This window comes from Corythoichthys intestinalis, chromosome 2 (assembly GCF_030265065.1).
Source record: "Corythoichthys intestinalis isolate RoL2023-P3 chromosome 2, ASM3026506v1, whole genome shotgun sequence".
Lineage (NCBI taxonomy): Eukaryota > Metazoa > Chordata > Actinopteri > Syngnathiformes > Syngnathidae > Corythoichthys > Corythoichthys intestinalis.
The window spans coordinates 21,822,979-21,950,602 of NC_080396.1; the positions used below are offsets into that span (position 1 = coordinate 21,822,979).

At 38.3% G+C, this 127,624-nt stretch overlaps 3 protein-coding genes across 3 annotated transcripts; 1 reads left to right on the plus strand and 2 right to left on the minus strand.

The window, feature by feature from the left end:
- Positions 1-12,335: 12,335 nt before the first annotated feature.
- Positions 12,336-16,872, minus strand: tmem81 (transmembrane protein 81). Its single transcript, XM_057829856.1, has 5 exons — positions 15,840-16,872; positions 13,481-13,596; positions 13,213-13,400; positions 12,772-12,917; positions 12,336-12,428 (listed from the first exon to the last, which is right to left on the minus strand). The coding sequence occupies exons 1-4, from the start codon at positions 16,208-16,210 to the stop codon at positions 12,789-12,791; spliced, it is 804 nt and encodes a 267-aa protein (XP_057685839.1). The 5' UTR covers positions 16,211-16,872; the 3' UTR covers positions 12,336-12,428; positions 12,772-12,788.
- A 5,483-nt stretch (positions 16,873-22,355) lies between these two features.
- On the plus strand, positions 22,356-71,699 carry LOC130932154 (cryptochrome-1-like). Its single transcript, XM_057861598.1, has 15 exons — positions 22,356-22,533; positions 33,410-33,573; positions 43,859-43,967; positions 44,058-44,200; positions 44,482-44,666; positions 49,292-49,380; positions 51,763-51,903; positions 55,577-55,888; positions 57,014-57,165; positions 58,271-58,473; positions 59,752-59,877; positions 59,956-60,072; positions 64,734-64,814; positions 64,891-65,012; positions 70,003-71,699. Exons 2-15 carry the CDS (start codon positions 33,416-33,418, stop codon positions 70,009-70,011), a joined length of 1,947 nt encoding a protein of 648 aa, XP_057717581.1. The 5' UTR covers positions 22,356-22,533; positions 33,410-33,415; the 3' UTR covers positions 70,012-71,699.
- A 21,418-nt stretch (positions 71,700-93,117) lies between these two features.
- On the minus strand, positions 93,118-120,338 carry sdf4 (stromal cell derived factor 4). The gene is made up of 7 exons (XM_057829885.1): positions 119,964-120,338; positions 113,848-114,164; positions 107,264-107,400; positions 106,458-106,571; positions 104,650-104,808; positions 101,874-102,049; positions 93,118-93,872 (listed from the first exon to the last, which is right to left on the minus strand). The coding sequence occupies exons 2-7, from the start codon at positions 114,156-114,158 to the stop codon at positions 93,696-93,698; spliced, it is 1,074 nt and encodes a 357-aa protein (XP_057685868.1). The 5' UTR covers positions 114,159-114,164; positions 119,964-120,338; the 3' UTR covers positions 93,118-93,695.
- Between the last annotated feature and the right edge of the window lie 7,286 nt (positions 120,339-127,624).

A 127,624-nucleotide genomic window follows, 5' to 3' on the forward strand; every position in this document is an offset into this window, starting at 1 on the left:
CCTCGCCGGTAAAGCGGCTACATGGGCCATGGCGGTAAGCAACACAAGGCCCGCGATCCGTAATTCTTTTGAAACTTTTGAGACTGAGTTTGTAAGAGTTTTTGATCATCCAGTTAGAGGCAAGGAGGCAGCCAGCCGCCTGTTGGATTTTTTTCAGGGCGATCTAACTGTTGCAGACTACTCTATTCAGTTTCGCATTTTGGCCGCTGAGTGCGGTTTTGGGGAAGCGGCGCTGTGTGGGATTTTTCGGCGTGGGCTGTCTTCTGCGGTGAAGGACGAGTTGGCGGTTCGGGATGATTCATCGAATCTGGAAGACCTGATTTCTTTGTCCGTGCTTTTGGACAATCGCCTGAAAGCGCGTGAGAGGGAACGTGCCATGGAGCCTCGGAGACGTCGTTGGTCATCGCCGCGGAGCGGTCCGACTGCGGTCCGTGGGGACAGCTTCGTCAAACCGCCGTTCGTTTCTACGCCGACGCGGAGTCCGGTCCCGATAGGAGGGGAGCCTACACAACTCGGTGGCGGGCGCCTTTCTGCTGCGGAGCGACGGAGGCGGTTGGAGGCAGGCTTGTGTCTTTATTGTGGCTCGCCGGGGCACCATATCGCCGCCTGTGACGCTGTCCCTTCGCGTCTATCTGGATCTTCGGTCCCAGGGGTTCCCCTTGCCCGAGGGGGGCCGAGGTTCGTACATGACAGTAATCAGTCAAGTGAATTGCCCCGCGACGTGATAAAGGAACCCAGCGAACCCCAAGGTGTTATGAGACTGCAACTGCCGGGTGAATTGTCACATGGTGGGGTTAATATTAAGTTTTCTGCTCTAATCGATTCGGGGGCTGATGATTGTTTTGTTGACCAGAGTGTTGTGGACGCTCTTAAATGTACATTAATAAGACTCGCTAGGCCCAAACGGGTTTTAGATCTCGATGGGCGACCCCTGGCGGACGTGAGGTTTATTACGCCTCCGCTCAAAACAAAACTGTCCGGAAATCATTTTGAGGTCCGTAGCTTTTTGGTAATGCCGTGTAAATCTGCTCCAGTAGTGCTGGGGCTCCCCTGGTTGAAAGTACATAACCCCAATATTGACTGGGCTAAAACGCAAATAGTAACTTGGAGTACTTTTTGTTATGCACACTGTTTACGGTCGGCGTGTCTGCTTCCCAGTCAAGCACACACTGCTACAGAGCCAGTTAATTTGGACAATGTTCCTTCTGATTATCATGATCTCAAGCGCGTTTTTAGTGAAGAGCATGCTAAAACCTTACCGCCGCACCGCCCTTACGATTGTGCCATTAACTTGCTGCCCAATGCCACGCTGCCCAACTCAAGGTTATACCAGGTCTCTAAACCAGAGCAGGAGGCAATGAGGGAATACATCTCCTCTTCCTTGGCTGCTGGCCTTATTCGCCCTTCATCTTCTCCGTTGGGGGCGGGGTTTTTCTTTGTTGGCAAAAAAGATGGGGGTCTTAGGCCGTGCATTGACTACCAGGGTCTCAATGACATTACTATTAAAAACAAATACCCGCTACCGTTGTTAGATTCAGCTTTCGCCCCATTGAAATCAGCCACCATTTTCACAAAATTAGATTTGCGCAGTGCTTACCACTTGGTCCGGATTCGTGAGGGAGATGAGTGGAAAACCGCTTTTAAAACCCCGCTCGGGCATTTTGAGTACCTTGTTATGCCTTTCGGCCTCACAAATGCACCTGCCGTGTTCCAGAGTCTCATAAACGATGTACTGCGTGACATGTTGAACATATTCTGTTTCGTATATCTGGATGATATTTTAATATTCTCAAGAAGCCTGCAAGAACATCGGCAACATGTTCGCCTTGTTCTCCAAAGACTTCTGGAAAACCGATTGTTTGTCAAGGCAGAGAAGTGCGAATTTCACCGAGTTTCAATACAGTTTCTGGGGTTCATTGTGGAAAAGGGACAGCTCAGGCCCGATCCCGCTAAAATCCAGGCAGTGGCCGAGTGGCCAACTCCGACATCGCGTAAGCAATTACAAAGATTTCTCGGGTTCGCCAACTTTTATAGACGTTTCATCCGTAATTATAGCATGAGGGCCGAGCCTCTTACTAGGCTGACCTCTGACAAACGGCCATTTATGTGGTCATCGGTGGCAGAGGCCGCATTTGTAGGCCTAAAACGAGCGTTTACGAGTTCACCTGTCCTGGTCCATGCTGATGCTAATCTTCCTTTTGTGGTCGAGGTTGACGCATCGAGTTCCGGAGTGGGGGCCATCCTGTCCCAGAGGTCTTCGGTCGACCAGAAACTGCACCCCTGCGCTTTCTACTCCCGCCGCCTCAGCCCGGCGGAAGCGAACTATGATGTCGGCAACAGGGAGCTGCTCGCCATTGTGCAGGCTTTGCAAGAATGGAGGCACTGGTTGGAGGGGACAGAAGAGCCGTTCCAGATACTCACGGACCACAAAAACTTGGAGTACCTTCGAGCAGCCAGGCGCCTCAACTCTCGTCAGGCCCGTTGGTCATTGTTCCTGACCCGCTTTAACTACATTATTACTTACCGTCCAGGGTCAAGGAATGGGAAGCCCGATGCACTCTCGAGGATCCATGAGCCAGTGGAGGAAGGGCCTTCCGACGAGCCGGTCGTTCCTGACAACCTGATTGTAGGGGCACTACGGTGGGAGATCGAACGTCTGGTGGAGGAGGCCCTGCGGGGTGTAACTGTGCCTGGAGGCTGCCCCACGGGCAAGTTATTCGTTCCAGATGCTCAACGTGCAGGAGTGCTGAAGTGGGGTCACGTTTCCAAGTTCGCCTGCCACCCGGGTGTGTCCCGCACGTTCTTCCTCATTTCACAGAGGTTTTGGTGGCCGGGTATGCGCAAGGACGTCATGGACTATGTTGCTGCTTGTACCATCTGCGCTCGAGGCAAGGCGGTTCACCGCCCTCCAGCTGGATTGCTGCATCCACTGCCTGTCCCATCTCGCCCTTGGTCCCATGTGGCACTGGACTTCGTCACTGGACTCCCGCGATCAAAGGGTCATTCTGTCATCTTGACCGTCGTGGACCGGTTCTCAAAGATGGCGCATTTCATCGCACTCCCCAAGTTGCCCTCTGCTTTGGAGACTGCTGACCTGTTGGTGGCGCACGTATTCCGGAGTCATGGCATTCCGAGTGACCTTGTCTCCGATAGGGGGCCACAATTCGTGTCGAAAGTTTGGGGAGCGTTCTGCAAGGCCTTGGGGGCCACGTCGAGCCGGTCTTCCGGTTATCACCCACAGTCGAATGGACAGACTGAACGGGTCAACCAGGAGCTGGAGGCCGCCCTTCGCTGTGTTTGTCAGCTGCATCCGGCCTCCTGGTCATCACATCTCCCGTGGGTGGAGTATGCCCACAACACCCTCATTTGCTCAGCCACTGGGAGGTCGCCATTCATGACCGCGTACGGGTTCCAACCCCCGTTGTTTCCGTCGCAAGAAGCGGAGGTAGTTGTGCCGTCTGTCCAGGTCCACCTGCGGAGGGCCCATAGAGTCTGGAGGAACGCAAGGGATGCACTCGTCCGCACGGCAGCCCGCAACCGCCAGATTGCTGACCGCCACAGAAGGCCTGCTCCGGTCTATCGTCCGGGCCAGATGGTCTGGCTGTCGTCACGAGATTTGCACCTCGCTGGGACTTCTAAGAAGCTGAGCCCGAGATACGTCGGTCCGTTCGCTGTGGATGCTGTGGTGAATCCGGTCTCTGTCAGGCTGAAGCTTCCGAGCTCCATGAAGGTCCACCCGGTTTTCCACGTCTCCCTGCTCAAGCCGGTCTCCACCAGTCCCTTGAACCCCCCGCCAGTGCCTCCTCCTGCTCCTCGTGTGGTCGACGGTGGGCCAGTGTATACGGTGCGTTCCATTCTCGATTCTAGGAGGCGGGGTAGGGGGGTGCAGTACCTGGTCGACTGGGAAGGTTATGGCCCGGAGGAACGCCAATGGGTCCCCCGCTCCTGGATCCTCGATCCGTCGCTGCTGCGGGATTTCCACTCCCTTCATCCCACGAAACCAGGTGGTCCGCCAGGGGGCGTCCGTTGAGGGGGGGGTTCTGTCATATTTGTGTGTGTCTCAGTTTTTTTTCTTTCCTTTATGCAGCACCTGATTGAGCCAGATTGGCGGGGTAATGCGACACACCTGTGCTTGATTAGGAAAGCTCAGTATTTAAGGAAGCTGGTCACCATCTGCAAGTGTCGGACTATTGCTTGCTATTTGCCTTGCTTACCGCCTGTGTGTTCATCGTCATCCTTCGAGTTTCCCGACGTTCTACGGTCGTATTCTGGTTTGGTCATCTTTACTTTAGTGCTCTTTTGGGCTTTGTAGTCAGATTCTTGTACTGTGTTATATTCATGCATTCTAGCGTGCTCTCTTAGTTGTACTTTGTTAAACTCGCATTTTTCGCGTGCTCCCTTTGTTGTATTTTATTATATCCGCGTTTATTCGCGTGCTCCCTTTGTTGTATTTTATTATATCCGCGTTTATTGGCGTGCTCTCTCAGTTCTACTCGCATTTTGGCGTGCTCCCTTTTGTTGTACTTATTAAATACAAACATTAGCTCTACCTGATCTCCTTGTCTGTTTTTGGGATCCACATCAACGGCTTGCCGTTCATAACAGTACTGCCCACCAGAAAACATGGCAGCCACCAAGTATCGTTTCACATTGTCGGCAAAAACTATTTTTATCACTAGAATACATGTTGATAAAATACAAACACCATATATTGACAAGAGCACTGATAATTTTGAGGTAAAAGTAAAAACCAACAAAACATTGTCTCAGTAATATGAAATAAAGTCACAAATAAAGCAAATTATACACAACGTGTCAATTTTAGGGCTGTCAAAATTATCGCGTTAACGGGCGGGAATTAATTTTTTTAATTAATCACATTAAAATATTTGACTCATTTAACGCACATGCCCCGCTCAAACAGATTAAAATGACAGCATAGTGTAATGTCCATTTGTTACTTGTGTTTTTTGGTGTTTTGTCGCCATCAGCTGGCGCATGGGTGCGACTGATTTTACGGGTTTCAGCAAATTGAGCACTGTGTAATTATTGAAATCAACAATGGCGAGCTACTAGTTATTTTTTTATTGAAAATTTTACAAATTTTATTAAAACGAAAACATTAAGAAGGGTTTTAATATAAAATTTCTATAACTTGTACTTACATTTATCTTTTAAGAACTACACATCTTTCTATCCATGGATCGCTTTAACAGAATGTTAATGCCATCTTGTTGATTTATTGTTATAATAAATACAATACTTATGTACCGTATGTTGAATGTATATATCCGTCTTGTGTCTTATCTTTCCATTCCAACAATAATTTACAGAAATATATGGCATATTTTATAGATGGTTTGAATTGCGATTAATTACGATTAATTAATTAAGAAGGGTTTTAATATAAAATTTCTATAACTTGTACTTAAATTTATCTTTTAAGAACTACAAGTCTTTCTGTCCATGGATCGCTTTATCAGAACGTTAATGTTAATGCCATCTTGTTGATTTATTGTTATAATAAATAGAGTACTTTTGTACCGTATGTTGAATGTATATATCCGTCTTGTGTCATATCTTTCCATTCCAACAATAATTTACAGAAAAATATGGCATATTTTAGAGATGGTTTGAATTGCGATTAATTACGATTAATTTTTAGGCTGTAATTAACTCGATTAAAAATTTTAATCGTTTCACAGCCCTAGTCAATTTGAATAAAAACTGTTACTACAGATTGCAAGCAATGAAATAATGTAACCACTTTTTACCACAAATGCAAACAACGCGAAACATATATATAGCCAACATACTACACAACACTCACGAATATAAAAGAAAGGAGGGAATTACAGAGGGTGTGTCGAAACACCAGAAACACAGGCAGGCAATAGGTGGACATGACAGCACTGCCATATGCATATTGGCCCAAAACTGATAAAGAAAAAAACGATGTCGATATTATCCGATGTAATTTTTAAAATGCTTTTGATCAGCCGATATTATTGGCTCCCCGATAATATCGGACAACTCTAATCAAAACGCTGTTACTTGTCAATTTGCGTTGGCTACATTTAACCTTAGATGCATTTGCTGTAAACTCGAGCCCTAAATTCAGATGTTTGTCATTTGTGTTTCAGGCTGAAATCAGGATCACGGGGAAAGTGTGTCTGCTACAGTATTTAAGGCCAAAAGTCAGAAATACCTATACTTTCATTGCTTGGCACGGCCAGACTGTTCTCCCTGTATTTTTCAAACACTGTGAGAATAGTCTGGGACCCAGCCCATTAACGGCCTCTCAAGCACAGACAAAATCAAACATCCAATCAGATTCATTTATTTGCGTGACGTGTTCTTAACGAGCAATGTCACTCTTCCGCATCGGAAATCGTCTCCACAACAACACAGATGGCGAACAGGAGAGTCGATAATATGTTCCAATCCACGGTAAAATCAGTTTTAAATTTCCAAAAACACATTGACACGAGTCATTGACAACAGTCTGTCTCGCACTAGCCGTGTTGAATAAACTCCGCTCTCCTCGTATGTTTACTTCCGCGCACAAGTCCCTCATCCTCATGGGGTGGCATGGCTCAGTGGTAGAGTAATTGTACCCTAACCCAGAGGTTGTGGGTTCAATTCTCCGCCCTGATGAACACGTCTAAGTGTCTTTGAGCAAGACACTGAACCCCATGTTGCTCCTGGTGCTGTGCCACCAGTAGGTGGGTGGTGAGATAGTGTAAAGCGCTTTGAGCGCATAGAAAGGTGGAAAAGCGCTACATAAGTGTAACACCATTTACCACCATTTACCATCCTGCCCTCGTTGCTTTACTAAGGTCATGTTTGACCGTCGCTGATTGGTCCACTCCGCTGTCTGTTTGCTGTGGTTTGCTCCGCCCTGGAAATTGTATCCGCTGAATGGTGGCCAGACTCAATAGCTGGAACAGCGGTGAGTCTGGTGTACCAGGCTAATACTTTCAGGCTAATTCTGTTCTGCTTCTCATTGCATGAATAACAAGACCTGTGGCTCTCCTAATCAAAATGGATTGAATTTTTCTCAGCATCCATGGCAATGAATTCAATTGTGTCTTTTAATTATTTGGCCCTGCAGTCCTCTACTTGTGTATTTGTAACTACCCATTGCTGTTTATAATATATATATATATATATATATATATATATATATATATATATATATATATATATATATATATACAGTACTGTGCAAAAGTTTTAGGCAGGACACCTGCCTAAAACTTTTGCACAGTACTGTATATTTTTATTATATTATGTATATACAGGATATACTGTATGTATATATTTTCCCCAAGTGGAAGCTTCCATGATCCTAATAAATTTAATAATTAAAAGAATTTAAATATATATATGTATATATGTATATATATATATATATATATATATATATATATATATATATATATATATATATATATATATATATATATACAGTGTTGTTAATAACGGCGTTACAATATAACGGCGTTACTAACGGCGTTATTTTTTTTCAGTAGTGGGTAATCTAATTAATTACTTTTCTCATCTTGGCAACGTCGTTACCATTACTGAGGACGGAAAGGCATGCGTTACTATGCGTTACTATATTGGTCGAAAAGTCAGAGGGAGACGGACTCACCGAGACGACCGAGCAGAGCAGGAGTAGGGAGGAGGCAACAAAGTTGTGACGCCGAGCAAACGCGATGCTAGGTAGCTCCAATAATACATGTTGTAGCCGATAGCCTACAAACTACGCCTGCATGTTATGGTAGATATGGTAGACATGTAGATATCACATGTACTGTACATAGATATAACTAGATGCAAAATGACAGACATGGCACTAAATGAGTTAGTAGACAGCCGCCATCTTAAAGCAGTAGACTTTTTAGGACGGCTCTGTTGTAGAGCACCTTCCTAGCGAACCTAAGTAACTTTTTATCTAAAATACTTCTAAATCGGCAAAATCTTGACTTGAATCTATCTTTAAATGATGAAACAGTTTTAAAACTTTCATATATCGAAAGTAGAGAGAAGGGAACTAATACAATAATGGGAGCAATTTTAACAACTTTTAACAGTTGATTCAGGGTAAAGGGTAAATTAGGGTAAAGAATTGGGCTCGGGCCAATTGTACCAAAAACCTTCACAAAAAACTTCACATAGTGTGGCCAATGTTTTTTTTTTTTAATTTTTTTTGGGGGAGGAAAAAAAAAAAGTAATTATCACCGATTACTTTGCCAAGTAACTAATTACTCTTACATTCAGGTAATTGAGTTACTAACGCAATTACTCTTTGGGAGAAGTAATTTGTAACTATAATTAATTACTTTTTTTCAGTAAGATTAACAACACTGCATATATATATATATATATATATATATATATATATACATATATATATATATATATATATATATACATATATATATATATATATATATATATATATATATATATATATATATATATATATATATATATATATATATATATATATATATATATAATTTTTTTCATTTATTTTTTTTAATATCCTCTTACTGTATTGAGACCGTCATCAATGGCCGTCGATGTTGAGGTCACATCACAGTGATATGGCCTGTATGAATTCCCATGTGTGATACCACGCAAAAGCCATCACATTACACGAGACAGGGAAAACATGGCTGTCTTGATAAACTCACAAATGGAAATGACAGGCTTGTTCCGCGTTCCAGCAGGAAATGAATGAATTAGAGTAGAAATGTCATGGTAATTGCACTGATCTTGTATCCCTGGAGCCTTGATATGCTTGTTAACTCTGCTCCTCACAAAAAATACTAATCACGTTTACATAAATAGTCTACTGTTGTATTGAGAGTTTGGCACTTCGCATTTTTCAAATATTAAGTCGTCATGACATACAATACAGTACTTAATGTGTGCATGATGTTGGAGGAACTGGTATCCTAATAGAGCAATGTCTGACTTCATGAGCAATCCCGGATTTGGCTCGTTTCTAGTTTGAACATACTGAATAACCAATATTTGGAGTGTGTTGCGGGTACCTGATTAAACTTGACCAAGTACTGTCCTCTAGTGGCTGCTTGGTGAACAAAATATTCATTTAGCTGCATTTCGAAGACTGTCAATCAGGCAATATATTAATACGCTGATGAAGACAAATGTTGGTGGATTTTTGAAAGTATTCATATGAATACTTCATACAATACATCATTCTTTAGATATTTGACCAGATTTTTACTGTTCTTGATTGGCATCCCAGATCTTTCTATAAACAAAATGACTTGAAATTGTTGGAAGTAGGGCAAATCTGATAACACATCTGCACAAGGTAGGTAAAGAAAAAGTGTGAAAGGTAGTTATAAGCGATAACGGACGATTATTACTCGATACTGCATCGATTTACTTTTTGGGCATTTTTTTAACATCAATAAAACACATTGCAATTATGTAATTACCTTACAATAACTATTTACAATTTTCATGTACTTTGTCTGTATATTTGAGATAATAAATTATGTAACTTGAATTATATGTAAAACAGTAATCTACCAAAGGCACGCAATACTTACTTGAACTCAAGGGCGTAGGTTTGGTCTCAATATTGGTAGGGACAATATAACAGCATAACCTCCATGTACACTTTTTGCTTGAGACGGGACATTAATAAGACCAAGCAGATTGGGTGAATGGCAGTCACGGCTACACTTATCACCAATGTGAACCAAATTAAATGATAGGTTAAATTATTAATGCAAAGAAATCAATACAAATTTATTTAACTTCCGCACTGCAAATTTATAACGTCTTAATCTGATAATTTTTCTTAAATCCAGTTGAATAATTTTCTCCATCTTGTTCTGAGTGTTAAAGGCTGGTTAACAGATTAATGCGACAGATTCTTCCACTTACTTTAATATTACTTAAACTTACTTAATATTAATATTTATATTTGTTCTTATTAAGGCCATACAACTACAAGTTGTTCATTTTTCACCTAAATCAAGAACAAATGCTTTCAAATAATGTTTTGAACAGTATTTTTGAATTAAGAACATTTTTGACAAACAAGTTTTTTTCCCAAAATATTAAATATACAGACGTTTTGCTTAAAATAAGTCTTAAGCCTATTTTCAGCTAGGTATTTTTCTTATTTCAAGAAATCTGAGTAAATTTTACTTGAAGCACCAGCAGATAATTTCACTTATTGCTAGTAGATTTACACTGAGAACAAGGGAAGTTAAGCTTTTTTTCTCAGTTTAAGGAAGGTGAAGTTTTGCAGTGCATATGTATTGGTTTGTTTAGGTGGTGCACCATTCGATTCAAACCTTTGTTTTCAAAAACTACTAACGAAACATTTTGAAAACTTCCAGAGTAAGTGTCTGGATTTTATAAGCAAATTTAAATTAAACCACAAAATTGACTCAAGTAAGAGTAGCGTTACTTCAAAATGATATTACTCAAGTAAGAATAAAAGTAGTCATGCACAAAATGTACTCAAGTACAAGTAAAAAAGGATACAGTGAAAAGAATACTCAAGTAAGAATAACATTTTGAGTAACTGCTTATTTTTGTTTGATTTTTTTTTTAAACAATGTTATATGAACCGTTGTTATAATGATACTGGACAATAACACATTACATAACCACATTAAGCCAAAGAAATACAAAAAAATAATAATACATTGAATTCCAATGAGAAAAAAAAAACAAATGAGGCATTATTCGTTCAAAGAGCATTGACGTTGCCTGGCACGGCCAGACTGTTCTCCCTGTAGTTTTCAAACACTGAGAGAAAAGTCTGGGACCCAGCCCATTAACGGCCTCTCGAGCAGGTACAATATCAATCGACAAATCAGATTTGTTTATTTGCGTGACGTGTTCTTAACGAGCAACGTCACTCTTGCGCGTCGGAAGTCGTCTCCACAACAACACAGATGGTGAACAGGAGAGCCGAGAATATGTTCCAATCCACGGTATAATCAGTTTTAAATTACCAAAAACACATCGACACGAGTCATTGACAACAGTCTGTCTCGCGCTAGCCATGTTGAATAAACTCCGCTCTCCTCGTATGTTTCCTTTCGCGCGCAAGTCCCTCGCCCTGCCCTCGTCGTTTTACTAACGTCACGTCTGCCCGTCGCTGATTGGTCCGCTCTGATGTTTGTTTGCTGTGGCTTGCTCCGCCCTGGAAATTGTATCCGCTGAATGGTGGCCAGACTCAATAGCTGGAACAGCGGTGAGTCCAGGGGCGGACTGGTAATCTGTGGGTTCTGGAGGATCACAGAACCGCCGATGCTCTGGACGGCCGGCGGCCGCCATTCATTATCCATCACTGTTTTCATCCCCCCCAGCCTCTGATTATCTACAGTTCGCATCCAATCGGACAGGTGGCAGCAATGCACCTGGCTGTGAATCGCCAGTCTGATAGAAGAACGAAGAAAGCACAAAGTAGCCTTCATTGGTTCTTTGTGGAAGCAAACTAGCGACGAGTGTCAATGCACAATATGGATGGTGGTGGCAAAAAAAGAAAAGAGAAGGGTGGCACGGAGAAGGTTAGGGAGAAAAAAATTAAAGCATTAAAATGTCATAAGTTGACAAATATTTTCGCAAGCAGCAGTCTGGCTGCAACGGCCACGTCGGGTAACAGCAGCCCAGGCCCCGGCGATGGTGAGAGGGGGAGCGGGAGCCGCTCTGACGTGCAGCCGGTGCAGGGAGAGAGAAAAGAAGAGGGAGGGTGTAATGATGAGCTGGTTCCCCAGACAGGCGCAGGGCAAGTAAAAAGGGATGAAGAGGGTCACTTGCTCGGTATACTGGCAATTGTTATCCACCAGGTAGCTACATTTTAAATGATATAAATGACAAAGGGTTAGTGTCAGCTAGTCCGTTTGCAATCGTGTCAAGTTACAGTATGCTAGTCCTACTATCACTCTCCTAAGGAAAAATATTTTAGCTGTAAAACAACGTATGCACACGAAGCAGCAATATTAATTCAGAAGAAATATGACAAAATATATGCAAATAAGGTTGCGTAAAAGTTGGTGGGGACAATTTAAGCATCCTGAAAAGTTGGTAGTGATATGTCCCTACCGTCCCTATGCAAACCTACGCCCTTGCTTGAACTTCAGGTGAGCCACCTTAACATTGAAAACAACAAATCGGAAAAAATATCAAAAGCGAGAAATCAAACATTGAAAAGATTCAAGCCAATCATTTAAAGCCTCACGTGTTAGTCATTCCCATAATTGATGTTTATAAATGTCATACTAAACTGTACATTATAAGAATGAAGACAGGAATTTAGTATTGCACCGATTTTCTGGCTCCTGATACCAATTCAACTGTCCAGCTGTGTGGTATCGGCAGACGCAGATACAGTACCAACGCCTAGTGTTGCCAACTTCCTGCAAAAAAAAAAAAAAAGGAACTTCTCATTGGTAGAGCCGACCAACTCTCTTTTTTGTTGTTGTATTGAGACTTGATTTCACAATGTGCATTTTTGAGTGACTGAGTAAGTAAATGAATAAATAAATCAATAAACACTAAATTATTAAAACGTTTTTATATATTGCTCAGAATCGGCACATTATTTCTTAGTACTAGCCAATACCGATGCCCGCATTTTAATGCAGTATCGGGCCCCTGTCCGATACTATTATCGCTATCAATAATGGTAGTATAATTCATAAACACGAGCTGCTAGTTGATTTGTATGCTTGTTTTTTATTTTATTTTTGACCTTCTTACCACTTAACTGGTAGCTGTCACAGCTCTGACATGTTTTCAGGGCAGTTTGCATCCTCAGGTATCTTATATGAGCCGCTGTTGTTCCACATCCTGAACACCAGGAAGAACACAACTGCCATGTCGACAAGGCTCAGAATGGTCAGGATCTGTCTTCAAAGCACATAAGCAACATTGAAAGAATCTGATTAAGCACTATGAGAGCCTCAATAGAAATATAATATCAATATGAAAATGAATTGTCTATTCTCATAAGTCTTTGCCTTAAAAATGTTTTTCTGCACTTCTGATTTTACTGCTGTTGGCATTTGTCACCTGCTTTGCAGCACGTTTAGATCTTCCCCACCTTTTAAAAAGCTTTTTTGAATTATCGGTTATATAAAAAATATATATCTCTGACACTCTCCAAGATCTTAAATCATTAGTGGTTAAAGTGGACCTTACGATGTAAAGCCAGATGATCTGAGTCTCATAGGGGTTTAACAAATTCGTCCAGGTCCAAGGTGACTCCCACACACTTTTAGCATGTTCATAGTCCAGATTCAGGACCCCTTTTGGCAGCACTCGCACCCCCCAGTACTCCGTTTTCACTTTCCTGAAATTAGCATCCAGTACATCACAGCGGTAGGTTCCTGGTGGATACAAAAGCAAAAATTAAGATATGTGCTGATGTAATCACAAGAGGTTTTGGGGGTAGTGACACCGTGCTCACCTGCATGCTTCTCCTCGATTGGATACAGAATGACCAGGTCTAGATGCGGAGCCTGCCAGGGTTTGAAGAGCGAATCGTCAGTACTGATCACACCTGGTGCTCGCCGCCATGACACCCTAAGGTGAGAACAATATAAAATGCAAAGTGACATGCTTGATAATCTTCTAAAAGATTCTAATGTGGCTCTTTTAACACTCCCACACTTGACTACATTAGGAATAAAAACTTGCATTCTGCTTAACATATGAGACCTGTGACTAGACGCTTGCAGACCGTTATTAAAGCTACAAACTATAGTTCTTGCGTTACCCTGAGAACAACGTGTGATCTTATATTTATGTCGAGTGTATTGGATGGTGAAATGAGTATTTCCCCCAGAAAACTTGTAAAGCCTGGTGGTAGAGAAGCTCACTAGCACCCCACCATATTTTAGGGTAAAAAAAATCAATAGCACAATTTTCGGAATATAAGGCGCTACTTTTTTCCCTCATCTTGAATCCTCCGGTTTATAGTCCAGTGCGGCTTATTTGTTCATTTATTGGGTTAATAGGTAACACTTTATTTGACAGCGACATCATAAGACTGTTATAATTATAATATAAATATATCATGACACTATCACAAGCAATACTGAATGCTTATGACAGATGTCATTAAGTGTCATCCAGCAAATTCTGCTGGATGACAACTAACAATCAACGATGACTATCAACTAACTCCTTTTATGTCCAGCTCGGATCTTTTACATCCATTCAAAAGTGAGATCATATGCTGGATGACACTAAATGACATCCGTGATAATCATTCATTACTGCTCATGATAGTGTCTTATGGCACCTCTGCCCAAAAACAACGTGTTACCAAATACCATAACTAGCAATTAATGAAACAACTTAACTGAACAACAACTTAACTGAAGAAATAATTAGCACAGAACATGAATTTTGATTGTTAATTACATCTGTAGCGCCGCAATGCATGCTAGGAGGCATGTTTGATTAAAACAGTGTTGACTGCAAGTGGCAGCAGAGGTTGACTGTCTCCCCCAAGGGAGCAGTGATGGCCAAATGAAGCTTCTTGAAGCAATGAAGCTTTGCAGCCAATTGGTTCAAAGCTTCATGGTGGTACATTTGGTCTTATGACTGTCTTATGATGCCGCTGTCAAATGATGTGTTACCAGTTAATATCTTTTGGCCTAAATATCCAATAATACAGTGAGGACAACTGCGGCTTATAGTCCAATGCAGCTTATCTATGAACAAATGCCATTTTTGTGTCAAATTTGACGGGTGGCGGCTTCTACTATGGTCAGGTGAGCCTTATAGTTAGAAAATTACAATAAATAGAAATGTTAAGTTACAGGAATTTTGAAATTATGACCTGTTATTTTAAGCCGTTTATTAACAATATTTAGTTCATTGGCAGCTATTGACAGTGACATCCAGTCTATTTTGACTGGCAGTGCTGCCACGCAGGTCCCCAGTCAAATTGGATTGGATATCTATTACCGTCAATGGCAGTGAAACATTATCACTCAATGCTAGCCATCCCGTTTAAACATATTTTATGTCTAGTTCTGTCAGTCGCAGTCAATGAGTTAATTGTAGAGCTTTAAATATTAAGGTGTCTTGAAATACAGTTTCACTAACAAACAAAATTACACTGCAATTCAGTGCAAATGCAGAGAGCTGTGACATGTCTGTTCACATATTGAAACAAAATTACAAGGTTTTTCAATGCAAATTGAGAGATCTATGACAGGTTTGTTCACATATCGACCATTAGACGTCCTCATTGCGCATTGAAACATATCAACAGACGTGGTTAAAATGCATACTTTTTATTTTATTTTATTTTTTATTTTTTTACACTTTTTTGGAGCATTGCATTAGGCTGGCGGGGGTTAGAGGGCAAGAAAAGCCTGTCAGTCTGCCAGGCTTCTAAAGCACTGAGAGAAACCCTGCGATAGGGACTTGATAAATAACCTGAATTTGTATATTTAAGTATGGCTATAGGCATTATTAAGAGCTCAGACTCCCATTATTGTCCCCAGCTACGCACTTTTCATCTCACTTTGTTACTTTCAGTGGGGCACTTTTCATCGCTGCTACTTGCAATCACATACATTTTTTTATACTCTTCGTGTGAGTATGTGATGTAAAATAGGAGCATTTAATGTGAAAATGTTGGTTAGTTGTACCTCATGCCATGGCCTGTCCATATAATGTACAGTATTGGCATTGAGTGTAGTGTCTTGTTGTAAATAATTTAATTTTTGGAACAATTAGGCAAAATATTACCTTTTCTTGTAGAACCTCAGATGATCTGTCATAACAAATAAACCGGAATCACTGCTCACCTCCAGGCGAATTTCTTCACTAATTTCGGGGTCTTCGACAGACAGTCAATCTCAAGCCTCTCTCCTGTTGTCTTGGTGAAAGTCTTGATTCCACACTGCCACGACTCTTGACAACTGACTTTCTCATCTCGACAATCTTCTACTTCCAAATTTGACTCTGCAACAGCGTTTCCTGTGGATTTCGTTTTACTTTCCTCCAGGGCCTTCTGGCTGTCTTTCACCTTGCAAACTGTTTGCATTTTGACGCCCAGGCCACAAGTGACACTGCATTGTGTGCTCTTAGTGACCACCTCCACCTGCACCTGCACCGTGTTAGCAGAGCTAAGTTGGTGGTGGATGAGGAAAAAAAGGGCCACCAGCATTTGATCCATTACTTTGAGGAATTTCCTGTAACTGAAAGCACACAAGCTTTTGCTGAAAAAAAAAAATGTTACAACCAGAAGTTGCAAAAGTATTCAAACTCTACACTACAGTAAAAGTACAGATGCCTGTGCAGAGCAATACTGGTTCAATACTGTAATTAAGAAGTGTAAATTAAAATGTACAAAAGTGAAAAGTGGGAAACAATTGTAACTGTAACCTTTTTGATTGCCTGGCACCACAGAAAAACAATACTTTTTTGCTGAAATAGTAGCAATTCTTTTTTATAGTTGTCATGAGTCTATGGGGGGCACTTGACAAATTCAAGTTAACTCATGACTACATAGGAATGAATTACAACATGTCGTGCAGATTTCAGGCCGTTTCGATTTCAGTCTATAAAGACACTCAGATTCCCATTCCCCGTGTGAAAGCAACTGGACAGGACTGACTGATTTAATTTTTTTTTTTTTTTTTTTTTTCAGATACTATGCTAAAAAGCTAGGGAGTTTTAGTCAATGTGATGAGGAACTGCGTTGAGGGTTGTACAGTTTCCTCCAGAGGGCCGTACTACCTGCTACTAGGGTTGCCACAATTAATCGATAAATAATCAATGACCATTTTAATAGTCACTGGATCGCTTAAAGATATTGACCAAAATATTGTTCTAATACTCTTTCTGACCATCTTAATAGCTATATTTGCAATATTAAAAAATAAAACAAAGAGGTTAAACAATATTTGTAATTTATTTTTTTCCATTTTTAATTTTAAATGTTTTTTTTTTACTTTTTATTTATTTATTTTTCATTATTTATTTCATTATTTATCTCAATTTCTTTTTAGAAAAGCAAGAAGGTAAGTATATTAAAGTTTTAAAAATCATTATTTATATGTAAAACAAAATATTAAATATTCTGATTTCTATCATCCTTGATCTTTCATTGAGGACTACAGAAATTTTGTTTAAATTCATTTTAGTGAAAAACATGAAGTCGATGCACTTTTTTTTTTTTTTTTGTGGGCCACAAAAAAAATTGTTGGCGGGCAAGACATAGCCACTTGACCTTGAGTTTGGCATTTTTCACTGAAGACAAAAGTCCCTGGATCAATCGTGGGATATCCTTTAATAACTCTCATATGTACATCGACTTTTCCTGGTTTTGTATTTGTCCTGCCCGTGAGCTCATGACATTACATTCTCTTTAGTATTTTCTTAGTCATGTTCTCATTTTTGGGATTGATAAATAAATGAATAAATAATAAATAAGTAAGTTAATTAATTAATTAAAACAGTACTGACACTATTTTTGACTATGTAAGAAGTAGAAAGTATCCACATGGTCAGATTTGAAGTGTTCAGTATTTCAGGTAAAAGTCGTGAAGTACAAACCTGACAAATCTGCTTGATTAAATACATATTTACTTTCCATTATTGCTTATAACACCTATTAGCAATAACACAAAGGAAAGGCAAAGGACGTAATGATGTAGGTAGTGATGTAGGCTTAGTGATGTAACCCTACAAAAGTGGTCATGATGCGTCAGAGAAATGTATTTGAGTTAGGATTAATTAAATGTGACAACGTATGTTAATGGTTTGACTTTGAATTATTTAAATGTGATTTCCTATACACTCTGACTTTTAGTTAATATCGCAACTTGGCCATGTTGACCGCCACGTTAATTTATTTTATTTAATTTTATTTGCAGTACTGTAGGTTACTGTTACATTGACTTGCAGTTTCCCGCTGTTCCAGCAGATGTCAGAAAAAAATACTTGTTTTCATGCAAAATTTTAAAAATGATTTTTACATAGTTTGACTGATATTGAAAACATTAATCTGGACTATAATTCGTTTGGTTGTTGCAGCGTCATGACTAAACATTAAAGCTATTAGATTATATACTGGTATCCATTATATATTAATATCAAAATATTATCTAAATATATATTGTATATTACATAATTGTTTGGACTCAAGATGATGATGATGATGATGAAAAAGTAGATATGAAGATTAAATAATTCATTTACAATACACAAGAACTCGGTAACGGAGATGTGAATTTCAGAAATTCAGAAGACAAAATTTGTGAAAACATAATAAGGCATTTTAATCTTATGACTAATATAATGGTGATTGATTCCATCATTATTGTACGTTTTAGACAGTGAAAAAGAAACTAAGGCAGTGACACGCTGGCTGATAAATTCTGTATTTCTTGTATTCTTAAGAGAAACAACATACTCTCTCTGAAGATTGATGACAGCATTCACGAAAAAAAAAAAAAAGTGATTCTAGTTTATCTTAGGAATAAAATAAAGAAGTCCATCACAGTTATATATTCATAGTCACCTTTATGGCCAATACATTGAGGCCAGTGCTAAGAGATGACCTTTATAGTTATGAACAATATGGAATATAACTATTTATGAGATCATTCATGGATGGATGGATGGATGGAAATCAAAAATATTTCCACATGCAGAGCTTGTTAGAAATGTGTCTTTCTAGGTGGCAAAGCAGGATAGATGGTCAGGGTGCCAAATCAAGTCTAAAGAAAAACATGCGACGTGGAAGGAGGGCATGTGTCTGTTTATGCTGCGACTAAAAAAGGGATGTGTTAGAACGTGGCATGAAGCATGTTTGTTGCACCCGCCAACTCACCTCCGCCTACAGTCTATGTCAGGCAAACAATCTCCAACGTGCTCGCAAATGTGTAAACCAGATGGAGGCACGTGGAGCCGCAGGTGGCTTTCAAGAAAACCCTGACTTGAAACTGTTGTTAACATGAGGTTTGTAAGAGATTACATCCAAATTATTCTAATGTTAAATTTAAAATAAACTTTTGTTCATTTTTTACAAAGACGTTAACCCCTCTTAGTACGTGTAGAAAATAAATGTAAGCATTTATTTGAGTCTATAAAATGTGGTTTTGGTTGACTGTGTTTTCCTGTACTTGTTTAGAAGAAACCGATCATTTGCTTACAGTATATTTCAAATTTGCTTCCTACGCTGATACCAGATAAACACCTTCCTTCATAGTCACTCAAACAAACAAGTGAGGTGTCAGTTTAAGATTCAAATAGACATAACCATATCACACCACTCTTCAAGTGATCAGTAACATAACAGGAGGCTAGATCACATGCTTGTATCCACAATATTTGTTTGGTGTTGTTTGGTTTTCCACAGCCCAGAATGCCGTGAAAAACAAACCTGATTGTGCGTCAAAGCAGCAGAAGGCCTTGAGATGAGACGTCAGTGTCCAAGGAACCAAGGGAAGGTGACGTAAGCCATGATACCATCGCAGAAAGACTGACACTTGCAATTTTGACTCAGCTAAGAGAATGGCAATCTTCAAAAAGAGCACACACAATTTGTTATACTGTAAGTATGGCAGCCACGGTAAGAAGCAAGACCTGTCTAATGAAATAAAATCACGCAAACCACTGTAGTCACTATTTGGTCTGGGTAACTGGTTTGCCTCTAACATGTAATTTATTTCATTTAAAAAATAATAACTGTCAAAGTCTTGTATAGTGCATCTTTCAAAGTGAGATGCTCGACCTACTTTTACATACGGTACTGTAGATGACATCAAGCTGTACGCTAGGAATGAATTAGGGGCATCCCAGATCAAAGCGTGAGTCTCACTGCTTTTTTTTATTTTTAGATTTTTACCACATATGCCTGTTGTTGCTAATTTGCACCCAACATAAAACTGTATGTATATATAGCGGAAAACACTCAGGTGACTTGAAGTTCTGCTTTGAGACCCACAATTTGGCCAAATTTCAAAATTGTACTATATACATGTGTGATACATCATTGGAAAGTTTAAAATCTCAATTTTCTGGGGCAAGAAAAATTCTGAAGAAGAGGGCATTTATAAAAAATAAATAAATACATTTTTAAACAGCAGAACCCTAACTGGAGGTGAGAGCACGCGAGAGCATAATTAAAGGCGTCATGACTTTAATGAGATATTATCGCACACTTACCTCTTTTCGATCCAAAAACTCCATGTAGCATGTATCACCGAGTGTCAAGACACAGCTGTGAATGGCCACAGCCGGATTTTTGGGGGATTTAATGGGTGAAACATGGTAATATAACAAGGGTCGCAATGCAGAAATCGCAGATATCAAGGATTGGTCGAGATTTTCATTTTCATATAGTTACCCTTTTAAATGTTTTTTTTTTTCTTCTTTGTTTGGATCGATTATTTATCATCTAAAATATTGGGGAAAATGCGACAGTAACGAAAAAGATACAATTAAGTGATTGCTTTGAGGTAGATATCCGTGACTTATTTACAGACCCTAATTTTTTCATTGTGACGTCATTTGTTTAAAAGTTTAAAATATGCGAGGGAATATTTTTTTTTAAGTCTTTTTTTTTTAACTAAATATTAGACATCAATTAAAAAATACAATCTAAAAATGACAGATATTTCGAACAATAAATACGATTACTTACCTTCTTTTTATGGCTAGGTTGAAACAAAAGCGATTGCGCGACGTCTGTGAACGGGGATTTCCAGGGTAAAACGGACAAATTAAAAATAGTTCGGGGGCTTAATGCGCCATGAATCTGCTTTGGCAGCATATACACATATTGTTCTGTCAAACACAATAATTCTTTTGGCTTAAAATACAGCAGTTTATTTTAAAGAGGGGTGCAAGAGCAGAAACTGCTTTTTCAGCCTTGTCTGTTTTCTGCCATATATTTATATACATATACCGATATATATATATATATATATATATATATATATACACATTAGGGCGGTCAAACGATTAAAATTTTTTAACCGAGTTAATCACAGCTTAAAAATTAATTAATCGCAATTCAAACCATCTCTAAAATATGCCATATTTTTCTGTAAATTATTGTTGGAATGGAAAGATAAGACACAAGACGGATATATTTTGACATTTTTAACATATTTAAATATTTTAACGTGATCAATTCAAAAAATTAATTACCGCCTGTTAACGTGCTAAATTTGACAGCACTAATATATATATATATATATATATATATATATATATATATATATATACATATATATATATATACATACATACATATACATACATACATAGATTTTTTTAAATTAGCGTTATTATTATTTAGATTATTTTATTGTATTAATATTGATTAATTATTTTTATTATTTATTATTTGTTACGTGTCTTAATGAACTTTCTCAATGCTTGAGAGATAAAATTTTCTTTGTATTTGTTTTACAATGTAAATAATAATAAATGTTAATAATCTTAAGGCATAACATCAGATGAACGTGGCTCAGTGGTAGTGTAGTTGTTCCCCAACCCAGAGGTTGTGGGTTCGATTGTCCCCCCTGATGAACTCCTCTAAGTATCCTTGAGCAAGATACTGAACCCCACGTTGCTCCTGGTGCTGCGTCACCAGTAGGTAGATGAGGAGACAATGTTTTGAGGGCCTTAAAAAGTGGAAAGGCGCTATACAAGTGTAACATCATTTACCATCAGTTTGGATGAATGCAATGACTGCGACATGATAAAAAGGTGAGCGCTCCGTTATTTACCCTACAAAAAGCAACAGATGACCGATTGTCATGTAGACTTCCGGATTTCCATGCCACCCAAACGTGACTAAGTTGGTGACGAAAGCGGGCACATCGACCAATGGGAAGGAAGAAATGGAAGCATTGCCGCGTTCACGTTGAGGATGTGCTTGTGCTGTGTTCAAGGCTCTCGAAAATTAGGCAATCACAGAGACTGATGGGCATTTACAGCAAATAAATTGAGTTCATATGATTATAATTTGACAAATTCAAATATATATATATTATAATAAATGTATTATTTATGTATTTCATATGTAGATATGCATAAATATGCATAATGCGTTTCGATACAACTTACTCCTTGTGTTCTTTTACAATTTCGCATTTTAAATTGTAATACTGAACCACGAAAGAACATGTCGTTTATAATAGGTGATGGTAAAAATTTTTAAAACGATATTATTCCAAAATGTGTGCTGTCTTATCGGACAATTGCCTACAGCGCACCAAAATGTCAGAGATCCAAGGAGGTCACGAGAGATTTGAACGCCGCGCAAAAGGAGGCTAGATGGAGTCGGCACATGCGCAGGGAAGCTAACTGTTATGAAACCTTGCGATCCGCAAGTAGTTTTGGACACTCGAGGTAGAGGACAAGCTTCTGTCGTGTGCTTGCACGCACTGAACTGGCAGACGACATTTTAACGTATAGGAGGGAAGAATGCTCGTATCTTTGGGTTTGACTTAATTATCAACTCCGGGGCGCCAACGTAAGGTAAGACGTATGTTTTGGGGGGCGATAGTACTTTGTTCAAGAGGATATAGCACCTTCTACTTTATAAACAGCGCCACTGGTTGCATAAGCAGTGTTTCCCTGACCCGGTTTCTGTTAGGGTTTTCTGGCAACCTCTATTTATTGTCAAATTATTCTTTTTATTTGTAAGTAGTCTCTATTTTGTTTAATAAAGGACCTTTTGGGATTCACGGCTGTTCAGGCTCAGTTTACGATTGAAATTGTGAATGAAGTTTGTGCCAGGTTGCAAGGCACAGCTGACGCATGACCTAGTTTTCATCTATGGGAAGTTACTGCGGATTTAGATCTGAACAGTTCTGGAGGCTGTGTGTACTCTACATGAACACTGTATAGAGACAGTACATTAGAAAATTGATGTTCCATTGGATGCACATTAGAAAATTGATGTTTCATTAGATGGAGGGATAGGTTTCACTTAATATATTATATTCTGTATGTTACTGCTGAACCAAAATTGAAATATTTTATGATGCTGAGTGGTGCACACTTAATTTTTCTGAGCAACTATCTATTATGTGAATGACATTTATACTAAACATTAGAGCTGGGAATCTTTGGGCACCTAACGATTCGATTACGATTCAGAGGCTCCGATTCGATTATAAAACGATTATTGACGCACCCCCCTCCTTTTTTTATTTTTTTTTATTTTTAATGTTTTGTACATTAGTTCCAAAATTGTTCAAAAATCCTCTCAGGCTAAACCAAACTACTATTTCAGTATCGAGTTAACATATAACAGTAAACAAATATACAAAAATAACAGTAAATAAAATACTCCAGTCCCCATTCTGTATCAGCAGCTTTAAACTACTTTCAATGTATTTATTGTTGTGAATCAACCGTTACAGTTGTTAAAATTGCTCCCGTTATTCCATAATTTCCCTTCTGTCTACTTTTGACATGTCAATGTTTTAAAACTGTTTCATCATTTCAAGACAGATTCAAGACAAGATTTTACCGATTTAGGAGTATTTTAGATAAAAAGTTAATTAGATTCGCTACAACAGAGCCTTCTAGAGAAGTCTACTGCTTTAAGATGGCGGCTGATTACTAACGCCGGCAAGTCCGTCATTTCGCATCTCTGTTCAATAATACATGTTCTAACACCGCTGTCGTTTGTCATTTTGCATCTAGTTCTACATATATCTGATATCTACTGTAGCCGTTTGTTTGTAGCAACTAGCAACCGGGCGTTGTTTGTAGTGGCTGTCGGCCGCAGTCAGGTATTATTGTTTTTTTTATCTAGCGGCATGAGTTGAATATGATATTTACTCTCGGTCCGTTCCTCGTTGCGTCCCAAAGACCGCGCTGACTGTGTTTTACTTCCGCTTTACCTGGTGTAATTCAGTAATCGGAATTTAAAAGTTTGTGAATCGTTCTCGAATCTTCCACGGCCAAATCGCGAATAATCTAACAATCGGAAATTTGGCACGCCTCTACTAAACATTGTCTTTCTCTTAAATAAAATAAAGAATATACATATAAAACGAATAAAATAAAATAAAAAACAGATACACTCTGGTTAGGCCCTGCAATGACACACTAACGTTGTAGTCCTTTTTGTTTTATCTTCATGTTATTTAACTCATTGCCATTGACAAGGATAGATTTCCAATTCATGTGAACTAGGAGAACTGGTTTTGAATATTCATACAGTGCCAATGATGGCACTAGACGCCCAATCCAAATTGACTGGGAGGGCTAGGAGCCATCATTTGCCCTCACAGTTAAAATGGATTGGACGTTTAGCACAATCACTGGTAGCCAATGACTGCCCTATGAAGGGTTAAAATGTTGACCAGTGTCTTGTAAAATATTGTGTTGAACCCGTGAACACGTGTGAAACGGGCTATCTTGTTCATTTTGAGCAAACAGGTTGTTGGCGTCAGCAGCTAGCCTCTTTCTGTCCAAACAAGCTGTCGATTTCACACGGTTTATGTTATTGGATTGCTGACACTATTCATGACTAAAATTCCCCCATGAAAACCAAATATGTATCACTCATCAGGAGGCATGAGATGACATGTAATGTAATAAATTACAACATTGATAATAGCTCATCAGCCATCATTTCCTTTTCCTAATGGATAATACTTTGTGGCTTAATATTATTGCTTAATAAAGTCATTCATTTAATTGTACAAGTGGTAGGTGATGCATCTGGGGCCTGGGGCTTCATATGAGACCTGTCACATAGTATACAAAAGTGCAATATGATTGTGTGTGGCTATACAAACAGACTATGAATTCTGTGTATTTGAGGATGAATGACATCTCAATAATATTAAAGCAAGACACAGTGAAACCTTTGTCTTCCAATACAGTTATTTCACCTACAAAAAAGTAAACATCAATATTACAATAAAGCAATTCATAATCAATATTTATCTAATAACATTTAAAAAATAGAAACAAAAATGAAATACATCATACACACTAGACAAGAGATCCTTTATAATTACCTTGGTCTTTCTGAAAGAAAGAACAAGGTATTGTTATTGTGCAACTTTATTGTACTTATTACCTTGGTCTTTCTGAAAGAAAGAACAAGGTATTGTTATTGTGCAACTTTATTACCTTGGTCTTTCTGAAAGAAAGAACAAGGTATTGTTATTGTGCAACTTTATTGTACTTATTATTTATTCATCTTATTCTCCGCGTTTTTTTGAGCCAACGCACAGCCCAAACCGTAGCACCGATCGGCACAGTTCAAGTATCGGCACGACCGGAATTTTCGCGTGACGATGGGAATTTTTCAAACCGCCACGAAAAATTTTCCGTTCGCCCGTAAACGGCAATTTTCCGAAAAATAAAAAAAGTTTCAAAATGTATCTAGTCCTACAATTTTTGACCAAATCACATAATTTGGGCATCAAAAATTCCGGGACGGTGAGGGGCATAAAAGTTGTATACAGAATTTGGCAAAAATTTACGGTTCCCCGGAAATTTGCCAAAAACTTTCCTATTCATTTTGAATGGAAAAAAAACGCGCGCTTCACAGCCCGAACCGTTAGACCGATCGGCACCGTTCAAGTATCGGCACGACCGGAATTTTCGCGTGACACAGGAAACTTTACAAATGGCCCCGAAAATTTTTCCGTTCGTCCGTAAACGGCAATTTTCCGTGAAAAAAAAAAAAGTTTCAAAATGTATCTAGTCCTACAATTTTTGACCAAATCACATAATTTGGGCATCAAAAATTCCGGGACGGTGAGGGGCATAAAAGTTGTATACAGAATTTGGAAAAAAATTACGCTTCCTTGGAAATTTGCCAAAAACTATCCCATTCATTTCGAATGGGAAAAGTCCCATTCACTTCCAATGGGATTTCCAATGGAATTTACATTGCATTGATGCCATTGAAAGCCATGCATGTCGAATCTACTGATGCCAATGTACTTGGATTCAATTGACTATATGGATGTCGATGCCATTGTCTGCCATGGACGTCCAAAATTTTTCCCATTCATTTTCAATGGGGAAAAAACAAAATTACCCCAAATCAACAGAAAATGACCAGATATCAATAGGACGTGTCCCCCAAACTTCCCCAATTCCATTGACGCTTATGAAGGGTGCCGCCATTGACTTACATGGACGTCAAAAATTTTTCCCATTCATTTTCAATGGGGAAAAAACTAAATTTCTCCAAATCAACAGAAAATGACCAGATATCAATAGGACGTATATCCCAAACGTCCCCAATTCCATTGACGCTTATGGGGGGTGCTGCCATTGACGTCCATGGACGTCCAAAATTTTACCCATTCATTTTCAATGGGAAATTTTTTTTTTTCCCAAAATCAACAGAAAATTACTAGATATCAATAGGACCTGTCCCCCAAATGTCCCCGATTGCATTGCTGCTTATGGAGGGTGATGCCATTGACGTCCAGGGACGTCCAAACTTCCCATTCATTTCCAATGGCATTTCTTCATGTTTGTTCATTCTTTTGATGCCAATGTACTTGGATTCCATTGACGCTTATGTAAGTTTATACCATTGACGTCCATGGACGTCCAAAATTTTTCCCATTCATTTTCAATGGGATTTTTTTTTTTTTCCCCAAATCAACAGAAAATGACTAGATATCATTAGGACGTGTCCCCCAAATGTCCCCGATTGCATTGCCGCTTATGGAGGGTGATGCCATTGACGTTCATGGACGTCCAAACTTCCCATTCATTTCCAATGGCATTTCTTCATGTTTGTTCATTTTATTGATGCCAATGTACTTGGATTCCATTGACGCTTATGTAAGTTGATACCATTGACGTCCATGGACGTCCAAAATTTTTCCCATTCATTTTCAATGGGAATTTTTTTTTTTTCCCAAATCAACAGAAAATGACTAGATATCAATAGGACGTGTCCCCCAAACTTCCCCGATTCCATTAACAATTATGGAGGGTGCTGCCATTGACGGACATGGACGTCCAATTCTCCCAATCTTTTCTAATGGCTTTAACTATGTTTAGTGCCAATGACTGGCATTATGATCCATTCTATTGATAGACCTGAGTGGGGCTAAGATCTGTATCTCCACAGAGGAAAGACCAAGGTGTGTAATTTCTCCCGAAATTGCAGTTTCTAGTTGTACTTATTATTTATTCATCTTATTCTCCGCGTTTTTTTGAGCCAACGCACAGCCCAAACCGTAGCACCGATCGGCACAGTTCAAGTATCGGCACGACCGGAATTTTCGCGTGACGATGGGAATTTTTCAAACCGCCACGAAAAATTTTCCGTTCGCCCGTAAACGGCAATTTTCCGAAAAATAAAAAAAGTTTCAAAATGTATCTAGTCCTACAATTTTTGACCAAATCACATAATTTGGGCATCAAAAATTCCGGGACGGTGAGGGGCATAAAAGTTGTATACAGAATTTGGCAAAAATTTACGGTTTCCCGGAAATTTGCCAAAAACTTTCCTATTCATTTTGAATGGAAAAAAAACGCGCGCTTCACAGCCCGAACCGTTAGACCGATCGGCACCGTTCAAGTATCGGCACGACCGGAATTTTCGCGTGACACAGGAAACTTTACAAATGGCCCCGAAAAATTTTCCGTTCGTCCGTAAACGGCAATTTTCCGTGAAAAAAAAAAAAGTTTCAAAATGTATCTAGTCCTACAATTTTTGACCAAATCACATAATTTGGGCATCAAAAATTCCGGGACGGTGAGGGGCATAAAAGTTGTATACAGAATTTGGAAAAAAATTACGCTTCCTCGGAAATTTGCCAAAAACTATCCCATTCATTTCGAATGGGAAAAGTTCCCATTCACTTCCAATGGGATTTCCAATGGAATTTACATTGCATTGATGCCATTGACGGCCATGCATGTCGAATCTACTGATGCCAATGTACTTGGATTCAATTGATTATATGGATGTCGATGCCATTGACTGCCATGGACGTCCAAAATTTTTCCCATTCATTTTCAATGGGGAAAAAACAAAATTACCCCAAATCAACAGAAAATGGCCAGATATCAATAGGACGTGTCCCCCAAACTTCCCCAATTCCATTGACGCTTATGAAGGGTGCCGCCATTGACTTACATGGACGTCCAAAATTTTTCCCATTCATTTTCAATGGGGAAAAAAATAAATTTCTCCAAATCAACAGAAAATGACCAGATATCAATAGGACGTATACCCCAAACGTCCCCAACTCCATTGACGCTTATGGGGGGTGCTGCCATTGACGTCCATGGACGTCCAAAATTTTACCCATTCATTTTCAATGGGAATTTTTTTTTTTTCCCCAAATCAACAGAAAATGACTAGATATCAATAGGACGTGTCCCCCAAATATCCCCGATTGCATTGCTGCTTATGGAGGGTGATGCCATTGACGTCCAGGGACGTCCAAACTTCCCATTTATTCCAATGGCATTTCTTCATGTTTGTTCATTCTATTGATGCCAATGTACTTGGATTCCATTGACGCTTATGTAAGTTGATACCATTGACGTCCATGGACGTCCAAAATTTTACCCATTCATTTTCAATGGGAATTTTTTTTTTTTTCCCAAAATCAACAGAAAATGACTAGATATCAATAGGACGTGTCCCACAAATATCCCCGATTGCATTGCTGCTTATGGAGGGTGATGCCATTGACGTCCAGGGACGTCCAAACTTCCCATTTATTCCAATGGCATTTCTTCATGTTTGTTCATTCTATTGATGCCAATGTACTTGCATTCCATTGACGCTTATGTAAGTTGATACCATTGACGTCCATGGACGTCCAAAATTTTTCCCATTCATTTTCAATGGGAATTTTTTTTTTTTCCCCAAATCAACAGAAAATGACTAGATATCAATAGGACGTTTCCCCCAAATGTGCCCGATTGCATTGCCGCTTATGGAGGGTGATGCCATTGACGTCCACGGACGTCCAAACTTCCCATTAATTTCCAATGGCATTTCTTCATGTTTGTTCATTTTATTGATGCCAATGTACTTGGATTCCATTGACGCTTATGTAAGTTGATACCATTGACGTCCATGGACGTCCAAAATTTTTCCCATTCATTTTCAATGGGAAATTTTTTTTTTTTCCCAAATCAACAGAAAATGACTAGATATCAATAGGACCTGTCCCCCAAATGTCCCCGATTGCATTGCTGCTTATGGAGGGTGATGCCATTGACGTCCAGGGACGTCCAAACTTCCCATTCATTTCCAATGGCATTTCTTCATGTTTGTTCATTCTTTTGATGCCAATGTACTTGGATTCCATTGACGGTTATGTAAGTTGATACCATTGACGTCCATGGACGTCCAAAATTTTTCCCATTCATTTTCAATGGGAAATTTTTTTTTTTCCCCAAATCAACAGAAAATGACTAGATATCATTAGGACGTGTCCCCCAAATGTCCCCGATTGCATTGCCGCTTATGGGGGGTGATGCCATTGACGTCCATGGACGTCCAAACTTCCCATTCATTTCCAAAGGCATTTCTTCATGTTTGTTCATTCTATTGATGCCAATGTACTTGGATTCCATTGACGCTTATGTAAGTTGATACCATTGACGTCCATGGACGTCCAAAATTTTTCCCATTCATTTTCAATGGTAATTTTTTTTTTTCCCCAAATCAACAGAAAATGACTAGATATCATTAGGACGTGTCCCCCAAACTTCCCCGATTCCATTAACAATTATGAAAGGTGCCGCCATTGACGTCCATGGACGTCCAATTCTCCCATTCATTTCTAATGGCTTTTACTTTGTTTTGTGCCAATGACTGGCATTATGATCCATTCTATTGATAGACCTGAGTGGGGCTAAGATCTGTATCACCACAGAGGAAAGACCAAGGTGTGTAATTTCTCCCGAAATTGCAGTTTCTAGTTATTTATTCATCTTATTCTCCGCGTTTTTTTGAGCCAACGCACAGCCCAAACCGTAGCACCGATCGGCACAGTTCAAGTATCGGCACGACCGGAATTTTCGCGTGACGATGGGAATTTTTCAAACCGCCACGAAAAATTTTCCGTTCGCCCGTAAACGGCAATTTTCCGAAAAACAAAAAAAGTTTCAAAATGTATCTAGTCCTACAATTTTTGACCAAATCACATAATTTGGGCATCAAAAATTCCGGGACGGTGAGGGGCATAAAAGTTGTATACAGAATTTGGCAAAAATTTACGGTTCCCCGGAAATTTGCCAAAAACTTTCCTATTCATTTTGAATGGAAAAAAAACGCGCGCTTCACAGCCCGAACCGTTAGACCGATCGGCACCGTTCAAGTATCGGCACGACCGGAATTTTCGCGTGACACAGGAAACTTTACAAATGGCCCCGAAAATTTTTCCGTTCGTCCGTAAACGGCAATTTTCCGTGAAAAAAAAAAAAGTTTCAAAATGTATCTAGTCCTACAATTTTTGACCAAATCACATAATTTGGGCATCAAAAATTCCGGGACGGTGAGGGGCATAAAAGTTGTATACAGAATTTGGAAAAAAATTACGCTTCCTCGGAAATTTGCCAAAAACTATCCCATTCATTTCGAATGGGAAAAGTCCCATTCACTTCCAATGGGATTTCCAATGGAATTTACATTGCATTGATGCCATTGACGGCCATGCATGTCGAATCTACTGATGCCAATGTACTTGGATTCAATTGACTATATGAATGTCGATGCCATTGACGGCCATGGACGTCCAAAATTTTTCCCATTCATTTTCAATGGGGAAAAAACAAAATTTCCCCAAATCAACAGAAAATGACCAGATATCAATAGGACGTGTCCCCCAAACTTCCCCAATTCCATTGACGCTTATGAAGGGTGCCGCCATTGACTTCCATGGACGTCCAAAATTTTTCCCATTCATTTTCAATGGGGAAAAAACTACATTTCTCCAAATCAACAGAAAATGACCAGATATCAATAGGACGTATATCCCAAACGTCCCCAATTCCATTGACGCTTATGGGGGGTGCTGCCATTGACGTCCATGGACGTCCAAAATTTTACCCATTCATTTTCAATGGGAAATTTTTTTTTTTCCCCAAATCAACAGAAAATGACTAGATATCAATAGGACCTGTCCCCCAAATGTCCCCGATTGCATTGCTGCTTATGGAGGGTGATGCCATTGACGTCCAGGGACGTCCAAACTTCCCATTCATTTCCAATGGCATTTCTTCATGTTTGTTCATTCTATTGATGCCAATGTACTTGGATTCCATTGACGCTTATGTAAGTTGATACCATTGACGTCCATGGACGTCCAAAATTTTTCCCATTCATTTTCAATGGGAAATTTTTTTTTTTCCCCAAATCAACAGAAAATGACTAGATATCATTAGGACGTGTCCCCCAAATGTCCCCGATTGCATTGCCGCTTATGGGGGGTGATGCCATTGACGTCCATGGACGTCCAAACTTCCCATTCATTTCCAAAGGCATTTCTTCATGTTTGTTCATTCTATTGATGCCAATGTACTTGGATTCCATTGACGCTTATGTAAGTTGATACCATTGACGTCCATGGACGTCCAAAATTTTTCCCATTCATTTTCAATGGGATTTTTTTTTTTTTCCCAAATCAACAGAAAATGACTAGATATCATTAGGACGTGTCCCCCAAATGTCCCCGATTGCATTGCCGCTTATGGAGGGTGATGCCATTGACGTTCATGGACGTCCAAACTTCCCATTCATTTCCAATGGCATTTCTTCATGTTTGTTCATTTTATTGATGCCAATGTACTTGGATTCCATTGACGCTTATGTAAGTTGATACCATTGACGTCCATGGACGTCCAAAATTTTTCCCATTCATTTTCAATGGGAAATTTTTTTTTTTTTCCCAAATCAACAGAAAATGACTAGATATCAATAGAACGTGTCCCCCAAACTTCCCCGATTCCATTAACAATTATGGAGGGTGCTGCCATTGACGGACATGGACGTCCAATTCTCCCAATCTTTTCTCATGGCTTTTACTTTGTTTAGTGCCATTGACTGGCATTATGGTCCATTCTATTGATAGACCTGAGTGGGGCTAAGATCTGTATCTCCACAGAGGAAAGACCAAGGTGTGTAATTTCTCCCGAAATTGCAGTTTCTAGTTATAGATGCTCTCCAGCACCTTCTGGTTTTTATAGATGTGATGGATAGTTAGAAGTAGCTTACTGTTACTGCTGTGCGGAAGTAGCAAAAAAAAAAAAAAAAAAAAAAAAAAGCATTTTATAGCTGTAAACAAGCCAGATAGGATTGGAATTATTAACCAACATATTCTAACAATGTCCAGTTTCTCTGGAAAAGTCAGCCTTGGAAATGAATTTTTAATCATCTCTGACATCATCTTCCCATGTAACTCAATCTCTGGTGTGCATATTTAGCTCAGCCAATCAGAGAGGGAGCTATTAAAAGACTATTTAGCTCAACCAGATACAGTACGTTGAGAAAGTTACAACATCACCCTGAGCCTTAGCAAAGGCGTGAGAGTGTTGTTCTAAAATTGATTGTTTTCTAAAAGACTTCAAGCTGTTTCTGGCATGAGCATGCATTGGGCAGATTCATTTACATGGAAATTCATAGACGTTTTACTCTGATTGGACAAGAAAATCTACTTACACTCAAATAAAACCTGGGCTGCTATGAAGTGAAAGCAATAGACTTTTTGAACTAAAGAACTACAATTTTATCCGAGTCATAGATGAAGGTCAGTGCATTTAACAGTGTTTAGGCCTTGAAGAACTTGACTATCTGCCTCTGGGATGCATACAGGATGTGTTTTAGCCCAAAGTTAATCCATTTACAGTTTAGTTACAGTATCTGTATGTTGTTTCCTAACTGCACAAGCAAAGTAAAGGTGTTTTAAAACCTGTGGTCCATTTGTTTTCTTTCAATTCAGAGGCTATATCAATACAATTGCTTCCTTGTTCGTTTGAAGCGTTTTTGTTCAGAAGGAAACATTCTATCTCGGTTTAAAATGTTGAAAAAATGAATTATAGCTACCTGCACATAGCAAAGTCCAAAAAGGTATATTTAGATAAGATTGATACGGAACAGCTACATTTAGACGTAACTGCCCTTTTCGTCATTGACCTCTAAACTCAAAAAGTAACTTGCACTTCACTGACTTATTCTAGTCTAGTGTCTTTATAGTGTTTTCTTTTGTTTTCTCTTTTTGTCAGTGGAATGTGTATGCCATTATTGTCTTGTGATATTTTTCATGTGATATTTTTCACTCTGCCCGACACACAGTGGGTAACTTCAAAGTTGTATTTTGCTAAATACTGTGTGTCACGTTGCAGTAGGGGAAAAGTACAGTAAATCATCTTTGTCTCATCTATTTCTCAGATTAACATGGCCCCCAATTCCATCCACTGGTTCCGGAAGGGACTCCGTCTACATGACAACCCAGCGCTCAGGGAGGCAGTCCATGGGGCGGGCACAGTGCGCTGCGTTTACTTCTTGGACCCTTGGTTTGCAGGCTCTTCTAATGTCGGGGTCAACAGGTGGAGGTAAGCGTTTTTTCTGTGACATTTTGTATCCTTAAAAATCATCATCACCACATTAAAATAAAAAAACATGAATGCCAATAGCTGCAGCGCAACATGACCACAGCTGAAGTAAGACTTGCAATGGAAGTGAATTTACAACAGATGGTAAATGCACTCTGGTTGATCTCTTTGTGACTATCTCTGCTTAGAAGTATTCATCCAGTAAAGATTGTTGTTCGATTTAATCAGTTGTAGCTATGATGTTAGCCAGTCAGCGTGTCTGTGTGCATACTTTTGTTGTAATTCTGTAATCTACGGAAAGACTTGCTTATGAGAGAGCAAAATTATATGTAAAACATTTTATGTGTGTGTGTGTATGTAAAAGATAAAAGACAATGCATTCCATTGCAGGGTTTCCCGTACATATTAATTATTGTGGCGCACAGCCACACCAAAATAAAAGACGCCGTGCAAAAGAGATGTTTAAAAAAACAAAAAAAAATTAAGGCCGTTTCAAACTAGCGGCAGCCTAGTGTGAAGGGTTCAGCGGCAACCTATTCATTGTGTATTGAAATGTTCGTAATTCTGCGAGGCCCCCTTAATAGACGATCGGAGGAGGAGCTGTGACGTAGAGGGAAGCGAGATAGCAGTCACATGTCACGGAAGCCCGGTGTTATTTTGTAATGTTTTACTTTATTGTTGTTGCCACAATAAAGTGGGTAAGCCATTACAGACTCCTCTCCTTCTTACCCCCATCCGGGGCATTACAGTATTTTGGATCGGACTTTTCGGCGAAAGGAAGCAGTGGACGGCCGTCTTGGACAGAACGGCAAGTTTGAATGAAATTGCGCCGAGAGGCGGGGAGAGCGCCGCCGCGCTAATATCAACAATGCGTTCAATAGCAGAGGGGCAGGCGTACATGTTATATCTGCTACTAGGCTGTTTTGGCCGACGGATATACGCAATCACGGCTGACAAAACCTTGATGAATGCGCTCTTTTTATCCAAGTTTCGCGAGCTCTGGGACACTTGAAAAATGACTCTCATACATCTCCTTGCTGAGCTAATTGGTACCTCAATGAGCATTTGTGTGGAAATAGAGTTCACGAACAACAACAAAAAAATATTCACGTTCTCACTGAAACTAGTAAATCTCTTTACACGGCAATTAGAATTTCCCCCTACTCCTTGAAATGGATCCATTACAAGGACGTAGGTTTGGTCTTAATTAGGGATGTTCCGATCCAGGTTTTCGCACTTCCGATCCGATACCGACACTGGCAGATACCGATACCGACCTATCTGAGCATGTGTTAAAGTTTAAAGTTATTTAGCCTCCTCACTTAGTTGTCAGACTCATGTTGAAAAAGGTTTTAGTACCCTTGATAACAACTAGCCAGCTGAATTGAGTTTGAATAACACACAACGGTTGGTAACAAGAAACTGACCTGTTTATTCAGTGACAAACACAAAACATTATAAATAATAAACAGAAATGGCATAGTCAGTCAGTAAAACGTGCAAATAATATTGTAAACTGTCTTAAAAAAGCAAAACACACCAAGAACCTCAGTGGAAAATCCCACAAATCCCCCAAGCTATTAGATGCTTTTAATGTTTCGTGCGTTAGTTACAAAAATTGTATAAAAAGCCTCTCAGGTTTAAATAAACGACTATCTCAGTATCAAGTTAACATTTTAAAACAGTAAATAAAATACTCAAGTCCCTATTCTGTATCAGCAGCTTTAAACTACATTCAATTCATTTAATTTTGCGAATCAACTGTTAAAGTTGTTAAAATTGCTCCCGTTATTCCATAATTTCCCTTCTGTCTACTTTCGACATGTGAAAGTTTTAAAACTGTTTTGAAGATATATTCAAGTCAAGATTTTGCCGATTTAGGAGTATTTTAGATAAAAAGTTAATGAGGTTCGCTTGGAAGGTTCACAACAGCCTACTAGGGAAGTCTTCTGCTTTAAGATGGCGGCTGTTTACCAACGCATCTGGTTTTCAATACTTTAATGTTGCTAACCCAGTCGAGTCTTTCGTGTAGCATCTGGTTCTATATACATATGATATCTATTATCTCCAGTAAAACGACGTTGACGTAGTTTGTTGCGGCTGTCAGCAGCAGTCAGGTATTCTTGTGTTTTTTATCCAACGGCATGAGTTGAGCTAAAGCCGTGAGTTGAGCATTGGCATTACCCGGGTCTAAGACAAGTTATGTTTACTTTCGGGACGCCATGCGGTCAGTTTCTCATTGCGTCCCGAAGACCGCGCTGTGTATTAGTTCCGCTTTACTTGACATATTTCAATATCGGAATTTGGATGTTTGTGAATCGTTCTCGAATCTTCAGCGGCCGAATCGCGTGTTGGATGGTGCGTCTTTACTCACGTGAGATAATGGCTCGTCATCCAGAATGAATTATTCGGCAATGACTCTTGTTATTCCCTGGGTTTTGGGACTGTCGAGTGCCAGTTTGTCACGCATAGCAAAAGTTTCTGCCAGTGTTAGTTGCGTAGGACCTTTCTTTTTGTCTTCGGTTTTCTTAACATACTCCTCATATTGTTTGTGTTCAGTGGTATTTCGCTAAATGCTTGATTAGGTTGGTTGCATTAAAACTTCCTACAGCTTTACCACTACGCTTGACTTTATTGTGGCATATGTTGCTCTCTGCCTCTTCGTCTTTGTCGTCCTTTAAGGTGAAATGATCCCACACAGCTGACATTTTTACCGATAAAGTCTCTCGGTAAATTGGGAAACGGTAATTTAAATGTAGTGTTTTGAAGGAGTGCCGTAAAATGCGGACCGGATTTTAGGGAAACCAACGCAAAAACTGGAATGGATTATGTAAATTGGTGCGCTGGAAAACCCGGACCGGACTTTTTAAAAAAAAAACTGTATCGGAAGTCTGGATCGGAATTTTTCCCGTGTTCAGATCTGATACCGATGCGCATTTATTTGCCCATATCGGCATCCGATCCGATCCAAATATCGGATCGGGACATCTCTAGTCTTAATATTGGTGGGGAAGATAGAACAGCATAACCTGCATGTACACGTTTTGCTGGGGACGGACGTTACCGTAATAAGACCCAACAGATTGGGTGAACGGGGGTCAGTGGTACATTTATCACCACCAATTTGAACCTAATTAATAGATAGGCTAAATGATCAATGCAAAAATAAATCTATATTGACGTACCAACTTTCAAACTGCAAATTTAGAACGTTTTAATACGATGTTTTTTCTGAAATCTATTTGAATAATTTTCTCCATCTTGTTTTGAGTGTTAAAGACTCGTTAACAGATTAATGGGTCAGATTTACTTTAGGTAAATATTACCATTTGTTCTTATTAAGCCCATACATCTAAAGGTTGGTCATTTTTCACCAAAATCAAGGGGAAAAATTCTTTCAAATAATGTTTTGAACAATATCACTTGTTGAATGAAGAACATTCCTGACAAAAAAAGTTTTTTTTTTTTTTTTTTTTTTTTTGCTGAAAATAAGTGTGTTAAAAAATAGCTATCTGAAAATAATCTTATTTCAAGAAATCTGAGTAAAATTTACTTAAAGCAATGGCAGATAATTTCACTTATTTCTAATAAATTGAAAACGAGAATTTAGTCATCTGCCAATCAAACTAATAATGGTAGGGTCAATTCTATCCTCACAAAATATGTGAAGACAATCTAAACGACCTTATAACTGAACTCATGATATAATGCAAAAAGGTTGCTTAAAATTTGGTGGGGAAAATTTGAGCATTCTGAAAAGTTCCTAGTGTTACGTCCCTAACGTCCCTATGCAAACCTACACCATTGGTCCATTAACAAAAGGACTATTATTGTTGTGTTAACGTAGTATATATTAGGGCCAAATAAAAGGAAAAAGAAGGACTACGAAATGTAAGTCATCCTATTGCTCCGAGAAAAAACAGTCGAATTATTACGTAGGGTAATGTAACTGTAATCAGGTATGCATTTTACATACGTGAACTGTAGCTGAGAGCTACGACATTGGCTTGGCTCATGAAATAATTCAAATAGATCTTTTTTATGGTTCTTTTTGGGAAACAAAATGTAAAAAAAAAAAAAAAAAAAAAAAAAAAGTCATGATATGACGCAATTTTGCCATGGCACGACATGGCGAGGCAGTCCGACGCCGATGCAGCCCACCACCGCAGCTTCAAAAAATCCTAGGGGAAACACTGAATTGCCTGTTTTCATTTCTACAGCAATCAGCAGTAATGGTAAAAAAGGTGGATAATTTGTATTTCATTTAAATTATTTTGTTAAATTTAAATGAACAATTTTCAGCTCAAGTAGATTGCTTGCACTTTGTTTAAACCTTTCCTTCAATATCACTTCTGCCACAAACCCAGTGTTTGATGAAGTGTTTTGCACTTTATTAATTAATGCAAAAAAGGAGTGGAAGGAGTAAAAGTGATTGACAATAATGATATCTATTCATTTATAACTACAGTTTCGCTTTAACATGCAAAAGATGTGCTTGTTCTCCATCTCTGAAAAGGCATCCACGAGCTATATGTGTGTTTGCAAACTCATTGTACACTCTTCTTTTAAGAACAGTGTACATACATCGTATAAATTGCAGGACGTCCTTTTTCTATGCCAAAAGCAAACAAATATACCTGGTGGAAATATATTTTATGTTCTTCTCTGGATCTGTCTCACTTCACTAGGACATGAAATGCTAGATGGTGCGATCCCATAAAACATGATATTGAAACACTATTTAAATTTAGCTATTAAAGGCCCACAACAAATTCCATCTTAAAGTTCAGTTGATGCCAAATAACATCCAGATTAAAGTCTAACATTACAGCCAGAGGGCTTGCTGATTTATAGACAGTTTTGTTATATTATAGTGGTACCTTGAAAATTTAAAAATATGTACAAATATGTATGTCTCTAATATGCAAAATAAAAAAATATATACATATACATTAGGGCTGTCAAACGATTAAAATTTTTAATCGAGTTAATTACAGCTTAAAAATTGATTAATCGCAATTAATCGCAATTCAAACCATCAATAAAATATGCCATATTTTTCTGTAAATTATATATATATTCTGTAAAATAAATTGTTGGAATGGAAAGATAAGACACTAGATGGATATATACATTCAACATACGGGATATAAGGACTGTAGTGGGCATTTCACTCTACTGTCATTTAAATCTGTCTATGCTATCCTCACTCCGAAGCATCTACTTTTTCCAAAGCTAGACAGCTAGTGAACGACGCCTTAATAATCAGACTTCTTCCTTTTTCATCTGATTTATTAATAAAATGGCCTCAAACCATTGTTCTCTTTAGATCGTAGTGAAACTACAAAAAAAAAAAGTACACAAGCATTGCATTAGCAACAACGTTAGCTTAGCACGATATACAGGTTCACTAAACATAAACAAAAAGCGTCTCATACAAAAAATATAACATTTCGCTTACTAACATAATATGTACATTCTTTGCAACAACCATACTTACGGACAAATCTTGTCCAAGGATCATATAAGCACAACATTACAACGTAGGCGTCAGCCCGAGATGTCATGCAGCCATATTGTACTGGCAAGAAAGCAATAAACCATGTCGCAAAGCGACCACAAGAGTTCGCTGTTAGACAGCACAAAAAACCTTGGTGTAAAACTTACCAAAAGGCAGAATACTTTCTGACATGGGACAGTGGGGGACATGTGCGTTAATTACGTCAAATATTTTAACGTGATTAATTTAAAAAATTAATTACCGCGCGTTAACGCGATAATTTTGACAGCCCTAATATACATACATTTACACAACACAATGCACCAAAAGTGCTTGAATTTAAAACAGATCAATCATTTCACGAAAAAAAATGCCTCAAAAGAAATGAGTAAATTTTGAATGACGTCAGGTATAAAAGGTGTGTTTTCGCTCTTTCTCACACTACAGAAGGGTAATAATGATGAAAAAGAGAAAATTTGATGCGTCCTCAGAAACGGAAATAGATCTTATTCAGCATGTCCACAAGTCTGGCTTGTCTAGCACAAGATCATTGGAGTTTTGCCCTGGGATACAATTACCTTATGTGTTTTAATGTTTCCTACAAACATAACATATTTCCAGCAATATGTATAGAACATCCAAAGGTGGTAGTATTACTATGTCAGCACACATCATTCATTCTGTTCCCTCACCCGTTTATAAGATTTATAAACGTTTATTAATATTAGAGAGGCCTGTAATTGTCAACATGGGTAAACCTCAACCATGAGAGACAGAATGTGGAAAAAAAAACCTGAAAATCACATTGTTTGATTTTTTTATGAATTTATTTCCAAATTAGAGTGGAAAATAAGTATTTGGTCACCTACAAACAAGCAAGATTTCTTGCTGTCAAAGAGGTCTAACTTCTTCTAACGAGGTCTAACGAGGCTCCACTCGTTACCTGTATTAATGGCACCTGTTTTAACTCATCGGTATAAAAGACACCTGTCCACAACCCTCAGTCAGTCACACTCCAAACTCCACTATGGCCAAGACCAATGAGCTGTCGAAGGACACCAGAGACAAAATTGTAGACCTTCACCAGGCTGGGAAGACTGAATCTGCAATAGGTAAAACGCTTTGTGTAAAGAAATCAACTGTGGGAGCAATTATTCGAAAATGGAAGACATACAAGACAACTGATAATCTCCCTCGATCTGGGGCTCCATGCAAGATCTCACCCCGTGGCGTCAAAATGATAACAAGAACGGTGAGCAAAAATCCCAGAATCACACAGGGGGGACCTAGTGAATGACCTACAGGGAGCTGGGACCACAGTAACAAAGGCTACTATCAGTAACACAATGCGCCGCCAGGGACTCAAATCCTGCAGTGCCAGACGTGTCCCCCTGCTGAAGCCAGTACACGTCCAGGCCCATCTGCGGTTCGCTAGAGAGCATTTGGATGATCCAGAAGAGGACTGGGAGAATGTGTTATGGTCCGATGAAACCAAAATAGAACTTTTTGGTAGAAACACAAGTTACCCTGTTTGGAGGAGAAAGAATACTGAATTGCATCCGAAGAACACCATACCCACTGTGAAGCATGGGGGTGGAAACATCATGCTTTGGGGCTGTTTTTCTGCAAAGGGACCAGGACGACTGATCTGTGTAAAGGAAAGAATGAATGGGGCCAAGTATCGAGAGATTTTGTGTGAAAATCTCCTTCCATCAGCAAGGGCATTAAAGATGAGACGTGGCTGGGTCTTTCAGCATGACAATGATCCCAAACACACAGCCAGGGCAACAAAGGAGTGGCTTCGTAAGAAGCATTTCATGGTCCTGGAGTGGCCAAGCCAGTCTCCAGATCTCAACCCTATAGAAAATCTGCAGAGGGAGTTGAAAGTCCGTGTTGCCCAACGACAGCCCCAAAACATCACTGCTCTAGAGGAGATCTGCATGGAGGAATGGGCCAAAATAGTCTGCTAGCTTAAATGCTGGAAAAATTTAGCCAAAGTCTGCTAGCTTAAATGCTGTAAAATGCTAACGTTTTTATTTTACAATGCTCTTAACAAATCGTTCAAACACACATTTTCATTCATGAAAAAGTTGTGTTACTTAGACATTTCCAAACGGTAACAAGCATAAAACAAAGTGATTCACAAAAGATTCCTTTTGAACAATATTGTGCAAATTAGAATAACTTCGCAGCCAACTAGCATAATTGAATGGACTGAGTTAAGACTTTGGGGGTACTGCTGTACTTTGTCAATTGCCTTTGTATTTGTTTATACTGTATAGACAATTAACACCCAAAATCAATCATGCCTTGTGTAAATTCTGAGCTGTCCTTTTTATTATATGGACTGGAAATGACGCAAGAGAGTGGCAAAAGTCTTTGTTTAGAACTATGCTCCATTAATAGTTTTTCTTACTGAAGAACGAGAGAGGAAGCAGATGTAGGCTAGTGTGCCAGCGACATACAAATTCTGAGTTGTTATGTGATCGTGACCTACTTGTGGTGAGGCACTCTCGCAGCTGATGGACGCGCTCGTTGGAAAAGGCTACAGGCAAACATGATGGCTGAGGGAAGTGCGCTTGCTCAACACACTGCTGTCATTCTACTTTCTGCCAAAACAAGAGACAGCGCAGATAAAACATGTACATCATCTCATTTGCATACAAACGGCATTGTCAGCCGTTATCCATACTGGGGAAAAAAAACGTACCTGTAATTTGTTTTAGTAGTAGTGTTGTGTAGTTGTACAGAGAAACTGCCATAGAAATACAACCGGTTTAATTTTTTAAAAAATATAATGCTTTCAGCACATAATTATTTATACTTTTTTATTTACTTTTTCATGTTAGCAGGTAACACTTTATTGAAATTAAGTGAAGTTTTAACTGCGATTGGTAAATAATTTTGCATTAGAATATCTGTTGTCTGGATGGAGATGCACTCTGTCAAGGTACCTTATTACTTTGACATGTCTCGATGTGATTTTTTTTTTTTTTTTTTTTTTAACTAAAAACCTTACCTTGATGCATCTTTTTATACTCTGGAAAGTTAAACTGCCAATCACTTTTAAAATACCATCAATGTTGGTGTAATCTGTATATCACTAATTACCTTTGAAACACCTAGTTCAAATCACAAAAAATCAAGTGTGTGGTAACCAACGTGTACTGGAAATATAATCGTAGATATGATATTATTTGAAGTTAAAAGGGTTCAGCTGAATGTAATTAAATCTTACCATACAACGACTGACATATTTGAAACCTGATAGTGTGTCATACCACAACCATAAGTAATTTAGAGGCAAACTTCTCACACCAGTCCTTAATATTATTTTAATACAAACAAATATATAAAGAGAAGAGAGAGTGTGCGCGCATGAACCAGGAATGAGGTTACTAGGTTAAGGGATTGTGTTGTGATTTGAAGGAAATTGAGTGTATGTTCACCAACAAATGTAGGACAGAACAGTTATATAAGGTCTGTGGTTTGATGACGTAGCCAACAAGCGCACACAGTGAACACAGTGAAAAGTGAGCATTAACAGGAAGTAGCTCAGTAGGCACACTACAGAGCATAACTTGTGGAAAATCTTCACATAATCGCACATAAAGCCTTGCAGATGTGCGGCCAGGCGGACTTCACATGTACTTTCATGTGAACCTAGGATAATGTGTTCATCCGCTGCAATGTCGGCATCGCTAAAATTTACATGCACAAGCGCTCATGGTACTTGAACGTCAACCCACATAAGTGACCGACAAATATGAACTACTGTCATGCTTTCAGGTGTGAATGTTGCCTACACAGCATGGTGTTTTATATATTTTCAAATTTACTGTTTTCTTCAAATCTCAAGTAGTAATGTAAAGGCCATCTTGGAAATATGCACTTGTAGCCATATAAAAAGTTATGTGGTTTAATCTATCTGCTATATGTTCAACGCCCTTGTTTTAGAGTCTCTACTATCAAACCATTAACAGATCTTTTGAGGGTCATATTTTCTTCATTGCAGATGAACAATACCCTTTTTAAAATGTGCATTTTCTCTGCCGCTTTCTGAATTGATAAGGAGCAAGATTAGTTTTGTCATCTCTACTCAGGGACTGTCTAATGGACATGTACAGAAGCGACTTTTCGAGCCCCTTCCTGATCCTAATGCAGATCAGACACAGTCTAGACTGGGTTGCCGAGTTGTTCTGATTTGTAGGTCAAACCTGTTATTTTTTTACTCACGTGTTAAGGAGGTTAGTAAGCTTTTGTTTTTTTTTAAATTATGAAAGTATTTTCTGTCTACAAAAAAAAAAAAAAAATCAAATCTCAGTCATTTGGTCCTGAGCTATTATAATTTGCACAAATATTTAAAACAATGCTCGGTTGTGATTTAAATCTTGACCACATTGACGAGAGAATAGTTTTTTGCGATAATACAATTGACACTTTAAAACAAAGTTATGGTTAATCTCCACGAACAGAACATGTAAACACAGATACGGATTCCTTCATGTGCAACACACACTCACTGTGTTTCCTTATTTTGAGTTTGCGTGATACGTCAGTGAGTAAAACCCACACAACCACACACATCTGTGACAGCCCTGCATCCTTGGAAAAACAAATGACTTAGAAGTTGATCATGACTAGAGTGGCATGAAAAAGTTTGAGCATATCCAGGGAAGTCACGACAAGTGTTTGGCAAAAGTTCTTTACTAATGGAGGAGCATTGTTCTTCACCATTTTGAGGCTTCCCAATTGAACCAGTGTAATTTTGTCTATGTCTGATAGGTTTCTTCTCCAGTGTTTGGAGGATCTGGATGCCAACCTTCGGAAGCTCAACTCCCGCCTTTTTGTCATAAGAGGCCAACCAGCCAATGTGTTCCCGCGGCTCTTTAAGGTTAGATTATCTGAAAAGTGTCCCTCTTGGAGGCTTTGGGATTTAATTCCTACCCTGTAAGCATTGATGTGTTTGCTGTTTCTGTGTCAGGAATGGAAGATCTCTCGGTTGACGTTTGAGTATGACTCTGAGCCTTTTGGAAAGGAGAGAGATGCCGCCATCAAGAAGCTGGCAATGGAGGCGGGAGTGGAGGTCATCGTTAAGATCTCACACACACTCTATCACCTGGACAAGTATGTTATAAAACAACACTAGGTCATTGTTTAGAAAATACTTTTAACATTATGAATTTAAAAAAACAACACTAGGTCATTGTTTAGAAAATACTTTTAACATTATGAATTTAAAATATATCTGCTGTTGTGAGCACTAAAATAGATATCCATTTCAAAAGGCATGTTTTTTTTTTTGTTTGTTTTTTTTAATCAAACATTGCATGAAGTTCAGTAGCTTCTCACTATCCCATGCAGAACTGGATAAAATGATGGTCTCAAACTTTTTTCTTACCCACCAGGATTATAGAACTGAATGGTGGCCAACCTCCTCTTACCTACAAGCGATTCCAGACACTAATCAGCCGACTGGATCCTCCAGAGATGCCTGTGGAGACACTTTCAGACAGCCTGATGGCCAACTGCATAACACCTGTCTTGGACGACCATGGAGACAAGTATGGAGTCCCATCGCTGGAAGAGCTTGGTGAGAGAAACAACAAAATTCTGTTGTCACTTCTTAATCCAATTTTCTTTTCATTGATATTTGACAATGTAATAAACTATAGTGGACCATCAGAAGCAGTTCATAGTCCATTATAAGGAGGTGGTTCTACCATATTTTGTGTATTTTTTTTTTTATAACATAAATGGTCTTAAACCTGTATAGCACCACCTCCAAAACACTTTGACACTATATTCTCATTTAACCACTTATGACACAACATCAGGAGCAATGTGGGGTTCAGTATCTTGCTCAAAGATAGTGAGATGAGGTCATCATGGCGGTGAATCGAACCCACAACGTTTGGGTTGGGGAACGACTACCACTGACTGAGCCACGCCGCACGCACAATTCATTTAACACATCACAAATATTGAAATACATTGAATCTAACTTTAAACTTTACACAAGTTTTAATTTGTGTCCTTAATATTTTAAATGACATTAGCATAATTAATTGCCAGAGCAAAGGAAAAAGGACTTGTACAAGTAAAGGCACTATACATACAAGTAGGGCTGCAGCTATCGAATATTTTTGTAATCGAGTAATCGACTGAAAATTCTATCGATTAATCGAGTAATCGGATAAAACATTTTTTTTTAGGTAAAGAGCAATTATAAGTATACATGACAAAAAAGACATTCAATCCAATATTGAACCATTTTCAGTCAATCAATGTCTTTATTTTCGATGAACATTGTTGAAAACAGCCAACAATTGCATCTAAGATGTGACTAGAAAAAAAATTCACTGCTTTCACTCAAAAAACTTCTAGATCTTATTAAAATAAAACATATTTCTGACCTAAAAATCTAATTACGCTTGATAACACACATCACTTGAAAGCTACGTGTTTTTTTTTTTTAATTTAATTTCCATTTGTGTCAAGCTACTTTTAGGTTCTAGTTAAGTTAAAGTTAGTCTAAACTGTAAGTACTGATAGGATTTTGAGTTTTTGCAGTGTTCAAAATAAATGTGTGATACCTGCTGTGTTGGAGCACATTAGGGACCAGTGCTGCTTGCTGTTTTATTCAGCAATGACTACTTAGCTAAAACTGACAGTTAGCTTTATTATGTTTTAATTTTACACCCTCATCACTCTACAGCGCTGTGTTTTTACAGATTAAATAAAGCCTGTATGTAAGACACGTTAGCCACGCATCGACAATGGTCATAATCAATAGAAACCTAGCCCTCTGAAGGGGTAACGTTACGCGAACGTTATACTTATTAGCGATGAGAAGTCTACTGCTTAAAGATGGCGGCTGTTTCCTGACGCTGCCCAGACACGGCTGAGTCTGTCATTATGCATCTAGTCCTAAATGCATGCGATATCTATGAGACGCATCGGACACTACCTGCTAGTAGCATCATGCGGGCGTAGTTTTTAGCAATGTCGGGATAGTTTGTAGCGGCTGTCGGCTGCGTCAAGTTTTTTTTGTTTTTATTGTATTGCTTCTTCCTTTATGCACGTGACGTCAGCGCGTTGTCCCGCATTAAAAGTAGCCCGTGCAGAACGTGATGCTTAGAGCTGGAAAAATTAAACGATTCCTCGGGGTGAATAAAATTACTCGGATCAGTTTTTAAACTCGAGTTACTCGAGTTGCTCGAGTATTCGTTTCAGTTATACATACAAGTGATCTGGGTAGAAGACATTCTCCAAGTCCCCATTTTACAGCACAGATCTCACTTGACAACTTTGCATAAAATGGGCCTGCATTCTGCTTGTATTTCTTCATACTAAGGGCACGTGAAAGTTTGAGCAAGCAAACCAGTTTCTTCTTCCATTAGATAGAGAACGAAAGCTCCATCAATCTTAAAGAAAATGTAAAGAATACGGCTTATTTTTAGCCAAAGAGACTGCAGTGTTGATGCATATTAGTGGTATTCTGCCCAATTTTCAAGGCAAATAGCTGTAACTGTCCGTGAAATTACGAAAGACCGGTCTAAAAACCACCTTTTGCTTGGCACAACCTTAAGCTTATCTAGATTTGTGGCGTTGACGAAAATAAGGCTCCATCTGTCAAGCCATATTTTTCTTGTATTTTAAGACACCACTGGTCTTAATCTGAGTATTGGATTAATTGCATGGCAGCTCATCTTCTATCCAGATGTCTGCTTTCCATTCACAGATGGTTTGGCTCAATTAATAGCCAAGATTTGCCGGCAGCCGTCTGCTGCCTCCACCTGGACCAGCCTTTCACACTATATATAAGATGTCAATACAGTATTTAAAGTTTGTAATGCTTCCTTGGTAGGGGTCAAGCTGTTTGTCTCTTAAATTAGCCTTGAACGTTGTCAAACTGTTAGCATCTGTCAGACCACATTCATTCCTAGGAGCTTCAGGCTTGTTCCACTTGAATAGAGCAGATGGCTACTGTGTACCCATGTGCTTGTGCTCTTGTCAGCATGTTAGGTGTGTTTATTTATTATCAAACTACCAGACACAAGTTCAGACATTCTTTCTCATGAATGAATGAAAAGTAACTCTCTATTTTGTAAGCACTGTAATTTTCAGACCATCAGCCATATCTTAATATAAGCCGCACACAGCAAATTTTACAAGAAAACAGAATTTGTTTACGTATAAGCCGCACTGGACTATAAACCAGGGGTCCCCAAACGCCGGGCCGCGGACCGGTACCGGTCTTTGGCGCATTTACTACTGGGCCGCACAGAAATAATAACTTATTAACGACTGCATTCTGGCCAAATTAACGCCCAAAGTAGGCGTGTGACTACTCTAGATATAATACTCGTCATAGAAATCCATTGATTGGACTGCTAGAAGTACATCTTGTTTTGTATATCTATGTGCGCTTGTCCTCGATAATGATGTAAGACATACAGCGGGCGCATCACATTTGTTACCGGAAAAAATTAGCCCCCACACTGGAATGACTGAAAAACAGACGTCTTTGGACATATTTTCTTGCGGGGAAAAGGGCACCTGATGAGCCAGAAGATGAGCCTAAAACCTCGAAGAAAAAAAATCCATGCCACTTCCCAATCACTAAAGACCCACAAACTGCGAAGGAGTGGATTCGTGACCCGTATGTGAATAAACCGAGTTATTCGAGCATGTCTGTGCAACAGGAATATCAGCTCGTAGAGATCGTAAATCACGGTGACCTTAAACGTACATTTGAGACAAGAACTCTACCGAGGTTCTGGATTAAAGTCATTTCGGAATATCCCGACATCGCTAGGAGACCACTGAAAACTGTGCTACAATTTCCAACATCGTATCTTTGTGAAGCGGGCTTCTCTCACTCCCCTATCTCATCTCAGCGAAACAAGCTCAGGCCTCCCACTGATTCAGTGGGTGAGTTGTATTTTCCCTGCATTTAACACGACGGGGCTAAAAACAAATGTTATTTTATATTTGCTGTATTTTTCTGCCGCACATTGCCGGTGTTCTGACAAATTTGGCATTCGCGTAACGTTAAAAATGACCGCGAATGCAGCGATTCCAAAGTACAAGGAATATTAACTTACGTTTGCCATGTTAGCTGCACACAACAACTGCACGCAGCTCTCTCACTTAACGACTTCGCCGTGTCATTAAGCATTAATTTACGCCATTTTCGTGTTGCACATGTATGTTTATGATGTAAATAGTTTTTTAGCAACGTTGGATAACATTGAGAGTCCAACTGAAGATAAAAGAGGGCTTTTTTCACCGCCACAAAAGCTTTGGGAGCAAAATTTTATAAGGGTGCAAAATTTGACCGAACACCGGTCCGTGAAAAAAAGACCCAAATCACACCGGTCCGTGGTGCAAAAAAGGTTGAGGACCCCTGCTATAAACCACAGGTGTCCACCTTGTATTATGGGATTTTTACACCAAAGGACATGCAACTCATGAGCCTGTAAATTCTATAAATTAACTGCACTGGACTGAAAACTGCATGGCTCAAAATGGGTGAAAAGGTAGTGGCTTGTAGTCCGAAAATTACGTTACTAGTAATTTATTTCTGAATCGGAATTCTTATAAGAAATGAACATGAGAAGAAAGTATATTACATGGAGTTTTATTTAAAATTTGTTATCAGCGACAGCATTAGCCACCAGTTTCTCACACCACCTGGGAACTGCAGTAACTGATTTCACAACTCTTGTACGCTATTAAATTTTAACCAAATACTCGATCTGAAAAGAAAACAAGAAAATATTTATTTCCCATTTCCCTCATGACACATACACAGAAAAAATAAGAAGAAAATACAACATATACATACATTAGAAGTATTTTAAAATAGGGAGTTACTTTTCAATCACCCTGTAAATTAATTGACTTGGTGTATCCAGTCTATGTGGTCTGCTGCAGTCACTTTGGAAGATTTCTGATATTTTACTGTACCTTCAGTTTTATCCATATGAGGAATATTAATGCTGCTGCTGCACCACCAAAACTTTAGCTGACAAAAATGATCTGTACCGCCTTTTTCAACTCATTCACTGCTACCCCCCAGCTCAAATGAATTGGACGTCTGTTAGAGATAGACATAAAAAAATTCACACCAGGATAATTAAAGCCACATGATTGGACGTCTGTTATTGTCAATGGCAATGAAAAAGTAATACATTGCATGCATGTGCGCAGGCTTTGACACAGAGGGCCTCCCGACCGCCGTATGGCCAGGCGGAGAGACTGAAGCTCTGACGAGAATAGAGCGCCATTTAGAAAGAAAAGTGAGTGTTGTCTCATTTTTTTATTTATTATATATATATTTTTGTATTTGTGATGAGACAGACTTCCCCAAGTAGCCATACAACACTGCATTCCTGAAAACTGGGAAGTCCCATTTCGAGCTTTTCATATTTCCGATGTCAATCTGGTCAACGCACATGTAAACAATACATATGCCGACAACATTTTTTTTTAAAAATCTCCAAATACGTTTAGCTGACCAATATGAAAAAAAAAAACAGCATGTAGACTAATAACATCATGCTAATAGACTGTAGCAATATATTCACACAGAAATTTCCATGAAGAATAGATGATGTATGTGTTTGTATGCCGCATTTTTTTTTAATATCACACAGTTCAGTTCATGTTAATTTTGTTAAACTTTACACAGGTTGTGACTTTCTAAGGACCATAAATAGGTAAAAATGACAAAGTGAAGATGTGAGCTTTTTATGTGGCAAGAGAGATTTTATATTTGCTCACCAATAATAAGTCAACCTGCTGGAACCTTGAATTAAGGCTTGATTAATGTAACTCGGCGGCACGGTGGGCAAGTGGTTAGGCTCACAGTTCTGAGATCAAGGGTTCATTCCCATGCGCCGGCATTTCTGTGTGGAGTTTGCATGTTGTGCCCGTGCCTGCGAGGGTTTCCTCCGGGTACTCCAGTTTCCTCCCACATCCCAAAAACATGCATGGTAGGCTGATTGAAAACTCTAAATTCTCACTATGTATGAGCGTGTGCGTGAATGGTTGTTCGTCTCCTTGTGACCTACGAATTACGACTTACGATACGGCTGGTAACCAGAGGTGGGTAGAGTAGCAAAAAAATTTTACTCAAGTAAGAGTAGGGTTACGTCATAATAAATTACTCAAGTAAAAGTAAAAGGAGTCATCCAAAAAATGTACTCCAGTACAAGTAAAAAATATTTGGCAAAAACAATACCCAAGTAATGAGTAACATTGTGAGTAACTGCTTACATTTTTGATATTTTTTTTTTTTTTTTTTTTTTTTTTTTTTACAATGGAGCACAAAAGTATCTATATAAACTGTTGTTATAATGATACTGTACGATTAATCCATTACATAACAACATTAAACCAAAGAAATACAAAAAAAAATCTTTGAATTCTGACCAGAGAAAAAAAATTACACAAATGAAGCATTGTTTGTCCAAAGAGCCCAATGAGTGCCCTGTGGTGAATAAAATTGTAATAATAAGATCATATCTCCGGTTTTCCGGGTCAATCGGTGCCAAATAAAAGCTCGGAAAGTCGTTCAAATCCGCACTTTCGAGTCATGTTGAGGGCAGCGCTCGTATGTCAAATACTTAATTTTTTCTGGTGCTTTAAAGACACCACATGATTGAACAGGCTGGCGGGAACATAGAACGGCAAGCTTGCGTCTGATTGGTATAATGGAGTCATTATTGATTGTTGTTGCGATGTCTCATTGGTAAAATTGGTAGAGCTACTCTTGGCATCGCTGGCAATAAATAAATAAATAAATCTAATACGTATGTTGAATAAAGAAGACATATGTTACAACTCATGTGTAGCCCAAAGTAGCGGAGTAAGAGTAGTTTTTTTTTTTTCTTCACAAAACTACTCAAGTAAAAAGTATAGCTGAATAAAACTACTCTTAGAATTACATTTTTCTCAAAACGTTACACAATTAAATGTCACTTCACTTCTGCTGGTAACCGATTAAGGGTGCACCCTGCCCACTGTCCATAGTTAGCTGGGATACGCTTCAGCACCCTTATGAGGATAAGCGGCTCGGAAGATGAATGAATGAATAGTTTTAACTCTTACTTTAAAGAGTACTAAGTACTTAAGAGTTAGTTGAACGCCTAATATTTACGGCGCTTATCTATACAGGAGGTACAACATTTGATAACACCCTTTTTCTGAAATGCAGTGTAAGGCCATGTCTACGAACACAGGTATTAGACTTTTCTTTGTTTTTTTTAAAATAAATTCCTTATTCAATGCGTTTTTGTCCCAAATCAAATTTAAGGGAACTGAAATTTAGTTGTTGGGAAAACCCTTCCTAAGGTTAGTAATTTAATTCTATATTTGGGGGGTCATTTTAACCCACCCACAATTCGTTTCAGTGTCGGTCCCCTTTTTTTCCGTTGATAACAATGCATTTTTTCCTTAATAACCTTGTACATGTTTGACTAAAACAGTCTTACATCGTTTTGTTAAGCTCCTCTTGTTACTTTTATAATATCCTGTATTTTGATGAGATTTTTCGTCAAATTTCAAAGTGGGGAAAACTTTTTAAGAAATACCCGTGCACATGTGGACATAGCCTTACTGTTGGTTGCTGTGGGATGCTCTGCACCTCCCCTCCCTTGGTCTCCCTGTGCACCTTCCAGGCATGGGTGGCAAACTTTGAGCGTCCGAGGATGAACGCCAACTCGCTGCTGGCCAGCCCAACAGGCCTCAGCCCTTACCTGCGCTTCGGTTGTCTCTCGTGTCGTCTTTTCTACTTCAAACTCACCGACCTCTACCGCAAGGTGGGCAATCGTCACAGAGTAGGATTCTTTGAAAAATTACATACATAGTAGTTAGACCAGGGGTGCCCAACTCTGGTCCTTGAGAGCTCCTATCCAGCTTGTTTTCCATGTCTCCCACCTTCAACACACCTGAATCAAATAATCAGGATCGTTATCAGGCTCCTGCAGGGCTAGCTGATGAGCTGATCATTTGATTCAGTTGTATTAAAGGAGGGAGACATGGGAAACAAGCTAGATAGGGGCTCTGGAGGAACCGGACATGGGCACCCCTGAGTTAGACAATTGTATTGCCAAGGTGAAATTCAGTGATGGTATATCGGGTGTCAAACTCCTTCTCTTTCTCACCAGAGCCATTATGTCTGCCAACTAGGTCTGCCATGATTCATTTCCTAATCGATAAATATTTTGATAGTTGATGAATCATTTAGAAACATTGACCTAAACATTATCCATATTTTCAAAAAAAGGTTTTTTTTTTTTTTTCTCACTTTATTTGAGAAAAAAAAGGAGTAAAACGTATTCTCTTTTTAATGAAATGTAATTTTCTTTTCTTTTTAAAAAAAAATGTTTTTTAAGAAATACTAAAGACAATAGTCAGTGTTGTTACTCCTTTTGGGTTTTTTGTTATTTTTTTATACATCTATTTAAGTATACATATACACATATATGGCGGAAAACACAGACAAGGCTGAAAAAGCAGTTTCTGCTCTTTAAGGCAAGGCAAGGCAAATTTATTTATATAGCACAATTCAACAGAAGGCAATTCAAAGTGCTTTACATCACATTAAATCACATTAAAATTAATACAACGTAAAAACAAAGACAATCGAAATAGGAAATGAAATTATACACAAAAATCGCATTTAATCACGAATAGAATAAAAAAAAAAAAAAGGAAATAAATAAAAATAATAAAACATACTACTACTACTACTGCTAATAATTGAAATCAGCAATGGAGATAAGCACAAGAGGAATAGAAAGCAAATAGATCGACATATATAAACAGCAGTGTTTCCCACAGGATTTTAGGAGAATGTGGTGGGAGGGTCTCTGACCATAGGATTTTTTGAAACTGTGGTGGTGGGCTGCATCGGAGTCGGACAGCCACACCATTTCGTGCCACTGCGAGTTTTTTTTTTTTTTTTTCTCATTATTTTTTCCCCCCAAGAAGAACCATAACAAAGATATATTTGAAATATTTCATTAGCTAGGCTAATGTTATAGCTCTCAGCTACGGTACATGTATGTAAAATGCGTTGCTGATTACAGCTACGTTACCCTATGTAATAATGCGACTTTTTTTTCTCGTAGCAATAGTACGACTTACATCTCGTAGTGACTCAGGGTTGGCAACCCAAACTGTTGAAAGAGCCATATTTGACCCCCCCCCCCCCCCCCCCAAAAAAAAAAACTGATACAGTATGTCTGGAGCAGCAAAAAATTAAAAGCCTTGTACAAGCCTTATAATCATCAATACTAGCTATATTAGCCTACTATAAAAATGACTAAGTTGGCTAGAAATACATAATTACCCCTCATGATTAAATTTTTATTTTCCCTGCAGTGGATCCTATAGCGCACCACGTGACTACTCTGTTGTACGATGCCACCACAAGTTTAACTTCATTACAATATTAATGAATTGAAAGAATGTTTGTGTCATGTTTGTTCTCCTAGAAATCCTATTAAAACAAAAATTATATTTCCCTACCCCATCTTTTTCCATTTAAAAAAAAAAAAAAAAGCTCCGAAGCAGCGCTAAAGAGCCGCATGCGGCCCGAGAGCCGCGGGTTTCAGACCGCCGTCGTAGTCCTCCTTTTTCCTTTTTATTTGACCCTCATAAGTACTACATTACCACAACAATAACAGTCCTTCTGTCAACTGACCCATTTACAGGACTGAGGGAATTCTAATAGCCGTGTAAAGGGTTTTACTTGATTCGGTGAGAAGGTGAATAGTTTTTTCCCCGTTGTTCGTGAACTAAATTTCCACACAAATGCACATCGAGGTACCATTAACTTAGCAAGGAGAGGTATTAGAGTCATTTTTTCGAGTGTCCCAGAGCTCGCGAAATTAGGGGGGGGCGCGCATTTATCCAAGTTTCGTCAGCCGTAATTGTCTGAAGTTGGCGCGCCGGTTTTCTGCCGAAAAATAGCCACTCCACGTGAAATGTCCCACCTGACGGGAGCGCCCACACGTCACTCGTACAAACAGCCTTTTCTTACCAATCGATGGACACGGAAACGACGTTCTTGTACCGTGAATATGTATCATTTTATTCTGCTTGAACTAATAAATATTTTACTGTGACCAACGCTCTGAAAATAGAGCAAGGCTTTATTTTGGGCCCCGCGGGGGGGGGGGGGCAAACGAGACTGCGGCGGGCCGCCACAGTCTCGTTCATTGGTGGGAAACACTGAACAGTTATGGATATGCAGTTTTAAACAAAAGCCTTTTTAGCCCTGATTTAAAGGAGCTAACAGTTTGAGCATACTTCAGACCTTCAGGTAACTTGTTCCAGAGGTGAGGAGCATAATAACTAAACTTTAAAACTAACTTTAAAATAAACTGCTCTATTTTGAGCCAAACGAACTGTTGTGTTTGATAGAACAATATGTCGATATGCTGCCATAGCAGATTCATGGCGCAATAAGCCCCCGAACTATTTTTAATTTGTCCGTTTTACCCTGGAAACCCCTGTTTACAGACGTCGCCCAACCGCTTTTGTTCCAACCTAGCCATAAAAAGAAGGTAAGTAATCGTATTTATTATTCGAAATATGTCATTTTTAGCTAAAAATCATTAACTGATGTCTAGAATATTTAGTTTAAAAAAAAAAAAAAAAAAAAACGACTTTAAAAAATTGTTCACTCACATATTTTAAACTTTTAAACAAATTACGTCACAATGAAAAAATTAGCGTCTGTAAAAAAGTCATGGATATCTACCTCATAGCAATTGCTTAATTGTAGTTTTTTCGTTAGTGTCTCATTTTCCCCAATATTTTAGATGATAAATAATTGAACGTTTAAAAGGGTAAATATATGAAAATGAAAATCTCGATGACTCCTTGATGTGTGTGATTTCTGCGTCGCGACCCTTGTTATATTACCATGTTTCACCCATAAAATCCAGCTGTGGCCATTCACAGCTGTGTCTTGACATTCGGTGATACATGCTACATGGCGTTTTTGGATTGAAAAGAGGGAAGTACGCAATAAGATCTCGTTAAAATCATGGCGTCTCTGACCTCCAGTTAGGGTTTTGCTGTTAATTTTTTTTTTTTTTTTTTAAATGACCTCCTGTTCAAAAATTTTCTTCCCCCAGGAAATTGAGATTTTAAGCTTTCCAATGATGTATCACACATGCATATATAGGACAATTTTGAAATTTGGCCAAATTGGGGGTCTCAGAGCGGAATTTCAAGTCACCTGAGTGTTTTCCACCATATAAATATATAGTATAGTGTATATATTTCCTTTCTTTTTTTCCACAGGCCACAGGCCACACAAAATTGTGTGATGGGCCTGATCTGGCCCCCAAATTTGTTAAATTGTTGTAATGTTCTTATTTTTTATACAGTGTCCATGGGTGGTTACGTATTTAATCTGTTTTCATTGTCCCCGTTTGAATGTTCTCTTAAATTCTGTTTCCAATATTTTTGTCTCAGGTGAAAAAGAACAGTTCCCCTCCTCTCTCGCTTTACGGACAGTTACTCTGGCGAGAGTTCTTCTACACCGCAGCCACTAACAACCCGCGCTTTGACAAAATGGAGGGGAACCCCATCTGTGTCCGAATACCATGGGACAAAAACCCTGAGGCGCTTGCCAAGTGGGCAGAGGCTAAGACTGGCTTCCCCTGGATAGATGCCATCATGACTCAGCTGAGGCAAGAGGGTTGGATCCATCACCTGGCTCGCCATGCTGTGGCATGTTTCCTCACCAGAGGCGACTTATGGATCAGCTGGGAAGAAGGAATGAAGGTTAGCTACGATTGGATAAAGCCACCATCTGTAGGTTCCTTAACCCTTCATAGGGCACTCATTCAAATACTATGAATTTATACCCTCGCAAGAAAATCAACCTACACTTCATAGGGCCCTCTAACTGTACCCCCCCCCCCCCCCCAAAAAAAAATAAAAAATAAAAATCAATGTTACTGTTATTGAGGGCCACATCCAAAGTTAATTTCTCATCGAAATGGCCCAAAATCAACATGGAAGTGACCTTGAATTTAGATTAATCAACGGAAAGTGACTCAGGAATGCACCAAAAGCAAAAGGAAGGGACACAGAAATTAAGAGGTGTCCCATAAATTTGCCAAAATCAACAGGAAGTGGCCCAAAATCAACGGGAAACGACCCGTACCTGCGCCCCAAAACAGGAAGTGACCTGCAGTTCACTGACCAGCAGAGCTAAAAATCCCTATTTCTCCAGAAATAATTTCAAAGCTAATGTAGTGTTTGTTAGCATTTTATTGATTCATACATCAATTTATAATTAAAAATGATATAAAGATTCATCAACATAATTAATAATAGAAAATAACATGATTATGTGATTATCATTGATTGTTTTAAAAGTTTTCATAAATTACTGAAAACTACCATATTTTTAGGGACTATAAGGCAGTTAAAATCCTTTTTATATTCCAAAAAATTGACAGTGTGCCTGATACAGTATATGAATTCTGGTTGTGCTTAACCTATTTTGTGGATAAAGTGCTTAAGACCCACATTCCTCAAACCAATTAAAAAAAATATTAAACAAAAATGACAAATGCAGTACACTGAATCAGGTGTCCCTTATGTAGGGGAAAAAAACTGTTCTGTGGTGCGCCTTATAATTTGGTATGCCTTAAAGTCTGAAAATACTGTTGTCACTTGCCCTATAAAGGATTAAAAGACCATAAGGAGTTCTGAAATGTTGTTAGCAAAACTGAATTTGAACCAATCTTATAGTTCATGTCGACAGTATTCTAAATGTTAGTTTCTGTATCTTGAAGTAAATTAAGCACAGGCTAAAATTATTTTAGTCCCATTTTACTAACTTTTCAAAATTGTCCACAGTTCAGTCAGTCACGGTCACGTTGGTTTGTGGTGTTACAGGTCTTTGAGGAGCTGCTTCTCGACGCCGACTGGAGCGTGAATGCGGGTAGTTGGATGTGGTTGTCTTGTAGTTCGTTTTTCCAGCAGTTTTTCCACTGCTACTGCCCTGTTGGCTTTGGCCGGCGTACTGATCCTAACGGGGACTTCATCAGGTGGGTACCTCTCTTAGCACAGGCCCTTAGTATGAACAAAAAGTTGAGACCTGGTTAATTTCCAAATTCCTCAGAATGGACAATTGTAAAAGTTTGCGCTCAACACTAGTGTTGTAGCAATCAAGAGCAGTCTTGGTCGCAAGACCCCATTTTTAAAGGTTCGGAGCTTGGACTGAGACTCCAGATTTTTCTGATAATGAGAAGCACCTAATAAAACAATGCATTTACTTAATGTGTTACTAACCCTCCACCACCCTTATGATTACTGCATCCTTCACAGTACACGGATACATACTGAAATTAGCTGATAGTTCAGTACAGTTCATAGATTAATTTAATGTGTGATTAGTGGAGCTACATATAGCATATATAGACATTATTGAGCAAGGTTGTCCAAAGCAAGGTTGTTACCGCCAATTACGGAAATGTCGTCAAATTTCTATACGTAGTTTAAAAAAAAAACTGCTTAATTTTACTTGGTGAAAACTTTTCATGTAAATTTGCATTAGCATGTCACTTGAAATGACTGTTTAGAATGTATGTAAATAAATAATGGTTTAGAATATTTAAATCGTTATACAACATAATTAAGAATTCATAATTATATATTTATTATACAATAATTACATATACTCTTAATATAATAATAATTATTAAATTAAGATAAACGAAAACCGCTGTACCGCCTAATAATCCCACATCCATCAACACATCAGGGCTAAAAGTTAATCGACAACGAATCTGTTATGTAATTAATTAATAACAACTTTAAATTTGATACATTTTAAAAAGATTATCCCAAATTCTTTTCACAGACTGATTTCCTTCATAAGTAATCAAAATGAGATAATTTGAATCATATTCCCTTTTGCTTTGGAAAACAATGATACAGTTGAATCGTTAAATAGTATTCATACTACAACATTTCTTAGTGCATTATATTTGGTTCCATCCAAGATTAGATTAATATAAGAGTAACGTGATTTATATACTTTAGAAGATATGAATATAATTGTTTGTGGTGGCCCCCCTAACACATATGCGTTAAAACATCCACATCCTCTTTACACACTCCTGCGTTTCTAATGTTTCCCTGTGCTTGCAGACGTTACTTACCTATCCTCAGAGCTTTCCCTGCTAAGTTTATCTATGACCCATGGAACGCGCCGGAGTCTGTGCAAGCGGCCGCCAAATGTGTCATCGGTGTCCACTACCCAAAACCAATGGTGCATCACGCCGAGGCGAGTCGGCTCAACATTGAGAGGATGAAGCAAATTTACCAGCAGCTGAGCCGATACCGAGGACTGGGTAAAGACATGTGATAATATTAACTCATTGGCTGCCGTTGACAGTGGTAGCCATCAAATCACGTGGCTGTTTTCATCCTTCTGCTGTGAATTTAAATAGTGTATCACTTTTGGACGTCCAATCCGTTGGAATTGGGAGGGTTGGAAGATTGCGTTCATTCGCTTCCAACCCTCCCAGTTCACATGGATTGGACGTTTATCGCCGTCAATGGCAGCCATTGATTTGTGATCATGATTAACAATTACCTTTGTGATTTTCAACATTAATCAGACATGGATTTAGTTGAATAATCAATGATAGCCACGTAATGTCACCATATTTTTTAGAGGTTTGCAAAATTTCCGATTCTTAGACTATTCGCGATTCGGCCGTGGAAGATTCGAGAACGATTCACAAACATCCAAATTCTGATTATTGAAATATGCCAAGTAAAGCGGAAGTACAACACACTCAGAGTGCCGCGCGGTCTTCGGGACGCAATGAGGAAAGGAGCGAGAATAGCTAAACATCATGCTTCTCATTACCCGGCCCCTCGGGTAATGCCAATGCTCAACTCACGGCTCTAGCTCAACTCATTCCACGAGATAAAAAAACACAACATACCTGACTGCTGTCGAAAAGCTGCTACAAAGTACATCCACATAATGTTATGGTATATATCTTTTATATAGGACTAGATGCAATATAGATTCGGTAGCGTTAGCAGCACATCTACAGAAAGCTAGATGCAGGCGTTAGTAAACGGCCGCCATCTTAAAGCAGTACACTTCCCTGCAAGGCTGTTGTAGCGAACCTTCCAAGCGAACCTAATTAACTTTTTATCTAAAATACTCCTAAATCGGTAAAATATAGACTTGAATCTATCTTTAAAATAGTTTTAAAACTTTCACATGTCGAAAGTAGACAAAAGGGAAATTATGGAATAACGGGAGCAATTTTAACAACTTTAACGGTTGATTCACAACATTAAATTAATTGAATGTAGTTTAAAGCTGCTGATACAGAATGCGGACTGAAGTTTTTTATTTACTGTTATTTTTGTATATTTGTTTACTGTTATATGTTAACTTGATACTGAAATTGTAGTTTGGTTCAGCCTGAGAGTATTTCTGAACAATTTTGGAACTAATGTACAAAACATTTAAAAAAAAAAAAAAAAAAAAAAAAAAAGGAGGATGGTCCGTCAATAATAGTTTTGTAATCGAATCGAAGCCTCTGAATCGTAATCGAATTGTTAGGTGCCCAAAGATTCTCAGCTCTAATATTTATGTTTTTCAGGCCTGCTTGCATCTGTTCCATCCACCAATGGCAACGGAAGTGGAGGAATGATGGCCTACTCGCCTGGAGAACAACAGCCGGGGACCAACAACAACAACAGCAGCAGCAACAACAGCGCCCCACACAGTAAGTGTATAGAGCCTCCTATGACATTGCCTCTTATACTTCCACCTGCTTAAATCTCCCTGTATGCTGTCATTTCAGTGCCTGGAGTGTCGGGCGGCTCTGTCGCCACGGGCAACGGCAGCGGGAGCATTCTCCTCAACTTTGACAGCGAGGAACAGACAGGGCAGCGACTGCTGCCAGTGATGCCGCAGCACGGTGCGACATATGACCAAACAATTTTCTGGTTCATTAAACAAAGTAGAGTTGAAACGAATACTCGAGCAGCTCGAGTAACTAGAGTTTAAAAACTGATCCAAGTAATTTTATTCGCCTCGAGGAATAGTTTAATTTTGCCAGCTTTAAGCATCACATTTGGGCTACTTTTAATGCGGGACAACGCGAGCGTATAGGGAAGAAGACTGTAGCCGACAGCCGCTACAAACTATGCCGACGTTGCTACAAACTACGCCCGCATGTTAATGCTATGGTGGTAGCACGTACAGTCTGATGCGTTTCATAGATATCACATGTATATAGAAATAGATGCGAAATGACAGACTCGGCGGCGTTGGTAAACAGCCGCCATCTTAAAGCAGTAGACTTTTCAGTGCTAATAAATAGGATTAACGTTACTGTCCCTTGCTCATGTAACGTTAGCCCACCAAAGGGCTAGGTTTCTATTAATTATGACTACTGTCGATGCGTGGCTAATGTGTCTTACATACAGGCTTTATTCAATCTGTAAAAACACAGCGCTGAACAGTGATGAGGGTGTAAAATAAAAACATAATAAAGCTACCTTTCAATTTTAGCTCGGTAGTCATTGCTGGATAAAACACCAAGTAGCGCTGGTCCCTAATGTGCTCCAATACAGCAGGTATCATACATTTATTTTGAACACTGCAAAAACTCTAAATCCTATTGGGATTTACAGTTTAGACTAACTTAAAACTTAACTAGAACTTAAAAATAGCTCGACACAAATGGAAATTCAATTGAAACACGTGGGAAAACACCTAACTTTTAAGTGATGTGTGTTATCAAGCTTAATGACATTTTTAGGTAATAAATAAGATTTTTTTTTCTTTAATAAGATCTAGAAGTTTTTTAAGTGAAAGCAGTGAATTTGTCATTTTTTTTCTAGTCACATCTGAGATGCAACTGTTAGCCATGTTTAACAATGTACATTAAAAAATGAAAACATTGTTTGACTGAAAATGGTTCAATATTAGATGAAATGTCTTGTTTTCTCATGTATATTTATAACTGCTCTTTACCTTAAAAAAAAAAAAAAAGTTGTATCCAATTACTCGATTAATCAATAGAATTTTCAGTCGAATACTCGATTACCAAAATATTCGATAGCTGCTGGCCTAAACCAAAGGTTCACTATCAAAGTCCCAAGTATAAATTAATTTAAAATAGTTTGAAGTCACATCAGAATGATGAATACAGACACATGTGGAGCTGCAAGTAGCAGGCCCTTTATTTAGACGTCATTGTCAATCACACTGAGTCAATAACGGCAATGTCTTGATTTTGGTTTTAAAGGAGGTGTCGGCTCAAACCGTTCTGCTGTTGATCGGCTTTCCAACACAAAATTTGACAAGGCCCCATCGCTTGCATTATGTGCTTCAAAAATGCCAAGCAAGCAGCCTTCTCTGGTGTTCTGACATATTCTGGCTGGCAGTCTGTAAGTTACCTCCAGCACAAGGAGGCATGAGTGTATCTGAGATAAAATTCGTCCGAAAATTTTATTTTATTTTTTATTTATTTTTTAATAAATAGTAATAATAATAATAATAATTAATAAGTAATAATAATACCATTTGGATGTAACAGGGTAGACACTAACAGTGGGGACATTTAGTGCTAAAGTTAGCCCTCAGCCTAGGTTTGCTAGCATAATAGCTAACATGACTTTGGATACTTGATGAGAAATCTATCATTTTAAAAGTAAAGCTTTTGAAATTAGTCAATTCAACTCAAACTACACTGAACATCCTTCATAAAACTGCTGAATCAGACTTGATTTTTATTTTATTTAAAAAAAAAAAAAAATCCCTCCTCTGGTGTGATGTTATCGCAGAAGAGTGATGTCATTAATAAATGGGGAATTTCCTTAAAGATACCCTAACACAATAGATTGGACAGTGACACTGGGGATAACAGAAAACCTTTATTTAATAATATGTTTTTAATTAAATAAATAATATGATTTAATTTAAAAAAAATAACACATGATTAGAGAGGGTAAAGTTATCCAGGACAATAAAATCGTAACAATTATTTTGAATGGTTTTTCTCTACTTGGTAATTTTTAGAGGTGTGCATCAGTACTGCCCTCTCGATTCGATTCGATTACGATTCGGAGGGCCACGATTCGATTCAGAGGGTCACGATTCGATTCGGTTCGATTCAGCAATGCATCGCGATGCCTTAAAGCCTGGGACGCATTAAAATTCTAAAGCAAAGCATATTTTTCGTGAATCATGAGGCAACACAAGCAGTCAGACATTAAACAACTTTTTATTGGCTCTTGTGTCACTCTTGGTTGAAGTCAAATGAAAATACTTTTAGATATATATTTAAAAAAAAAAAAACATCACAGCATTTAATTGGTGCTTTGAATGAGACCAGGGCTTTCTCTTTTTTTTTACACACAGTAGCAGCCTTTCACACAGTGCAACATCTGAACTCCTGTGCAAAATCAGTAATAACAGTCACTGTATTTTAGTCACAACAACCCATCGATAAAAATATTCAAGTAAATATTAAAGAAAGCGACAAAGAAAATATTGTAGTGCAGCAGCATCTTTATCGCAATATCAATCCAGGGATCAGTTCAGTTGCAAACAAAACATCCAACTAAATTGCAATGTAGAACAAAAGTAAAATGTTAGCCTAGCCCACTATATATGTGCAATCAACTTAGAAATGCAATCAGTAACTACCACGTAACAATAAAAAATAATGAATTAAAATGAAGTGCAGCAGCCTTTTAGCAGCCATAACAATCTGTTTCAACATGAGGAAATATCTTTTTTTTTTGCAATTGAGAGGGCAGAGAGATAGTAGAGGTTAGATGGGGCCTAAAAAATCCAGCCCGACCCGACACTGCCCGCTGGTATTGAAGCATGACCCGGCTTGGAGTGACGCGAAAAAAAACCCCGCAGCAGCAGCAATTTATTTCTTCGAGATGGCAGAAAAAACGCATGTTTCTTAATGTTTAAATAGTCTACATATTTTTGTGATCATTATAGAAGCATTTACACAACGAAATAACGCTGGGAAAGTTTAATATTAAAAAAAAAAAAAAAAAAAACATTCGATTTTGCAGACACACAGAGGAGAAGATTCAAAAGGATCACATTTGTGTTGCCTTTGTGTGCATAAAAAAGTGTCTTTCGTAACGAATTCTCAGTTGGCAGAAAAAAAATGCAGGTTTTCTTAATGTTTAAATAGTCTACATATTTTTGTGATCATTATAAAATCATTTACACAACGAAATAACGCTGGGAAAGCTTAATATAAATTTTTTTTTTAAAAAACGAGTTTGCAGACACACAGAGGTGTCTGCAAATTTTTCTTAATGTTTAAATAGTCTACATATTTTTGTGATCATTATAAAATCATTTACACAACGTAATAACGCTGGGAAAGTTTAATATAAAAAAAAAAAATTAAAAAAAACTAGTTTGCAGACACACAGAGGAGAGGATTCAAAAGGATCACATTTGTGTTGCCTTTGTGTGCATAAATAAAAGTGTCTTTCTTAACGAATCGCAAGCGCCACAGCGGAGGAGGAGAAGAAAAAGCGGGCGGCGCCACTGCTTCATGTGAGTGCACAAGCAAATGCACAATACAGAGAGCCTGCTCTCGGTTTTATCCCTTTTTTTTTTTTTTTTTTTTAATAATTTATTAGTCCGGCGCGGGGCGGGGCGGCCCGACCCGAACGTGAATGCTTAACATTTTGTGCCCGAACCCGAACTCGGGCACAAGATCTAACCTCTAAGAGATAGGACATAACATAAGAATGTCTGAAGCGGAGAAAGAGGGAGCAAGAAAGATTCTTGATGCACCTAAGACATTGAAAGCTGACATCTGGAGACATTTTGGCTTCTATGAGGTTGGTGGGAAACTTCACCAGAGTTATGCAGTGTGTAAAAAATGAAACATGACAATAATAATACAAATGGGGAAACCAAATCCATTGCATCACCGGAATTGCGCAGGGAAGATTTTTGAACGTACTTATATATTTTAAAATGCGCTGAATCGATTCAGCTTGTTGCCCGCATCGAATCGAATCTTCCATGCCCCGCATCGGGATGCATCGCCGCATCGATTATTGTTGACACCACTGGTAATTTTATAGACCGAATTTGAATGAAACACTTGGGACATAGCAAAATTCCATAGTAACCTTTTACTAGAACTAAATTAAATAAATAATGATAATAATTAAAAAAAAATAATAATAATAATTTACCCTTAAATTTATAATAGACAGCAATTGATGATATACCAAAAAAAAAATTTGAATGAGTATTTCTCCAACTTTAATCAAAATATAGCTTAATTTATACAGTGGACACAAATGGCTCCTCCTATAAAAAATATTGACCCAGCAGTGTGTCGTTTTCTGCAGTTCAAACTTTATTTCCTTTGTTGTCATAATTTTAAGGAATTATTTATTTGCATAATTAGATTCTTTAAGCAACGATCTTACACATGAAGGTCAATTATACTAAAAGATTATTCTTGCTTTAAAACAACTTTGTTTTTAAAGTCCAGAAAATTAACTCAAACTGACTCATACAGTGCCAATAACCAAGTAGCGAGTGGGATTGGTAACTTTTTATGCCGTCTTGCAGGTTACCATACAGTGCCAGAAAACAACACAGCAATCACCAACAGCCGACTTTACCACAAGTTTGCTGTGCCTCAACACCCAGGTAAACTGTTTTAAATGAAGGTAACTTTTAATAATCCTAACATTCAACTCTAAAAATCCCTAATTTGTTCATTCAGGACTTGCATACACCAGAGGTGGCATCACAGGTAAACGCGAGCGGGAGTCGGAACGTGATGGTTCGGGAGAGGAAGACCCGTCGTCCTGCTCGGGCCACAAGATGCAAAGGCAGAGTGCAGAGGTCAGTTGGGTTAGCGCAGCCCTGGAGACAACACACAAGTTAAATTTTTAAAAAGTACCGTAATTTCCAGACTATTGAGCACCCCTGATTACAAGCCTGAAAAACATTCTCTTAAGTTTTTTCCTCTATGATGAAGACAGTGCATGACCTATCACATTTAGGAAAGTAATCTGCTGACTTCAAAAGTGATTCAAACAAAGTAGCAAAAGTACAACAATAAGTACAATATTTGCAAAGGCTAAGGCATGGTACAGTGCCCTCCATAATTATTGGCACCCCTGAAAAAGATGTGTTTTTTAGCTTCTAATAATTTTTTTTTTATTCAAATAATATGGGACCTTAATGGAAAAAAAGAGAAAAACCCAACCTTTAATACATGTGCATTCTTTCAGTGGAGAAAAAAATCCCACATTAAAAAAAAAAAAAAAAAAAAATAGTTGACATCAAATAATGTGTGTCACAATTATTAGCACCCCTGGTGTTAATACTTTGTACAACCCCCTTTTGCCAACAAAACAAGGTCTGGGGACTGAGATGGCCATGGGAGGAGCTTGATTTTGTGTCCGGTGAACCATTTCTGTGTAGATTTGGCCATGTGTTTAGGGTCATTGTCTTTCTGAAAGACCCAGTGACCACCCATCTTCAGCTTTCGGGCAGAGGGCAACAAATTTTGATTTAAAATGTCCTGGTATTTCAAAGCATTCATGATGCCATGCACCCTAACAAAGTTCCGAGGGCCTTTGGAAGCGAAACAGCCCCACAGCATCACTGACCCACCCCCATACTTCACAGTGGGTATGAGGTGCTTTTCAGCATGCGCATCTTTCGTGGCACGCCAGACCCACTTAGAGTGTTTGTTGGCAAAAAGCTCAATCTTGGTCTCATCTGACCAAAGCACACGGTCCCAGTTGAAGCCTGGGACCATGTGTATTTTTGTGTGAGACCAAGATTGAGCTTGGATCAGTTTTTTGAGTGTACATACATAAGCCTCTCCTGTTTATAAGCCGCATGTGCCCACATAGTAACATGAGATATTTATGAAGAAATACACAGAGCTTTCTGAGTTTTGATAACATACTTTAACGAATCGGGTTATAAATATAGCGCGTGACTTACGGGAGTAAGGGAGGTATGGAAGAGTGAGAGACGTGCCTTCCTGTTGTTGCGGGGGTGTGTGCACGTCGGCTGTTGCAGACAGCAGTCCTGTGTTGTTCCACGAGTTTCCAAAATAAATAATTGTAACCTAACTAAGCAGGTGACTCTTTGTCAACGTTACTATACCTTAACCTTTCTTTCCAAAGAGCGCCAGCAAAACGGCACTTGGCTGACTCCTCAAGCTCACTCCTGAGCGTGTGTCGTCCTCTTCGTCACGCAGCAGACTGGCTTTTCGAAACCCGTTGGTGACGGTGGATTTTTTTTTTATATTGCTGCACGCTGTCAGACTTGTGCAAAAGTTGCACTTCGCGTGCAGCCAGTTTTGTTAAACGATCTCTCATCCAAGCCTTCAATTCAACTCGCCACGTTATATCCATTTCTTGTAGCATTTTCCATGATGCGGGTCTGCTAATTTTACGAATGCACAAAGATGATGGTCTGCTACTTTTATTCGTGCACAAAGCACAAAGTTAAAATACGGGTAAAAGTGCAAGCTAGCGTGTGTTTTACGCTTACATTTTATGCTCGAGCGCTCCTGGCGGTCGTTAGAAAAATTGATAAATTGGCCACATCATTGCATACGCCGCAGGATTCAAAATGAGGGGGAAAAAGTAGCGGCTTGTAGTCCGGAAATTACGGTATATATATATATATATATATAGATACATATATATATATATATATATATATATATATATATATATATGTATATATTAGAGCTGTCCCGACTAGTCGACATAGTCGACGTCATCGATGACGTAAATCCGTCGACGAGCACAACATCCCGTCGACGGTTAATGAAGGGTTAAAAAAAAAAACATGCGTGGAAAGTTCAGAATGTCGGATGCTCTGTATGCAAGCGGGGAAAGCCAAAAAAAGCGCACCAGAGTGTCCAAAACATTGACTTATTTCAAAGAAACAACGGAGGGTACACTCTTCTGTCCTGTCTGTTCAATGCCAAGCTTGGCTGCACGTCGGCCGTGAATAAACACCTCAAGCGCGTCACCGTTTGTAATTTTTTTTTTTTTTTCATTTTTTGTACACCAGAGGGTGCTGTCGCCTTACTGAATAATAATGTTTCATTGACAATGGGCCTATAAGTGCTATTAGTATTGTCCTTAACGCTAACTGAAAGGTTTATTTCATGTTATGGTTTATTTTATGGTATAGAAAATTATATAAGGTTAAAAGGTCATAAATATATACAGTATATACAGTGATTGCACTCAAGGGAGAGATTGTCAATGATAAGGTAATAAATTAAGATAAAGGCAATTCATTGATATATAAATAAGGTTTAAAAGGAAAAAGGTGAAAAGTTTTTGTTAATTTCTAATTGTGTTGTTTTATTTGTGTGCACCATAGCTCTTACAGTGTGATTACATCAAGGATGGAATAAAAGTTGTAAACCATCAGTTTAAGAGACCACCTTTTCAATCAGGGATGCTACACTAGTAAATTCTATCAGCATTTGAACTAATTGTTTATTTGTGATTTATTATTATTTATGTGTTTATTTGTACTTTAATAAATAATTTAAGTGTTCCAATATGTTTTTTGTGAATTGATAAGCGTCAACAAAAATTTCATTGCTAAATTAGTAAACAAAAACAAAATAATTTTTTTTTTTTTTTTTTTTTAAATTATTAGATTAGTCGACTAATCGTAAAAATAGTCGGCTGACTAATCGGGAGAAAATTGGTCGTTTGGGACAGCCCTAGTATATATATATATATATATGTCTCGATCAGTGTATTTGCAACGGGCATGTTTGTTGCTGTGCCAACCATTATTTATGCGTCACATGCTCGTGCAGGACTTCTATACAAATATGCTGTTGCTGTGCTCACAATGAAAGATCACTAAATATGCAAAACTGGGTAGTGGTGAGTCCCTGGTGGAAACCAGGAGTGAAGGGAAAGAGGAATAACTCATTTCAAAATATTTATATTGTGTATATTTGTGTTGTTTGTGAACATGTTACCGCTAGCTAACTTTTAATAGCTAAGGCAGTTTGAGGGAAAAAAAGGGGATTTTCAGAGAAAATATTAGGGGTGTGATAATATATCAAAATGGTGATACAGTGGGGCAAATAAGTATTTAGTCAACCACCAATTGTGCACGTTCTCCTACTTGAAAAGATTAAAGAGGCGTGCAATTGTCAACATGGGAAAACCTCAACCATGAGAGACAGAATGTGGGGGAAAAAAACAGAAAATCACATTGTTTGATTTTTAAAGAATTTATTTCCAAATTAGAGTGGAAAATAAGTATTTGGTCACCTACAAACAAGAAAGATTTCTGGCTGTCAAAGAGGTCTGACTTCTTATAACGAGGTCTAACGAGGCTCCACTCGTTACCTGTATTAATGGCACCTGTTTTAACTCGTTATCAGTATAAAAGACACCTGTCCACAACTTCAGTCAGTCACACTCCAAACTCCACTTTGGCCAGGACCAAAGAGCTGTCGAAGGACACCAGAGACAAAATTGTAGACCTGCACCAGGCTGGGAACACTGAATCTGCAATAGGTAAAACGCTTGGTGTAAAGAAATGAACTGAGGGAGCAATTATTAGAAAATGGAAGACATACAAGACCACTGATAATCTCCCTCGATCTTGGGCTCCATGCAAGATCTCACCCCGTGGCGTGAAAATGATAACAAGAATGGTGAACCACACGGGGGACCTAGTGAATGACCTACGGAGAGCTGGGACTCAAATCCTGCACTGCCAGATGTGTCCCCCTGCTGAAGAAAGTACACATCCAGGCCCGTCTGCGGTTCGCTAGAGAGCATTTGGATGATCCAGAAGAGGACTGGGAGAATGTGTTATGGTCCGATGAAGCCAAAATAGAAGTTTTTGGTAGAAAAAAAGGTTCTCGTGTCTGGAGGAGACAAAATACTGAATTGCATCCGAAGAACACCATACCCACTGTGAAGCATGGGTGTGGGAACATCATGCTTTGGGGCTGTTTTTCTGCAAAAGGACCAGGACGACTGATCTGTGTAAAGGAAAGAATGAATGGGGCCATGTATCGAGAGAATTTGAGTGAAAATCTCCTTCCATCAGCAAGGGCATTAAAGATTAGATGTGGCTGGGTCTTTCAGCATGACAATGATCCCAAACACACAGCCAGGGCAACAAAGGAGTGGCTTCGTAAGAAGCATTTCAAGGTCCTGGAGTGGCCTAGCCAGTCTCCAGATCTCAACCCCATAGAAAATCTGTGGAGGGAGTTGAAAGTCCATGTTGCCCAACGACAGCCCCAAAACATCACTGTTCTAGAGGAGATCTGCATGGAGGAATGGGCCAAAATACCAGCAACAGTGTGTAAAAAGCTTGTGAAGAGTTAGATAAAACGTTTGGCCTCCGTTATTGCCAACAAAGGGTACATAACAAAGTATTGAGATAAATTTTGGTATTGACCAAATATTTATTTTCCACCATGATTTGCAAATAAATTCTTTAAAAATCAAATAATGTGATTTTCTGTTTTTTTTTTTCCACATTCTGTCTCTCATGGTTGAGGTTTACCCATCTTGACAATTGCACGCCTCTGACAATTAAGTGGGAGAACTTGCACAATTAGTGGATGACTAAATACTTATTTGCCCCACTGTAGGTCATTTTAAACTGACTGATTATAATTTTACTTACTTTTGACAAAATATGCAAAAGCAGCAATTTATTAAAATTACTGTACAAATCTTGTAGTGTTTGCAATGAACTTTTCCACTTTTGCTTGTCAGTTCAAGAGGTTCCATAGCAAGACCAATCTACAGTATGCATTCATGCTTTACTCTTCTAACCTTTGCTTGTCTGCTTTGTATTTCAGGCCAACTAAAGGACGTTGCTGACAATAGTCCATCTACAGTACAACAAGTGTTTGTCAGCCTGAACATCCCAGGGGAAATGCAGAGGTGAAAATGTAATACAAGGCTCTGATTTTCCGAGAAATAATGGCAACCCGTAAATAGGTGTCCAAAGTAAAGATTGCAATTGTAGCACTAACAAAAAATATTTGCTTTTCAGTCGCACTTATTTATTTTTATAAAGAAAAAAATTAAAACGTGCACGGAAAAATATAATTAAGTGGCACTGAGACAACATTTTAGTATGTACCATATGTATATAAAATTGATCTCGATGTTATTTCACGCTGGAAACATCATTCTTCAAGTTGCTTCTTTATAAAAAAGAACAACTAAGCATTAAATTAACACGTTGCAGTGTTATCCTATCAGTCTCCACCATGTCTTTATTAGAGTTTTATTTAGAATCATTGTAGATGTGTCATCTTGATGTTCATCGGGTTAGTTTGATATATTGAGTCGGCAGCTACAAGCAACATCAGGTTACAGAGAACAACACAAAATTTCCATTGGTCACCTTAAAAAGATGTGTTGGTGCAGTTTAGCTATTTTTGAAACCCAATACAAAAAAATATCTTTTTCTACCCCTGCTGATGTTTTCAAGTAAGAGTAACCTTTTAATTGTCGTGTCACATTTTCACCCTGTTGTATCCCCTGGCGGTGCGAAAATGCTCTGAAGCCCACTGACGCTCGAGCCTTTTCATCATGTGCGACAACACAAAATGATAGTCCCCTACTCGTTAAGATGGCTTCAAGAAGGAAGAGCCTCTCCAAGCTCCTGTGATTTTCTACTGTTTCATATAAAATAACCAAAAAACGAGAGAAAAAAAGAAAAATTGTGTTTGAAACAAACATTCCTCAAAACCGAGTCCAACCTCCTGAAGTAGAACGTCACAGCAGCACAAGGAGATTGTCTGAAAATTAACGCAAATCGTGGCTCGAAGCAATCGGGCGCTCTGAATACGTCGGGAAAGTCTGCTGCTGTGATTAGGAATGAAACCGAAGAATGTAAACGCCTCTGCGTAGAATGCCAGCTGATGTTTATACTGCACGCAACTCGCTTAATGACCATTCAACGGGACGTTTCAAAAGTTCTGCTTCGGCGCCCCAATCTGCATTTTATTCATAGGCCAGGGCGAGAATAAAGTGTGCGCCACACAGGCCACAGATTTTTGGGGTCGCAGATCAAATTTCTTGAACAGTACTTCAGTTACCAACATAAGCCAAAAATGTTAACCTTCTGTTTGTTTTGGGTTTTGTAATGGAGCGATTGTTATGATTGAAACTTGATTGTCAACAATTGGAGGATGTCCAGTAGAATACATTGTGACCCCTGTTTCATGTATAATTTGATTCAACTATTGAAATTTGGCTCCCATTCGTCTGCTGTTTTTGTTTCACTTTTAACCCAAATGTGCAGATTGGGGCAGGACATGTGGCGTCTCTTAGAGATTTATTTTCTTTTTCTTTTTTTTTTTTTTTTGGTGGGGGGGGCGGGGGGGGTTACTGTGTATCTGTATCATAATTATGTGTTCTCTTGAGAATATAAAAAGTTTTTGTAGCGATGATCACAGCTGAAAAGTCAAACATTTTTCATTTAGTTTTGTCATCCTGTTGGCCACTCTTATTAAAAAAAAAAAAAAAAAAAGCAAAGGAATAACACATACATTTATGTCATTTCGCCCGGGCCTCTGTCTCGCCTGAAATGAACTAGGATTTAATGTGACATTCCTCCCAATGCATTCGCTGTACCTGTAAACTAGCGCTTGTTCTCTGTCTGGCCTCGTGATGTGAACAGACTAATTTGTGATTGGTTACCATGATGACAGCAAATAAAAATTGTTTCACCTTGGCAGGTTTTCCTTTAAATTATTTGGGACTTGGCGCACAAGACAAAGAAACTGCACCTATCTAATGTTCTATTTTTTTTTTTTGTTTGTTTGTTTGTTTGATTGTTTTTTTGCAGCCCTTTTTCAGACCATTTGAACACTGAAATCGTGTTGGATGGCCATGTTAGAGACTAGTAGACAAACCTAGGTGTTTTATTTTGTACCTCTTCCGTCATTTATAACATGGCTGATAATAAGTAACTAAACTCTAGGTAGGTGAAAATGGGGGCCAGAAAGTAACTGTAAAGAGAAATTAACAATAAGTGGCCATCATACAGCTACACTCCAAACATTTCTCACCTTTTGTAACTGCAAATATAAGTCAAAATAACCGACTGTTTCAGCTATTAGCATGGAACATTTGACAGTTTTGTTTAATTAGCTAAAACAGCTAGGAAGTTTATAGCATATTGGAAGTTGCCATTCTGCTAATCAAAGAATTCAGTTTTAGATAAAAGTAGGGAGACCAAACCTCCTCATTTGCCTGGAAATGTCCACTTTTTACATCCTGTCTGGGGCGTCCGGCGCGTTCAATAAATTAAATGAAAATGTCGGGTTTTCATTATTTGTCACAGGACCAATTAGCGTGTGTTGAAATTGACTGACGCTTTGCAGACTACGGTACTGAGCTGCCTGTGACGTGTTCGTATAGAGCCGCCCAGTGGTTGGTTCTGCCGTGCTCAGTAACAGGGAAAACAGACGTCCCCCAAAGTGCTAAAACAAACGAACAAAAACATTTAAGAATAAAGTGACATTTTTTTATTTGTGAAATGAGTTATTGAGAGGCTATGGTTTGATTTACATTACATTATTTCATTGGAAAAGAGCTTTTTGTTAAAGCTGGATGTTCTAAAAAAGAGGTATTATTTAGAACATTATTTCAGATTATGTATTTGTACAGTAAGAATTAGGGTTGTCCCGATCCAATCACGTGATCGGAAATTGGGCCATTTTTCAGAGGATCGGAATTGGCTGAAAAGGATCTTGTTTTTAATTAAAGAAATTTATTTGTTCCTCTGCTTCATGCGTGTACAGCCTTCACGCGCCCTCCTGCTGCATGCAGTTTGCTGCATGTTAAGGTTAACGATCAGTGACAGCTGGCAAAGTTTTGATGTTGCCTGAGAAGCCTGGGGGCGCAGACTTTAAAGACGCCGCATCTGTCAATCATCGTTGAGCTTGTTAAACCCTAGCGTGTTCTCTCTAAAGCCCCTTTCACAAACATCTCGGTAAATTCCCGTGTAAAGTGTCGCGGGATTTACCCGCGTCATTGGTTTCACGCATATCTTACATTTATCTCTTTCCAGTGCTAAATCTGAATAAATACATTGAACACACCAAAAAAATAAATAAATTGGGGGCGGGAACAAAGGTTTTTTTGTTTTGTTTTTTTCGGTATCTGATCGGGCGCATAAGCCCCCGAACTATTTTTAATTTCTCCGTTTTACCCTGGAAACCCCGGTTTACAGACGTCGCACAACCACTTTTGTTTCAACCCAGCCATAAAACGAAGATAATTATATTTAGTATTCAAAATGTCTGTTATTTTTAGCTTAAAATCGTTAATTGATGTCTAATATTTCATTAAAAAAAAAAAATCTTTAAAAAATTATTCACTCGCAGATTTTAAACTTTTAAACAATTTACGTCACAATGAAAAAAAATTATGTCTGTAAAAAAGTCACGGGTATCTGTCTCATAACTATCGCTTAGTTACTTTTTTGTTACCGTCGCATTTTCTCCGATATGTTACATGATAAATAATCGATCCAAACAAAGAAAAATTCAAAAACGTTTCAACGGGTAAATATATGAAAAAGAAAATCTCAACCACTCCTTGATGTCTGCGATTTCTGCATCGCGACCCTTGTTCTATTACTATGTTTCACCCATAAAATCTCCAAAAAATCAAGCTGTGGCCATTCACAGCTGTGTCTTGACACTCGGTGATACATGCTACATGGAGTTTTTGGATTGAAACAAGGTAAGTACTGTACGTGATAATATCTCGTTAAAGTCATGGCGTCTTTAATTCTGCTCTTTCATGTGCTCACCTCCAGATAGGGTTTCGCTGTTTAAATTTTTTCTTTTTTTAAATGCCCTCCTGTTCAAAATTTTTCTTGACCCAGAAAATTGAGATTTTAAGCTTTACAATTATGTATCACACATGCATATAGGACTGTTTTGAAATTTGGCCAAATTGGGGGTCTCAGAGCGGAACCTCAAGTCACCTGAGTGTTTTCTGCCATATATTAAAGTGATAAGGCATCTTTGAGTGAACTTATAATTAAAGTGTCTCGAGGCTGGGCCGAGTGTCCTCTTTTTTGGCAATCATAATATAGTCACCCTTGATAAATGGACATTTTAAATATGACCACAGCAAAAAAATTATCAATATTTCACGTCATTCATATGTTTTATTTATTTATTTTTTTTAATTACCACTGAATTGAAATGTAAACATTGGAGAGGCCTCCAACGTTTCTAATATCCAAGCTTATCTTCAATGAAACAAACATGGATGTATTTTGCCAGAGAAAAATCAACTATACTGACCATTTATTCATTTTTATTTTAAAAAGAAAGTTTTCTTACATTGATTAATAATGTCACTGTTAAATAATGGAATCAGACTGCCTAAGACTGGCGATGGTGAGAATTCCTTTTTAGAAGATAATGTTCTGTTAATTCTTCAGCTGCCATTGCCGGTGCTGGATGTCCAATCCATTGTGACTGAGAGCTGACAAATGAAAGTTTGTCTATCGCCCCTCCCAATTAAAATGGATTGCATGTCCAGTGCTGCCAATGGCACTAAAACATGAACATTCACAGCTAGTCCTTCCAGTTTAAAGGAATTGGACGTTTATCCTTGTCAATGGCAGGAAATGAGTTATTCTCATCGGAGCTCAGCAGGTCGTAGTTCAGACTTCCTGTTTTCCACTAGTTGTAAATTCCTGAGGACTGGGGATTCCCTCATTAGTAGCTGGAATCCCAAACACCCTCTCATTGACATGGAAATCAGGCTTTAGCACTGTCGCTGTTCCCAACAACACTGTTGCTAGGTCTGACTCGGAGCACACATTTGAATCGAGAGGTGACGGTCAGAAACTTAGAAGACTCTTGAGACTTAATATTTATTGTATGAATATGATTATATTGTGTGATAAAAAATCAGAATCAAAACTTCTGTCTGTAACAACATGGATGAATTTTATTCGTTGAGCATTCCATATCGCAAAAAGTGCTACAACATAGTAAATGGGTAAGCTGTGAAGAGAGGACGACATGATTGAAACCAGTTTTGGATTATGCACACTGCAAAAACACACCTCTTTAAAACTAGTTGTAAAAATCTTTGTTTTCAGTGTAAATTCACTGGAAATAAGTGAAATTGCCTGCCAGTGGTTCAAGTAAATTTTACTCAGATTTCTTGAAATAAGAAAAATAGCTATCTGAAAATAATCTTGATTCATTTTGAGCAATAAATATTAGGGCTGTCAAAATTATCGCGTTAACGGGCGGTAATTTTTTAAAATCAATCAGGTTCAAATATTTGACGCAATTAACGCACATGCCCCGCTCAAACATATTAAAATGACAGCACAGTGCAATGCCAACTTACTTGTGTGTTTTGGAGTTTTGTCGCCCTCTGCTGGCGCTTGGGTGTGACTGATTTTATGGGCTTAAGCACATATGAGCATTGTGTAATTATTGACATCAATAATGGTGGGCTACTAGTTTATTTTTTGATTGAAAATTTTACAAATTTTATTAAAACGAAAACATTAAGAGGGGTTTTAATATAAAATTTCTATAACTTGTACTAATATGTATCTTTTAAGAACTACAAGTCTTTCTATCCATGGATCGCTTTAAGAGAATGTTAATAAAGTTAATACCATCTTGTTGATTTATTGTTATAATAAACAAATACAGTACGTATGTACCATATGTTGAATGTATATATCCATCTTGTGTCATATCTTTCCATTCCAACAATAATTTACAGAAAAATATGGCATATTTTATAGATGGTTTGAATTGCGATTAATTACGATTAATTAATTTTTAAGCTGTAATTAACTCCATTAAAATTTTTAATCGTTTGACAGCCCTGATAAATATATTCATTCCTCAAAAAAAAAAAAAGCTTTAAAATGTCAAAATGTTCTTAATTCAAGAGTATTGTTCAAAACGTTATTTTACTTTTAGATGTATGGGCTTAATAAGAGCAAATAGTAATATTTACCTAATGTAAGTGGAATAATCTCATTAATCTGTTAACTAGTCTTTAACACTCAAAACAAGATGGAGAGAATTATTTGACCAGATTTAAGAAAAATAATCTGTTTAAGACGCCACAAGTTTGAAGTGCATCTAGAAGACATTTATTAAAACAGCTTTCAGACCTAACAACCAATTTTGTTGCCCAGCGTAATCAATGTAAGGATAAAAATGACAACAAAGTTGTTTTCAACCTTGCTTTGGAGTATGGCACCTCAGTAACTCACCTGTGGTCAGCTACATTATGCAAATGAATGCCGATGTCACAGGAATGGCAAGTTGTATAAAAAGTGAGCTGCCTTTCATGCACCTATTTATGCTTTGTGCAGCTCAACGACTCTACTAATTTTTTAGTGTATCTACACTTTCAATTCCAACATCGCCATGGCTGCCAGGACTATACTGGTGAGTATAGAAAGTTGCTTCTTTATTAATCCATAGTAATTCTACTTATTTAGACTGTTTCCTTTGTTTATTCAATCATAAACAATGTTCAAATCTAGCTAGTGCTCCAGCGATCTTTATTTATTTATTTTTTCTATCTATTTTGGAGATGTCTAATAAAATTTATGTAGAAAGGTTAGTGTATTTACATTGATCCAGAAGATCTCTTGCTTATTTGGAGTAGTGTTATCAGGTTCAAACAAAATTTTAAGGGGTACTTGAATGATTTTTTAGTGTAATATACCTTGAAAATTGTTGCCAACATGGAACACTGAAGGACATCCTGCATACTTTGGTCTTTGCAGGGAGCTGTAGGCAAATACTGCAAGCAAGTAAACACTATCAGCTCATAGTCACTGTTGGTTAGCGGACTGATTTGTTTTTAGTCAAAGCTGCTATCGCGAAATATTCATTAACATAGCCACTGAAATTACAAAAAAAGCCCTCATAAGATACATTTTCAGAAATAACATCTTCTACTCCGCTTTAGTATTGTGGCTTTGCATACATTTGGATAACTGCGATGCTTATATCGATGACGCTTGTGCTTTTGTTTCTGTTTTCTTTATAAGTGTTTCCAGGTGTTTCTGGTCTTGGTGCATACAGTGAGCGCCAAAAATCTTTGCGCAGATCGGTGCATAAAGATTCCGAAACAAAACCATCAGCACATGCGCATCACCCACGTGTCTGATTTGAGAGGCTCTTCAGTTGCTCCCTGGGAACTGAGGTAAGTTGGAGTGATTGCTGCTCACAACATACACAACGTGCACAGGAGGATCGCAGGGCCGACATAGAGCCTCAAGAAATTTTGTGCTAATCAATAATAATAATACATTTTATTTCAAGGCACCTTTCTAGCACTCAAGGTTGCCGTACAATCATTTTAAATGATCTTAACAAATGAAAGTAACCTGCCAATATTTATTTGTTTTTTCATCCATTCCATTTTCTATTGCATTTATTCTCATTGGCGTTGCAAGTGAGCTGGAGCAGTTATGTTTAACACTACAAAGTGGGCTTTAAATCTTATATTTTCCCCCAAAATGACATTGCGCCTTATGTATGGGTCTTATGTATAAATTCTGGTTTGCTTAATGACCTCGAACCTATTTTATTGAGCATAACTCCATTATACTGATCCAGTAAAGTGCTAAAAACACAAATCATCATTTATCAAACCCATAATTAAAACGATATATGATTTAATAAATAAAACCAGAATTTGAATTTTAAAAGATAAAGAACAAATAACAAATGCAGCAGATTGATGCACGAATGTGCCTTAAATTCAGGTGCGACTTACGTATGAAAATTTCGTTCATTGATGATGAGCCTTAAAATCTGGCATGCTTTATAGTATGAAAAATGCATTCATAAATTTCCAAGCATTTAATGTGGGCGTAACATGACATGGAATTGTATAAGTGATATATTGTCAAGGAATTGCTTCCCAACATACAGTGTATCACTAAAGTGAGTACACCTCTTCTGAAGACAGTACACAAGACAGCCCGCCCGTCTCATCAGACCATAGGACATGGTTCCAGTAATCCATGTGCTTTGTTGACATGTCTTCAGCAAACTGTTTGCGGGCATCCTTGTATACCGTCTTCAGAATTTGCTTCCTCCTGGGGTGACAGCCATACACACCAATTTGATGGAGAGTGCAGCGTATGGTCTGAGCATTAATAGGCTGACCCCCCACCTCTTCAATCACAGCAGCAATGCTGACAGCACTCCTGTAACGAGTCACATGACATTTTGGAGGGAAAATGACAAGCAGTACTCAAATTGGACATTTAGGGGTGTACTCACTTTTGTTGCCAGGGGTTTGTTTAGATTAGGGTTGTTCCGATCATGTTTTTTTGCTCCCGATCCGATCCCGATCGTTTTAGTTTGAGTATCTGCCGATCCCGATATTTCCCGATCCGATTGCTTTTTTTTGCTCCCGATTCAATTCCAATCATTCCCGATAATTTTTCCCGATCATATACATTTTGGCAATGCATTAAGAAAAAAATGACTAAAACTCAGACAAATATATACATTCAACATACAGTACATAATTACTGTATTTGTTTATTATGACAATAAATCCTCAAGATGGCATTTACATTATTAACATTCTTTCTGTGAGAGGGATCCACGGATAGAAAGACTTGTAATTCTTAAAGGGTAAATGTGACTTTGTATATTGTGACTAAATATTGCCATCTAATGTATTTGTTGAGCTTTCAGTAAATGATACTGTAGCCATGCCCAACTGCATGATGGGAAGTGCAACCATGACTGTGCGTAGTGCTACCAATTCATATATCTTCTCTGCGTTGGGAAATAACATAGGGTGTTAAGAAAAAGATCAATTAGTACCTTGCTTCCCCACATTGCTTCCCACGATATTTATAATCGTAGGGAGAGGGACTGTAAGGCTTTAGCCAATTAAAAAAAGGCTCCAAAGGCTGCCAAAATTCACTCTACTCATTTTACGCTGCTTTTCGCTCTCTATATAGGTAAAACGCCGCCATAACAGATTGAGCGCGACAATGCGTGAGTGGGTCGTGCAGCGCATGCATTAATTGCGTTAAATATTTTAACGTGATACATTTTTTAAAAAATTAATTACTGCCGTTATCGGGATAAATTTGATAACCCTACCTTAAGCCTAAACTAAAGACTCTTGATGAGTGTAACATATTATGTCTGTAACGTTAAATACAATTAGAAAGTGATTTAATTAAAAAAAAAATATATATATATATATTAAAAAAAGGCATGTCCGATATTTTTTTGCCGATTCCGATACTTTGAAAATGACGTGATTGGACCCGATCGATCAGGATGCCGATCGATCGGGACATCTCTAGTTTAGATATTAATGGCTATATTTGAGGGGAAAATAAATTAAGTCTATTATATAAGCTCCACACAGACTACTTTTCATTGTGTCAAAGTGTCATTTTGTCAATGTTGTCCCATGAAAAGATATAGTTAAATATCTGCAGAAATGCGAGGGGTGTACTCACTTTTGTGATACACTGTATGCTTCTCAAATGTTGATATATAGTTAAGCTTTATTATTGTACAGGTGTTATCTAAAATTCATAATTTAGAGCGCCTGTTAATACAAATACATCATATGATGAGCAATGGTCCCATGATTATAAGACATATATAAATGTTATATACAGTATAACAATAACTGTAATAACCGTTGTGGAATAACACGTTGGTGCTCAACCATGCAAATGCATCCATGTTGGGGATAACTACACTTTAGTTTAGAAATAATTTATTCCTAAACAAGCATAGCACAGCATATCCATAACTAGCTATATATTTCAATCTATTTACTTTTTATTCCTCTTGCGCTTTATCTCCATTGCTGATTTCAATTATTATTATTAGTATTTCATTTATTTATTTATATTTTATTCTATTCGGGATAAAATGCGATTTTTATGTATAATTTTACTTCCTGTTTCGATTATCTTTGTTTTAACGTTCTATTGATTTAATGTGATTGCTATGATCTTTATGTAATGTAAAGCACTTTGAATTGCCTTGTGTTGAATTGTGCTATATAAATAAATTTGCCTTGCATTGCCTTACCTACTGTTATATCTTAATGCTGTCTTATAAGGCCCCATTTCATTGCAGGGTAAATAGTGCTTCAGACAGAGAGCCTGCAAACATCGAGTATGCTGTTTGCAAGAATTGCACCGTGGCACATATGGTGGCGGAACCCATCTACATCGAGATTCCGGTTTACAAGAGAATACGCGACATGAAACAATTCTTGTGCAGGTGTCCCTACCGGGTGGCTGTGGGGTGCACTTGTGTTACCACAAAACAGGCATGACAGTCACATGTGGTATAAAAACCTGTCATTCTCTTTGTACAGTAGTTGGACACTTCTTCATCCTTTTTTCTACCAACCACTGTGGTTCAGCTCACTCCGTTTTTAACAGAGTTTTTAATGTGAAACGGAAGGAATAAAGCAAAGTTTAGAAACTACAGTGCAATACAACAGAGAGGAATTCAATTTTTCCGTCGCTAGCTCGCAAATGTCAGATCTTAAATGTTAGATCTTAAATTTGCAAATTGCTATACTGTCAGACTTTGTGGAATACATGGCTGATAGAGCGCCGTTATACTGGCACAACTTGCGCTGGAACTTCAAAAAACATCAGAAAATGTTCTATGTGTACAGCTAGGTGGAAATGTAGCTCAAAGCGATAACGCCGTTATGGTTTTAAATGTATTTATATAGGAAGGAAGTTTATCAAACTTTAGAAACAAAAGGTTTCGAGAGTTTAAAAGTTGAAATAAGAATTTTACTATTGATGACACTTCAAGTCATAATCCCCCCTGGTGGCATCTAAAAACTAGATCCAGGTTGATTCAGATCAGGCAGAGAACACACGAAATCAAACCTATAGATAAAGCAACACCAAGAATGATAACTTTAATGTTGGAATGGATGAAAATGGCCACATTTGTTCAGGCATTCATTTTGATTGAACCAAGTGTTTGTACAATGTATAGGCATTTCCCTGGTAACATTGCCACTATGCTGTAATTGTTTTGAGGGGGGTGGGGGGATAGTGGAGATGCTTTCCGTAGATTTTTATGAAATGCCAAACTACCTCCAAGGACTTGAAAAGTATACATTTCCACAGTATCAATAGAGGTACCGTAGTTTACGGACTATAAGTCGCAGTTTTTTTCATAGTTTGGATGGGGGTGCGACTTATACTCAGGAGCGACTTATGTGTAAAATTATTAACACATTATGATATCATTTTGCATGTTATTTTTGTGTTTTGGAGTGACACTGATGGTTTGGTAGACTTGTTAGCATCTTCTTTATGCTATAGTAACTCTTAATAGCTATGTTACGTTAACAAACCGGCCATGTTCGCATTTCGTTGTTCATGCATCATGTAACATCATACTGTACACTTATTCAGCATGTTGTTCTCTATTGTATATTCATTTTAAATTGCCTTTCATGATGACATATCTGTTCTATGTGTTGGATTTTATCAAGTAAATTTCCCCCAAAAATGCGACTTATACTGCGGTGCGACTTATATATGTTTTTTTCCCTCTTCGTTGGGCATTTTATGGCTGGTGCAACTTATACTCAGGTGCGATTTATAGTCCGAAAAATACGGTACATGAATTTAACATTCATGCTGAGCCTTGCATAACAATATGCTTTTGACCATTTTTTTTTAAAATAGACTGAATTGCACTTTGATCTGGAATGAAATGAAATGTTTTAACTTTATTTATAGTGCAATGTGGGACTGGTAGTAACCACATTGACTGTAATCTAACTAGAAAGTTGAAGATGAGCAGGTACATGCCTGAGAAAGTTTGGCAATCTACCATTTAAACACTAGGTAGATTCAGCCAGGGGCGCTGCCAGGGATTTTGGGCCCCATGAAAAGATATCACTTTGGGCCCCACCACCAGTGCCGGGACACACACACATACATTTAGAGTATCAACTACGTAATTTCTTGCATTCTGGTGAATTATTACACTTTACACACTAATTTGTGCATTTTCTGCATTAATTCAAGATTAATGCATATTTATGTAAACATACAGCGTATAGAGCAATAATGAATAGACTGATATAATCTATAAGAAATGTACTGAAGGCCATCTTTTACAATCTAAATATATTTTTATTAGAAATATTCTCAAAGCAAGTACCATAATGAATGACTTAGAATAAATGTTTTGTTTTAACCTAACTATACTACAGTATACATTACAGTATATAGTATACAACTGTTTTAGTATGAAGAGCTTGCTAAGGGTTTGCCTGCTGTACTGATTAAATTTAAGCTAAAAGTGGAGCAAACACTAGCTAGCAAACAATTACAGTATTTCAATATGGAGTAGGCTTAGCCCCATCTGGAAACTCGCGATCTCCACTATAGGCTACAGCTCTGAAGTGAGGTCCCTTGTTAACAAACTAAATTCAAATGATGACAAACTAAATTCAATAAATTCTTGACAAACTGGATTCAAGGCGATTTTAAAAACTAAAATTTCCACATCAACTTTCAACATCTGTAGGATACCCAAAAATGCCGTTATTATTTGGAATTCATTTTTTTGAATAGGTGAATGTCGCTCATTGATGCCGGGAAAATCCCGTATTTCTTACGGCGTGAGCTGGGAACTCGCTTCGGAGCTTTGTAATAGACATCGCGAGGTTCCAGATGGGGCTGGAGTGGGCTTAGATAACAGGTTAATTTTCAGCGCTACACTGACACAAGACACCAACCTTCCTTTGTGAAGTACTTTGTCACATCCTGTTGGCCTTTTCTACCCCTCTCCTGTTTTGCTTTCTTTTCTTTCCTCTGTTGATAACCCGATTTTTGTTTTGAAAACATGTCTGCAGTACTGCGCACTCCGAGTCATTGACTAGTGCAAATGTGCACCGCTGCTCCCGGTCTGATCGAAGGAAAGGCGGACCAAACCATTTAATGAAAATATGGGGGTGGGGTGGGGGGGGGGGGTGCCTGGCAATACATACTGTATGCTCTCTGGGTGTTTACTTTTTGCCAAAAACAATACAAGAAAAAGAAACCCTTTGTTATATTCCAATTAAAATTATAATGATTAATATTTCAATTTGCAAACGATTACCTAATGTTCTAATTTTCTTTGTGGGCCCCATCAGGGCATGGGCCCTTAGAATCAATATCACTTTTCACCCCTATACGGCACCCCTGGATTTAGCGAGCAGCACATACTACATGGATCAAATTGCTACAATTATTAGCTTGAGTAAGAAAAACGCTTATTGAATATAGATTCAGCCTGTGAATGTGTGACTTTTAAATGTACTTTGTTTGATACAACAAATCAAATAAAGAATTCATGTTGGTGTATATGAAGCAGTCTACATGAAAGATGTTTTTGAACCATTATCTTTTGCAATATCATTGGTTGCCATTTGGACTAGGAGGGCTGACTCCCTCTCAACCCTCCCAGTCTAAATGGATTGGGCGTCTAGAGCTGTCAATGGGACTGAAAAACAGGTCATTCACATGACTCCAATTTGAACAGGTTTCCAAAACCCAGAAATTCATGATTGTTATCTTTTTTTTGTTTTATTTTCATGTACAAATTTAATATTTCAGCTTCAAATCTCTTTTCCTTTTTACATGTTATTCACATGATTCCAACTTCAACATATTAACAAGACATATTTTCAATTTTGATATCATACTCTTTGGATTTCAGCATTAATAAGTGTATTTTACAGTGATTATTACATTACATTCCTTGCTTGTAATGCATGAGTTAACCCTTTATAAGGCAGTTATTTAACAAATTGGCTGCTACTGGTATACATTCACTTAGGGTTGTTCCGATCATATTTTTTTGCTCCCGATCCGATCCTGATCGTTTTAGTTTGAGTATCTGCCGATCCAGATATTTCCCGATCCGATTACTTTTTTTGCTCCCGATTCAATTCCAATCATTCCCGATAATTTTTCCCGATCATATACATCTTGGCAATGCATTAAGAAAAAAATGAATAAAACTCAGACGAATATATACATTCAACATACAGTACATAAGTACTGTATTTGTTTATTATGACAATAAATCCTCAAGATGGCATTTACATTATTAACATTCTTTCTGTGAGAAGGATCCACAGAAAGACTTATGACTTTGTATATTGTGACTAAATATTGCCATCTAGTGTATTTGTTGAGCTTTCAGTAAATGATACCGTAGCCATGCCCAAATGCATGATGGGAAGTGGAACCATGACTGAGCGTGGTGCTACCAATTGATATATCTTCTCTGCGTTGGGAAATAACATAAGGTGGTAAGAAAAAGATCAATTGCTACCTTGCTTCCCCACATTGCTTCCCATGATATTTCTAATCGTAGGGAGAGGGATTGTAAGGCTTTAGCCAATTAAAAAAAGGCTCCAAAGGCTGCCAAAATTCACTGTACTCATTTTACGCTGCCTTTTATCTCTCTATATAGGTAAAACGGCGCCATTACAGATTGAGCGCGACAATGCGTGAGTGGGTCGTGCAGCGCATGCATTAATTGCGTTAAATATTTTTACGTGATACATTTTTTAAAAAATTAATTACTGTTGTTATCGGGATAAATTTGATAACCCTACCTTAAGCCTAAACTAAAGACTCTGGATGAGTGTAACATATTATGTCTGTAACGTTTAATACAATTAGAAAATGATTTAATTAAAAATATACTGTATATACAGTGCCTTGCAAAAGTATTCGGCCCCCTTGAACCTTGCAACCTTTGGCCACATTTCAGGCTTCAAACATAAAGATATAAAATTTTAATTTTTTGTCAAGAATCAACAACAAGTGGGACACAATCGTGAAGTGGAACAAAATTTATTGGATAATTTAAACTTTTTTAACAAATAAAAAACTGAAAAGTGGGGCGTGCAATATTATTTGTCCCCCTCGCGTTAATACTTTGTGGCGCCACCTTTTGCTCCAATTACAGCTGCAAGTTGCTTGGGGTATGTTTCTATCAGTTTTGCACATCGAGAGACTGACATTCTTTCCCATTCTTCTTTGCAAAACAGCTCGAGCTCAGTGAGGTTGGATGGAGAGTGTTTGTGAACAGCAGTCTTCAGCTCTTTCCACAGATTCTCGATTGGATTCAGGTCTGGACTTTGACTTGGCCATTCTAACACCTGGATACATTTATTTTTGAACCATTCCATTGTAGATTTGGCTTTATGTTTTGGATCATTGTCCTGTTGGAAGATAAATCTCCGTCCCAGTCTCAGGTCTTGTGCAGATACCAACAGGTTTTCTTCCAGAATGTTCCTGTATTTGGCTGCATCCATCTTCCCGTCAATTTTAACCATCTTCCCTGTCCCTGCTGAAGAAAAGCAGGCCCAAACCATGATGCTGCCACCACCACCATGTTTGACAGTGGGGATGGTGTGTTCAGGGTGATGAGCTGTGTTGCTTTTAAACCAAACATATCGTTTTGCATTGTGGCCAAAAGTTCAATTTTGGTTTCATCTGACCAGAGCACCTTCTTCCACATGTTTGGTGTGTCTCCCAGGTGGCTTGTGGCAAACTTTAAACCAGACTTTTTATGGATATCTTTGAGAAATGGCTTTCTTCTTGCCACTCTTCCATAAAGGCCAGATTTGTGCAGTGTACGACTGATTGTTGTCCTATGGACAGACTCTCCCACCTTAGCTGTAGATCTCTGCAGTTCATCGCGAGTGATCATGGGCCTCTTGGCTGCATCTCTGATCAGTTTTCTCCTTGTTTGAGAAGAAAGTTTGGAAGGACGGCCGGGTCTTGGTAGATTTGCAGTGGTCTGATGCTCCTTCCATTTCAATATGATGGCTTGCACAGTGCTCCTTGAGGTGTTTAAAGCTTGGGAAATCTTTTTGTATCCAAATCCGGCTTTAAACTTCTCCACAACAGTATCTCGGACCTGCCTGTTGTGTTCCTTGGTTTTCATAATGCTCTCTGCACTTTAAACAGAACCCTGAGACTATCACAGAGCAGGTGCATTTATACGGAGACTTAATTACACACAGGTGGATTCTATTTATCATCATCGGTCATTTAGGACAACATTGGATCATTCAGAGATCCTCACTGAACTTCTGGAGTGAGTTTGCTGCACTGAAAGTAAAGGGGCCGAATAATATTGCACGCCCCACTTTTGAGTTTTTTATTTGTTATAAAAGTTTAAATCATCCAATAAATGTTGTTCCACTTCACGATTGTGTCCCACTTGTTGTTGATTCTTGACAAAAAAATTACATTTCATATCTTTATGTTTGAAGCCTGAAATGTGGCGAAAGGTTGCAAGATTCAAGGGGGCCGAATACTTTTGCAAGGCACTGTATAATATTTGCTTAAATGTTTTGACCTACCGAGGACGCTATGTTTCACGCTCGGGGGGATGACATACATTGTCACTGTCACTCGACGAATACTACCGGGTTACTGGGAATTCCTTCTACGCAGCAAGACGTCCAACATATGTGCTCATTGGTTAAAAGCGGCGAGTACTTACTGTTTGTTTTTATTGAGTCTTTTGTTACCTTTTCATTGCCTCAAAATACTTTTCACATGTGTTTCCCTCTCATACTTTTAAGCACTGTGTTTTCTTGTGGTAGCTTTAAAGCAGATTGTTGCTCTGTTGACCACATTAGTCACGTAGCATATTTAAACCACCCTTATTTGATATTACTATGTTTATGTGTTTCTTAAGGCATTTTTAGTATGTTCTGTCTGTATGTATCTGAACAAAACAAATTCGCCTTTGTAGGACATTTCGCCGGTGTAGCACATTTTGGCAGAACAGCGTTTTTTTTTTTTTTCACTACTCTCATCACGTCTTATCCCGTCTTTCCTGTTCATTTTGCTTTTGCTGCTCGTTTTGTGAAATATCGACAGTGCTGTCATGCTCATTAATGTTCCTCTCGGGTTCAAATTGAAAGAGTTGAACAGATGACATGTTTATGTCACGAGTCATACTCTGGAAGCCCGGCAGCGTAAACGTGACGTCACCACCCTGCGGCGTCAACAATAATGGCAACTTACTATTTAAACTGATTTTACAAATTGTATAAAAACAAAAACATCAAGAGGCATTTCAATATCAAATTATTTAACTCATAATAACATTTATCTTTTGAAAACTACAAGTGTTTCTATCCGTGTATCCGTTTAAAGCCATTTTATTCATATTATTTTTGTGTTTATTAATTGAATTAATTCAAGTCTTTTTTTTTAAATCACAAAAAAATACTCACTTGAACTATAAAGGGTTCAGGTGCAAAAGTTTTTAATAAAACTGGAAAAATTATTAAGTTTTGCAAATACCAGAGCCGTCTTTGTTAACTTGGAGGTTTTTTGTGATATGCTTTGACACAGCATCACAAAAAGAATCTGAATTTGACTTAAAAGTTTCCAACAGCTTCTTCTTAGATTGATACAGATGGAAGAGGTCTTTGATCACTGTCTTGATGAATTTATCATAGGCGACCATGTCCATAGGTACCAGGGACTCCAAATTAACCCCGGTGAAAACTTGACGGTAGACTTTACTTATGATCATCTGCACTTCATGTTGTTCCATCGATTTTCTGACTTTCTTTGGGAACTGTTTCACCAGAGTCATGATAACCATGTTTACGAGGCTCATTGCCAGCTTCTTCCGCATTGCTGTTGGGGTGGTAATTGAGCCTTTGTCAGACTCCATTTTATTTTGGTGGTCTGCAGACACTGATGCTTCTAGCTTTGATTGGGTGGGGCCTTCGCCATGACGTAAACAGGATTTGTCTTGTTCTCGATTCACAGTTGAAGACTTGAGCATGTCATTGTTATTTAAGGTATCACACAGTGTATTGATAATGTCTTTTCTGGATTCTATCTCCATCCAAAGGAGCACCTGCTGCAAGAATTTCCCTATAGAATCTTCTACAAAGCTATATAATACATCCAGGTACTGTTTTTTGTGCTTTCTCTCCCCAGGTTTCTGCATGTATACTAATTCAGAGGATAATTTCTGGTTCCGCTGAACATGATTGTAAATTTTATACCTCAGCTTTTTTGAAAACTTCGTCATCTTATCATTGAGGCTTTCATGGAGCTCTGTGGCATTTGCTCCTGCAATTCCAAAACTGTTGTACAAATCCTCAATATCGTCCTGGATTACCTCAAAACTCAATGGGGGAATGTTGAAGCCTGCCAACAACACCTTAGGATCAAATGTACCGACACCAGCAGGGGTGCTCTGCAAAGTGACAAAGTACTCGGAGTCTTTCCACAAATCTGGACTGACCACTTCGGCCATCATTTTGTGAAATCTTTTTTTGGAGAACTCAACAAATCTTTTTTTGTGTGTGCTTGCTTCCATGTGAGATGAAAAAACATTTGTCACAGTCTTCTGAATTAACCTCAGATCAAAACCGGGACTCACTGGGCGGTTGTTGTTACTGTCCGTTTCTAAGGCATTGTGAGCGATTATTTTGACAGTGTCTAATGCTGTGCCTTGAACATCTGAAGAGGTTTCAAGTTGTGAAGCTGCAGGTTTCATATCCTTGGTTTCTAAACATTTGTGGAGTATTTCAGTTGCAGCTTCGGTTGTCTCATTAAGACTATCATTGGACTTTGGAGTGTTACATGACTTCTGATTCAGAAGTTCTTCCATCTGCGTCACCTGGTCACCGTGGCCCTTTTGGACTGACGGTTGTTGCCAGCAAGCTCCATAAGACCCTTTTGTTGATTCTACACGATTGAGATAAGTCAACAATGCACTGCGAGAGATACGTGCCATCTGGTAAAACACAGTGTGAGTGGTAGAAGCGCCAGGGAGACAAATGAGCGGCGCTGGGTGTTCAGCATTTAACTCTTTTGCTGATGCCAAAGTACTATTTACCCTTTTGGAAACCTCATCCGCTAACACTGAATCCACATTGCTGGACTGGTTGCACTGTTTTAATGGGGTGCACTTATGTGCACTGTTTGTTGCGCTCGGTGGGACCGGAGCCAAACGATTAGCATTTGTATCTTCGATACGCTTCATGAACAATGGCATGATGAATTTCGAGGCATCCCCACAGAGTTTTTGACTCATCTCTTTGCACATTTCCGCCAGTGTGGCCCCCGCTCTGGAGTCGGAAACGCCTTGAGACAATAGGCACCACTGGTCTGGTGAAATGTTTTCAAAATATTTCGAGAGCATTGGCAGGAGAACCTCCTGTTCCACTGATGAGTCGGATAGCATTTTACTTGTCAAGTGTTTTTCACAAGTAATTCTAGACGGACAGATCGACTCAGCGTTCGATAATTACAATCACTGAGGTGTGTCGTCAATTTACAAGTTTTTATTCTAGCACTATGACACAGGAAGAGCTTATGATGTGGCTAAGCCTCCCTTGAATGAGAGTGATGACATCATTAAATAGGCTACTGAAAGACAAATTCTAGCCAGGTAAACAACGTATGTAGTTTACATTTCTAATAGAGACTTCACAAAAAATTCAAAGTCGTTCACTGAAAAAATCCCAATTATTTATTTTTTATACAACAAAACTTAAAATGGCTATGAAATTCTCAGATTTTATGCTAGATGCACAAAAAGCATCAAATGCAGAGATAATCACCTATATTTTCAGGATCAATACATGTCATATCATTTTTTGCCCGAAATAACTTTATTTAGAGCAATTTTGACATTTTTCCAACAGCTGATAAATCACTCAATTTTCACATTAGAAACTTAATACTTGAGGAAAGCATGCAGAATCATCTAAATTTTACTCAACAAAAGCAAATTTAGCATTTTTCTATCAACAATCACAACTTACGTTAATTAGGTTGAATTCTGATGTCACTATTGCCTCAGCACGTCTTGCCAGCTATCTGGCCCTCGTGGTTTTTAGATTGAAATGTTACATGAAATAAAACACGTAAAAGCCGATTTTTTTTTTTTTTTTGTATGGACATAGAAATGTCCAAATTACTATTTTTTTGTCAAAAAATTGGCAGTTGGCAGAAAATTACCTGATCATTTAAATGTAAAGTTAGGCCATAGGCGGAGTTTGACTTTTGGAGCGGGGGGGGGGGGCACAACATGTTGATGACCCCGAAACGCAGTGTCAGCAATAAAATTAAACTTTATAGAATATTTATAATAATAAGTTGACAATAAATGTTTTTTTTTATTTCCCATCATTCTTGAGGGGAATTCTAAATCAGGCTGCTTAGGCAATACTTTTTGCCAAGATAGTCATCCATTGAATATGGTACGCCGACCGGTGTCATGCCAATGTAGTTACCCCAGTCAAAAATTGTATCCCCTGGGCGGAGTCATATGGAGGTAGATTTGTGTCTTCATTATTCAATCAAAAAAAACGTTGCTTCAATCAAAATATATATTTCAACCAAAAAGAAAGTTGCTTCAATCAAAAATTAAATAAATAAAGTGTTTGAATGCAAAAATAAAATTAAAACAAAAAATGCATCTGAAAGCTATTTTTCTTTGATTTTTTGGGGGGGAGGGGGGGGGGTTGAAGTCGAGTCTTTTTTTTTTATTGAAGTAATGTTGATTTCTGTTTGGGCCACATTTTGGCAAGGTCATTTTTGTCTTTATTATTCAAACAAAAAATAAATTGCTTAAAAAAATACATATATTTTCAAAAAGAAAAATCAATCAAAAGAAAAGAACAATTTCAGTCATGGAAAAAGTTTTTGAATTCGAAAAAATATTTGAGATTGAAAATTTTGATCACTTAATTTTTCATTTAAAAAGTTTTCTTTGATTAAAGCAATCCTTTTTTGGGGGGGCCATATTATGGGTAGGACAATTGTGTCCAAATCATTTAATCCCCCCCAAAAAAGTATTTTCACTCAAAGGAAAAAAATCGTTTGAAAAATAAAATTGCCCCCCCCCCCCCCCCCCAATTTTTTTGGGGGAAAATTATATACAAAGCAAATGACCATCTACGTTGCCAGTCACATGATCTGTTTGAAAGATAATTTTGACCCATTATAAAAATATTTTTTTTGTTCATTTCATTTATTTTTGTTGGTTTTATTGCTTTACAAATTATATATATATATATATATATATATATATAGGAAAGTGAATTACATGCAATGACACTTTTTGCCCACCGGGGGGGCGCTGGCACCCCCTTAAAATCTGCTTATGAGTTACGCTATTGTGTATGGATACAAAATCCAACGTGGCGGCCATCACAAAACAATGAGCTTTTTAAGTTGAAATTTTGTGTAAATAAATGCGTAAATCCCAGAATTTCTATAGATATGAACGTAAAACAGTCTAGATTCTTGGTTAAATACAAAAACAAACGGGCAGTTATTCATTTTACAGAATTATTTCAAGCTAAAGTTACGCATTTTTTTTGTTCATTCTTTTATTTTTTTGACATTTCAAAGTGCATGTGTAGTGCATAGTAAAAATTACCTTGAATCCTCGACCAAATCACTCTTGAGACACTCCTGCCTGCTTGTATCTAGTAAAACCTTCGTCCTGTTTCCACCTAAATCCGGCGTTAGAACACAGCGTGTTTCAGTTTATCGCTGTGAAAGCTACCCAGACGCTCTGCCTCGCCCTTCCCCCAAGGGAAGCCGTTGTGCAATGTCTCTCGAAGCTGTCTTGTCAACTGATAGTGAAGTCTATGTCGTAATAGTAAGAAGATGCCAATGAGTCTAGTCTAGCATATCACATGTCAATTTACTGGACTGTGCTTGTGTTTGTGGTACCACCCACCCATTAATAAGTGATTTAGCTCGTTTACCAGAAACAGGATTGTTTTCAAAATGATTTTCTTGTTTGAGGGCATAAAACGTGACCTGAATGTGCATCAGCTATTCCATATTTTCGTTTAGTGATACCATGTGTTGGTTAATGTAGTTCTTATTAAGGAAATCATTGAGGACAGATAACCATGCTATTTCATTTGACGTATTGGCTCACAGTTCACGCAAATTCGTCTGTTCTGGTTATGCAAAGCACCAAGGATGAAAATTGACCATTTCAACCTTACCCTTCGTGGTGTTGGTCTGTTTTATTTTGGTGGTGTGCAGGGGCACTGGAAGTCACTAACAGTAGGGGGTGCTGAGAATCTTATTTTGTTTTTTCTATCCAAAAAAAAGCAATTTCGGTCAAAATTTGTTGTGCTCGCGCTTTTTCTCCAAACAAGGCGTGCACAATGGCAGTACACACACATGCTGGATAGTTTACGTACTACTACTAGACTACTACAATGACAGAGTTCTAGTTCGCCTAGAATTTGTGTTGTAGTTTTTGTGTATTACAATGCAAATCCACGCAGGTAGACGATGCAATGACACACGAACACATTTGAAAACTAAAAGATCCAATAAACCTCAGCTTAACACCCACTTTTCACAACACTCAAATATATCCAACAGCGCTCTGCCTGGCACCAGCTTAACAGCAACAACAAACAATAATACGGCTACAATGCAAGGTATTTTTGAAGTTCTCCAAGGTCCAGATCTCCAGCTAACTTTTTCTTGATGGGCACAATTATAAACTATTATAATCACCATTTTTGACCTCGAATTGAATTTTAGAAAATTTCACTGGTTTTGGAGAGGTAGAAAAGCACTATACAAGTATAACACCATTTACCACCACGTTAACGCCTCCTCTGCAACAGTAACTTTTTTTGCTTGCGTAAGTCATGTCTATGCAGGTACGCAGTTCATTTGGTTTTACAGCCAGTAAATAACGCCCTTAGTCCAAACACTTTTATCAGATACATGCGTGATTAACATACCAAGAAAAAGCCTTTCTCGCAGTATTGAGCTGGTTAGTTTTTCTTCTTTCACCAATAGTACCATTTTACTACCTGTATCAAGTGAAAGCTGATAAACTTGTTTTATACTAATTGAAAGACAAGAAAAAAAATGTTCAGAAATATTTATTTTGCAATACTTTTGCAATAGTTGTCATGAAGCAGTTTTTTTTTTTTTTTTTTTACATGTTACTGAGCAACAGGAATTAAAACTCCTAACATCTGGGGCCTTTACACTATGCACACTTGAAAATCTGATAAAATTGTCAAAATTAGTAAATGAACACATTTAACATGTGATAGAGTGCAACCCATATACATTTGGGCAAGTAAATGCCATTAGCAGATCTGAAATCCAAGAGCATGTTGTTCATCACCTGAGCATTTGTCATCATATATTATTCATCTGTTACATTATCTTTCACTTTAGAAACTACTATGAAAAGAACCCAACTTTAAAGCGCTAGGGACATCTGCTTCATGCAAGTCATTTGGAATATTTACACTATACACACTGACAAGGTGCTCTTTTAGTCGCGTTCAAGGAATACATCTCATATACACACATTGCATAAGCACAATTAATCAACTTTGAACAAGATGCGACGCGGACAGCCGCATTGCTTGCAATGTAGTCCAGGTAACTCAGGTCAGCACCGGATGGCACGTGACCCCCTCAGAACTCCTCGTGAACGTTCTTGGCATAGTCCATCAGTTTGCTGCCGGTGAAGTACTCGCTGTACTTGAGAATCTCTTCCAGCTCCAGGCTGTGGTTCTGGTTCTCGTCGGCCACCGCGATCATCTGTTTGGCTTCGTTCAGAGCGTTATGCTCATTCATTGGATCCATGTACTCCTGTTAGATGGGGAAAATACCACAAGTTTAGGCCCAACTTTGGGAACAAAAAAAAAGTAAAATGTCTGTACTCTCTCATTTCCTATGTTACTTTTCAGTCGCCCAAGGTTGACTTGGGTCATTCCAGAATTGGAGGACAATTGGGCTACAAAATTTCAACAACAACAAAAAAAAAACTTCGATTTTCTGATGCATATTCACCAATAACACTGATCAAGATGAGTTAAAAAAATGTTTGTAACTTTTGATCGCTGACTGCAAATCTACCATATTTTTCCCATGTATGCTTCAGCTTACATGCAATGAATGGCATTTTTAAAAATTCTTATGTTAGTGGTATTTTATACAAACATTTGTACCCTATACAAGTTAAACTTTCCATTAGAGGTGCACGATAATCATCGGTCCGATAATACGAATTATAATGTCATCACAATAAATCCAATAACATTATTAATAGGCCCGATAATGTATAATATTTTTTGGCATAGTGTCGGTGGATTGGGATGTGTGCATTTGAGTTCTTTCATGGACCAAGACCACAAAAGTCTCCTCTCCTCTTGTTTTATCAGCTGACAAAGCACAATACCTATTGAGTTTATGTTTTAGTTCAGTGCTCATTGTTCAGGGGAACACATCTTCAATGATATTGACAAATTGATTGTGATTTACTCAAATTTTATTTAAATAAAGTGCCCATATTTTTTCAAATAAAGTCAAAACTTTTCTTGTCTTTGTTTGGTTCATTATAATAATGTTCATGTCATGAAAATTCTGGTTAGGTCAAAGGCAAGTCTATGCTGAATCCACCATTTTTGGCCTACACGTGTTAAAAAACCCATGTGAATATACATTTAAAAATTATATATATATATATATATATATATATATTAGTGCTGCAACAATTAATCGATTAACTCGAGTATTCGATTAGAAAAAAATATTCAAATTAAATTTTGTTGCCTCGAGTATTCGTTTAATTAAAGTGGCGTTGTAATGTTTTATTTTGAAAGTGTTTACATTTAGTTTATTGATTAGGGTGGATACATTGCCCTCTGGTCTGCCTCATTTCACATGGCTGAATCCAACTGCTCCCTGTTAAGACCAACGTAAGCTAAGTTTTTTTTTGGGGGGGGGGGGGGCTAACGTTTTTTAATGCATTCGTAATTTAGTTTATATGTATATTTAGCCGTTTTTTTGTGGGAATATGATTCTGAACCATTTGTTAAGAGCATTGGAAAAAAAAAACTTTAGCATTTTATAGCATTTAAGCTAGCGGACTTTTGCCATGAAAGTTAGCCAGATTCTCTTTTATTGTACATAGATCCTCATTTATTTATTTTTAATACCGTTTAAGGCTCAGCTCAGGTATTTTGATTTTTCATGTTCCTTTTCCGATTACTCGATTATTCGACTAACTTGTTATTGTTATGTAAATTAATTTTTTAAATTAATCACGTTAAAATATTTGACGCAATTAACGCACATGTCCCGCTCAGACAGTATTCTGCCTTTTGGTAAATTTTACAGCAAGGCGTTTTGTGCTGTCTAACAGCGAACTCTTGTGGTCGCTTTGCGACATGGTTTATTGTTGTCTTGCCAGTTCAATATGGCTGCACGACGTCTCGGGCTGACGCCTACGTTGTAATGTTGTGCTTATATGATCCTTGGACAAGATTTGTCCGTAAGTATGGTTGTTGTAAAGAATGTACATGTTAGTAAGCGAAATGTTATATTTTTTGTATGAGACGCTTTTTGTTTATGTTTTGTGAACCTGTATAGCGTGCTAAGCTAACGTTGTTGCTAATGCAATGCTTGTGTACTTTTTTTTTGTAGTTTTACGACGGTCTAAAGAGGACAATGGTTTGAGGCCATTTTATTAATAAATCAGATGAAAAAGTAAGAAGTCTGATTATTATGGCATCGTTCACTAGCTGTCAAGCTTTGGAAAAAGTAGACGCTTCGGAGTGAGGACAGCATAGACAGATTTAAATGACAGTAGAGTGAAATGCCCACTACAGTCCTTATGTACCGTATGTTGAATGTATATATCTAGGCCTGTCGCGATAACAAATTTTAGTGTGCGATAATTATTCTCATAAATTATTGCGATATGCGATATTATTGCGCCCCCCAATTTTTTTTAACCAATTTACAATAACACAGTGCGAATACAGTATATATTAATAGATCAAGTACACCCATTTAAACACGATAAATGTTTACTCTTAAATTCAAATATACTTTTTAAGAAATCACGACTAAAAACAATAGACCCTGCCTCTTAAGTAAAAAACAACAATATTGATACCGCACAGAAACACAGAATAAATAAAATGTTTAAAAAAAAAAAATTGCACTTAATAATTTAAGCATTTAGGAAAATGAAAACATTTCCCGTCATAGCTTCTGCAATGGTGTTTGTTCCATAGGGATGCAACGATACAGTTAAGTCATGGTTCGGTACGAATTTTGATACGGGGGACACGATTTTCGAATCAATTCAATACATTTAATGCTCTGTAAAAAAAAAAAATAACAATTGTATTTTTTTTTTTTTTTTTTTTTTTTTTTTTGCTAACGAGCAAAAATTAAATTGCCATCATATAAACATGCATTTTAGTGCATAATATTTACGTGCTTACTTCTTACTGATATGAAAAAAAATTGTATAAAAGTGCTGAGAACAATCTTTACTGTTTGTAAAGTGAGGCAGGGCACACTGTTGATTGCTACAGCTCTCTTAGCAGCCAGGTTTACTACATGAGCAAGACATCCTATTTATGGTCCGAATCCATCTGTGTCACGTACTGAATTAACAATATTTGCAACATTATCTATAGTCACTGGTATGGATTGATTTGGCCTTCTTAACCTCATGTGTCAAATGACTAGAGGTGTGCAAAATTTCCGATTCTTAGATTATTCGCGATTCGGCCGTGGAAGATTCGAGAACGATTCACAAACATCCAAATTCCGATTATTGAAATATGCCAAGTAAAGCAGAAGTACGACACACTCAGCGCGCCGCGCGGTCTTCGGTACGCAATTAGGGACGGAGCGAGAGTAGCTAAACATCATGCTTCTCATTACCCGGCCCCTCGGGTAACGCCAAAGCTCAACTCATGCCACGAGATAAAAAAAAAAACACAACAACTTACCTGACTGCTGCCGAAAAGCTGCTACAAGCAACATTATGTTACGGTAGATATCATTTATATAGGACTAGATGCATTATAGCTTCGGTATCGTTGCCAGCACATCTACAAAAAACTAGATGCGGGCGTTAGTAACGGCCGCCATCTTAAAGCAGTACACTTCCCTACAAGGCTGCTGTTGCGAACCTTCCAAGCTAACCTAATTTACTTTTTATCTAAAATACTCCTAAATCGGTAAAATATTGACTTGAATCTATCTTTAAAATAGTTTTAAAACTTTCACATGTTGAAAGTAGACAAGAGAGAAATTATGGAATAACAGGAGCAATTTTAACAACTTTAACGGTTGATTCACAACATTAAATTAATTGAAAGTAGTTTAAAGCTGCTGATATAGAATGGGTACTGGAGTTTTTTTATTTACTGTTATTTTTGTATATTTGTTTACTGCTATATGTTAACTTGATACTGAAATAGTAGTTTGGTTTAGCCTGAGAGGATTTTTGAACAATTTTGGAACTAATATACAAAACAAATTAAAAAAAAAAAAAAAAAAAAGGAGTGGGGTGCATCAATAATTGTTTTATAATCGAATCGGAGCCTCTGAATCGTAATCGTAATCGAATCGTTAGGTGCCCAAAGATTCCCAGCTCTACAAATGACAGTTTAGAATTCATCGATGTAGTATATGGACTACATGTCCCATAATCACTCTGGGCTCATGTAGCCAATGGCATGGGCCGAAGCACATCTAGTTTGCCATTGCATGATATCTAGTGTGTGCGCGCAACCGCGCATTAAAAAAGTTAGCAAGCGCCGCTGGAGTCACGTCTGCTCATTACTACACCAGCATATGACGGCTTTCATAAACAGGACGAGTTTGAAGCACAGCGCTCTTAATTTCATTCAGCTGTTCGTTGTCAAAGTGAGGTTATTCGTAGCAGCCAAGTCGGTAACAATGTTTTGGCGGACTTCGTTGTAAATATCCAGCGTTGTGCCGAAAAATAGCCGCCCCGCGTGAAATGTCACTCCTGACGGGAGCGCCCACACGTCAACAACACCGGCGCGCCATAGATGGTCCACAGTCACTCTGGAGCACTGATGCGGCCGGTATACGTTGAACAATAGGATATAATAGGAACGATTGGCTCTGGCGCTAGTTTTTGCCGGACCTGGAACGAAGATGCATTTTGCGCAGTTGGTAACGAACTTTTAACAGCACGTCTGCCGCACGTGCGCACACACGTGCACGCGAGGCGATAAATCGCAGCGGAAAAATTACCGCTTTCATTTTTATATATCGCGCGATAAATGGAATTATTGCATATTGCGACAGGCTTATATATATCCATCTTGTGTCTTATCTTTCCATTCCAACAATTTATTTTACAGAACATATATATAATTTACAGAAAAATATGGCATATTTTATAAATGGTTTGAATTGCGATTAATTGCGATTAATTACGATTAATTAATTTTTAAGCTGTAATTAACTCGATTAAAATTTTTAATCGTTTGACAGCCCTAATATATATATATATATATATATATATGTTATCTTATCGGCAATGAGGAGCAGGAAGTTATCGATATCGGTTTAAAAAATGGATATTGGCACCCCTACTTTTCATTCACTTTGCTTCGCTACATACATTTTTGTGAATCTTCAACATTAGTTTGTCATAGTTGACCATGTCTTACGTACTGGAGCACTTTGTCACATCGTCCCTATTGTTGGTCTCCTGTGTCTGCAGTTGTCTAAAATAATGGCATAGCAAGCATTTTGCTATGTAGTGTTACTTTTGGGCTAATTTTTAAGTGCCCATATATACCTACTTGGTTAAATTTTTTTCTTTGCAATGATTTAACATTGCAAAAAGGAAGGTGGTACCTCGACATACGATCGCTTCGAAACACGATTTTTTTCGACGTCCGACCATAAAATTGACTCGCTATATGTTTCTATATCCAACGACATGCTCGAAATGCGACGATTTATGACAGTGGTGTTGTTTGTTTTCCCACAAGACTGACGCAGTGTTTTTTTTTTTTTTTGAAAGAAATTAACATGGATTCCAAGGAACCAAAAGGAAAAAGGTGACGCTTCTTACCATTGAAATGAGGATGGAAATGATAGAAAAATATGATGCGCTGTATGCGTGACCATTAACTGCCTCGACAATACAACCATAGAATGTCTACGATCTCGATGGTCCTCCTCCGACCTCCGTTCGCCAGTCTTTATAAGTTAAGGTGACAATTATTATTGTGGTAACATCGCCAGCTTCGTCAGGTTTTTAATCATTTACTACTGCCCACTATCCGCCACAGTTGACGCCCGCAACAACATTAAAAAGAGAAAGTAAAATATATACCGCGCCAATCTCACTGTAATGTCAGCCACAGCACGCAAAACACATCCGCCACATTAGAACCCGATTCGTTATATTATTACAGGAATTATTATTATTATTATTATTATTCGGTTTTATAAATTCGGTTTTATATAATTTAATAATAATTTAATTGTTTTGCTATGTGTAAGAGTACCAACAGTGTTTTCTTAAGGATTTAGTGTAGGTTTTTGGGCTGTGGAACGAATTAATGGAATTAAAATCCTGCTCGACATAAGACCATTTCGACTTACAAAGTCCTGGAATTAAATTCATATGTAGAGGTACCACTGTATATATATATATTAAAAAAAAACAACAACAACAAACTATTAATACTATTAATAAAAATACGATTTAGAATCAGCACCCCAAAGTTGTAATAATATGTTTAATGAAATTGTATTCTCCCCTTTCAAATAAAACTTTAAAAGGGGTTGCAAAAATCCACACTAACGTTAGGTTTTTCTCAAGAGTAGAAGGAAGCTATTTAGTTAGCAGTTTCTGCTGACCAAGAAAATTAGACCTGAATTCCCTTTATTGTCATTTTACAACCAGTTGCAGAATGAAACTGGAGCATCTCCCAATCAGTGTAAGTAGTAAAAAAATATATAGATGTGTGTGTATTATATACTGTATATGCACACAGAGACACCCACAGCATATGTTTAAAGAGGGTAAACTTATTGATGTAATAAAAAACAGTTTTCATTGATGTAATAAAAAACAGTTTTCATATGAGTCAGATATTCAATCAAATCTAACCATTATAAATATATGAAAAATAGAATGACATAAATTTGCCATACCCATTCTCTAGGGGAAACAAGTCCAGGGCATCATGTGATTGACTGCTTTTTTTCTACCATGTTGAAAAGGTTATGTTAACATAGTTGCGTGTATGTACACTTTCCACGTTACTGGAACGATGAGATCAGGGGTGGTAAGTTGTATGTTTTTTTTCCTTCCCATTATTTTCCCACTATTTCTGTTGCTTTTGTGCATGCTTTAATCAAAAAGCTTCATCATCATTTAATTTGGTCATTGGGCTGGTGGGACAAGAGAAAAATGATGATTTAGTGGATACTTTAGATGTAATTTCTAAAAAATATTTTGAATATGAACTCATTTGCTCCCAAAAACGTATAAATACATTCTATTTTTAATTGATTCAGTGTCCCAAAAACGTATTTATACGTCTTTTGCGTTATTTTTTTTTTACAAGTGGCATCTATAGGTTCCTATGTATCTGAGATACAATGCACAAAGCTCAAAACCCATTTTAAAGCAATAAAACTGGCCACTGGAGGTCAGTAGCGCATTTGGTAAGAACTCATCTCGGGCCAAGAAAGGAAGTGAAGAAAAATAGTCAGGAAACGGAAGTTGGAGGGATCTTGTGAAGACACATGAGAATTTGAGAAAAACGTGGAGAACGATTGGGGTAAAAAAAAGGCAAACAACACTGGAGGAGTGTTTTGAAAAGAAAACGAAACCATCGTCAAAGAAGGATTCAAAAAAACCTATCTTGATGAGGCAGACGGTGACGTCAACAACAGCGTCAGGTTCCACACACGTTCTGCGAAGCTCACGTTGCGTTAGTCCTTAGCCCGAGGTTGAAACCAACGATGAAGATGATAAGGATGATGAAAAAAATGAGACCGATCTTGATCCGGACTCATCAGATTAGCCACGGGATCAGCCGAGTGCTTTCCCCGTTGTTATGTGCGCAAATAGTTCAACAGTTCAATAGTTTAGTTATGTGTAAATAAATTTTTACTTTGCGATCAAAAGCTCTGTCTTGTTATTTTGTAGAACGAAAACATTCAGATGTTTGGGATGTCACATAAGCGAAAAATAGCTGTGTTAAAGTCAAAGTTATGTTTGAAATGTATGCTTTCACAAAAAGCTCAATTTCTCTGTTTTTTTTCCATCAGAAATTGGAATGGAATGGAAAAAGATATGAACTAACTTTTTTTCTGCTGAAAGAAGAGAGTTATCTTTCTTTTGGTGGGTTTCATGTTTATATAGCAACAGAACAGAATTTTCTGTTGGCCTTGCAAAATCAGTCAAAATCCAGTAAAATGGCCGGGAGCGAAAATGGCTGGGAGTGAATCAGTTAATTTTAAAATAATTAGTAAAATAATATTATTTTCTCTTAAGTTTTATTATATTTGGTCTCGGGAGGGGAACATTTAATGAAATACTACGTGTAATAATATTTTTTTGTGTGGATAATATGAAATTCTAAGGTTGGGATGTAAAATTGCCTCCAATTCTGGAATGATCTATGTGCCTAGTTTTGGGCTTTTTAAAGCAGTAACTCTGAGAATCATTGAGTCTATCTTTTAACATAAGGACGGAAAGGTGACTAAAACATTACTGAAATTTATAGTAGTTGGCTGGAGGACTAGATAAATAGCAAGAGAAAAAGCAAAGTGAGCAAGCACCTCCAGTTCTTCCATGGTGACAATGCCATCGTGGTTGGCGTCGAGAACGTCCACGAACTCCTTCCTGCGCTCTCTTACCCAATCGTCATCAATGTCCTGGCCCTCCTGGTTCATCACAGTCCCCATAGGGAGGGAGATGAACTCTGACAAAGTCAGCTTCTGGTCACCGTCCTGGTCTGAAACCCAAGTACAAAACAAAACATTTGAATTCCAAACCGGTAAGGCTTTCCGTGCAAAATGTGCAATGGCTACACGTATGTCCTGTATCTCGAAACTCGGGCTGGGCGATAAGGCCTAAAAACATAAACAGTATTTTTCATCCAAAAATGTATTTACGATTTTTAAAAGGACCGCCACCCTTACTATTTTGAAGAAACAATAAAAACATAAGACACTGACAGCTCAAAACATGCATAAAAAAGTTAAATGTTAAACATGTAAAGAAAGTGCAAAACTTTTGTCTTAAATACTAGGAGTGGGAACCACTCGGTATCTCACGATACGATATGCGATACAAAGCTCACGATAACAATGATCTGATGATATGGCGATACAACGATTATCGATACATTGGTCAGGAAATCATTGTAGAATATTCTACAAACTAATAAACAGAAAAACAAGCTTCTGCTGTGAATTGGAATTAGTTTATCACTAGTAGACATCCTATCCATTTGAACTGGGAGGGTGGCAGCGAATGAACATTCGTTCATTCGCTGCCAACCCTCCCACTTCAAACGGATTGAACATCTATGGCCATCAGTGACAGCCAATGCCAGGCAATGAGGTCATTTTGGGCTATTTAAGGTCATTTACCTGTTGATTTTCAGTTAGTTCCTGTTGATTTTGAGGTATTTTACGGGGCACTTCCTGTTTATTTTGAGTTACAGAACAGGAAGTGACCTGGGAACCACCCAAATGAATAAGCAGTGACTCAAACTCAACAGGAAATGACCTGTAAATGCCCTGAAAATCGGACAGAATGACTGAATACTCTGGTTTCGAATGAACGAACGTTCCCAGTCTAAATGGATTCGGCGTCGTGCACCGTCAATGCAGCCTTAGAGTTATGGTGGAGGATTTGGTTGGACTTGTTGGTTCCTTTTTATTTATTTTTTTAGACATTGACACCTTTTTAAAACGATATCTCGTTTCTTGGCAGGAGCATATCGATTACCTTTTGTGATACAAAGTATCATGATATATCACCATTTCGATATTTTGACACACCCCTATTAAATACAATGTTTTTCTCTCCTATTTGTGCTGTCAGACCCCTAATACAAAGTAATAACTACTAAAGATGTCCCGATCGATCGGCATCGATCACGTCATTTTCAAAGTATCGGAATCGGCAAAAAAAATATCGGACATGCCTTTCTTTAACATATATATATATTTTTTTTAATTAAATCATTTTCTAATTGAATTTAACGTTACAGACAAAATGTCTTACACTCATCCAGAGTCTTTAGTTTTGGCTTAAAGTAGGGCTATCAAATTTATCGCGTTAACGTCGGTAATTAATTTTTTAAAAATTAGTCACGTTAAAATATTTAACGCAATTAACGACTACGCTGCACGATCCACTCACACATTGTCGCGTTCAATCTATAATAGCGCCGTTTTACCGATATATAGAACTAATAGGCAGCGTAAAATGAGTAGAGTGAATTTCGGCAGTCTTTGGAGCCTTTTTTTTTTTAAATGACTAAAGCCTTACAATTCCTCTCTCAACAATTAGAAATATCGTGGGAAGCAATGTGGGGAAGAAAGGTAGTAGTTGATCCTTTTCTTAACACCCTATGTTATTTCCCAATGCAGAGAAGATATATCAATTGGTGCCACTACGCACAGTCATGGTTGCACTTCCCATCATGCAGAACAGTTAAATGGCTACAGTATCATTTACTGAAAGCTCAACAAATACACTAGATGGCAATATTTAGTCACAATATACAAAGTCATATTTATCCTTTAAGAATTGCAAGTCTTTCTATCCGTGGATCCCTCTCACAGAAAGAAAGTTAATAATGTAAATGCCATCTTGAGGATTTATTGTCAAACAAATACAAAATACAGTACTTATGTAATGTATGTTGAATGTATATATTCATCCGAATTTTATTCATTTTTTTTCTTAATGGATTGCCAAAATGTATTTGATGGGGAAAAATTATCGGGAATGATTGGAATTGAATCGGGAGCAAAAAAAGGCAATCGGATCGGGAAATATCGGAATCGGCAGATACTCAAACTAAAACGATCGGGATCGGATCGGGAGCAAAAAAACATGATCAGAACAACCCTAATAACTACATTAAGAAACAAACTCTTGTGGAATTCTCTATTGAATAACTGGTTACTAGATTTGCTTTTTGGCCAGGAACAACAAAATATTCGAGTTAAGGATCTTTTTAATCAATTCAATTAGGAAAAAAAAAAAAAAAAAGAAAAATTCATAAATTTGAAGCCTAACTAACACTAAGAAACAACAACTTTCCTACTGTTGTAATGGTGGTAATGTTATTTTAAAAATAATCTCATTGTTTGCCACTGACGGCGATGGATGTCCAACTGATGATTCGCTGTCAACCTCTCCCAGTCCAAATGAATTGGACGTCTAGCGGCGTCAATGACAATGGCACGAAAATATGATCATTCAATGCCAGCCAGCCTTGTTAAAATGGATTTGATATCTGCAAATGTCAAAGGGTCCTATGCTAAGATTTATGATTATGGTTTCGATGGCATACAAGTGAAAGTGAGACAGTACCCAAGTCACGCATTATCTCCTTGACCATGTATTTCAGCATGCCTCTGCTGTGCTCTGGGTGCAAGAATGACAGGAACTCCTGCTCGTTGAGCAATTGGTCAGCCGGAGGGTTATCTGCCTGGAACCAGCGGTCTTTCAAGCTCTCTAAGACCTCTTGAGCTGCAAAGTGCACCATAAAAACAACAAATGTTGACCACTTTCCCAACAGAAATACCTATTAACCTGTTAAACGCTCATCAGTCATGATGTACAACTGGAATTTCCCCTAAGACAAACACACTTCATTAATATTACCGTAAATTTCGACTGTGAGCAGCTACTTTTTTCTCTTAATTCGAGCCCTGCGACTTTTGTAACCAAGCGGTTAAATCATTTTCATTTAATTTTACTCTGTGACGTGCCTGACCACCAGTGTTGTTTTTGGCAGCCATTTTAATTTTCGTCTTAGTTTTCGTCTTTAGGATGATTCTTATTAGTCTTCGTCATATTTTAGTCATTTCAAAATGTGTTTGTCTTCGTGTAGTTTTTGTTGACGAAAACTCAAGACTAATTTCGTCTAGTTTTAGTCGATGTTATTTCAATAATTTTGTCGGTAAAATGCAAAAGTTTCGATCCAAAAATAATTAAGAAAACCTTTCCAATGTACATCGACAGACGAGAACATATTGTAGCATCTACAAATCTATTACGTGATAATACACACTCAGCAGGAAAACAGTAGGCTACATTATTTTCAATTAGTTATACCCGCTCGAACGCCATGAACTGTATGTAAAAGTTTAGGAGGACGCTCGCCGTTAGCAATAGCCTAATGCTAATGTGAACGCTAATGCTATGAGTTAGATTAAGCACTCAGCACAGACCTTACTAAGCCAAAACAACATCGCATATTCTCTAATGCCGGGATAAGAAGACAAATCTTACCGTGTGCGTCTCAAAACAAGCAATGGGAAGACTGGAGAGGTCACTAAACTAGTAGGTGAGTCAAGGGTCGCAGCCCGCCACATGAGTGACACAACCAGGCAAGCTAACGACAGATAAAATGTCATACATTGTGACAAAAACTATGGCGCATTTTCGTCTCGTCAGACGAAAACTGGCATTGTAGTTAAGTTTTAGTCTCCCAAGATATGTTTTTAGCTCGTTATTGTCTCCTCATCGTCATGAAAAAAATTGTTCGACGACGAAATATTTTCGTTATAGTCATAGTTGACGAAAACAACACTGCTGACCACACTCTGCCCTTGTGTGATCCCACAAAAAATCATGGAGGTTTTTAAGACTGTCCGCTGAAAGCATAGAGATGAAGGTAAAGTGGATTTTATTTTTTTCTTCCTTGTGTTTATGATTTCAGACAGGGACACATGAGTAGGGCTGTTTGGCTCCCTCTGCAGGCCACTGCATATGAATGAGACTGCAACTCGGCGTGATGATGCTTGTTTATTTGGTTAATATATTTTTGATCAATCAAATGTTTCTTTGTAACATCTGTCTATATAAATAACCGATATGAAGAAATGGACATATGCAGCTAATAGTCAGCTGCGGTGTTTATATACATTGTTTTCTTAAATTTTGAGAAATGTGAGCTGTGCAGCAGGTGCGCTCTATTGTGCGATAATTACAAACTAATTTTTTTTCTCATAAATGGACTCTTTTCATTTCTCATAACAAAAAGTGGTTCATTCTTGTGCAGTGATTACAATTATAAAAATAAGCAACTTTTTTCTTTTTTTCCTCTGTTGTATGCCGGCTAGATCTAAGCAGCAAAAAAAGGCAGTAAATGTTCCATACGGTTCTCTTCTTACTTTCATCATCCAGTTTAAGATCTTCGTTTTTCTTGATTTTCTCTGCAAGCTCCTTTTCATCAAAACCTTTGCTGGCAAGAAACTTGATTTTGTATTCATCCCAAGTCACATGACCTGAAAAAGAAAGGTTAGGAGTGGTATTCAATAAAAACAATTAATTATCTAATTAATCAGCGACTTTGTAATAATGAATCTTGATTAATCCCATTTCAATCAAATACTACTACTAATACGAAAAATATTCATGTATTAAAATTTAATAGATCTTATTGAATGACTGAATCAAATATATTCTGCGAATATTGTTAACACTTAACAAATGAAATCAGATTTACATACGAAACAATTAAATAAACAGAAATCATCCCTTTGAATTTTGTAAGGACAGTGCCATTGCAAGACCTTTTTTCCTCCCGCAAGTTTTGCAAAGTGGTTTAAAAAATAAAAAAATGAATCAACAATGAAAGAATGTATGAAAATAACAATGGATCGCAGTACTGTTACACTACTATTAGAAGAAAAATAGTTTGTTTTTTTTTGTTTTTTTTTTAAAACAGTCGATGATTGATATAACACTTGAGTGGGTGTTGTTATGTATCTTGTCTATGACAAGAAATATAACAACTACCCTTGTCTATGGCAAGAAATATGGTAGGGTTTGTGTGTGTTAAATGTTTATGAAATTTATGAAAAAAGTCAATCGACACATTTGGCAACACGGCTTGCTTGCCCCCCCCCTCCCCCCGCAGTGATGAGCCTGTCAAAATCAAAATGTGTATTAAAACCAAATGTTTATACACACTTACCATCACCATCTGGATCAACAGCATGGAAGCTGTTCTTGTTCTCCCTCATAGCCTCTTGAAAATGTTCCTCTGTTTTCTCCATAATCCAGCGCTGCATCTCCTTGGCACTCACACTGTGATCCTTGTTGAAATCCACTCTGGAGAACGACAATAAAAAAAAAAAAAACTTGTACTGTTACATTTTCAATGTAATTTTTCAATTTCAGTTCAAGTTCTAATCAATGTTGAAGCAAATATGTTAACCCATTCCTAGATCAAGTTTTAGCTTTTACTCATAAGGGGTAATAATTTGACTTACGCTAAATTCCCTTTAAAGGCGCTTTTACAGAAGCACTTTATGGTCCTTTTTAAACAGACCTCAGTTGTTTTTCTTAGCTAGCCTGCTTCGCAGCCAATTCCAGCTCATTATCATTGGTACTGTATATAACAGGGGTCCCCAACTGCCGGCCGGTCCGCAGCGCATTTGCTACCAGGCCGCACAGAAATAATAATTCATTAATGACTGCATTCTGGCCAAATTAACTTTGGCGTGTGCCCCTTAACACACCAATATCCCTGTCTACTATAGATATAATACTACAGGATAGAATGTAGTCATAGAAATCCATTGATTGGACTGCTAGCAGTACATCTTGTTTTGTATATGTATGTGCGCTTTTCCTCTATAATGATGTATGACGTAGGGCGGGCGCATCACATTTGTTCCCGGAAATAATTAGCCCCCACAATAGAATGACTGAAAAACAGAGGTCTTTGGACAGATTTTTTACGGGGAAAAGGCACCCGACGAGCCAGAAGATGAGGCTACAACCTCGAAGAAAACAAAATCTACGCTACTTCCCAATCTCTAAAGACCCACTAACTGGGAAGGAGTGGATTCATGACCCATATGTGAATACGAGTGATTCGAGCATGTCTGTGCAACAGGAATATCAGCTCTTAAAGATCGCAAATCATGGCAACCTTAAACGTACATTTGAGACAACTTTACCGAGGTTCTGGATTAAAGTCATTCCGGAATATCCTGACATCACTAGGAGAGCACTGAAAACTGTGCTACAATTTCCAACATCTATCTTTGTGGAGCGGGCTTCTCTCACTCCCCCATGTCGGGAGCATTTCTTCTCAACGAAACAAGCTCAGGCCTCCCACTAATTCAGTGGGCGAGTTGTATTTTCCCTGCACTTAACACGACGAGGCTAAAAACAAATGTTATTTTATATTTGCTGTATTTTTCTGCCAGTGTTCTGACAAATTTGGCATGCGCGTAACGTTAAAAATGACCACGAATGCAGCAATTCCAAAGTACACACTACGAACTTTCTTTAAAGAAAGGAATATTAACTTACGTTTGCCATGTGAGCAACACAAAACAACTGCACGCAGCTCTCTCACTTCGTCGTTAAGCATTAACCCTTTAAGGTCTGGGCCTATTTTGTCTGATTTTGCATGCCTTTGAAGTTGCCTTTATATTTCAAAGAAAGAATTGTTTACGATGGCCTGGTTTGGTCCCTTTTTTTGTGACACCTTGAACTTCATGTCCAAACTGTTGTTTCCTTCACTAACCAATTATAAATCATCATTTTGGGCCCAAAAAGACCAAAAATTCCAAAATCGTTTTGTCAAAATTTTTAATATTGATGTCCAATTGACAACAAAACATGCGTAACGAACCGTTTTGAAACTTTGTAATATTTATTCAACATGTTAGGATGAACATTCAACAAAAAAATTTAGAATAAACAGTCTTATATTTGACAATTCAACATAAACAACAGGTATAGCCATAGGCGTTTTTTGCCTTTATACATGCTCTAGTCAAAACAGGTTACATACAGCAGACCAAACAGTGAAGAACAGTGAAAAAATATATACCATCTAACACAAAAAGTGTTTAGAGGCCATCTCTTTATGAGTTTAGGTATTGCGGCCCATCACCTGATGAAAACTATGTACACATCAAGCTTCTTGAACACACATTTATATACACAAATTGAGAAGACTGATTGTGGGGGGAAAAAATATATATATATAACATTGGAAAAAAAAGTATTTTCAAAAATATTTACAATAAACAAGTTAAATTTTTGTCAGGCTTGCCACTCCGAAAAGCAGTTTCGTCCTGGAATTAGACACAGGGCTACATCACACAGCTCACACTTCCATGGGGTGTCGGTCCTCTTTCCACCCTTCCATTTTCATTTCACTTTACTTTCATTGTCACTATAAATGTACATGAAAAAAAGTCAGTATTTATGAAAATAATAAAGTATAAAATAAAAATATATACAGCAATAAATAATAATGGAAATCTATATGTATGACAATAGAAAGAATACCATAGCTGAATATGTGCTACATCCCTAATCTTCATATAGAAAGAAGAACACAAATTATAAATTCCTGCCTGGGATACCCACAGTGCACGTACGACTTTGATCTGATATGCACATTTTATTATTATATACACAAACACACACTTATATTGCATCAAAATTAACTTTGTCTTGCAATATCAAAAGAAACTTTCAAAAGAAAGCTTTTCAGCATAAAAAAAAAAAAAAGATGAGTTGGCTTACCTCTGCTCGTCGATGGCGTCACCCACGTGTTCAAATCCGTCACTATCTTCACTCGAGGACTCTTCCAAAGAAGACAATGATGACGAATTTGGACCATCCTCTTCCTCAAGTTGATCAAAAAGCACAATTGCTTGCGCTAAATTTAGTTTTCCGTTCATTCTCAAAGTCACACAAAGTCGCTGCTCGATCCAAACAGCCGTCGCTCGCCACCTCGCTGCTTCGGAACACTCCTCCCTCTCGTTCGGTGGAACCTCGCACGGCAGTTATATTTATTTTTAAAAAACGCATTTTGTGCTTCCACTGTGACTTCGAAAGGGTTCGTTTGATTTGTGTTTTTTTCATGGAGCTTCCGTTTTCAAAAAGGACAAGAAATGATGGAAATATAGACATAAACAAATGATCCATGCAGCGTTTTAATGTTTTTTTGAGAGGACAATAAAACTATAAAACTTAAATGACAATATCTCACGTTCTAGTTGGTCGATTGACTTCAAATAATAACGAGAGAAAACCGCAACTTCCGCACTTTAAAACGAGACCAACCAAAGGCATGTGGGTGACGTAATTAAAACGTGAGGGCGCTTCAAAGACGACGTGCGCTGAGGACGCGCCGGCGCGTCCTTCGACTCTCAAGGTTAATTTATGCCATTTTCGTGTTGCACATGTATGTTTATAATGTAAATAGTTTTAACCACCGTTGGATAACATTGAGAGTCCAACTGAATATAAAAGAGGACTTTTTTCACCACAACAAAAGCTTTGAGAGCAAAATTTTATAAGGGTGAAAAATTTGACAGAAAACCGGTCCGTGGTGCAAAAAAGGTTGGGGACCCTTGGTATATAACACAGGCGATCGAAGAGAAGGGTGCCGGGATAGTGACTTTCTGGTCACCATTTTACACCCGTTACTCTCGAGTCTCGTGCATTTGCGAGCTTGTTCGTCTGCCGTCCTTGTTTTGATATCCTCTACCTTGAGCAGGTATTTGAATGTTTCTTTTTGTTGTCCTTTTGGCTTTCTGCCCACCGCACAAGTAAGTATTATTGATCCCCGACGACCTATTGTTGCGGACCCATTTTGTTATTTCCCCTTTTCCTCGATCGCATGTGTTTTTGGTTGCATTTAATTAACCCTTGAACGCATACCTCGGTTGTTGTCTGCTTTGAGTTCCAACCTTGTTTCCACGTTTGCGCAACCTAACAAACTGTAGTTCAGACAAAATAAACGAACGCTGGTCCACTCAAAAACCATGGGTCTCGGTATGCTTTAAGCACAACCTACTTCGCTTAAGAATGCGAGCGACGCAGGATGCGCTTAAGCTACATTACATGCAGCGTCGTACCACGCCCCTCGCCTCCGCTCCAATGGAGGTATTTCCTCTTCTAAATTTGTCCAATCAATGAGTGCGCCTTTGTCCACGTGATGCTACTCGGAAAGTACGGTTGGCGCAGTGTGAATACCGAACCTTTTCAACAAGTTATTTGCAAGTGTTGTTGCGAGGTAGCTCTCCAACCATTACCAGGCCCTAGTCTTCTAGGTCTAATGTGAAAGTGCCCTAAGTGACTATCTTTGGAAATAAAAAATTTTTTTTAAAAACTAAAACATTTTTGCATCCACATACATGGACATCACATTTGAGGTCATCTACAGTGGGGAGAACAAGTATTTGATACACTGCCGATTTTGCTGGTTTTCCCACTTGCAAAGCATGTAGTGGTCTGTAATTTGTATCATAAGTTCTCTTCAACTGTGAGGGACGGAATCTAATAGTAAAAATCCAGAAAATCACATTGTATAATTTTTAAATTATAAATTTGTATTTAACTGCACGAAATAAGTATTTGATACATTACCAACTAGTAAATATTTCGGCTCTTAGTTCTTTTTTAAGAACCCCTCCTGTTCTCCACTCATTACCGGAAGTAACTGCACCTGCTTGAACTGGTTACATGTATAAAAGACACCTGTTCACATGCTCAAACAAACAAACTCCAACCTCTCCACAATGGCCAAGACCAAAGAGCTGTGTAAGGACATCAGGGATGAAATAATAGACCTGCACAAGGCCGCGATGGGCTACAGGAAAATAAGCAAGCAGCTTGGTGAGAATGTAACAACTGTCGGAGCGATTATTAGAAAATGGAAAAAGTTCAAGTTGACGGTCAATCTGCCTCGTTTTGGGGCTCCATGCAGGATCTCACCTCGTGGGGCATCACTGATCATGAGGAAGGTGACGGATCAGCCCAGAACTACACGGCAGGACCTGGTCAATGACCTGAAAAGAGCTGGAACCACAGTCTCGAAGAAAACCATTGGAAACACATTACGCCGTCATGGATTAAAATCCTACAGCGCACGCAAGGTCCCGCTGCTGAAGCCAGTGCATGTCCAGACACGTCTGAAGTTTGCCACTGGGCAATGGGAGAAGGTCATGTGGTCGGATGAGACCAAAATTGAACTTTTTGGTCTAAACTCGGCTCGTCATGTTTGGAGGAAAAAGAAGGATGAGTACAACCCCAAGAACACCATCCCAACCGTGAAACATGGAGGAGGAAACTTTTGAGCTGCTTCTCTGCCAAGGGTCCAGGACGACTGCACCGTATTGAGGGGAGGATGGATGGGGCTATTTTTTGCCAGATCTTGGCTGACAACCTACTTCCTTCAGTGAGAGCCCTGAGAGCCCTGAAGATGGGTCGTGGCTGGGTCTTCCAGCATGACAACGACCCAAAGCACACAGCCAAGGCAACTAAAGAGTGGCTCCGTAAGAAGCATCTTAAGGTCCTGGAGTGGCCTAGCCAGTCACCAGATCTGAACCCGATAGAAAATCTATGGAGGGAGCTGAAAGTCCGTGCTGCCCGGCAGCAGCCCCGAAACCTGAAGTCTCTGGAGAAGATCTGCATGGAGGAGTGGGCCAAAATCCCTGCTGCAGTGTGTGCAAACCTTGTCAAGGACTACAGGAAACGTTTGGTATCCGTAATAGCAAACAAAGGTTTCTGTACCAAATATTAAGTTCGATTTTTGTGATGTATCAAATACTTATTTCATGCAATTAAATGCACATTTATTATCTAAAAATCATACGTTGAAGAGAACTTATGATACAAATTACAGACCTCTACATGCTTTGCAAGTGGGAAAACCAGCAAAATCGGCAGTGTATCAAATACTTGTTCTCCCCACTGTAAGCCATGTATCCACATTTGATATGTACGTGTGGCCTAGAGAACCAAAATTATACTCACTTATGTGGATGCCCGGTTTCATTTTTTTTTTTTTTTTTTTTTTTTTTTACCGGTCCTGATGCCCAGTTTCCTGAACACCACTAGTTTCTGCTCCACCTCTTCCATGCTCTCACTACAGATTACAATGTCATGTGCACACATCGTAGTCCATGGAGATTCCTGTCTAACCTCGTCTTATCATCCTGTCCATTAACATAGCGAACAAGAATGGGCTGAGAGTTGATCCCTGATGTAGTACCACCTCCACTTTGAACTCCTCCGTCACAACAGCAGCACATCTCACCACTGTCTTACAGTCCTCATACATGTCCTGCACCACTTGAACATACTTCTCTAACATTCCAGACGTCTTCACTTCTCATACAAAACCACAGTTCCTCTCTGGGAACCCTGTCATAAGCCTTCTCCAGCTCTACAAAGACACAATGCAGCTCCTTCTGACTACACTCTGGTTACAGCCCCCATAATAAATGTTTTTTAATGTTTTGAATTGTAATTAAGTCATTAGCTGCCAATGGCAACATCAGGCATCCAATTCATTTAAGTTAGGATGACCGGTCTTTCAGTGCCATTGGCAGAGCTATACGTCCAATCCATTTTGACTGGGAGGCCCAGTTAACATACATTAGATGTTTAGCGCCGTTAATAGCAGCCAGTTAATTAAATGAGTGCCCTATTAGGGCTTAAACACACAAATCCAAAAGAGATGGCGTGTGCTTGCCACTAGATCCGAAATGTTGCAAAATGACTTGAATTATGACATACTTGGAGAAGATGTCAATAAGCTTCTTTCTGTTCCGCCTTGGCTCAGAATCTTCTTCAAACTCCTCCATATCTTTGCCCAAGAAGACCTCTTGGTGGAAATCCTTGTTTAGGTGGCCATCCATTTCCATCTTCACGCCATTAAGGTGACCCGGTGGAAGAATCTCATTCTCTTCCTTGTTGGATACAGGCTTGTCTTTTGGAGCGGGTGCATTGGCTGGCCGAGCACTTACATGCATTCCCAGCAGCAAGGTCCACAAGAATAGCGACAGTGCAAGGAGGTTTGGGCAGCAAAGTCTTCTAAAAACTGCCATTATTGCCTGAGCAGAAGAAAGCATCACATCAGAATAAAAGCAAGATCTAAACAACTCCACAAACGAGTAATGCATGTCTATATCTCATATGTAGATCTGGATTTTCTGAGACAAACCAGTACTCAGAAGGAAGTATTAAGAACAATGGAACGACGCAAGGGTCACTTTGAAAACATTTCAAATAATATTTGTTGTCCATAGATTGGGTTTGCAATGAAAATGCTCAGGATTATTTTCTTTTTTTTCCTTATTGGTCTTTTATACCAGTCTCTGCAAAGAGTGGCTGATTTAGTATCTCAGAATGACCACTTCTAAAATTTCAGTGATAGAATGTGCCTATAATGTTACCTTTGGATTTCAAAGAAAGAATAGTTCACAATGGCCTGATTTGGTTTCTTTTTTCAGGACACCTTGAACTTCATGTCCAAACTGTTGTTTTCTTCACTGACCAATTATAAATCAACATTTTGGGACCAGAAAGACAAAAAATTCCAACATTTTATGTCAAAATTTGTAATATTATGTCCTATTGACAACCAAGCATGCTCAACAAACAGTTTTGAACCTTGATATTATTTATTCAACATGTTAGGATGAACATTAAACGCAAAAACATTTGAATAAATAGTTTTATATTTGATGATTCAACATAAACAGCTGGTACATTCATAGGTGTTTTTGGCCTTTATACATATGGTACATTATACGGGCTCGGCAGTATATTTATAATGTTCACATTGTGTGCTTCCATTGTGACGTCAGAAGGGCTCCTTGGATATGTGGCGCTTTTGGTTTTGGAAAAGGAATTATGGAAATATGGACATAAACAAATCCATGCAGTGTTTTAATGTTTATTTGAGAGGACAATAAAACGATGGCTTAACTAAATGGCATTATCTCACGTTTTACTTGGTCCATTGACTTCAAATAAAAACAAGAGTAAACCTCAACTTCCGCTCTTTCAAACAAGACCGACCAGTGGCACATGGATGATGGAATTAAAACATGAGGGGGCTTCAAAGATGACATGCGCTGAGGACGCGTGGGCGCGTCCTGCGACTTTTAAGAGTTAATATCGCAAAAAAGTCTAAATGTCAGTTTTTTTCCCCAACATCATTCTAGTTGAAATGGTTCTCAATTACCTATGAAGAGTGAGAGACTATTTAAACAAAGTAAAATCGACAGTTAAGTCTCTGGACAGTTACTACATTAGTCCATATAAAACAAAATGTGTGGTATCGGGTGCAGTATGGTCATTGGCCGATACCACACAGCATTGTATTGGGAGCTAAAAAAAAATGGTATCGTGCAACACTAGTACTTTTCCATTGTTTTGGGGGGAGAACTACTTAAAAAGTTAATAAAAAAAAAAAAACAGCCTTGTATATTTAACTGGATTCCTCCCAGTTTAAATGAATTGGATGGCGATTGTTGACAGCAGCAGGCAATGAATACAATGTATTATTTTTCATTCGTTCGTGTGTTGTTCTTATATTTTGCTAACAAATTTTAAAATTATTATTAATCAAAACTAGTTTTTTTTTTTTTTATTAGTCGATTAATCGATGAACTAGTTAGTTTGAATAATCGAGTAATTGGATACAGAACATACTTTTTTTTTTTTTTTAAATACACAAAGAGCCTCAAACGGTATTAAAAAAAAAAAGATTTATGTACAAAGAAGAAAAATTGGCTAACTTAAATCGCAAAAGTCCGCTAGCTTAAATGCTATAAAATACTAATGTTTTTTTTTGTTTTGTTTTTTACAGCGTTCTTAACAAAGGGTTCAGACACACATTCCCACAAAAATAGGCTAAATATACCTTTAAACTAAATTACGAATGCATTGAAAAAAACCGAGCTCAAACAAAAACCTAGCTTATGTTGGTCTTAACGGGGAGCAGCTGGATTCGGCCATGTAAAATGAGAGACTAGAGGGCAGTATAGACCCTACCCACCGACGTCACAAAATCACGTGATCGCTGTATTGTTCCGCCCCCTTGTCCGTCATTTTGTGTCTGTTCAATGGTCTCAATTGACCGAGCAATTTATAATGCATTTCATGGAAGACCCGGTGCTTTCGGATGCCGTAAACTCACTTGATGCGTTGCATAAAAGGCGTTAGGTGGAAAAGCTTCAGTTTATCCATTCGCCAGATCCATATTTGATGCCTAAATCGATGTTTTTCGACCCGCTGTCTTCGCCGTATTTGCCTAACATCTGCTAGCTACCCTGATATTTACAACTATCTTGTCCACACAAAATATGCCTATTCCCACGAAAGTTTGAAAAACTTTAAGAGCTTGGAGGCTCATAAATACTTCGTTGCTGGTTGGGTGAAACAGATCCTCGTCCACGAAAATTCGGCAGGAATCTATCTTGTGCTTGGAAAGGTGAGTTACGAAATTTTCAATTCAAAATTTTTTGTTCTTGCTAACATCCACTGTCAAGTCTAATGTATTTCATGTCATTTGTCAATGGAGCTAGGGCTTTTAATGTTTATATGGTTTAGCGATAGCACTCTCACTACATACATACGTGTATGTTCTCGGCGACTAGCCTAGCAATGATCTTAATTGTGGTTGTCAGCCCAAAACCCTCTAAATATATATTAGATGCATCTTACCAGATATAAAATGACTACTACATAATCTGTGGTAATCGTTTGGAGCCCAGTTTTCTCGTCGAATTGCAGCAGCCCATCTCGCTCTCTCCTCTCCGGGTCTCTCGGAATCCGGTAGAACTTCAAGTCTCTCTGTCTATCTTCTCTGTTATTGCAACCGACCGCCACACACGCCTTCACCATTTTGATTATTAATGTTAACGAGCAGAAAAACGCCGTAAATAGGAGGAATGTACGTAGCCGTAACAGGTAAACACGATGTGTTGACGGACAATTGGGCGGCACCAGTCAGGAGGGCGGAGTTGTGACGTCACGTGGGTAGGGTCTATATCCAGCCAAATCAATAAACCTTAATGGAAACACTTTCAAAAACAAACCATTACAACGCCACTTGAATTAAACTAGGGTGACCATATTTTGATTTCCATAAACGAGGACACTCGGCCCGGCCTCGAGATACTTGAATTTTACTCTTAGTTCACTCAAATATGCCTATATCACTTTAATATGTTTAAAGTGTGCCTCTTGCGTATGGACAGAAAAATTCAGTTTTATTAAAAAATATATTGCCATATAGTATATACTATATGGAAATCAGTTTTACTCAACGGGCTTTATTCTTACTAAAACAAACAAAAACGCAAAAAAAAAAAAAAAAAAGAAAAACCCGAATGATATAATGACAAAAAAAATATGCAGACCTGTGGAAATATAGTAGTCAATACAGACACACAGTAGGCTATGTGCTACATAAACATTTTTATAAATTACTATTGCGACAATTGTCGTTGAGAAATTTTTTATTATTTAAGTTATTCCCACTCAATTATTGTTCTCATTCAATGTTATAGATTGCACGCAAACAATAACCAAAATATACTAACTATTCAACCAGAATGTTTCCAAACGCAGCAGTTCAAAACTACGTTTCCCACAATGCCTAGCACGGCTTAGCTCACTGATAGCTACCCTATTAGCGAGTACCGGGAGACGAGGCAAAATCAAACTTTGCAATCATCGGCAGCACAACGATGCGACACCAAAGGGGATTTTACAGATCACGCCAGTACAAAGCTCCGACAGAAGTCAGCAGTTGCCATTATATACGTTTTTATCGTAAAAAAAACAACTGGGCAAGCGCTCCTACTTAGAATATAATACTAACATTCAACCAAATACACAAACGCAAAACAATTAATACAACATACTGAATCTCTTTGTACACATTATAACCCAATATAAAACAGAAGACACATGAGCGACATTAACAAGAGATACTTACAGAAAGGTGTACGGAGCACTATAACGCTCTTAGAACTACTCCTTATTGTAATCTGTAACTGCCTGTTCTCTTGCCAAACCGTCAACCCAGTAGATGGCGGTAATGCCCCATATTACAAGGGGTTAACAGTACTCTTCTCCCGCACCTACTAGGAGCCACGTCAACGTAAACAAGCGCTGCCCCCCCAGCGGCCGGAGGGATTCCCTTCAAATTGGTCCCGTGAAAAATCATAAAAACCGGACATTTTCATGAATTTATATAAACCGGCCAGATGACGAGGACACGACGTGAAAGGTGGACATGTCCAGGCAAAAGAGGACTTTTGGTCACCCTAATCAAACGAATATTCGAAGCAGCCAAATTTAATTCGAATCTTTTTTTTCTAATCGAATACTCGAGTTAATCGATTAATCGTTCCAGCACTAATTAGAACAATGTTTTAAGCTAGGATGACCAAAATTCCTCTTTTGCCCGGACATGTCCTCTTATTACGTGCTCTCCGGAGGGTCCGGCCGGGTTTCATGAATTCATTAAAATGTCCGGTTTTTATGATTTTTCACGGGACCAATCTGAAGAGAATCCCCCCGGCCGCAAGGAGGCAGCGCCTACCTGCGTTGATGTGGCTCCGACTAGTAGGGGCGGGAGAAGGAGTACATCTTCTTGTTTTTTGTTGGCAGTTTACCCTGTTTCATGTGGAATTACCACCATCTAACGACGGTTGACAGTTTGGCAAGAAATCAGACTACAGGAAGGAGTTTTAAGACCTGGCTCTATACACCTTTCTGTAGGTTTCTCTGTTAATGTCGATCACATGTTGAATATTGGGTTATATGTGTAAACAGAGATGCAGTATATTGTATTAGTCTTGTATTAATTGTTCTGTGTTCGTGTATTTGGTTGAATGTTAGTATTATATTTTAAATAGGAGCGCCTGCCCAGTCGAGAGTTTTTTACGATAAATACGTATATAATGGCAACTGTTGTTGACTTCTGTCGGAGATTTGTACTGGCGTAATCTGTAAAATCCTGTTTGGTGTCGCATCGTTGCGCTGCCGATGATTGTAAACTTTTATAGCAAAGTTTGATTTTGCCTCGCCCGGTACTCGCTAACAGGGTAGCTATCAGTGCACTCAGCCGCGCTAGGCATTATGGGCAATGTAGTTTTGAACTGCTGCGTCTGGAAACGTGCTGGTTGAATAGCTTGTCAGTTTCAGTTATTGTTTGCGTACAATCTAGAACACTGAATGAGAATAAAAATTGAGTTGGAATAACAATTTGTCAACGACAATTGTCGTGATAGTAATTTATAAAAATGTTGAGTTGGCACATGGCCTCCTGTGTGTGTGTATTGATTGGACTGCATTTCCATGGGTCTGCATTATAAATATATATATATATTTTTTTTAATCATTATTCGGGTTTATTTTTTATTTTTTTTATTTTTTTTTAGGTTTGATTATTTTTTTTAGGAAGAATAAAGCCTGTTGAGTAAAAAAATATATATCCATATAGTGTATAATATATACTATATGGCAATAGGCCTATGTTTTTGTTGTTTTTTTTTTTTTTTTTTTAAATAAAACTGAATTTTTCTAACCAGACGGAGGAGGCACACTTTAAATATATTAGTTATATAGTACTTCGAGTAAAATTCAAGTATCTCGAAGCCGGGCCGAGTGCCCTCTTTTTTGGAAATCAAAATATGGTCACCCTATTTTAAGCAATTCTAAGTTTGCGAGCATTGATTAGGGAGGAAGCGACTGTGTGTCCCTTGAAAGCTGCTAACATGACAGTACGCCTTCAAAACACGTTTAACTTAACGCCTATTTGGTCAATGTGAACCCCAACGGCTTGTTGTGCGGTAGCGGTATTAATAAAACCACAATATAACCATACTTACCAGTGAACAATCGTTGTAAACGGTAACTCCGCCAATGATGTCGTAGGAAAGTGAGAGACGAGCGGCTACTATAGCTGGTGCCAAGCTGCTAACACCAAAGCGGGACTGCGTCGCTTTTGCGTCAAAGCTAGCGTGGTGAACAGTTGACGTGGCTTTCGCGCTCGCTTTAGTGTAGGTGAAGATCTGTTTGTTTCGCACTCGGGAACAACAGTGACACAAAAATCATCTGGAAAGTTCTCGTTAACTCGCCCGAGTAAAAAAACACGTCAGACTGGCACGATTGTGCTTCGAGGTGTCAAGAGTGATCGAACTACAAAGAAAATTTCTACAGGAAGTCGGACTTTCACATTAATGTACAGGTAGTTTATAGCAAACCTTTAACTGCATCGAGCGCGACAAAAACATGTCAAGTCTCAAAGCAAAGAGTGTCGTGACCAGGGGTTAAAGTAGTTAGAATTTCTTGCTGGAACTCCCTGTCAAGAAGGTCGCCCGGAGCCAGATTTTTTTATTTATTTCTTTTTTTGAAGGCGGGGGGGGGGGTGTTAAACCTTCTCAAACCACTGAAATGAAGTCAACAAAAACAGAAGTAACCACAACCTCTGTTTAACCCCCCACATTTCCGAAATGCAAATCCTCAATTTTAACTAGTTAAGAACATTGTACATTAAAATTGAAGCTAATGTAAATGTTTACTTTTTTTTTTTTTTTTTTTTTTTTAAATAAGGATATAACTAACATGCAGTACAGGCAAAAAGACACACCTCATTCAATGCATCACAAATGAGGGTTCCTACCCCACTGATAAAGCAATAAATTCCACTAACCAAGCCTGAAAAGGCATACCTGTGAAGTCAAATACCATTCTAGGTGACTCCCTCTTGAAGCTCATTAAGAGAATAGCAAGAGTGTACAAAAAGTAATCGGAGCAAAAGGAAGCTACTTTGAAGATACAAGAATATTATACATGTTTTTAGTTATTTCACCTGTTTTTATTTACTAAGTACATAGTTCCACACATGTTCATTCATACTTCTTTTACGTTCAGTGAGAATTTACAATGAAACTTGATGAGTCTAAATAAATGATGGGCAGTAGATCAAATAAACAAGCCTCTTCAACTCTTTCCTTTCTCGTAAAGAGCTGATCAATTTTCTGTTGCATTGCTCTTTTTTATTGCATCAATTCACCAAGCGTTTTTTTTTTTTTTGTTTTGTTTTGTTTTTACATAGTGTTCTGTCTTCACTAAACGTGAATTTGTTTAGGTTGACAGACAGCAAAACGAGGCAATAGTGGATTTTTTAATTTGAAGCTTTTACTTCACGTTCACTTTTGACGAATCATAAAGCTGCAACACATACATGCACGCATGTGCAAAATGTTGTGCTGAAAAATAGCCGCCCCGCGTGAAATGTCCCCCCTGACGGCAACGCTTATTTATAACGCTTTATTGAGGTGAAAACATCAAATGTTTTCATGGACGCATTACAGTAATGGATTTACGACTGTAAAATCAGTTTTAAATAAATAAATGAGACAAAATACTAGTACTTTATTTTAGTTACAAATCGTGGACTGGGCCACATAACCATCTTTGAACAGAAATTTATTAGTCTACAGGTTATCACGACCATATCTCAATGACAATCACACAGGTATGTCATTTATTAGTTCAAGCAGAGTAAAATAATACATATATTCACGGTACAAAAAATCGTTTCCATGTCCATCGATTGGTAAGAAAAAGCTGTACGAGTGACGTGTGGGCGCTCAATAATGAAATAAATAAACAAATAAATCAAATAAACGCTAAACAAAGCGTTATAAATAAGCGTTCCCGTCAGGGGGGACATTTCACGCGGGGCGGCTATTTTTCGTCACAACACAAAATGACACACATATTAACAATAAACATTTTACACAAAACAATTGGTGATCATACGTTCCTCCAGTACGATCAATATGTAAATTTAGTAAATCAATTCAGCCCAGTCTCTATAATAAAGTCCGCTAGCTTAAATACTACGAATGCTAACGTATTCACACTTCTCTCATAGTAAATCGCTAAACATAACCAAGCAAACAGTATCTCCAAACTTATCTACAAATGCTAACACCAACATACATCAACTGAAACAACTTACAGCTTCAAGTGGGCCGAACCAGAGTAAGTAGCTGTCCCTTAGCCATGTCAGAAACATCTGCTTCTCAGTCATAAAAGCCAAGAGTTCAGACACACCCAACTCCGCCACCAGAGGGCATCATTTGACAAAATATAATACTTTAAACAAACCATCACACATAGGATTTTGACAGTTGCCGTCATATTTTCGGGATCAAAGTACCGTCGGAACGCCGTTCCGGGTCGAAAACTCATGCCGGTACGGAGATCCGGCTCGTTCCGGTCCACTTTCACCCCTGGTCATGACCAACAAATAAAAAAGTAAGTTTGTCACAGGACAAACTGCTAACTAAGTCTTTAATGATAATAATAATACTGATAATAACTTCACAGCACCCAAGGTATATATATTAAACAGATCAAAATAAAATTAAATGCATTCATTAATTCATCCATCTTCTGAACCGCTTATACTCACGAGGGTTGCTGGGGTGCTGGAGCCTATCCCAGCTAACAACGGGCAGGAGGCACATATGAAAATAAAATGTGAAATGTTGAATGATCCGTCTGTGTTATTTGTCCATTTTCTGGCTTTTTTTTTTTTTTTCTGTGTTTCATCAAAGACAAAGCATTGGAAAAATTACACTAGGGAGCTAATATTTCCCCAGGATAGTAAAAAACATGTAAAGATCAAAATGGCACCATGCTGCAATTTCTAACATATTGCAAACAGGTTGGGGAGAGTTGCATTAAATTGTTGTAATAATGCTGTGTTCTGGCTCATTGACTCCCATTATAAATCAAAATTTTTGATATGCTGTAAACTTGATGTGTTATAATTAGAGGTGGGAATCTTTGGGCACCTAACGATTCGATTACGATTCAGAGGCTCCGATTCGAGTATAAATCAATTATTGATGCACCAATACCCCCCCCCCCCTTTCATTTTTTGTACACGAGTTCCTAAATTGTTCAAAAATCCTCTCAGGCTAAACAAACTACTATTTCAGTATCATTCAATTAATTTAATGTTGGGAATCAACCGTTAAAGTTGTTAAAATTGCTCCCGTTAGTCCATAATTTCCCTTCTGTCTACTTTCGACGTGAAAGTTTTAAAACTGTTTCATCATTTAAAGATAGATTCAAGTCAAGATTTTGCCGATTTTTTTTTTTTTTTTTTTAGATAAAAAGTAATTAGGTTCACTACAACAGAGCCTTCTAGAGAAGTCTACTGCTTTAGATGGCGCCTGTTTACTAGCGCGGGAAAGTCTGCATCTAGTTCTTCGTATATGATCTAACACGGCTGTCGTCTGTCATTTCACATCTATCCATCCATCCATTATCTTCCGCTTAGTCCGGGGTCGGGTCGCGGGGGCAGCAGCTTTAGCAGGGAAGCCCAGACTTCCCTCTCCCCAGCCACTTCAGCCAGCTCCTCCGGCGGGATTCCAAGGCGTTCCCAGGCCAGCCGAGCGACATAGTCTCTCCAACGTGTCCTGGGTCGACCCCGGGGCCTCCCGCCGGTGGGACATGCCCGGAACACCTCTCCAGGGAGGCGTCCAGGAGGCATCCGAACCAGATGCCCGAGCCACCTCAACTGGCTCCTCTCAACGCGGAGGAGTAGCGGCTCGACACCAAGCCCCTCCCGGATGACCGAGCTTCTCACCCTATCTCTAAGGGAGAGCCCGGACACCCTGCGGAGGAAACTCATTTCGGCCGCTTGTTTCCGGGATCTTGTTCTTTCGGTCACGACCCACAGCTCGTGACCATAGGTGAGGGTAGGAACGTAGATCGACTGATAAATCGAGAGCTTCGCCTTTTGGCTCAGCTCCTTCTTCACCACAACGGACCGGTGCAGAGTCCGCATCACTGCAGACGCTGCACCGATCCGCCTGTCAATCTCCCGCTCCCTCCCACCCTCACTCGTGAACAAGACCCCAAGATACTTGAACTCCTCCACTTGGGGCAGGAGCTCATCCCTGACCCGGAGAGGGCATGTCACCCTTTTCCGGCTGAGGACCATGGTCTCGGATTTGGAGGTGCTGATCTTCATCCCAACCGCTTCACACTCGGCTGCGAACCTTCCCAGTGAGAGTTGGAGGTCATGGCTTGATGAAGCCAACAGCACCACATCATCTGCAAAAAGCAGACATGCAATGCTAAGGTCACCAAACCGGACAAAATAAAAGAACGCCCACAGGATAAACCTGTCTAAATGAATATGTTTTAAGCTCTGACTTAAAGGTGGTAACAAAGTCTTTATTATCAGGGGTGGGCAAACTATTGCACAAAGGGCCACAGTGGGTGCAGGTTTTCGTTGCAACCCATCAAAAGAACACCTTTTCACCAATCTGGTGTCTTACAAATGCAATCAGTTGATTGCAGTCAGTTGTTTCTTGTTTCCCCGGACCCCTCATTGGTTAAACTGCCTGTGCTGGATCAGTTGTAACAAAGACAAGGATCCAATGCGCCCCTTGAGGACCAGTTTGCCCACCTCTGCTTTATATGTTCTCGATTAGGTTGGGAGCTGAGCAGCGTGGTGGTCAAGCGCGCAGGTTGGATGGTAAATTGCTTGGCCGAAAAAGACCTGAGGGGTGTGGGTGGAAACATGTAAATGGAGGCGGTTGGTGCAATACTGAGGGGGGCAGGTAGTTTAAGGCCCTGAAGGTTCGAAGGAGGATTTTGTAAATGATGCAGAACTTTATGAAGCTAGTGTAGAGTTTTTGCAGAAAGGATGAGATGTGAAGGGAGGTCTCATGATGAGCACAGCTTAAACCCTTTAAAGCCGGGGTCCTCAATTAGCGGACCGCGGTCCACGACTGGACCCAGAGCAAATGGCACTTTAATTTTTTTTTAAAAAAAAAAACGACCCCCCCCCCTTTTTTTTTTTTTTAATATATTATTTGTAGGAATCACTGATCTATCACTTTGTGCTACTATTCTATAGCTAAATTCTGTTTCATTTTTAGTCAAATATCTTCCATTTTCCCACTTCTGTTGTCACCTCTATGATAACGATGCGCTGATTGGGTGAGAGAGCGTGCATGGATCCACTGATAGGCTAAGAGAGCGTGCATGGATGCGCTGATTGGCAGACAGAGCCTGCACGCTGCTAGCTAGAGTGGATGGACTGCAGCAGTGTGAAACACGAATGGCAACCGGCACTTTGCAATCTGTTTGTTCACATGCCACCAGTGGAAGACGAAGTCTGACAAAATGTCATGCTCAAAGTTTACCAGGAGAAGAAAAGTAGACAACCAAAATCGCTGTTTCAATGATAAATGGACTGACAAATATGCATCCATTTTACCAACTGCAAGTACCAAACCTATGTGCTTAATATGCTTAAAGACAATTGCGCTGTTAAAAGTGAAAATGTGAAACACCATTATGTTAAAGAGCAGAGCTCTTTTGAAGATTAAATCAGAATTGAAAAGGCAAGAAATTAACAGGTTGAAGCAGTCATATCAAGATTCAAGCCAGTTTATTGTTAAATCCATGACACAACAACAAATTGCAATGGAGTGCTTACTTAGAGTGTCGTCGGTGTTGACCAAACATAAGATGCCGTTCACTGATGGAGAAATAATAAAAGAGTGTATGACTGAAGTGATGGCAGCAAAAGAAAAGAGAAAATGACAACAAAAATCAAACAAATCTCACTCCCAGATTCATCAACAACAAGACGCACTGAAGTACTGACTGATGATGTGAGTAAACAGCTTTGTGGCCGTCAAATGCCATTTCTCTCATTGATTAGTGTTTTACAACTAAAGTTACTGTCAATAATTATTTGTTATTTGCTTGTCATTTGTGTTCTGTACATGTGAACATGTACTGTACAACTTGATCATGTTTTCTTTTTTGTCCAGCAGTGTTTTACAGTTACAAAATGTACTTAGTTTTTGTTTGCACCTAATGATAGATCTTGTCAATTATTTAGTGTACATTTGTACATTGTACTTGCATGTTCTTTTTTTTTTTTTTTTTTTTTGTATTTTTATTTTAAGTCAAGAAAATGTTTTGTCAATTTATTTTTATTTAATCAGAATGTGCATTGTGTTTTTGTTTGGTCAAAAGAAAAAACACCTTCGACCTGCCTTGTACTTGACCGACATTAATAAATGGACCCATGCTTGCATGAAAAAAACAATTGTGGACCTTCAAGATTTGTATTTGAGGACCCCTGCTTTATAGAGTACTAATTTAACTCATGGGCTGCCATTGACGGCGCAAGACGTCCAATACATTTTGACTGGGAGAGGTTGGCAGCTGAAAAGTGAGCATCAACAGCCAGGTCTCCTAGTGTAATTGAATTGGACATATATCATTGTAATTGGAAGGCACTGAGTTAAATACTATGAAATAATAATGATAAAATGAGGCTCCTAATCGGAATATATTTCTCTTTTTATTAATTTTTATATTGATTAATTTATTTTTTGAACATTGTATTAAGTCTTAATTTAATTTATTTGTTAAAAGTTTGAGGACATATGGGAATGCCAGTTCTTTATGAGGTTGAGTTTTGTTTTTTAGTTTAGTTTATTCATTTATTTTTTTAATTACCTAAAATAAGCATTTGCCCTGTAATGCTGATCTAAAAAAAAGTAAGAATAATGAGCTATTATGTGGACAATTGTAATAACTGTCAATTTTCCTTTTTTCAAATAGTGTCTCAAGTCCTAATGCACCTTTGCACTTAGGGCATTCTCGGGTCGGGGGTCCCGGTGCCGGGATTGGCGATGCGGCGGCGTAGGGTTGGTCGCCAACGGGCTTACTCATAAGAGATTCACACGATTACTGGGTTCTAGATCACAGAACTGATTTGTGTACACTCTACCCCTTTCAATCACTTAGCTTATAGGCTTATAGACACCCCCACCCCCATTCTCCTCTTTCACTGGCCAATAGGCCCCCACATGGTGTAAACCGGAAATACATCTCGCTGACGATAGCACCAGCATATTAGTAACTAGTTTAGATGTTCAATGTATTTCTAGTTGTTGTTTGTGTATGTGTTTCTTTTCCTTCTTCTCTTGTATTTCTTTTCTTCTTTCCCCCCATAATCCCTTCCTGTTCGCTGCTTTGTCATAATAAAAAGGTATTTTGAATGATCACAATGGGAGTATGTCAGACTCTCAATGTGAAACATTAAAACTGTTCAGAATCTGGGCACTTAGACTTCCATTCTCTGTGTCAAACAGCTGAACAGGACAGGTTTAAAAAAAAAAAAAAAAAAAAAAAAGGAAGGCACTGAGTTAAATACTATGAAATAATAATGATAAAATGAGGCTCCTAATCGGAATATATTTCTCTTTTTATTAATTTTTATATTGATTAATTTATTTTTTGAACATTGTATTAAGTCTTAATTTAATTTATTTGTTAAAAGTTTGAGGACATATGGGGATGCCAGTTCTTTATGAGGTTGAGTTTTGTTTTTTAGTTTAGTTTATTCATTTATTTTTTTAATTACCTAAAATAAGCATTTGCCCTGTAATGCTGATCTAAAAAAAAGTAAGAATAATGAGCTATTATGTGG

Coding starts and splice junctions, on each gene's coding strand:
- tmem81 (XM_057829856.1), bottom strand. CDS start 16,210: ATGGATCAAATGCTGGTGGCCCTTTTTTTCCTCATCCACCACCAACTT. Junction 13,597..15,839: donor GTGAAGAAATTCGCCTGGAG/GTGAGCAGTGAT, acceptor TTCTCACCTTAG/GGTGTCATGGCGGCGAGCAC. Junction 12,918..13,212: donor AGATCATCTGGCTTTACATC/GTAAGGTCCACT, acceptor CTTTGAAGACAG/ATCCTGACCATTCTGAGCCT.
- LOC130932154 (XM_057861598.1), top strand. CDS start 33,416: ATGGCCCCCAATTCCATCCACTGGTTCCGGAAGGGACTCCGTCTACAT. Junction 44,667..49,291: donor CCCATCGCTGGAAGAGCTTG/GTGAGAGAAACA, acceptor GCATGTGCGCAG/GCTTTGACACAGAGGGCCTC. Junction 49,381..51,762: donor AGCGCCATTTAGAAAGAAAA/GTGAGTGTTGTC, acceptor TGCACCTTCCAG/GCATGGGTGGCAAACTTTGA.
- sdf4 (XM_057829885.1), bottom strand. CDS start 114,158: ATGGCAGTTTTTAGAAGACTTTGCTGCCCAAACCTCCTTGCACTGTCG. Junction 104,809..106,457: donor TCTTAAACTGGATGATGAAA/GTAAGAAGAGAA, acceptor TGCACTTTGCAG/CTCAAGAGGTCTTAGAGAGC. Junction 93,873..101,873: donor TCACCATGGAAGAACTGGAG/GTGCTTGCTCAC, acceptor CCCATCTAACAG/GAGTACATGGATCCAATGAA.